General features: G+C 37.0%; 2 protein-coding genes across 3 annotated transcripts in view; both read left to right on the top strand.

Annotated features, from left to right (window-relative positions):
- The window catches only part of LOC145684315 (TAF5-like RNA polymerase II p300/CBP-associated factor-associated factor 65 kDa subunit 5L), a 73,754-nt gene extending 26,681 nt beyond the window's left edge, over window positions 1-47,073 (top strand). Inside the window, exons 4-12 of the mRNA XM_081756501.1 lie at window positions 1-8; window positions 2,284-2,403; window positions 5,563-5,681; window positions 7,618-7,794; window positions 17,172-17,324; window positions 25,062-25,209; window positions 34,800-34,968; window positions 37,281-37,461; window positions 40,142-47,073. The exon at window positions 1-8 is cut by the window's left edge and continues 83 nt beyond it. Of these exons, the coding sequence (XP_081612627.1) occupies window positions 1-8; window positions 2,284-2,403; window positions 5,563-5,681; window positions 7,618-7,794; window positions 17,172-17,324; window positions 25,062-25,209; window positions 34,800-34,968; window positions 37,281-37,461; window positions 40,142-40,253 (1,187 nt within the window). The 3' untranslated portion in view covers window positions 40,254-47,073. The remainder of the gene's footprint in view (window positions 9-2,283; window positions 2,404-5,562; window positions 5,682-7,617; window positions 7,795-17,171; window positions 17,325-25,061; window positions 25,210-34,799; window positions 34,969-37,280; window positions 37,462-40,141) is intronic.
- Window positions 47,074-60,997: 13,924 nt separating this feature from the next.
- Window positions 60,998-140,983, top strand: EloA (transcription elongation factor elongin A). Of its 2 annotated transcripts, XM_081756499.1 has the most exons (8): window positions 60,998-61,149; window positions 68,504-70,417; window positions 80,926-81,125; window positions 85,599-85,693; window positions 91,816-92,015; window positions 101,395-101,544; window positions 133,017-133,170; window positions 138,758-140,983. In XM_081756499.1, the coding sequence occupies exons 1-8, from the start codon at window positions 61,078-61,080 to the stop codon at window positions 138,832-138,834; spliced, it is 2,862 nt and encodes a 953-aa protein (XP_081612625.1). In that variant the 5' UTR covers window positions 60,998-61,077; the 3' UTR covers window positions 138,835-140,983. The 2 variants fall into 2 exon arrangements, with proteins under 2 accessions (XP_081612625.1, XP_081612626.1); XM_081756500.1 differs by lacking the exons at window positions 133,017-133,170; window positions 138,758-140,983 and adding an exon at window positions 116,665-116,942.
- The last annotated feature ends 3,196 nt before the right edge of the window (window positions 140,984-144,179 follow it).

Here is a 144,179-nt window from a genome sequence, read left to right as displayed (position 1 = left end):
TTCTTCAGGTAAGATTTTATTTAAGAAAAAATAATATATTTAAATACTATGTTTAGGGGAAGTTTTTAAATAATAGCATCGCCACTACGTTCCCGTTAAATTCCAATCAATTAATCAGTATTTTTATTAGTTCTTATTAGATAGAATGCATTATTATTATTATTTTGCTAAACAATTATTATATTATCCTCATTTTATTTTAATATTTTTGAAAATAAGAGTTTCTTTTTCAAAGTGTAATCAAAAAATACGGCGAATAATTTTATTAGAAACAAAGAAATAAACTAACATGGAATTTCATTTAATCTCCTTCAAAGTACTATCTTTCGCTAGCAATGCAATTATTCCAACGTTGAATCCATGACTGGAAATATTTCTGGAACTCTTCTATTGGAAGGGCTTGTTCGGTTGTAGCCGTCTCAATGTCAGGAACGGTGTCAAAATGTTTTCCTTTAAGCACGGGTTTAGATTTTGGAGGGAAAGCCAAAAGTTGCATGGTGCTATATCTGGAGAGCACAGTGAATGTGGACAGACAGGAATATTTTTTTCGGCCAAAGGTCGCGGATCAAAAGCAAGGTGTGACACGGCTCCTTTTCGTGGTGAAGAAGAAAGCCATTTACCCATTTAACTGGCGGTTAAAATGCTTTTCACGGACGCATACAAGATGTTTTGTTCATCAGGAAGCTCTCGAATTCCTTATTCGGCTGTTTGAAAAAAAAAATCATGCTCATTTTCAACCGACTCCTTGCCGCTTTTGAATCGCTCACACCATTTGTAAACAGTCTTCAATGCCACAGCTTCATCGCCATACACTGATTTTGACATTTCGTGAGCTTCTTTGGCACTTTTTTGCAGCTTAGAACAAAACTTAATGTTGTCGCGCGAAGACACTCTTAACACGTCCTCACTCTTCTGCCTCTGGAAGCCAACTAACATGTCACAACTCGTTGAAACTCAACACTGACTGTACCAAAAGTTTAGGCTACCGAGCTTACTAGTTGAAATGGATACAACGTCGATAGATGGTATTATGCAACTGCATTCACGGTACTTCTAGATCACACTTTGTACATAGTAATTGAACCAGGAGAACGGTGGTTCAATAGTAGAGCGCTCACTCTTGTTGCTAAGGATCTTTGGTTTGGTTCAAGCTAGAACAGGTGAGTTATTGTTGAACAAGTATGTCTGTTGGTTTTCGCGAGATTCTCCTCTTTTCTGGATGTTAACTTACCTATATGATCTTAATCAGTTTCATTTAAAAACTCTAGACTTGCAGAATAGTTAATTTTAGCTATTTAGGCTCTGAATGGCTTTGAATGTGTGTTACGAGTTATCAGAACTGGCATTTGAAACTATATACTGTTGAATGATGTAGTGATTACTTATTTGTTTTGTGGGTCCACATAGTGTAGTCACTAACACTCTTGTCTTTGGTGCGAGCTATCCAGGGTTCGATTCCTGGTGGGGACACTTGGTCGAGAAAATATGAAAGCTTTTTCATTCCAGCCATCCTGAGTGAGTTTTTTCTCATTCACACCAGGCAAATGCCGGGATGGTACCTAACATACAGGTCCCAGGCTTCTTTCCTTCCCCAATCCTTTCTTCCTTTCCTTGGACGTCATTCCTCATAACTGTCGGGGTAACATGACCATAGATGCCGAAAGCCCATACATCTAATTCCTAATCCTAATCCTAGTGACGGGGTAACATGGCAATAGATAATGAAAGCCCAGACATCTAATTCCTAATCCTAGTGACGGGGTAACATGGCCGTAGATGATGAAATCCCAGACATCTAATTCCTAATCCTAATCCTAGTGACGGGGTGACATGGCCATAGATGCCGAAAGCCCAGGCATCTAATTCCTAATCCTAATCCTAGTGACGGGGTAACATGGCCATAGATGATGAAAGCCCAGACATCTAATTCCTAATCCTAATCCTAGTGACGAAGTAACATGGCCATAGATGATGAAATCCCAGACATCTAATTCCTAATCCTAGTGACGGGGTAATATGACCATAGATGATGGAAGCCCAGACATCTAATTCCTAATCCTAATCCTAGTGACGGGGTAACATGGCCATAGATGATGAAAGCCCAAACATCTAATTCCTAATCCTAATCCTAGTGACGGGGTAACATGACCATAGACAATGAAAGCCCAGACATCTAATTCCTAATCCTAATCCTAGTGACGGGGTAACATGGCCATAGATGCCGAAAGCCCAGAAATCTAATTCCTAATCCTAATCTTAACTAGTTTGTTTCAATGCTTTCAGGTTTTGAGAACGTGGTTTGATATTGAGGAAGAGAGTAATCCTCCAGAAGAAGAGGATGAGGAAGGCGAGGACATCAAGTGCATGGTGAATGGAGTTGTTGAGCATAAGGAAGAATCGAAGGTATGTGTGTTCCTCGTACAGATTCTTCTATGGTGAATTCCTGTCAGTTGCCTGTCTTTTCTCGTAGTGCTTTGTTCTCTCAGTTGCCTTACTCGATCTGACTACTCGTTCTTCCAGTAAAACAAAGTAACATAAGAATAACAACTGAACGCTGTGTGATTTTCAGTGTTTATTGTAAAGTTCTCTTTGTGTAGGGGTGGGTGACTCTTGGTAGAGTAAATTAGTGCGGAATCGTCTCCCACTACCAGTTGTTATTATAAAAAATATTCTATAAACAGTATTTTACAGAAATAATACAATGATGTAACTTCTCTAATACAAGGTACAGAAAGGTGACCCATGAACCAAGTATCCTAGGACAGGATCTCCCCAGCTCCGTCCAAGCTAGTTGGAGAGGCTTAGGAATCCCCAATGCTCCGAAACAAGCAGAGAGGGGTTAAGAGTCACAGAGCTCCGAGCAAGCTAAGCGGGAGGAAGGGAAGCCTCGAGTTCCGAAACACACTAGAGGCTTTGGGTTGAGTATCTCGATTAAAGTGTGACGACTTGGTTTCTCTTTACTGAACGGTTCACGAAACCTATCCATATCCTTGCCATGAATCGCTCCTCCAAAGTGAAGTCACTGATATGTCATTGTTGTCCACCAAGCACAGGAAGGCGAGACAATGAAGTGATCGTGCTTAGACTTTATTTTTCTCCCTCCGCGGGCAGTTACGTGGCAATCAATGGCAATTCAAGTTAGGAGCAATGTTGCCATATCAGTGATCAGGATGGAAGGTTCAAATCTTAAATGTCATAACATTTTATATTGTTACACACATTTAATTCGAGTATAAAGGGACTTTCTGGCCACCTTATAGTAATAATTGTAAGATATAGCTCAAAACTGTTTCTTGATGGTGTTGATTTAGCATCCGAAGAGCAATGTCCATTTCTGATCTTATTACTGGTGATGTAAGTATTGAATGCGCATAGTTTAGAAGTCTATTATTGTAGAACAAAGCTAATTTATTTGTTTTCTTTTTCCTTGTTAATACACTGACGATAGCCTGATCGTGGCTGAATGCAATATTTCCTATTTATTGCATTCAGCGTGTATGTAATTTTTAAATTATAATTTTCAATATTAGCACAACTGTTCTCTAAATACATCTACGGTATTATTAACTATTTTACAGATCAAAATGAAACGGAAATACTATGTAATGATATATCTTTACGCGCGAGGGTCAACCAAAAATTTCACGATATGACACGGTTGTAGATAAACTTTAAACCATTAGCATTCCTCCGTGAGTCTATCAAGCAATTACGTCAATTGTCGCTAGATGGCTAAAATCTATTGACGTTGATGCTAACTCCACATCTTTAGCAGTTTGTGTATGCGTGTTTCTTTTCTCGTTGACAAATGCTGTGTTTATTTCTGCTCATATTCACAATTTATACCGATGTTAGTAGAGACGGGTAATACCAATATCTACTAGTTTGGGCTTATTTTGATTTCTAGAATAATTCTCTCTGATCCGTGGGCGCCATTTTTAGAGTACTCGATATATGCCTATACTTCGATACTCTGAAAACTAGATTCGATACTAATGTCGCTCGTTTTCCATTATTTATACACATGCCGTATTTTGCACCCCCTAGGGATAGTAGAGGCGTCTTGCCTTAATTTGGGCTTCAATGCCATCTGAAGTGTCATCAATAATCTCACCAACCCCGAAACTATGGATTAGACACTTACATGGGTCGTTTATGTTATTTTTACACTTGCCTCCCTTTTCACCTCCCTGCCCCCCTCGAGGAGTTGGTATGTCTAACCTCCCAGCTTTTTTACTTTCTTCAGATTTTAAGCTATATTATACCAAATTTGGTTGAAATGCTTCAGGTATTCCAGAATTGTACTGCAATGCACACATATACATACATACATTTGTGTGTGAATAGATGCCACCCCCGCTAAAATGAAATTTTCTGAAATGCTGAGGATGGGTTCGTTTATTTCTAATGAGGAGTTTATATACCAAGTTTCATCTACAGTTTGAAGAACATTTGAGATACTCAGTTTTTACATAAATAATGACCGACCGCGCTCCCCCTTTAGGATATGTATTTTAATAAATTTAATATCATGTGATCCTTTGAGGGGGCTAAGATTAATGAACATGCTAAGTATCATTTCAGTTAGTTCAGTAGTTATTGTGTAACATAATTTCAAATCTTCAATGAACTTCTAAAATTAAAGATAAAAGAAACAAACAGGCTGAGGTTCCGTAAACTCGCTTTCAATTTTTTAAATTTCACTTCCTTGAAAGTGAGTTTACGGATCCTCAGCCCGTTTGTTTCTTTTATCTTTAATGTTAGAAGTTTTTAAATTATGTTACATTTCCTCTTCTGGAAAAAAGAAAATCAACCAAGTGGTTTTTAAAAGTCATTGGTTATTACTGTGCTCTCTCCATTTTTTTAAATATACATTGAAGATTTGAAATTATGTTACAATTGCATGATGCTAGGAGACAGAAACCCACATTCGCCTGTATATAATAGATTAGGTTTTAAACTTAACAGGTAAAATTTATATATACAAGGTGGGGCAAATAAAAGTGGCTCGGACGAGTGGATACGATTGGACGTGAATATATGTATGGAACCACACCACATGTACGCACATTACCTGTTACAGATCTTAGTGCGGGCTGTGTCAGTGTGAGTTGAGGAATGCACAGGTGAAGATGGTACTCAGTACAGCAGAGGGTGCTCGTTGTGGAAAGTTAGGTGAAAACAAATTCGTGGAAAGAGTGTGGTTAGTTGTTCGCTCATGACTTTCATGGTGTCAAAGTGCCAGCAAAGAATGCAATGCAACGATTAGTCAGAAAATGGCGTCAGACAGGATCTGATTTGAACAAGTCAAAAAAAAAAAAAAATCCGAAACGTGTCCGAACACCTGAAATTGTGGTCAGTTTCATTCATGTGTTCATTCAAGAGATGAATGGTGGCCATTTCCAACATTTGCTATAAGCAGGTTAGGAACTAGTTCCTTTCCTTTGCTGTGTTTCTTTGTACCGTGGAACTCTGTTCTCTGAGCCACTTTTATTTGCCCCACCCTGTATGTATATAGATAGATATTACAACGCATTTTTTATTCTTTTAATTTTTTTATAGGAATCGACTGGCATTGATGAAGAAATAAAGAAGTTGAAAGAAACAATTGAAGCTGTTCGTGATGCACCCCCTGCTCCGTCTCCTCTCCTTTTATACTCAGTAATGAATTCCAATGATAAGTAAGTAAATTTTCTCTGTGTAATGAAGTTTTGTTTGTAAACTTAATTGTGAGATATTGGTATGATATGAAATCGTTGATTTTCTTCGTTCATTGTTAATATAATATACAATTCCACTGTCAAAGATGTTCTGTAATGTATACAGTGAATTGTCATGTGCACAACAAGAGCTATGGTGCAATTCATGTAGTTTGTGTGGTTGAGCACCAACTTTAAGAATGATAGAGTGTATGTTTGTTCAAGCAATGGATTAGGTAGCATAGTGGTTAACGCATCGGCACGGCAAGCTGGGGAGACCCGATTCAGTTATTCTTGTTTTTGTATATAATTCAATTCGCACCTGCAGTTCAATTTGTGTAATTTCCTCAATTTATCATAAATTTAGAGACAATACACGTGCCATTCTATGGTGCTTTTCTCCGTGCGGCAAATTATTTCTAGATATTATTTGTTTATCAGCAATGGCGAGTCTCAGATGACTATTACTATTACTTTAATACTACTGTTACTAATACAAGTTATGATTATTATTATTATTATTCGTTTACCAATTTCAATTTAACTGCCCTTAATATTATCTTTTGCAAACTTCTAGTGTGGTTCCAAGCTTAGTGAAAATCTTATATATATACCGGTGTGTATATATACACAGGATGTTTCAAAAATCCCTTACCACGCTTTTTAAAATCCGTACGGATATATTCATATATTTATATTGAACTTGATGTAGGAAATATACAATAGGGCTAGGGACAAACCTTTTGGATGATGGTTCGCGGTTTCGCCATCTTGAATTTCATTTTTTTATAATTTCAAACGATATATGTGTCATGTGATACGTGATCTTAGGCTAGAATTTGCTCAGGATATCAAATCTGAAATCAGATTTCATGTATCTTTATTTGGTGAGAATTTATGGACAACGACAGTTGATGTTTACCTGTTACACAATCTGCTCCACATGTACTCCGTACTGGGCAACGCGCGTGTGCAGACGTCTCTCCCAGTTGCTGTGAACACGGATCAGGGTAGCTGGAGAAATTTGCTCACAGGCAGTCATGATACGTTGCTCAAGGGGACGAAGATCACGAATTTTCACACCATACACCATAGTTCAAAGGTAGAAGTCCATTGGACTGAGATCTGGTGATAGGGTAGGCTATTCAACAGGCCCACGGCGACTAATCCATGCCCCAGGAAATTGTTCATCCAGGTACTGACACACCCGGATGCCAAAGTTGGGAGGCGCCCTGTCTTGTTAAAAAAAACTGAGAAATGTACCATCTTCCGACAGAAGACCTGACAGTATCTGATCCTGTAACATCTCCAGGTATCGTTCCGCAGTTAGTTTCATGAATGGAAAAAGGAGCACATTGTGTAACAAGTAAATATCAATTGTCGATGTCCATAAAGATAGATAAAATCTGATTTCAGAGTTGACATCCTGGGCAAATTGTAGTTTAAGGTCGTACTATCACATGACCCACGTATCGTTTGAAATTAAAAAAAAAATGAAATTCAAGATGGCAGCCGTCCACGAACAATAATCCGAAAGCTTTGCCCCTAGCCCTATTGTGTATTTTCTACATCAAGTTCAATATAAATACATCCGTACGGATTTTAAAAGGGGTGATAAGGGAATTTTTGAAACACCCTGTATATATATATATATAATATATGGATTGTGTGTGTGTGTATATGCTCCACTATAAGTCTGGAGCATAGTAAGCATTGGTACACATATTACTTGCAGTATGAAAGGGGTACTGTCGTCGTAAGACCCCAAGCACATCTAGGGAGGCGAGGGAGACGTATAAATAATAATAATAATATCAGAAGCATTATTATTATTATTATCTCCTAGCTTTGTGTGTATTTTTCTCTTCAAAAATAGCTGGATTCATGTTCAGATCTCTCTTATTTATCTTTGTTTCAGTATCACATGTGGTATCACAACGCCAGAAATTGATCTTCTTGCGGCAGGATTTGAAACATCAGAAATTCGATTATGGTCATTAACATCGAATAAGTTTATCATTCCTGATAGGAAAGGAGATATTTCGCAGGTGCGGTTGGCCTGTGATACTGAACCTCGTTCAACAGAACAGAGCAAGTAAGTCCTCGTTTGTTGTTAAATAATCATAAATGTTTTTGTTGTAAAGATGTGGTTCTTAAAATTTACCAATGGGAAACACAGTTTCATTAAGATAATATATCCTGCATTTTGTCACTGCAAAGATAATTCTATTTTCGATTATATTTAGTGAGTTCTGTGACTTTTGAGTCTTAACCATTTAGATACAAAATGCTGGTTCATAAGTAAAATCAACGGTAGAGCAGGAAATACAGTAGACTCCCGAGTATCCGGCCTAGTTTCCTTTTATCGTAATTAAATGAGGAAGGCAAGGCATTGCATTGGCAACATTGCCAAGGCATAGAAAGCGGGCGTCTGTTACGATTCTCCTACGTATCGTGTGCAAAATGCAAATTGTGTCAGGAAAAGAGCAGCGTTCTGCTCCTTGTTCATTATTTCCTCAAGTTTTGACTCTTATCTTAGGGCTACCTTTTCATATCTGTGCACTGTAAAATCAGTTTGAGTCAATTTTCGTAAGAATTAGGCCAACGATTTACGTTAATGTTTTGTTTATGTTTCCTGCATTTAAGTTAAGCATTACAGAATTTATGTTAAAATGTGAACAGTTTACATATACTGTACGTATTCTTTAACTTACTTTTTCTCTAATAAATTCTTGAAACGTGCAGTGCAATAGACTGAAATAGTTTGACGTCACATCCTTTTCGTTGCCATGGTGATCGCCATTTTATTTTCTAAACAAGTAGCCTAAATATCTAAAAGGACCTAAATGCAAAGTGAAAACAGTGATGAAATATTTCGGAATTGCAAACATTAGAGTGAATGAAATATTTATGTTTTTTTTTTTTTTTTTTTTTTTAATATTTCTAATCAATGAAACTTCAAAAAAAAAAAAAAAAAACAGATATAGAAAAAGAAAAATATACTAATCTTTGTTCATAATCATATATTAACCTTAAATAATTCTGGAAAATTTTTGATTCATTAATACAAGTATCATAACATTGCATATGTGAACAGGATTAATGTTTAACAGTTGTTTAGAATATAAGCTGAATCATTCATAATTGGATATTTTCTTATTATACTGTTTCTAAATTAAAAAAAAAAAAAAAAAAAAGGTAGGTAATATTAGAAAAGATCTGACCTGTATCCACCGATGGTCCGGATAGGCTTGCTTGTTTTCCCCTTTCTTTTGTAATATTGGAGACATTAATATTGTGGACCTCCATTATCACGAGTGAACATAAGGAAAGTAAATGTTCCAATAGAATTAACATCGTGCTATTTCTTTTAATTGTATATTTTTACAGTTTTCGTTGTGCCGACAGTTTGTCAATCTGCACGTTAGGGTGTTTATATTGTGTATAATTGCTTCTTAAGATGGATTACATGATAATGACGTTTACATTAATTATTTGATTTCTTCCTTATCACTTAAAGATGTGACGCTTTTAGAAATAAGTTCCTTAGATATTACTCTTTCTTTATGAATTTTCTTGATTTTATTCATAATTTCTATATTCTAAATCTGTACCCTTTCTCACCAACTTTATCAGTCGATGGCGATCACCATGGTAACGGAAAGGAAATGACATCACTATTTCAGTTTATAGATAGACATTTATAAACTACCAGCACAGAGTCAAATGAGAAGTGAGAAAATACGTACTGTATTATAACAGTGAGTTTTGGTATAAGAAGTTTGTCTTCTGGTATTGGTGGGGCAAAGAAGTGAGTTCATAGAACTCCGGCCTATTCGGCTTTTTTGTTATCTGGCCTCCTCTTCCGCGACATCAGCCCGGATACTCGTGAGTCGACTGTAAATAAATAAATAATAATAAACACTTAATTTAAAATGATCGCAGAAGAGACCCTAATAGGTGTAAACTCACGAAACTTGAAGCATTTTACGCAAAAGAGATGCAGGTTTCATAATAAGTACGTTTTACGCACATCCGATGACTTAAAAAAGTGTTGGAAGAGGGAAAAGGGAACTTTCGAAAATTAGAAAATTTGAATATCTCTTCCCCTAAGGCCCCATCAAACTTGAGGACGCACACGAAATATACATTGAGATGTTCGCAGTAAGATATAACAGCAGTGCGATCGTAGGATAAACAGCGTATTAAAGAGAGCTCTTACAATAAATGAATAGATGGTACTAGGTATGTGGGCAAGAAATTCAAAATAGTACTGAGTTTTTTTTTAAAATGATTGTAGTTCAGACCCTAATAGGCGTAGACTCACGAAGTTTGATGCATGTTAGGCTGAACAGACAAAAGTTTCTTTGTGAATAAAATGGATGCAGTATTTAGTTTCATGCTGAAAATAAGTTGACATTACTAAGGTTTATATATATATCAGTAGCAATGTCTACCAGTCAGTGTTGGGCAAATTTCAATTGAATTAACAATTAACAATTAATTTGTAAATTTAATTGTTAATTGCAATTAACAATTGAAGTAATTAATTGTTAATTGTTAATTGCAGTTGGCCATTAATAATGGAAAATCAATTGCAATTAATCAATTGATTGAAAGTAATTGCAGTGGAAAGTAATTGCAATTGAATTCTGAAATTCAATTGCAATTGAAATTAATTGGCAATTAATTCAATTGCAATTGATTTCCACAGCAATTACTTTCAATTGATTGATCAATTGCAATTGATTTTCACTGATTAATTTTCAACACTGTAGTTCAGAGAGGGCGTGGGGCAATGAAAACTTTAGCCACGACCAACTGACTCACCACCCATCGCTACCCACAACCCACCCTGACCCACTCTGACCCACCACCCACCATGAACCACTTTCACCCACTGTGACCCACAGACCTACCAAAACCCATTGTCATCAACTCTGACGCATGATTCAAGCCCTCTTCTCTACTGACTAAAGAGTTTAAACTCGTAATAAAACACGCCTATGAAATTATCACTCATCGGAGTTTGAATTTCTACGATACAATCGCTCAAGCATCACTCTATTACAATAAGGGCGGATCTGACCTTTCTAATATAAATAAAATAAAGAGTTTGTTCGTGTCTGTCTGTCTATCTTTGTGCGGCCTGTGAACCAGACGAGTGGACCGAAACTTTTCAAAATTTGGTCATGGGTAGCTTGGTCTAGGCCCCATATCAGGACGAAGAGTTTTTTTTTTTTTTTTTTTTTTTTTATTATTATCAAATTTCGAACTAGAGAGGTCTCAGGGGGACGTTTACCGAGACCGGCCTGGAGACCAGACAAGTTGACCGAGAGCTACCAAATTGTGGTCAAAGATACCTTGATCCAGGTCCCACACCAAGGCGAAGCGTTTTTGACAAAATAAGGGGTCTCAGGGGGGCGTTTACAGGGACATGTAAAAGTAGTAAAAATGACCGATATCAGTGTCGATTTCATAGTTTTCGCGGTCGCTGAGATCAATGGTAAAACTCTGATCGCATTAACTTCCAAATTCACCCTATTCTTCTGCGGGCCGTGGGTTAACGGGAAGGGGGGAGGGGACCGAAACGTAAAAGTAATCCAAAATGATTGATATTAGTGTCAAATCCATAGTTTTCGCGGTTGCTGAGATCAATGGTGACACAACCATTAGCGATGACTTTCAAATTCATCCACCGTTGTATGCGGGCCTTGGGTCACCAGAGGGGGGAGTTTCGAGACATTTAAAAATAATCAAAAACGACCGATATTAATGTCAAATTCATAGTTTTCGGGGTCGCTGAGCTCAATGGTGAATCTCAAGACCGCGTTTACTTTACATTTAGCCCCCATTAGCTAAGGAAGGGGGGTATTATAAAGGGGATCACGAGACATGTAAAAATAATCCACAATGACCGATATTAGTGTCAAATCCGTAGTTTTCGCGGTCGCTGAGATCAATGGTGATACTTTCATTAGCGATGATTGTCAAATTTAGCCACCATTGTTTGCGGGCCAGGAGTCACCGGAAGTGGGGAATTGCGAGACATGTAAAAATAATGGAAAATGACTGATATTAGTGTCAAATCCATAGTTTTCGCTATCGCTGAGATCAATGGTGTTACTTTCATTAGCGATGATTGTCAAATTTAGCCACCATTGTTTGCGGGCCGGGAGTCACTGGGAGTGAGGAATTGCGAGACATGTAAAAATAATGGAAAATGACCGATATTAGTGTCAAATCCATAGTTTTCGCTATCGCTGAGGTGAATGGTGATACTTCCACAGGCGTTCACTTCCAAACACAGCCCGCATCGGCTGCGGGCCAGAGGCGTTTTTTCAAAATTGGAACCAGAGGATCATAGGTTTTTTTTTTTTTTTTTTTTTTTTTTTTTTTTTTTACCGGGATATGTAAACGATAGTAGAAAATGGCATATGTTTTGTCACATTCATAGTTTTCGCGGTATCGGCTGGGGCTTAGAGGAGATCTTTTCACAATTCGAACCAAGGGGGTCTGAGGGGGCGTTCACCGGGATATGTAAAAGTAGTAGAAAATGAACAATATTTGTGTCGAATCCATATTTATCGGGGTTGCTCAGATGTATAGTGACACTCCAGATAGTGTTTACGTTCAAATTCAGCCCCCATCGGCCTTCCCAAAGAAAACACATGTACGTTATTGTATATATATTCACAGAAAATATATCCAATTTTAGAAGTGTTTCTTAGTTGTTCTCCCGCTGTTCAGTTTGTTTACATTGACATTTTATCTGATCATTTTGACACACTTCCGGTGACGCACAAGACATGGAAATAGGGGAACGAAACGACACGCAAAATCACTAGTCGATGCAAAAGGAAGGTCCTCGAAATTCGATAGTGGCGGAGCAATGGGTCATTTTTGTCACACCTTTGAGGCCCATTTTGACCGTCTTCCAGTGACGCACAAAACGTCAAAATAGGCGCACAAAAGGGTACGCGATGTGAAATTAATGACCTCGAAATTCGATAGTGGCGGAACTTTTGGTCATTTTCGTCCCATCTTGGAAGCCCATTTTGACGCACTTCTGATGACGCACTAAACGTGGAAATAGGGAAACGAAACGGCACGAATATTCACTAGTCGATGCGAAAGGAAGGACCACGAAATTCGGTAGTGACGGAGCAATGGGTCATTTTCGTCACACCTTTGAGGCCCATTTTGACCGTCTTCCAGTGACGCACAAAACGTCGAAATAGGCGCACAAAAGGGTACGCGATGTGAAATTTACGACTTCAAAATTCGATAGTGGCGGAACTCTTGGTCATTTTCGTCCCATCTTGGAAGCCCATTTTGACCCACTTCCGGTGACGCACAAAACGTGGAAATAGGGGCACGAAACGGCACGAAAATTCACTAGTCGATACGAAAGGAAGGACCACGAAATTCGTTAGTGGCGGAGCAGTGGGTCATTTTCGTCCCACATTTGAGGCCCATTTTGACCGTCTTCCAGTGACGCGCAAAACGTCGAAATAGATGGACAAAACGGTACGTGATGTGAAATTAACGACCTCGAAATTCGTTAGTGGCGAAACTCTTGGTCATTTTCGTCCCATCTTGGAAGCCCATTTTGACCCACTTCCGGTGACAAACAAAATGAGAAAATACGCGCTCAAAACGGCAAGGTACTGGCACTAAACGATGCGAAAGAAGCGACCTCGAAATTCATTGGTGACGGAACAGTGATTCATTTTCGTCCCATCTTGGGGGCCCATTTTAACCCACTTCCCATGACGGACAAAACGTGGAAGTAGACGCACAAAACGGCACAGCACGATGTGAAGGAAACGACCTCGAATTTCATTGGTGACGAACAGCAATAGCTTGTTCCGCCATATTTGTAGGTCCATTTTGTCCCACTTCCGGTGACGCACAAAATGTGGGAATAGGCGCATAAAGCGACACAAAAGATGCAATAAAGATGCAAAACAAAGTACCTCGAAATTTGTTGGTCGGGGGAACAAGTTAATGACGCCGTGAGCACCAATATAAGTATATACTGTAGTTCTTACCATCAAGGCTGAGAACTGTACAGTCCAATTTTTTAGCCAAAGTAGAAGCTCAACCGGGATAGTGGTGTCAATCGGCTCGGCTCGGTTCAACTGAGCGTACAGCTTGAGCTGGCTTAGTTGGGATGACCCATCGACTGGGCTCAATTGAACCGATGGCTTCAGCCGGCTCGGTAGAGGCGAGTCATCGACTCGGCTCGATTGGAGCCAATGGCTCGAACCAGTTCCGTTGAAACGAGTCCATAGGCTGGGTTCGAGTCAGCTTAACTGAGCCGATGGCTCGAACCGGCTCAGTTGGGGTAAGCAATCAGCTCGGTTTAATTCAGTTCGATAAGTGAATGAGCTGTGAGCGAGCCGCTTGAGTCGTTGACAACCCTAAACCCCGGTCGAGCAGTTTTGAACATGTTTAGCTGGAGTCCTATAACTTTTAACAATTTTTGGCTCGAGCCCGAATACTTGCTCCTCCTAAACTCAAAGCTAGAACCTCGTGACCTCCTTGCCTCCTGAAGATTTCTTAATGACCGAGATCGACAGTCAACTAATTTTTAGTATTCAAATACAAACCGCCTATATTCCATGTTTGTATAGATACACGGTGATATAATAATAATTAGTTATAGTAATAGTAGTAGTATCATTGATAATTATATTGTCTATCTAGGATACTTGAAGAGAGTAGTACTTGGAACTACACAAAGGATTAAGCTCGGATTGGCTCGTTTTGCCTCAACTCGATGGAAACTCGATCCGAATTCGAGTCGAGTTGGGGGAAATTTTTCGAACCGAATTCTCGAGTCGAGCTCAAAGATGTCTGCTTCGAGTCGAGTCGAGTTTTAAAGAAAACTCGCTCGAACTCGCTCGTGCTGATTCCTATTGTATGCATGACGGGCATATAGAATTCTTTCGAGGGAGATAGAACAATAAACATAATATATTTAAAAAATATTTAGTTTCACGGCTTTCTTCCCAGGTTGGCGAAGGGATAGTAGTTATCCAGCATTTCTTATAAGTACCTTATTTGAAATATGTAAAACAGTAAAAAGTGGACAACACAATATACTCACATCTTCTTGTCTTCATTTTTAATTGCTGATTTCAATTGCAATTAACAATTACAATTAACAATTAAAAGTTTCAATTGTCAATTGCAATTAACAATTAAATTTTTCAATTGCGTCCTTTGCGATTGACAATTAACAATTAAAAATTTCAATTGCCTGGTGACCAATTAACAATTAACAATTGACGAAAATTTAATTGCAAATTTTATGATTGAATTCAATTGCAATTGAAATTAATTGTCAATTACAAATTGAAATCAATTGCAATTGAAATCAATTGCAATTAATTTTCAGAGCAATTACTTTCAATTGATTGATCAATTGCAATTGATTTCAATTGATTTTGCCCAACACTGCTACCAGTTCCTCTCTTCACTGAAGTGATGTTTAATATAAGAGGGTATACCATTTTTTAAGAAAGACAGTCAAGTTTGAGATGATTTTTGACGATTAAAAAAAATGCCTGGAACCCTGTAACACGTAAAAGAAAGGTTAAAAAAATACCTGTCATACACGTTTATTTGGACAAAGAGAACAGTCGTAGTATTTTTTTCACTTTTATATAAATTAGTTGTTATAACACATTTGATTAATTGAAATATTTTACAAATCAATATATTTCAAGATTTTTTTTTTAAGAATCATTTCGCTTATTCAGTGCCACGATAATATCTTCTAAGTATTTTTTTAAGCATATCTTCTAACCAAACACGATGGTAAAAGCATGAATGGTTTTGTGTTAGAATTCGTAATTGTAGTGTTTTTTAGAAGCCAACTTCCATCGTGGCAGAGCAAGTATTTTTATGACAGAGTGACAATGGGCAGTGTAGCTCAGCTAACCGCATCTTAGAAGGTAACGGCTTTTTTGATTTTGATTTTGAGTTCAGCATCCCTTTCAACTGCGAGGTTATATGAGGCGTGAACCTACAGCTTAACGTGCGGTCCGAAACTTGTGAGCTTCCTACTTGGAATCGAACCCGGGTCTCCCGGGCCAAAGACACGTACGCTATCCAGATAGCCACGAGAGAGCTCAATTAACAGAGGTGTCTAACGTGTCAACAGCAGTCTACTATCGTGAGAGAGGTAGACCACGATGGTCTGTCGTACTATGTCTATCGCTCACTGTCATTGCTTTATGATCCCTTCTAGCAGATTTCTAAAATGATAAGTAAATTCCCAGTGATTTCTGAAGTGAAAGGTAGTCTTTAAACTTAAATGGGTTGGCCACTCGTAATATGTACATTTACAACATATACACTATGCTACACTAGATGTTCAAGATGATAAGCCTTTTTCATATGAAACTAATTATACTTTTCAATGAAACGGGATCTCTCAATTTTACCAGATACAGGAGTTCTAGAAATTCTGGAAAATAATGTGATAATAATAAATAAAAATAAATAAATAAATAAAAATAAATAAATAAATAATAAATGAAATTACATAACGCACAAAGAGTGAAAATGTGACTGACAGGTCAACGTCATAGGTGCTCAATATATGGACACAGGGATTGTCCAAGCATAGCAGTGGTCTGTGGTACAACCCACGTGGTCCAGGTGGAGAGCACCGACCTCGAGGGTGAGAAGGTGAGTGGCTGTTCTAGGAGACGGACTGGGTGGCGTAGTGGTTAACGCACCCCCACGGTATGCCGGAGGTCCCAAGTTCAAATCTCGGTCCAGTCAGTCACTTTTTCTCTTTTTGTGCGTTATTGAATTCACATCTACAGAGAATCTGGTGTGTTAAAAAAATCGGTTGTTTCCTCTTTCATTAATATCTATATGAAATTACATAGACTTTGTAACTTTTTATATTGAAATAAAGTACCTTAATAAAAGTTCGAAAATGTTTCTTTGCTACTTGCGTACATTCTTTTTCACAGAGAGGACCAACAGAAATCTACACTTAAGGATTAAGGTTAATGGAATTCTTGTAACGAGTTAGACATAGTGTAGTTCTTGGATTGATTTTATAAAGAAAGAAAGAAAACGAAGAACAAAAGAAAGGGTTTGTAAACTTGACTTTGAAGTTGTTGTTATTATTATTATTATTATTATTATTATTATTATTATTATTATTATTATTATTATTATTATTATTATTATTATTATTTTGTTTTATATATTTATTTTTTTAATAACTTTGCCCTAAACACTTTATCATCCTGTTTATTTTAAATGCTTAGACAGCTTGGAGTAAAAAATTTATTTGTTCATAGCATCTTTGGTGTGTTCTTTCTACTTCTTGCGATAATGCCAGTGTTTATAAAATACACTGGTTTCATGCACCAGAAGAATTTAAGTAATTTGTGCACTGCTTATTTATTTACTTATTTGTTGTCTCTTCTAATATTTCAGCTCAACAGATAACATGGTTGCGATGCGTGGTCATAGTGGGCCTATATATTCATTAGGATTCTTTCCTGATACAGGAGTAATGGTTTCGTGTAGCGAAGACACCACTGTGAGAGCTTGGCGACTGGATAGTTTTCAGTGTGTTACTATATACAGGTAAGAGACTTAGTATACAGGGTGGTAGGCAGGGACGTAGTGTCCATTAAGGCTATAAGGCTTAGACTATACATTTATTTATAAATCAGCCTGAAATGTTGCTTTTGGACAGTGATACAATTAATTTTATTAAAATAGATTTATTTTATAATGCGCTGTTTAAGCATCAAGCGAGTTGAAGCGAAGCTTCTGCAAGAACGCATTGAAGGCTATCGGCCGCTAGCCTTCCGCTTTTCTCATGGAATTAGAAGAATGGGCGGTGACAATCACTTTTCCGCCACCCTCAGCAGACGAAAACTATAAGCTATACACAAATCAACACGATGCAACGAAAGTGGACGAATGGTGACGAAAGGCTAGCCTTTCGAATATTTGGGGAAACAAAAGCGACAGGACGCGGTCTTGTAAGAAACTACAGAACAGAGACTATGAAAAATTTAGAATCTCGCATTCAGTAACAAGTTTTAACCCAAAAAAAAGATAAAAATGTTATTATGAATAGTAGCTATTAATATATCAGGGACCTTATTGCGTGCTGGTTTGCGTTATCATAGCGTAAACTTTACATTTTAGTTGGTGATGATTGCCATAGCAGTTATAATTGCTTGTTGTATTTTTTGCGTTGCGTTGCTATCCGTAAGTTTTCGATACTGATCGATACTATACTCAGATGAGGTATAGTTTTTTTTTTTTTTTTTTTTTTTATCATACTTTCAATCTAAAAGTAGCTTTTTCTGTAAAAATCATCAATTAACTGTGAACTGCTGCTCCACCTTTTTCCAGTAGTATGCTGATATGTGTTGTTATGGATGAAGTTGTTAAGTTTGTGTGTATGATTTCGGGAATTTACAATTAATATAGCCATATATCCAGTTTTATTTGTTTCTTTGAAACAGTATATGAAATTCTTATTACTTCATTTGTTACATTCTTTAAATAATTGATTGGAATTTTTAGTAATCTATTGACTGTCTAATAAATTGAAATCATATATGTAAGGAGAGTATGAAGCAGAACCACTCTTATACTATTTCTTGCATTATATGATGAACATATTGCATGAATTAGCATTTTTCTATCAAGCATTACAGCCAGGTCCGTAGTTAGAACATAAGACGTGATCGTTTTAATAAAGGCGGGATCTTTTTGTGTGTGGGGGGGGGGGGGGGGGGGAGAAGCGGTAACTTGAATTCACTTGACACTCATTTATACATACAACAAACAATTGCAAGTTTGAGGGGACTGGACCCCTCCTAGCCACCCTCTAGCTACGAATCTAATTTCAGCCTACCCATTTCTAAACTTCACGCTACGTTACTGGTGGTAGGTAACTCCACCGACAAACTTTGGGAGGTGATTCCTTATATGAAATGAAAGAAAAAAGTTCTTATAAACATAGGTCGAAAAACGTCTCATTTCAGAGTTATGAACCGCCGAAAATTCGAAAAATCATGTTTCGAAACGCCCTGCCTTAGAAACTATAGGACCTATAACAAGCTGTTTAAGGAATTACACAGGAACTAGTATGCGAACTATCTAAATATCCATGTTTTACCTTCCTCCGTTATTGGCGAAACGAACGCGTTATTAGTACTTAACCCATTTGGAGCCAGCGTCCTATTTTTAGGACGCTTGATATTTTATTTTTTATAACAAAGAAGAATAAAGTTTTCGAGTTCTGCTAATTACAGGGAGCAGTTGGAGACCTGTCCTAATTCACTGTAATGTTTTGATACATTTTTTTCTTCCCCTCTGTAAAAGATGGACGCTTAAATTTACCTGTGTGTTGAATTATTGGACGCTTATTTGGGTATGGTTCGGGGAACGTTATTTTTTGTTTTTAATGCAAACAATGCATTTGGCTAATATGTGTCAGGTAGCAATAGTTATGCGGCAATCAGACTGTAGGAAAGTTATTCTAGTTCTGTTATAACTTTTAGTGCTATAGATGTTGACACATTAGTGTCATATAAATAGGACGCAGGTCCAAAGCAATATATTACCAAGTAATAAAAGCGAATATATAGATAGACCAACGCCCTTCCTTTACTTATTTCGCGTTCTTACGCTTATCATTCATTGTTCAACACCTGGAAACATCAATTTTTTGCTTTTCTCAATTGAATGCAATTTATATCTAAGCTTTAGTATAGCTACAGTAGAGAAATAAGCGGCAGAAAAAGAAAATTGCTCTATAATAATGTTCAAATTTGGTGAAAAATGGACGCATCATACACAAAGCTTCCCCAATTTCGTGTACAAACTGACAGAAACTTGAGCGAACTGAAAGAGAAATGTTGTAAACAAATCAGAGATATTCTATTGTATTTTCAACAGACACACAATGCAATACAGCTATAATAAGGGAGACAGTTCTTTATGGTGTGGAGATAAAGAACGATCATCATTTTCTGTTGTGCGGTTATAAAACTTGTTATAAAAATTTGATCTCTGCTATGGAAATGATATGAAGTTGAAAGGTGAGTGCTCGTGACAATATACATAATGATAGAGAAAATTTTTCTTTAGATTCCAGAGTGGTTCTCAATATACCACACATCGTAGATGATCCGAAAAATCTTGTGCTGTATTTTGAGTATTTCTTCGCAAGTAGAGATCTGCTAATTCAACTTCGTGAATTGGGATTCAGAGCAACCGTTACTCTGCAAAGCGTTACTTGTGTGTCTCAGTATCCACTGACTGATTCAAAAGAGTTGAGTAAACATGCACGGAGTTCACATAAATACAGATTCGACTAGTAGGTAAGTTCATATTGCCAAATGGCATGACAATCGGTGTGTTGTAATTGGCACAAATTTTGAAAGCATACATCCTGTTTCGCGAACGAAGAGGTGGAGCCGACTACATCATGAACATATTAGAATTGAGCTTCCTCCGTTATAACAACCAGATGAGAGGTGCCGACCATCTCAATTTGCAACATATTGATATAACAGGCAATGCGTGATATTTACACGAATTATTAACATGAAGATCGTAAACTCGTGATTATGTTTACGAAACCAACTCAGTCCAATATGGATCTTCTGACATTTAGGAGCAACATTTCTGTCAAATTATATCAAACTTGGTGATCACTTATTCAAATGTATTCAATGATGTACGCCTCGCTGGAAGGGGTTACTTCATTATCGAAAAGAAGACGTAAATATGCCATGATAATAAATACACTACAAAACCATTATCATACTTTGAAAATTGTAATGTCACATTATGTTTAAAAGCGTTTCGCGAAATACCACAAAAGTAAAGAAAAATAAACTTGAATCAAAGTCAAACACGTGTAACAAACTAGCACAGGTAGATCGAAATTACAAAATAGCAATTACCTGTGCTTTAAACGTAACTGTTGGATGTTCTTAATACTGGTATTTGTATGTTCTGTTTAGTTGTGTCATATATCGTATTTTGTATAATTTTCGTAAATAAACGTTAATTGAAAATACAAACACACACACTATATATATATATATAGACCGGCCGTGATCACTCAATGCCTTGAGACACTTAGTAGTAAAAATTTGAATTTCTTCACTTAAACAATAGAATGCAATTAGTTAAAAATATGTCCTCTTTGGTATATCAGAAAGGACCAGCGCAGTCACATCTGATGCGCAGGAAAAATCAACATGTTATATTTTCGTGATACTTACGCAATAATAAACTAAATTAACTTCATAAAGTGAAAGAAATCAGAAAAATAATAATTTGGTCCCAAATGGGTTAAAGGAGTATCCCTATACCTCAATTTCGTTTTTACAGTTCGTTTCGGCCGATAACGGAGGATGGTAAAACATGGATATTTAGATAGTTCGCATACTAGTTCCTGTGTAATTCCTTAAACCGCTTGTTATAGGTCCTATAGTTTCTAAGGCAGGGTGTTTCGAAACATGATTTTTCGAATTTTCGGTGGTTCACAACTCTGAAATGAGATGTTTTTCGACTTGTGTTTATAAGAACTTTTTTCTTTAATTTCATATAAGGAATCACCTCCCAAAGTTTGTCGGTGGAGTTACCTACCACCCTGTACATGTGAACTCAATGGTATTTGGTGCAAATAGTATACATGCTTACCAAATAGTAATATTGTTGTTACCTAAAAACTAAGCGTACCTGCTTTAGTACCCGGTACTACTTCTTATCTTTGTGTGTTCATTTTCCTTTATATTTCAACTCCCTCATTGATCTCGGAAGGGAGCATACTATCTGCTAGCTGGAAAACACTAATTTGGCGTCCTGTATTGTTTTCTTCTCCTGTGAAAAAGGAATGGCCCTAAGTATTCCACAACAATACTCTATGCTTGTAACAGTTGAAGGCTGGTATTGGACCAATCCACTATCTAAGAAAAATTGATTTGAGAGGAAGTTCCAGCAGATAATTTTGTTCTTGTTATAACTTGGACATTTCGCATTAAAAGGTCACTCTGAATGATTTTTCGTCACTTGTAATTGGTTGTGTATTTATCTGTTCCATGTACAAATTCTTTCTTGTACTTCCTGGAATTTCTTGTAGGTTGTTCGTTTCCTTCCACAATATCAATTCCACTAATTATTTCACAATTATTCATTGTAAACTTTAAAAAAATGAAAATTTTAATTATTTTTCTTAAAATCTTTATATTTTACACACGTAAATTTCTTACTTGTGTTTTTCCATCTGCTTGTTAAATTGTCCATACCAGTGGTTCTCAACCGATGTGTCACGACAGATTAGTATATCACGCAGTCTCCTGAGATGTGTTGCGAAATTTTTATAACTTAAAAGTCATGAAGAATTTAATAATAATTGAGCTCCTCCGTGGCTAAGCGGTTAGCGTAAGCGCCTTTGGCGTGGGAGACCCGGGTTCGATTCCCCGGCGATAGCTCATGTGCTTCGGATTCCACGTTAATCAGTAGGTCCACGTCTCACATAGCCTCGCTGCTGAACCGGACGTTAAACTTAAAATCAACTCACCTCAATTTAATAATAATTGATCAATACGTCCAGCGGTACAATAATGCTCAGTACTATACAGTCATTATACAAACTAATAGGTTTCACTATTATAATAGATATTATTATTATTATTATTATTATTATTATTATTATTATTATTATTATTTATAATTTATAATTAAAATATCAAGCAAATGTGTCACGATGTACGGGACGTTCACTAAAGTGTGCCGTCACTCAAAAAAGGTTGAGAACCACTGGTCCAGACAACCATAAAAAATTAGGTTTTGTCTACATATACAAATTATGTTGTTTCTTTCCATTGTATAACTTTCGGTCATGTAAAACTGTGTAACAACAAATTGCAACAAACTGTAAAAACTTCCTATTTACGTATGCTGTTCTCTCAAACTGACTTTTTTCTGCAGATGTCAAAATTTTAAATTTAAATCATCACAGGTAGTACTTTTCCACGTTTCTCCTTCGTGGTATATAAATAAAAACGTCCTAGTTTCATTCAGTTCGGTCTCTAGTGGATTGATTTAAATCAACCGTGTGCGTGGGTTTCCTCGGGGTTCTCCCGTTTCCTCCCACTTTCTTCATTCCACCATTTCATTCATTACTCATCATCACCGTCTCCTTTAGTCTCACCGGCATAACCGTGGGACGTAAAACTTAAAGGTTTCATTTAATTTCATGATTTAAATGAGTCTCATTTAAATCACGATTTTAATCAAGATTTAAATCATTTGATTTTTTCAGTAAAAATCGCTGATTTAAATCGAATTCCGAAATAAATAAAGTCAAAATAAGTCAAATCCCGTTTTTGTTCTGTTATTTTGATTATGGAAGATAATAATTATAATACAATGAGACTCAAATGTATGTACAGAACAGTATAAAAACGAGTGTCATGGAGACGATGACAAGGGAAAATCCCGTTTTCTACGAGTGACGGGGTAATCTCACTTTCTTCTCTTCGTAGCTTAAAGTTTTTAAAATCGTTAACTATTTCACTGGGGAAATCAGCATCGACATTTAAGGCGAAAATTCTTGTTTGTTCGCGTCTGTTTGTTTGTTCCCAGATAATAGGGCCGTATCTAGAGAGAGGTCCGATCTCCTCTCCGAAACTTAAAAAAATGTTTAGACTTTATAACTTTAGGCGAAATTTATGTATTTTATATGCATTTCGTGCCACAAACTAGTTCCGATTTTTTAAAAATATGCCCCTGCCAAATATCAGTAACTTTTGTTTAAAAAAAAAGAGTTGATAAATGTTGCTGTACTTTTTTCTTAATGCTTAAGAAACATTGTTTGGGATTAAAATAGGTTAACGATTGGGAATTAATTCAAAATTGAACTCCAAAAATATTTTCACTTAAATGGCATAATTAACATTTAATACTAATTTCTAATCTTTCTTCTTGAGTTCACGGCTTGTATTATAAGAGGAGAAAGGTTTGATTTAAATCAAAAAAATCAATTTAAATTTTAAAAAATCAACAAAAATTATTTTTTTGAAAAAAATCCTGTTTTTTTTTTCCACCCTGGTCACTCGTAAATAGCAGACCAACGCCTTAATCTTTAAAAAAATAAACAGCCGCAACGCTAACTCTAAACTCAACCTATCCTGTAAAAAGAAACACTGTTAATTACCATCTATTCTCATCTGCATTGGATAAGTAGTAAATCCAATAGACTACGCGTCTAAATCTCATTCATCAACCTACAAAGCAATCCGTTTCCAGATTCATAAGAGAGAAGCATCTACATCTTCAACAGCAAATTAGTTTTAAAATAGTTTAAAAATAGCTACTAATGTAGTGTAGTATACATAAATTCACTACACTACATTAAACATTCTTAAAAAAAAAAAAAAAAAAAAAAAAAAAAAAAAAAAGTGGTTAGCGTACGCACCTTTGGGCGTGGAAGACCCGGGTTCGATTCATAGCGGGAGCTCATGGTTCGGATTTCATGTTAGCTGTAGATAGCCTCGTTGCTGAAAGGGACGCTAAACTAAAAATCAATCAATCTCGAATGTTCAATAAAAATCTAAAATCAATCAATCAATCAGCCTTAAATGTTCAATAAAAACCTAAAATCAATCAATCATAAATGTTCAATAAAAACCTAAAATCAATCAATCAATCAGTCTTAAATGTTCAATAAAAACGTAAAATCAATCAATCAGTCGATCTTAAATGTTCAATAAAAACCTAAAATCAATCAATCAATCTTAAATGTTCAATAAAAACCTAAAATCAATCAATCAGTCTTAAATGTTCAATAAAAACTTAGAATCAATCATTCAATCAGTCTTAAATGTTCAATAAACACCTATTAAATTCAAATAAAAAAACATACTTGTGTGTCAAACAATTAATTTCGACCCAAAAAAAATTCCAAATTAGTAAAGTATGTGTTTAGTTATAACACCAAATATTATAGTATTTAAACTATACCATCATCGACGTAACAGTGCCATTAAGGCATGTCGTCATAATTTTCGTTAACCATCCGTCTCCTTTAGCCTACAGGGCAAAAGCGTCGGATGTAGAACTAAGAGATTTCTTTCTCAGTGTCAAAACACTTAACGGCATCAATGCTCGCTTGCTTATGTAAATTATTGATTCTGAGAGATAACATTTGTAAAACGAGTAAGTGATCGTAGTGACGAGTGAGTATATGATCAAATGTATGTAACTTATGTAAAGAGTGGCATAATTGAATAAATTACATTTCTGATTTTACTTTTTTTTCTTTCTTTTTTCTTTCAAAAGGGGACATAACTATCCAGTGTGGTGTTTAGACATAAATACCCTCGGAGTTTATATGGCAACCGGTTCACACGACAGAACGGCAAAACTCTGGAATTTGGAGAGAACTTTCCCACTGAGAGTCTTCGCTGGACACAGTCAAGACGTAGATGTAAGTTCGTTTTTGTTCTTATAATTGTATAAGTAATATTATTGTGACAAACTCTTAGTCAGGTGGTTTAGGATTATGCTTAATATTGATCTCCTTTACGGAGCCGTGATGGTTCAGTAGTAGAGCGTTCACCTTGGTGCGTGGGGTCTTTGGTTCGATACCAGCTCGCGTCAAGTGGACTTGGGTGGATAAACACCGTCTGCGTGGGTTTTCTCGGGGTTCTCCCATTTCTTCCCATTTTCTTCATTCCACCATTTCCTTGATTTATCATCATCGTCTCTTTTAGCCTAGCCGGCATAAACATGGGACGTAAAACTGAAAGATTTCATTTCATATAATCCCCTTCGCAAAAACTTAGAGTTGGTATTGTGTATAACTCTTCGTTTGTATGTTTTTATAGTAGGATCATGCTAATAGACCTTATAAGAGTGTAAAGATTGTAATCTCTATATATGTAAAATGAAACTGACTTTGTGACTGTATACCTCTTGAACCACTCGACCGTTCTCGATCAGATTTTCAACATAGATGAGGTTCAAGCCTGGGATGGTTTTCACCATTTCACTTTGACAGTGCAACTTAGGAGTAGAGGGGATATATATATATATATATACAGAGTGTCTAATATACAATGCAACCCGGAGTTTGGGATAGTAGAACTTTTGGAGTAGCTTGGAAACTATGGAGCAGAAAAAAGAATTTTTCATATCCACCGATAACTAATCGGATGGGGCCTCGGTAAGGGGGAACTAGGGAAATCGTAGTTTTCATGAATTAATACTCTGAATTGGCGACTTTGCTGATGTTTCAGTGCATCAAGAGATGTGTTAAGAGTCTGTCTACATTATGCAACTTCTGAAAAGAACGAAAAAGAAACTTTGAAATTATTATGATAAAACTGTTACTTACATGCACCCAGCAACACTGCTACTACCACGCAATGAGCTATCTGCTCTACAACAGATGCTGGAAGTACCCCCTGTTTTGATTCAAACACAGATTCACACGTTTCACATGTTGGAAGCAACTTTACGAAGAGTAGAAGTGTTAATGTTCTCAATGGTACTGCGAATGTTCGTTTCCAGGTCTTTTATAGTTCGAGCATTGTTCCTGTATACCTCTTGCTTTAAGTAGCCCCATAGAAATGAATAGCAGCGTTGCCGGGTGTATGTAAGTAAAAGTTTTTTCATGATAATTTCAAAGTTTCTTTTTCATTGTTTTCAGGAATTGCATAATGTAGACAGATCCTTAACACACCTTTTGATGCACTGAAACATCAGCAAAAATGCCAATTCAGAGTATTAATTCATGAAAACTATGATTTTCCTAGTTCCCTCTTACAGAGGCCTCATCCGATTAGTTATCGGTGGAAATGAAAAATTCTTTTTTCTGCTCCATAGTTTCTAAGCTACTCCAACTAAACAAACTGAAAATTAATGACAGAACATCCATACGTATAAATTATGAATCAATTTACATGTTTTACAAAAAAAATAGTTACACCTTTGGCTACATATGGCAACACTGTGTGGTTCCTAGTGTACTTCAGTCGTTGCTTTCTAGTTTAAAAATATATGCATGAACAAGGCTTCATTTTGGTATAACCATTATTTGTGTATCGCTTCAGATTCAAAAGTTCTGCTATCCCAAATTCCGGGTTTCATTGTATATTGGACACCCTATATATATATATAATCAAAAATGGCCGATATATTAGTGTCAAATCCGTAGTTTTCGGGTCGCTGAGATGAACAGTGACACTTTCGATGCCGTTTAAATCCAAATTTAGTTCTTTATGTCCAAAATGAACGTATGCTTTGCTGTGAAGAACGGGTAATTGACTAGTGATGTGTAAGATTGTAATATACACCTGTCACTTTACACGATAAGATTTGAACGAAAGCGAATTTTTAAATTCTGTTCCTTGTAATAGACAGCTAGGGCGATTGTCGCGGCCGAGCTCGTTAATGGAGTCAGTCCGGTAACATCTTAATGGGTAACGGTGACTTTAAACGGTAGCTATCCATATCCTATTCATTCATAAATGTACGTTTAGCTTAACGCTAGTAAGCAAACTGCGAAACATTGATGAGTTGTGGGTTGCATAACATCTAGGGGGAATACTTAGATATTCCTAATCTTTATTAAAACTCAAGCCTATTCATTCATAAACGTACGTTTTGTGAGATTGTTTTTTTACTGCCTTTAGCACTGTTTATTTACTTGTTCTCCATAGTTTATCAGGTGAATTTATTTTCAGTAGTTATCTATACTGAAATGATTAAAGAACGTTTTTCTTGTCTACCATTTGGCCTCATTAACAGAGCAGAATTGTTGGATCTGCTAGAAAAACTAGAATTTTGTTACCTCACCCCCGCCCCAGACAAAAAGCCGACGGCTCAAATTAAGGGTACTTTTCAGGATATGCTGAGGACATAAAAGTAAAGAACTCAACAAGAATCCAGCTTGTTCGGATTTTTTTTTCGAGGTTAAAGTCAGTTTTACTGGGCTACTATTCGATTTTTCTTTTCGACCTTATTTGTTAGTTTTCCTTTATAGATAATAGTAATTCATACATCTCATTTAAAGAAGGATTCTGTAATGATGGGTTAATAAGTTTCTCACTCCCTATAGTACGTCGTTGTACTTTCTCACAATTGGTACAATGACAGGTTTGGTCGCTTGAACGAAGAAAATTTAAATCCTCTTCTGTTAAATTTTTGGCACTGAGAGAGGGCTATGATATGTGTTCGAAATGACCACCAGCAGCTTTTATTCAACACACATGGCTGTGAACTGCATATCGAACTACGGCTGTTAGTATATCTGGCGTAGGGCAGCACATGGCTACGATTTTTTCACGTAGCACGTCGATTATTGCTGGTTTTTGTCGATACACATCATTCTTGACGATCTCCCAGAGATGTCAAATCTGGAAGCCGAGGTGGGTAATTAACAGGACCTCTTCAACCGATCCACCGTCCGGGTATAGTTTTATCGAGGTACAATCTAGTATCTTGATGGTAGTGAAGTGGAGCTACATCTTGTTGCATGTACAAAGAGTTAATCATCATGCAGGTTTTGGATGGCAGGCAAAATCTTTGTCTGAAGCATTTCAAGATATACCTCACCAGTTATGGTACTCTCGAGTTAAAAGGGATCAATCATACCACACACTGATAGACCATACTACACACAGGACTCACAGCGAGTCTTTTTTTTTTTAGCTAAAAGTTGCTTTTTTCAAGTTGGTTACTAAAAGTTATTTTTTTCAAATTTGTCATTAGAAGTTACTTGTTTGAGAGATAAAGCGACTTTTTCGTGTGATTTATGTTTTGCATTGGCAGTTTTCTAAGAAAAATATAAAAATAAATTGAAAAAGGCAGGAACTTGTTACTCATTACTCTTCTGAAAGCTTCAGTACTTGCTACCACTTCTGAAAGAGTTTTTATTCTTTCTAAAGCACAGTGGATGGTTGGTAGATGCTTAAGCTCTCAAAGTGGGGTTGAGAACCCTTCTGTGTCTATTCTTTCTTCTATCATAATACTCTTTTAGTTTTCTCTCGTAATAGTTAACTCTCTGCTTAACGTTGTGTGTGTGTGTTTGTGTGGTTCAGCATTTTGGTCTTGTGTTATGCTTCTTGTATGTTCTTCTTACGAGTAGGTAATGAATTTGAATATATCATGGCTTTGAGAACTCTCAATGCTAAATTAAATATAATTTCTGGGATGGAGAAATTCGGAAATAGACCAGAACTGGTTCCACTTACTCAGAAGCTTTTTACATCTGCTAAGTCTTCTTACCGTAACCACAAAGCATACTTAGAAAACCTAAGAAAGGAGAAAGCTTAAAAAGAAGAAGTAAAGAAGAGAAGATGAAACAAAACAACAAACAAAGAGAGAGGTGATGGAGAAATTAACAAAGCAAAAAGGGGCATGATGAGATTTTGGTCACTTTTTGGTCACTTTTTCGTGTGCTTTTGGTCACTTTTCAACTATTTACAGGAGACCAGACTACTATGAGTCCTGCACACAGCAACCCCTATAGATTCACTGCCCTGTCCACATGAGGATTTTCGAGATCCCAGTACTCGCAATTATGGCGGTTCACAGTATCATTTAGTACGAATTGCACCTCGTCAGTCCACAGATACTTCCCTGCAAATTCCGCAGCCTCGCCAAAGATTTGCTGAAACCATTCACAGTACTCCATCCTTTGACCTGTAGCGTCCTCATTCATCGCATGTAACAGTCTTAGAATATACACTTTCCACTTTGCCCTTTTCAAAATGCGTCTTATACTTGACCAGCTCACTTCACTTTCACACGTTCCCTGGTTCACTGATTTTTTTGTAGTAATTGAGTAAAATGTTGCAACACTGCAGTACTGGACGCCGTACTTGTGGCTGTTTATGGTCAGCCGGATCTTTCCTTATTTCACATCTTTAGCTGTTCCTCGGCATCGAATTTATCACGAATGCAGGTAGTTGTTCGACGTATTGGTGACGATGTTCCAAACTCTTTCTGCTAATACCGTTGTGCACTCATGTACAAAATGATTGTCACATATCTATAACTGTCTTCTTGTAAGAATATAATTTGATAATGATTTTGCAAAGTACTTCTAATACTGTTATGTGTATAATCGAGAATTTTATATTTGTGGTAAATTTCATAGCAAAATAATTATAAATACGAAAATTAGAATGAATAAAACAAAATATTGCTAAATGGACAAGAAAGTTGTATTTTCGTTTTATTGTTCTTATTTACTGCTCTTTTGACATAAAATTTTCCACATACATGTCTTTGCCGATTATACACATACTAACATTATAAGAAATATCGGGAGGATTCGTTATCAAATTATATTCCTATAACAACATATTTATAGACATGCGACAATAATTTTGGCCATGAGTGTACCTTGTAAATATTCTCGTGCTCCGGTACCATTTCGGTACATCCTTACGGTCGACAAACGATAAACGAACCTTAGCCATTGTTGCTACTCCACTGTGTTCTGCTGCACTAGCTAATATGACTGTCTCGTTTCAGCATCGACTACCCGCGCGTGCGCTGCATAAATTGCCATCTTTGGTGAGATTTTATTTTTACTTAAGCAATTGATCAATACCCTACGATTTCTTGCCTTGCCGCATGAAGGAAACACTGGTCTGAAAATATTTGTTGATACGAGGAGCACACTTAACGAGCCTAAAATGATGCATCTTTTCACTGAGCAGTGCCAGTAGAGTGATCCGAGCGTATTCTTTACTATATGGGTAATTCCACGAGAATGTACACCAAAAGTGTATTTTCTAAACTTGTTTGTTTCGCTTGTTATTGTCACCCATATCTTCGATTGAGGTCTAAAATTATGAATGCTATATAATTTGCTGCAGTTTGTAAAATGCTGAACTGACAACAGTGCTGATTCAATATGGCCGCTCTGTGTGACAAGCTGAAAGGCATATCCCAGTGACATTTAATTGTCGATCATTCATTTTGTTGGGAAGAGAAGAAAAAGGTGTTTACAATTTTGAGTACAGAATACTGTACTGTGTATCACTGCATACGCGAATGTTGTCTACTTTCAGCTGTCTAAGTGATATTTCATACTAGGAAATTGGTCTTGTGCTGTAGTGTGTCACGAAAAAAAAAAAAAAAAAAACCTGCTGATAGTTAGTTATTGCATGTAACGGATATATATATATATATATATATATATATAACTACATGAACTGGCATAAATTAAAGGAGTACTTGTGGTTGACGTGGAAAGTTGAAATTTGGCATAATTGTAGCTTTCCGGGATTAACTGACAGGAAAATTGCCAAAAGTGAATATTTTTAATTTTTAGGGGGTCTAAAAAGGGGATGAAGAATTTCCCAATGTTATTTAAATGGGCCTTTTTTGGACCTATAATTTCATGTTTTAGGTACTTGGAATTGGAATAAAAACTTGCAATTCGGTATGCTTATACGTTTTCGTTAGCATTATCTAAGTAAATCAGTAAAAATAAAATTTCCAACTTTAGAGTGGTTTTTTAGGGAACTGAAAAATCTTTCCCATGTTATTTATATGGGACACCTTATACAACCCAAAATTATTGGGCACTTCATGTAGGGCTACAATGATTAAATTGGACATGATTGTAGCTTGTCGAGACTAACCCACAGGAAAATTGTCAAAAGTGAATATTTTTAACTTTCAGGGCTCTAAAGGGGAGATGAAAAAATTCTCCATATTGTTTAAATGGTCCTTTTCTTTAATCTATAATCTCATTTTAAGTACTTGGAATTGGAAAACAAACTTGAAATTTGATATGCTTGTATATTTTTGTTAGCGTTACCTAAGTAAATCAGTAAAAATTAAAAATTCCAACTTCAGAGTGGTTTTATGGGGAACTGAAACATCTTTCCCATATTATTTATTTGGTCTAGGAATTAATTCGTGCGGGTGGACAAGAGATGGCGCAACGAACGGAGCGTCCCACAGTTCCGTGTATCCACACATGTGTTGCAAACCCCTGTCATCGCGTATCGTTCGTAGTATAGGGCAGTGGATTAAAGCGTCAACAACACCAGTTTGTAGTTAAGTGAACATGGCGCAATTTGTGCCTGATAAAGTGTTTTTGCGGGGTGTCCTGCTGCATTACTTTAACATGCAGAAAAGTGCGACTGAAAGTCATCGTATTTTGGTGGAAGTGTATGGTGACCATGCTCTAGCTGAGCGAACGTGTCAGAAGTGGTTTGCACGGTTTAGAAGTGGTGATTTCGGCTTGGCAGACCAAGAGCGAGCTGGACAGCCAAAAAAATTTCAAGACGAAGAATTGACAGCATTGCTCGAGCAGGATTCGTGTCAAACGCAGGAACAACTTGCAGCAGCATTAGGCGTTGATCAAACAACAGTCTCCAAACGCTTGAAAGCCATGGGAATGATTCAAAAGATGTCACATTGGGTTCCACATGAATTGAAAGACAGAGACGTTGAAAGACGAAAAACCATTTGCGAATTGCTGCTTCAACGACAGAGCAGAAAGGGATTTCTGCATCGAATTATTACGGGTGATGAGAAGTGGATCCATTACGAGAACCCTAAACGAAAAAAGGCCTGGGTGAAACCAGGTGAACCAGATCCATCACAACCAAAACGAGATATTCACTGTGCAAAGGTTATGCTGTGCATATGGTGGGATATGAAAGGTGTGGTGTACTATGAGCTGCTGCAACCGGGTGAAACTATGAATGGAGAACGTTATCGACGACAATTAATGCGTTTGAAGCAAGCTCTGGCCAGAACACGACCAGAATGGGAGAACAGACATGATAAACTTATTGTTCAACATGATAACGCTCGCCCACATGTCGCAAAACCGGTCAAAACCTATTTAGAAAATGTCGGATGGGAAGTTTTACCCCACCCACCGTATTTACCAGACGTTGCTCTTTCGAACTACTACTTGTTCGATTGCATGAACAATGATTTGATTGGACAGCGGTTTACTTCTTCAGAAGATATCGAAACATGGGTCTCTGACTGGATCGCTTCCAAGGATGAGGACTTCTTTCGCCACGGAATCCGTAGATTGCCTGACAGATGGGCGAAAGTGGTGGCTAGCGATGGACAATATTTTTCTTAAGGTATTTATGTATTTTGTGTTTGTACTACAGCTTCAATGTGTGCGTACCAACTGCACGAGTTAATTCCTAGACCAAATATATGGAACGTCTTCTACACCCCAAAATGTTTAGGCACTTCCGGCAGAATTAGAATGATGAAATTTAGCATGATTGTAGCCTTCTGGGACTAACCGACAGAAAAAAATACCAAAAGTAAATATTTTTAATTTTTAAGGGGTCTAGAGGGGGATGAAGAAATTTCCATGTAAATTAAAAGGCGTTTTCTTGGGATACAAAATCTTATCTTTTAGATAGTTGAAATAGGGGGGAAAAAAAAACTTGAAAATTGGTAGAATTGTGGGTTTAAGAATTGCGAAGCCGTAGGCTAAGCAAAAGCGGGTGTTTGGGGCCAAAGTCCCCAGGTAGCCAAATTCAGGAGATACAGTGGAATATCTTTAATTCGAAGTCCAAGGGGACAAGAAAAAATTCGAATTAACCGAAAACTCTCATTTTAAAGCAAAATCAAGGGAACAAAATAAGCACCTTATCTATAAAGCACCACATTTTCGTAAGGAATTAGAATAGACGCCGCGATTCGACATTGTGCATAATGCACGCCAATAGATCACGAACGAATCTGCTTACCTTTTTGTCACTGTTTTAGTTCAGTTAAAAAGAGTTGCACAAATATCTCGTTCTTGCAAGTCATTTGCTAGTGGAGGACAGGGTTCAAGGTCATTAACATTTCTACAGAAGGGATGGACACTTCCAGGTTATTGAGAAGGTGGAGAGATGAGTACCAACCATCTTCTGCCGGATTCTCTATAACGGGAGGGAGTCCAGCTGAGGTGATATCAACAAAATTTTTCTTTCCCATGGTCGCTTCTGGATAAAATAACAGATAAATAAAAACCAGTTGAAATTACATTGTTCTATTTCCAATTTGTCGAACACTGCAAATTTTTCCACTGTAAATACTTCGAATTATTCAAACAGGAGGTTCAAATGTTCGATTTACGCACGATTTTTTTTACTATTGTTTTTAATACAGTTTTCAAGGGGAATAAGCTTTTGTTCGAATTAAAAAAAGAATCCGCTGTATTACGAGTAAACGCATGAAATTCACTGTTGATGCAAAAGCTGATACATAAGAGATGCGAGATCGTAGGCCGAGCAAACACGGGGGTCTGGGGACGGAGCCCCCAGCTAGCCGAAGACTAGTTTCATTATATATAATAGGATGATATATCGAGTCATCATTGATCAAAAGGTCCTATTACGTACGTAGGGTTAATCTTATAGTTTAAAATAAGGTGGCCCATAGTAATGTATATGAAGTTTGAAAGACTGCGGTAAAGAAACTAGCAATATAACTTGAACATAAACACATTACATCATCTTTCATTACAAGAATTTTAATCTCTGTTCTCTATGGCGTGGTCCACCAATACATCATTCAAGTCGATACATGTTTGGAGACGAAGAGCATCGTTGTCACTAACAGCTTGACAGACCCGTACTGGTATCCTATGGAACTTTTCTGTGATAGTTTCCCGTAGTTCGGCCAAATTGCGTATGTGATGTTGATATACACTTCGTCCTTTAAAATGCTTCATAAGAAAAAAGTCAGGTGGTGTCAAATGGGGAGATCGAGCTAGACGCTCCACAGACCCACGTCGTCCAATTTAACGGTTCGGGAATGTTTCGTTCAGCCCCACCATCCTGTCTGGCATACACTGATAGTTCTAAGTCCAGTTACCGTTATCCCCACTCACAAGCTACACAGTGTTGCCATATCGAAACTTTCGTTGCAGAATTTACAAATATTGCAGTCAGTCAAACATCATATACATAATATAATTATGGGCCACCCTGTATTTCAAAACTGTAGAACAAATACTTTATAGTCGTTGGTAATTCGAAAAAAAATATATATATTAATTATTTTTTTTCTTTCTTTCTTCAGTGTGTAAAATTTCATCCAAATAGTATGTATCTGGCAACTGGTTCTGTAGACAAGACTGTTCGGTTATGGTCCGTTTCTGATGGCAAGTTGGTTCGAGTTTTAACAAGCTCTCGTGGTGGCGTTTATAGCTTGGCCTTCAGTCCTGATGGGAAATATATAGCATCAGCAGGTAAGAAAAATAATAATTCAAAGCTTAAAGGATGTTATTTTGGGTAATTCGAAGATTAAAGTAGATCTTTTTAATATTTGTTTTAAATATATTCATTATCTTAATACGTTTATTAATAACACAAATACATGGAGATGCGAAACTCTGTTTGTATAAGTTTGCCAACAGAACACTAAGAGAATCAACATAAAATCTTGTGAACTCAATTCGAATTTAAACCTGAGTGAAACTTACATCCAGATCGTATTGAGTACGAAAAGAATACTCAAATTGATTTGAATACCACATGGAAGCGCAGTGAAAATATATTAATAGCAAATTTTAGGTGTCAATCAAATCGAACCGTAACATTACCATTACCTATATACATCTGATCGTGACAAGCCACATAACGGAACACCACGGCAGAGGGATACAGGTAATACAATCCTGCATAATATGAAATAAACATTTTTTTAAGTGTAAATAGGGTTCCCCGTTGTCCCGGTTTGGGCATGATTAACCAGCAGGGTGTCTATCGGTCATGAAAGTCACGAAATTTAGCTTTTGGCTCACGATTTTTTTGTAACTGTACAAATGTAACTACAGATTGGAAAGTTTTATTCTATAAAACGTCAAAATTCACCACCAAAAAAGTCTATGGTCGGCTTTAGCCTCTACCAAATCGCAAGCAAAGTACATTTCTATCGCATGGATGAAAATTTGACCCAAATTCACTCTTGAAAATGTTAGGAAATTTTATGACTTGGTAAAGAAAAGATCACGAAAAATTCACGAAATTTCATTTTAGAATTTTAGTAGACACCCTGACCAGGAGTTTTACGTCTTGCTCCGGAGGATTTTTTTTTTTTAAACAAACCTGTCCGGCAACAGGATTGTTCCTCGATTCTTAAGTCAGCCCCAAATAAATGAATATGCACAGGTCTGTCGTCAAACATTTGTCTAGGAATGGGTATCCATAGTTGGGAATCGTAAGTGTAAAGAGCTAGGTTGCGATTATAAGTCCAGTTTGGTTTTCACGAAATTGTTATACACTAAAAATGTTATATTATATTCGGATCAATACAGTATGTAATTTGCTGAAATGCCCGATTGAAAAGAAAAAAAAATGCTTAGAAAACACTTTGATGCATGTTTTTACTGAAATTCTAGACTGCTTTCTCCAAAGTCGCTCCTAAATGAATATGCCAAGAACCAAGAAAACATAATTAATTCAGATGATGAATTAATTTGTTTGATATGACGCAAGCAGTAGAAGGAAACCGGATGCAGAAACCACTAATATACTCGATACCTGTTTCTCAGAATTACAGTTCAACAATGTTATAAGGTTCAAGTATCAAGTCTAAATTTTATGATTCATGTGATTTTTGTTGTTGTAAGTTTTACAAAGACCTTATAACTAAGAGCCTACTTTTACAATTTTAGCAATGAAATCGGCAATTCAGTCAAAATTTGTTCCTAGATTATCTTAATTAAGGGATATTCGACAATTGTTTTCCAGTAATAACCTAAGGAAATTTTTGTTTAAGATCCAATACTGGAACACCCATACAGCACAACTGTGTGTATGCATTAGGGATGGCCGGAACCAGTTTTCGGTTCTGAACGGATCCGGTTCCGGAACCGGGTTTTCGGATCCAGGTCTGGAACCGGTTCTGAAAACCGGATCTCCAAGAACCGGTTCCTCGCGGAACCGGAACTTTGTGGCCATCCCTACGCTACACCCGAGCTGCTAGCAGGCTGTGAACAGTGTGCTAGATGAAATGGTGGAAGCGACAGGCAGGCGCCCAGGCGGCGGCCGCTTGTCTCATTTGGCTAAAGAAACTAGATAACTGGCAAACTCATTTGGCTAAACACACACTGATGGCCCCATTTTTTTTCTGGGGGGGGGCACAAGCTGGTCTGGGATGGGAGGGGCACAAGCTGGTCTGGGATGGGAGGGCACAAGCGCGTTATCCTCTTAGCAGTGTTTTGAAGGTGAACTTTGTGCCTCCTTTACGGGTCTTTGGGGCCTTTTGCATCCAGGTCTGGAACCGGATTTTCGGATCCAGGTCTGGAACCGGATTTTCGGATCCAGGTCTGGAACCGGTTCCTAAGATCCGGTTCTCGAACCGGGTTTTCGGATCCAGGTCTGGAACTGGTTCCTAAGATCCAGTTCCTCGCGGAACCAGAACTATGTGGCCCTCCCTAGTATGTATGTTTCGTGTTCGGAAGTTTTACTATATTAGTACCGATAGTGCATGACTGCCATTATAACAATCCATACGGCTTAAATGTATAAAATGTTATATTTGTTATTTCTTTTCCAGGAGACGACAAGCGTGTAAGAGTATGGGATTTGGCAGCTAGTAGCTTGTTACATGAGCTACGAGGTCATTCGGATACTGTTGTAGGATTAGCGTGGAGCCCTGATGGCGAAGTGCTTGCTTCCTGTAGCCTTGACAGCACAGTCAGATTATGGGAAATGAAGAAAGGGCTAAGCATAACGAAGTAAGCTTTTAATAATTATAAATTATGTAACTCAGAAAACGTGTTAATTGTATTCTCACTAGAGTCATTGAAATTGTATATTTTCTGTATCAAGAAACATTAAACTGCTTCAGTAGTGTTCTGTAGGGACATCAAAGTGTTGTATTTTCGTAGAGAATATTAGGTAGAGCTATTAACTAAGTACGGGGACACCGTATTTTAGTGGTTAGAGCGTTAAACTCATGTCTGCGTGGTCCCGGGTTCGATTGCCGGCCGGGGGCGCGGTGGCTCAGTGGTAGAGCGTTCACCTCCGGTGCTTGGGGTTCGATCCCAGCTCGCGCCGTGTGGACTTTGTGGTGGACAAACATCGTACTCGTGGATTTTCTCGGTGTTCTCCCGTTTCCTCCCACTTTCTTCATTCCACCATTTCATTCATTTCTCATCATCACCGTCTCCTTTAGCCTAACCGGCATAACCGTGGGTCGTGAAACTTAAAGATTTCATTTCATTTTATTTTCAAATTTTAAAACTGAGTCATTACCATCACACATTACAATTATTTCGAATTCGAGCTTCCTCGTTGCTAAGTGATTAGTGCGCGCACCTGTGGCATGGGAGACCCATTCGATTCCCGGCTGGAGCTCATGTTGTTCGGACTTCACGTTAAGTTGTAGGACCACGTCTCATGTAGCCTCACTGCTGAAAGGGACGCTAAATTCAAAACCACAATTATTCGGAATTCATTTCGGCACAGATATTCATTTAGCCGTCGCCACTTGTTTAGTGGCTGGCACGCGCGTCTTTGTTGCACGGGGTTCCAGATTCGATTCCACCATTGAGGCATTGATTCGAGAGCATTCAAATTTGAATGCATTACAGTGGTTCGGATTCCACCTTAAGCTCTAAGTCTATGCCTCATATATCCTCGGTGCTGAAAGGAACGATAACAGTTATTATCCTGGAAGATAAAGTGTCCACTGCGTTTTTGTTATAAAGATATTGGAAAAATGACAACTGGTTACTGACAGTGTCCAGATAAACGTACTGATTTAAGTTCATGATCACCTGTGTGAACGGGCCTAAGTCATAGTACGAAAAGCACCCTCACACTACGAGGGCTGCTGGAAAAGTTTCTTCGAAGTACTACTTACAGTGGCGCTACTGTTCTCATGTTATAAAATTGGGAAGAATAGACCTTTCTATATGTACATTCTGTCCAAAAAAGTACCGGGAATTGGTCAATAAAAAATTTATTCTATTGCCTTCAAAGTAGGCCCTTTCCGAAATAATATTTATGCCAACGAATAATCCAATCATCAAAATATGTTTGAAAAGCATTTTCCGGAATCGACTTCAGTACTCGCCGCGAATTCTCTTTCATGTCTTTTATCGACTAAAAACGGGTGTCTCGAAGTGGTAATTTGAGTTTTGGGATAAAGAAAAGAAAAAGTCGGCCGAAGCCAGATCAGCGGAATACGGTGGTTGTTCCAGAAGATTTGTTGAGTTTTTGGCCGGAAATTCGTTTACAATGATAGCCTTGTGAGATGGTGCGTTATCGTGGTGCAAAATCTATGAGTTTTCTTTCCACAAAGCTGGTTGTTTTGAACGAATGTTTGCTCTCAAACTCCGCATAACGCTTAGATAATATTCTTTATTTATTGTCCCACCTTGTGGCAAGAATTCCGAGTGTCAAAAAAAAAAAAAAAAAAAAAAGCTGTGAAAATCACCTTCACTTTTGATCGACTTCGACATGCTTTTTTCGGTTTCGGCTCAGTTGGAAGGCGCCATTCCGAAGCTTGTTGACTGGTTTGCATGTGAAACTCGTACACCCATGTCTCATTACCAGTTACAATGCGTTTTATGAATGTGAGGTAGGAATTGACTCGTTCTAGTATGTCGTCAGCAACCCTTACGCAATCGAGTTTTTGCAGAAAATTCAGATCTTTCGGTACTAGTTCATGCCCAAACAATCGTTTAAAATGGTACGAATTGATTCATGGAACACACAAGTTTCAAAGTTTCAACGGTTGTCTCTCTCAGACTTAAACGACGATTTTCAAACACCATTTCCTTTACTTTAGCGATGTTAAGTTCAGTTGAAGACTTTGATGATCGACCAGAGAGAGAGGCAAGTCTTCTACCACCTCTCGACCGCTTTTGAATGCACTGTAACACTCATACGCACGTGTTTTTGATAAAGTCGATTCACCGTAAGATTTGTGTAACATTTTCAGCGCTTCGGCACACGTAATTCCATTTGCAATGAAAATATCAGACAGATTCTTTGATAGGTAGTTTTATCCATTGTAAAAATCGCCATGAACTGACAAATCGAGCACTGTAAACAAACTAACTGACAGATGGCGCTGAAACTCCGTGTGAGCATAGAGGGCAGTTGTGTTGACGTAGTGACAAGAATAATTTCGACGCTCCCTTTCAATGGACTTTGTAAATGTACAATTCTTGGTACTTTCTTGATAAAATATAAATTATCTTCTATTGTTTCAGAGATTGATTGTAACGGAGTTTCCCATAATTTGGAAGTCGGTCATAGTTTTACAGTGTGCAATGAAATTTACTTGTTACGGTATAGTAAGTTCTAGTATTTATTATTAGTTTTTCTATTTTATTTTTTTTTTAAATTTTTTGTATAGAGAAATGTGAATGTAGTTGATAATGCAATGTTAATTTCTATTTGCAGAAACGAGAACCAATCTCCGCAGCTTCTTTCTGTGTATACAACGGGATGCTCAAGCATATTGAGTGTCAAATACTCTCCACATAACACATTGGCATGTGTAGGAGCGACGTGACGTATTTGATTTATAATACCTGTAAACATTTGCTTAAATGGAAGTCGGAAGCGTTATAAGTTTCCAGTTTGTTTCCATAATTTATGTTATTTATGTTGGTAGAGTTTTCCAGATACAAGTTGGGACAAATCCTTCATATATTAAACTCGTGACTTGGTTTTTAATTCATAATTTATATGAAGTAGTACGTACTATAGTTTCGTTGGATTGTAGGAGGGCTAAAATATTATTTTTACTGATTTCCTCATGGTTATTCCATTGGATTGTCGGGAAAAGTCATGACGTATTTTTTTTTTCTATTTTTCAAAAGTCTTCTGTTTATACAAACACCAAAAATCAATCAATAATATATTTCCTGTTTTGTTCGATAATCTTTCGCCATCTTTCAGTGACCTTCATAATCTATGGTTCATACGTGGGTGGATGGCACTCCTGTGCAAATGGAAGAATGCAATGAAGTGATCATAGTTTAATGTCGATTTCTATCACGAGGCTTTATCTGTTTCGTGAAGAAGTTAGGCCCAGATCACTACTCAGATGTTTTATCCTCACTGAACGATGACACACGGTCTAGTCGCTTGAGTACGAAGAGGCACTGTATTTGGTCACTTGGTTTCGCCAGTTATTATGTGTAGAAGCATTGTGTATTCGTGTATAGTTTGTCTTGGTATACACCGTATGTCAAGTGTTCACCCTGGAGATAGCATGATGCTTTTAGTACTGAAGCGTAACCATGACAAGACAAAAGTTTTACATTAATTTATTCAGAAAAATCCATTAATCACTGTGGATGCACTGTGCATTACACGAACTTCGCTACTGTTATGGTACACAATTATTACTATAGTTGGAACCTTTCGGAGCCTATTTCTTTTCTATCTTATAATAATAATAATTGTAATAGCAACATTTCCTCTCTAATAATAATAATATTTTGTTTTTAATAAAAGTAAGTAGTTAAAAAAAGATATTGGTAATTCCTTAGTCAGATCAAATAAGAACAGTAATAAATTCGTCCGAATTCTTTCTTGAATTTAGTAACAATGGCATCCACAATAATGAATGATATGGAAGAGATCATTTCACGTTTTCAGTTTGTTCGTTAACTTGAGAAAGCCCAGGGGGTGCCTCAGAGGCACCCTGGTCCACTTTTAGTGCAATTATTCTTAATAGATTTTCCGTCGCGTGTCTTCCGCTCTAGAATTCTATCGCTTTGGAATATGCCCCCTGATTGAGTTGTTCATACGTTTTCTTATTTTACTTCACAGAAAATAGGGTTATTTTTTTATATTGACGTAAAGGCTCAAGGAGTGCCTCGGAGGCACCCTGGTCAATTTTTAATGCCATTATTCTTAATAGATATTTCGTCCCGTGTCCTGCGCTCTAGAATTTCTATCTCTTTGAAACACACCCTCTGATTGCGTTTCCTAAGCATTTTTTTTACTTTACCTCAGAAAAAATAACGTTATTTTTTTATACTAACGTAAAGAAACAAAGGGTGCCTCTGAGGCTCGTATTGAAGTATGTACTTTTCTAATTATTTGATACTGTTCAGTTTTTATTACCATTGACAAATGATTTCATAGCAAAATAGTGACTAGCCTTTCCTGTTAATGATGGAAAATATAAATGGTCGCGGTGGGCTTAGGTAGCTTGTATATGCAGCAGGGAGCCTCAGAGGCACCCCCTGGGCCATTTAAGGGTAAGATTAGCGTAGGGTTTCTCGGGTTAATTTCCTTCTCCGTAATTACTAATTCTTTACTTATCCTTTTCTCTATATATAGGGTGTTTCAAAACAACACCGACAACGTTTGGAAGGTGATTGCTGACACGAAGATAAGACAAAAAAGTATGGAGCAACCTGGGTGCACAAATGCTTCCTTTCGGAGTTATAGGCTGCCGAAAACATGAAAAAAAAAAAAAAATGAACTTTAAAGGTCCAAAGCTCCAAAACTATGCGAACTACCGTAGTCGGGGTCAAGACTTCACTTAGGAACTAGTATGTGCGCTATCCAAAAATAGATGTTTCAGAATCCTAAGATACTCACTCAACAATTTTTTATAGAGTACTAAGTACTCACCAACTATTTTTATAAAAAATTTTGCGCAAGTACCGCAGTATTCAGAAATTTGGATATTTGGATAGGGTAAATACCGCAGATAAGAAAATGTGTGTATTCATCTCAGCAAAATGCAAAATAAACTTTTTCTGTTTTGACGTGTCCGTTCTCAGCAATTGATAAAGAGATCAAAAGATCAAAAATGTCAATAAAGGTCAAAGGTCACGTAGTTAAAATTTCGTGTTTAATGTATTAGCAAGTATGAAACTCTGATGTTGGAAATAAGATTTGAGCTGCCATGGAACACATGCAGAAAAGTCCTTCCAACGCGTGCACATGATCATAATGAAAAGGTCAATATTGCCATATAGTGAAGAAGCCTAATTTTGTAATTGAGGTACTGCAGGGAATGGTAGGTATCTGTTTCTTTGATGTTTAAAACAATGAAGAAACATGGCATGAGTTCCACCTTTTGTTAATTACTTATCCTTGCAAAAATGCATTCGAAATGTCTTTTTCTTATTGAAACATATTAATAGCTATTTAATACACAGACATATTTGAAATATTGTTTTACTTGCTCAACAAACACTGACGTTCTTGCAGACTGTAAATCTTTTTAATAGATTGCAATTTATTTCACGTGACCTCTGTAATGTGCTAAACATAAGTTCACTCTGAACAAGGGTCATTGTGAAGATTTTTTCAAGAGTGTCCGGAGTTATCTGTTCAACGGCACGCTGTATCGATTGTCAAAGTTCTTCAAGTGTTGCTGAAGGAGTTTTATAAACTTCTTGCTTAAGAAAGACCAACAGAAAGAAGTCACATGGGGTTAGATCAGGACTTCTAGCTCGCCACTCAACATCAGAACCCATACTTATTAAACGGTTTCCAAACCTTTCTCTTAAAATTTGTAATGTCGCCCTAGTACGATGTGCTGGAGCACCATCTTGTTCAAACCACATATCATTGTGTGGATCAAGATTTAAACGGTCAAGTTCAGGGAAAAAAAATTCTCGCAACATATTTTGATATGTAAATTGATTAACGTTTCCTTCGAAGAAGAACAGCCCTATTAACACCAGTTGCTGTTAGTCCCATAATACCCCTTTCATCTGCACAGCGTTCAATTCTTTCCGCCGGTGGACTGGGCCCCCAGAACCGTGCATGTGACGAAGACACCGTTCCATTTAAAGAAAACTTAGCTTCATCTGACATTTTAATCTGAAATAAAAACATGGGATTTTCATTTAATTTGTCTATCAACCAGTTACAAAATAAAATGCTGGCTTGCCAGTCATCATCATGTAATTTATGTACAATCTTCATCCTGTGTGCCTTAACTTCGAGCAGACGCAATATCCTACTCAGCGAACTTCTTTTAACGTTAAGTGCAACACTCCGGCGACGGATTGATTTTCTCGGTAAACTAAGCACAGAACGAACCACTTTGCGTATAGTGTCCTCGGAAGAGTTCCTTACAGGCGGTCCTGCCTTTCGTTGTCTCTCAGAAAGATGTTCCTTCCTAAAACAGTTATTTTGAAACTGCTTGTAAAGACGAAGAATTTGGCTATTGCTTACTTTCACAACCCACTGTGAAAGCGTCTTCCTCTGCGTTTTTGTAACCAACTTCCTACTAAGAACGTAACACTCAAGCAAATCGGCACGTTGTTCCTTTGTTAAAGTATCCATTGTGACTTACACAATTACACACGCACACTTCCAAAAACGTAGCCCTATGGGTATATTTAAAATAAGAAATACAACAGTTTTTATTTTGTTACACAATACAAGACACACAAGATTCACTAATTCATTTAATATTAAGCTCAACTCCATACTCTACTGCCACACTGTCTCTGTCCAACTAGATTATCATTCGAGTAACACCAAACCACACTTGTGAACGAAACAGACTGATTACTTGACGTGAGCCCAAAACATAAACAGACCGCGTTTATGCTTCAGTCACGGAAGGGTATAAATAAACGGTAAGAGTGCGTCCCTTCTTATATGAGAAAGCAATTTATTTCCAGTGGAGTTGCTCTTATTTTCTTCTCAATTTCCTGGGTAAGCATCAAGTCAATATTAAGGCTGCCATATTTATTTTTCGTGAGAATACGGGACATCTTTGTTCTCCCTCCAAACTCCTCAATACAATGCATTGTTTGGAAACAGTTTATTTTCAATGCATTATCCTATTTGATATGGATACATAGAAATAACGAACAATCTTGTAGTACAGTCTGTACTTAGGATTTTTTAAAATTTTATTTTGAGAACTCTTGAGTGATATGCATTTACATGTGATATTTTCATTGGAATATGTTAGCCAAATAATATGTTTTTTATAATCTAGGAAACGAAAGAAAATCGTGCACCTCTATGTCCTGCAAACAATAATGACTTCCTAAAATTACGTATTCTTGTTATTTAAAAAGAATAGGTTTTCCGAGAGCCGAGAAAACTGAGCCAAGAGTTTACTTTCAAACATTTTAAGAATTCAGTTTAAAATTTCGCATAGTTTCATACCATCAATATACGAAAAAACGAACCCTTCGTGATCTTTGACCCCTTACGACTATCCAGAGTTTCATTTTTGTTTGAAACGAAACCTTCAATAATTATTTAACGCATGTTTTCAGTGGCATCTGTGGTTGGATTAATGTTGTACTATAAGATGTTGAAAGTAGAGCGATTCCCACCCCATTTTCCTAATAAAATATTCCTAGTTTTAAAGGGGCCGCGGTGGCTCAGTGGTAGAGCGTTCACCTCTGGTGCTTGGGGTCCTGGGTTCGATCCCAGCCCCTGCCAAGTGAGCTTTGTGGTGGACAAACACCGTGTGCGTGGGTTTTCTCGGGGTCCTCCCGTTTCCTCCCACTTTTCTTCATTCAACCATTTCATTCATTATTCATCATCACCGTCTCCTTTAGTCTAACCGGCATAATCGTGGGACGTAAAACTCAAAGATTTCATTTCATTTCATTTTTCCTAGTTTTAAATATCATACCAACTAAATTAGTTTTCAAACATTGTCGTCTCATGCTTGCCAATGTACAAACTATGAACTTCATATTTCGGGACCTTTGATCTTTAATGACATTGTTGACCTTTTCTTATGCATGTATTCTATGGCTACCTTTCTGCATGTATTCTATGGCAGGTCAAATCATTTTTCAAACGTCGCAATTTCATACTAGCTAGCACATCAACTATGATGTTTTAACTGCGTGATCTTTGAACTTTTATGACATTATTGACCTTTTTCGTATGGACATACACACTAACCGGAAGGATCTTTCTGCATATTTTCTATGGCAGCTCAAATCCTTATTTCCAACATCACGGTTTCATACTTGCTAATACATCAAACACGAAATTTTAACTGTGTGACCTTTGACCTTGAATGACATTTTTGTCCTTTTTCCTGTGCCCATACACATCCATTGGAAGGACCTTTCTGCATGTGCTCTATGGCAGCTCAAATAATTTTTTAAACGTCGCAGTTCCATACTTTCTAACACATCAAACATAATATTTTAACTATGTGACCTTTGACCTTTTATGACATTGTTGACCTTTTTCCTATGCCCATTGTGTAGGACATGGAGTAAACTGCCCTAAACATTAAAATGTGTAAGGTGGAGGGAAAGATTATGGTAATTTTAATAATTAAAGTTAGTTAATATGCAATAATCTAAATAAATTTGGAAATGTCGGTAGAGCATAAATAAATTATTATTTAATTAAAGCAAAATGAGAACATTTAAATTTTGAATGTAGGATACTCTGAATTTACGAGTGATAAATCTCATCATTCTAAACAAAATGAAGTGCTATTCCCAGGGCGTTTCCTTGGTTTTAACTTCATGAAGCAAATACCAATAATGTCACATATAACTATCATACACTGACAGACAGAAGCTATAATTCGCTGATTATCTGCTCCTCTGGCGATAAGCTATAATTCGCTGATTATCTGCTCCTCTGGCGATGCTGTAAAGAAAAGAACATAGAACAGATAATCCAACACATACCTGTGATGTCTCCCAAGGTGAAGGTAGAAGAGAATTTCCATACGTTTTCAGATGACAAACTTTTAATTTAAAAAAAAAAAAAAAAATCACAATCACCAATGAACACTGAATGAGTTGATAATACGTATTCGAGTAGTATTGATTAGATTGGTTATAATTATCAGTTTGTGCACACGCGTTATTGTTCCTTGAAATTCGGCGCTGGTCCCGTTCTTCCGTTTACGGGACGTCTTGTAACTCCTTCACCGCTGGTATCGCCTCTTCCGTTCCGGCAATACTTGCTGGAGCTCTTCTTATGTCCATGTGGATGATCCCAAAACACCTTAGTATGTCATCCCTACTATGTACAAGTCCTTCTCGTAGAGAATGACTAGGTGTACTTCGAGAAATTTGAATCGTGTCTCGATTTCACTGTATTTACAACTAACTGAACGATGTATTAAGTATTTCAGTCGCACCGTTTGTAGATCATGTCTACCCACGATCTGATTAGATTTTAGCATAAAATTAACTTCATGCACACAAATCTAACACTGTTTATATACATACAAGATGACACGACGCATTATTTACAACGGAAGTCTTTCACGTAGCACAGTTCTGAAAGCTTAGGTCAATATGATGGACCTTCACTAGCTTCAAGGAAGTATGTTGATATATATAATTTGTATAAAACTATATAGCCAGTTTCGACATTTTCAACTATCAGTTGAAACAAATAAATATTTAAAAAAAAAAAAAAAAAAAACACTCGAGTAACTATTACGAGTTCAAAACACAGTTCGAAACACACTCGAGTAACTATTACGAGTACAATTCAAAACAAGTTCATCTCCAAACCGGAGAATTACTTTTACTCTATATTGTGATATGCTATCTACTCTCTTGTAAAGAGAGTCAACTTTCACGAACTGAACTCTAAACGAAATTTCATCCGCACGATCAACGAACTAACACCAACTAACCCCCTTCCGCCCTTTTCGTATATATAAAAACTATCCATTTCTTTATTTCCCTGAGACTCGCTTCTAAGCACACTTCTTTCTTATGAAGGGGATAGTGCGGAAGGGTGGAAGCATCTTGGTGCCATCAAGTCTAGTGACTACACCTTGTCCTATTCTTTTGCTAATAAATAATTTACTTTTGATTAATGTTCTGTTTTAACATTGTAACCTAATATGGTAAACTTGTACCCACAAACTGATGTCTATCATACTGAGTATCCTTACTTCGATCTATGTTAAATTTTAGTTTGAACATCCTTACTATTTACAGATATACCTTCTAGCAGACATGTTTACAGGGCGCATAGTGGTCTGAGAGTCACTGACCTCTGGTGGCGGAACATCCAAACCACTCTCAAAACACTACTCAGCCTGTGTCCGTGCTAGTTGTGAAATTTTTACAAATAACAACACAAATAATTAGATTTAGAACTGATACCACTTAAAATACGTCTTCCTTATTGATTTGAAGCATATATATGTGATTGTCATTGCATGTCATATCAATATTTATACACAAACACTCTTTTCCTGTTATCTACTGCTTGAGAGGAATCACCTGGCTGCTGCTGTTACATACCATGTTCCTCCCTTCACAACATCACGTGAGGATACAAATAAAACCAAAATAAGCTTTGTATTTATGTTTTGTAAATAAACTGAGACACGGAAAAGCAAGGCTAAGGAATACTAGAATATTCTACTCATTCAAGAATGCATAATAACTTAAGAAGAAGATGACTGTTTTCTTTAGTTTATTTACAAGGGGTGAAGGTCGGTGGAGGGAATGTCCTTAGCTCCAGCATTTTGACCAAACGAGGAAGTTGAATGAAAAATTATAGGCTCGTTTTTACTTGAGATGTCTTGGACGCGCTCTCAGGAGATATCATTAAATCTGGCCAGAAACTTTGTGGTTCACAGCTATTGTTACTGATATTTTTGCACGGGGGTATGAAAAATTATATTGCTTTTACCACAAAGAAACTCTAGTCTGGGTGTCGTCAGTACAGACTCAGATGACGTTGTCAACTTGAAAATGTATTCTTATTTTCATTTTCTTCGTTGTTTCTCAAGAAGAATCAAGAAAAAGCTTCCCTTTTTCACCAGATACTAATGTCTTTCGGGTGGCAATACTGCTGCACATACATCTGCGCTCACTCGACTTGAGTGTAGTTTTTTTTTTATATATATATATATATATATAGCTGGATTCTGCTTCTTCTGTGCTGTAGATATTTCCTCTGTATTTCATTATTTTGATGCAAGAATATTATTGAATACAAACAAACAATATATTCACATACCTAATTACAATACTACATAATTTTGAACAGTCATCTCCTTATGTTAATAAAAAAATAGGATATAAATTGATAAATAAATCGAAAAATTTAATATACCACTAATCCCTTGATATGCAAAACATATAATATGATATACTAATTTAAATATTGATATGTAAATAACGTAGCTATGCGTGCCTTACACACCATACACACCAATTAAAAGGACCTTTATGCATGTGTTCTATGGTAGCTCAAATCATTTTTCAAACGTCGCAGTTTCATACTTGCTAACACATCAAACATGACATTTTAACTGCGTGACCTTTGACCTCTGATGACATTGCTGACCTCTTTGAGTTTCTAAAACGGATCTTAGGTAGATCCTTTATGCATATGCCTTTTAACATTATCTTCAACTGAATTAATCGTGTACAATAAGCTGTTGAAAAGGGAGCTTTCTCCGCAAAGGTCACAGATAACCTGGTAGAGGTCACGGGGTCACGATTGCGCAAATTTCTCGTTATCATATGGTTTCGGATCAGACTTTGTGTCGATATACCAATATTTGCTAGCTGAGATGGATATCCTCAAGAATGGCACATGAGACTACTATTTAACATTGAAATCCCATAAGGAAAAACTCGCATTTTGACCTTTGACCCTGTAACTCCACAGAATATAATACCCGTGATCTCGTTTTGCTATCAGACAAATCTTCTGACCTTCCTCTAAATTGCCTGCAAATTTCACAGTTCTAGCTTTTACGAGTGCTGAGTACTATGAAATTAAAGTTTACACGTGAATTATGGGACAGTATATATATATAAAGAAATCTCATCATCAAGTTCCAAGATATTCCCTATATTGAGAAAAAATGGATTTAGTTGTGTATCATAATGTAGGCTATTAATGATGCCTACATTTTTGGGATACGCGAAGAGTATGTGATGTCATTAAATTCCATTGCGTGTGTGCAGTATCAAGTTAATGGTCCATTGCATATTGAATACTCATATTTTGAAGGATTTGTATGTTTGTGCCAGGAAAAAAAAAAAAAAAAAGATAGTTGGAAAACTGTTTGCGTATGATATTGTAAAAGTTTATCCAATCTGTAATAGTGTATTGTGTATAAATGTAAAAAATTGTATTTCATTTTATTAATAAAAAATAAAATAAAATAACTTCTTAAGTTTTACATATATTTCCTATAGTATTTGTAGTGCTGTGTTGAAAAAATCTTGAGGCGAATATTTGGACCTGAGAGGGACGCCTATGGAAAATGACGGAAACTTGATAACAAAGAACTGCATGATTCATACCGCTTACCTAACATCTTTGGGTCATTAAGTCTAAGAGGATCAGGTAGACAGGCCATGTAGCCAGAATAGAAGAAAGTAAGAACGATTTCAAGATTTTAATTCAATGCAAAAACGACCATTGGGAAGTCCTAGGGCAGATGGGAGGACAGTATTAAGATGGATTTAGCAGAAAAAGGAATACGAAGTAGCAACAGTCCAGTTGACAAAAGACAGAAATCAGTGGAGTGGTTTTATGAATGCGGCTGGCATTGAACCTTCCAGTTCCATAGGCCATAGAATTAGTTAATGCTGTGTGATAATGTTTTCGTCTTGTATACAGAGGTCCAGTCTACAGAAACAGTTTCGAAATACACTTACGTCAGGAAATCCTATGACTCCACCAACGATAATGCTTTGTTTGGTGGCCGTGTATTCTAGCTGTCGCTCACCGTTGAAGGAGGCTCTCACGCACTGTAAAATGTTCAGTCGTAACCATTCCCCTTCACAGTCTTTCCATATGTCTTCAATCTCATGTGCAGAGTTTTCGCTGTGCCAAGGCCTGTTTGAGGAGACCGAAGTCTCCATCGGTGAGGCATTTGAAATATTCACTGGAATGTGAATGGAGGGATACTTCACTGAAACTGGAAATGGTTGGAATCATGTTTCAGTATTGATCCTTACAGGACAAAACTGTAAGTGGCAGGCAGAAATAGTTTCTGATGTCAATTCAGCATTCAATTCCGTAGATTTATCACTTTACTGAAACCGGTAGTGGTTGAAATTTTCAGTTACGTCCGATTTGCTTATTGATTCCTAATTAACTCACTCACTCTATGACCTATGGAACCCTAAAGTTCAATGCCGCGTTCATAAAAGCTCTCCATGACTTCTATCTTTAGCCAACTGGACCCAGTTTCTACTTTGTATTCCTATTTCTGCGAAATACATCTTAATATTGTCCTCCCATCTGCGCTTAGGTCTTCCTAATGGTCATTTTTCTATTGTATTTCCTGTTACAGCTTTGAAAGCATTCCTCCTTTCTTCCATCCTGGTTATATGACCTGTCCACCTGACCCTCGTAGATTTGATGACTCAAACAATGTTTAGTAAAAGGTATAAGTTATGAAGTTTTAACAATTCACCATTCCTCTTTGGTCCGAATATTCGTCTCAGAATCTTATTCGCAAATACTTTCAGTCTACGTTCTTCCCTCAGAGTAAGCGACCATGTTCCACAACCATACAGGACAACAGACATGATTATCGTTTTATATAATTTAAGCTTCAAATTTCTCGACAGAATTAGCGACGACAAAAGATTTTGAACTGAATAATAACACGAATTGATTCGTATTAGGCAAAAATGGTCCGAGACAGCAACAAATAGCTTTCACATATAGATTCAACGTCCAGTGAGTTTTTGCTTTATGCCCTTATAGAACACCAAGATTGTGAAGGACAGGAGCGACTATAGACTGAAATAATGTGATGTCACATTCTTCTCGTTGCCATGGTGATCGCCATTTTATGTTCTGAACAAGTAGCTTAAATATCTAAATGCAAAGCGAAAACAGTGATGAAATATTTCGGAATTGCAAACATTAGAGTGAATGAAATATTTATGGTTATTTTTAAATATTTCTAATCAATGAAACTAACTAACTAAAAAAAAAAAAAAAAAAAAAAAAAAAAAAAGTAGAAAAAGGAAAAGAGATAACAAATGTACTTATCTTGTTCATAATCAGATATTAACCTTGTGAGGGTGTCGCAGCAATGTTCTGGAAGCATATTTGAATTAAATTTATTCCGCCTTATGCAGAGTCGTTTTGACGTATGACTAGCGTCATACTAAAGACCTGACTACTGCAGGAAACATATGTTAGTCGAACTCTTTAGTGTGATACTAATCACTCGTCAGAACGACTCTGCGTAAGGCCCACTGTGTTCAAAGAACACATTGAAGGACGATCGGCAATGCGAAATATACTTCACAATGAATTCAAGATGAATTGATTTCAGTTTGTGAAAAGGAATTTTAAAATGTTTTAGTTAAGGAAGCAAATAAAGAAAATCATTCTGAGTAATTGCTGATGAAAGTGTGGACATTTCTGGGGTAGAGCAGTTGTCAGTAGAAATTAGATATTTAGACTCAACTCTAAATCAACCCAAAATAGAAGAATTCATTGGTTTTGTGGCTCTGCAGGAACATAATGCAAAGGCAATTGTAACTGAAGTTTTATCCTTTTTGTCAAAATGTGACTTGATATGTCGAAATTATGTGGACAGGGTTATGACGGATGCGCCACAATGGTAGGAGCGGATGGTGGTGTGAACAGAATAATACAAAAACAATATCCTAAGACATTATTTCTTCACTGTGCTAGCCATAAATTAAATTTGGTTATTAATGACACTAATGAAGTTAAACACCTTCGAAATTCAGTTGCAAATATGCAACATTTAATCAATTTTTTTTTTCGTGAAAGGTCTGTCAGAAAAAACCTTGTTCCTAATGTGCCTCTCTTGTGAAACATGGTGATCTACAAAAGGATCAGAATATTTTTGGAAATATCTCACAAATAGTGAATTGCCTAAAACAGCTGTCTCCTGGTGGAAACAGAAGCACGCAACAAAGTACTCATTACGTACTTACCAGGGTTGGCAAAAACCATGGTTTTTATTAAAAAAAAAACAAAAAAACCGTTTTTTTTGGTTTAAACCAGGTTTATTTGGTTTAAATAATTTGCTCTATATATTCATATCATATATGGACAGAAATAAGTTTGTTTCGCCTTGATGTTATTATGCAACAGCCGGGCTATGCTGGAAGGGGTCACATAAGCTTAAAGCGGAATAAAATCTGCTTTTAGAGTTACATCCGAGAGAAATGGTCCTCCATTTGAACTCGGAACCAGGACTAATTGGTCACAAATGCGGTATGTCTGCCGACTCACTCACGAAGGAATCCTGATAAAAAAATACGTTGTACTGATCTTTACATGCTTCTTAATATAACTGTCAGAAGTCATTTCAGAAGGACAAAAAGATAAGCAGTTACACGAGTGAAACAATTATACAGAATTACATATGGACAATTTCAAAGTATTACGGAGTACAGAAGAACTAATTTAGTTCAAGTTAGTTAACAACGACTTTTATTGGTCCAAATTAGAGAAATACAACGACTTAATTTGCATATCAGTAAGAAAAGTGAATAAAGATACGAATTATTTGAGTCCACTTTGGCTCAGACTCATTTATACATAAAATAGATACCAAAGATACTTCTCATTTCACTAAATGCCTCTCGTGGGCTCTGTATGACCCCCGTCCCACACACACACAAAAAGTACGGCATTTCGATGTATTTTATTAATAGTAAACATTGAAACAAAACAATGTTTAGAATTTTTCTTTGCAATTACATAACAATAATAACAACTAAAAAAAATCACAAAACAAACATTTATAAACTTATACAAAAAAAAAAGTTGCTTTTGTAGCATAATCTTTTTGAGTAATGAATGGGGAATTTAGGTCTGAATATAAAACGAATAATATACGGGAGTAAAACGTGATAACCCACAAATGTGTGTTCATCAAGATTTTACGAATAGTTACATTTTTACGAACATTTTTCGTTTTTTGGTTTAAACCAGTTGTTTTTTTTGAAAAAACCAGCTGGTTTAAACCAGCCAACCCTGGTACTTACATTCTTCAGCGTCATCTGGTACATTTATAATATCAATGCACATCATGTCAAAATACAGTGCTGTTTTAGAGCCAACTGCAAATGCTCTACAGCGAGAGGCAATAGATCTTTTCAAGGTACAAGAAAACATTGAAGTTATTTTGGACATGTTTGAAAATCATCGCTGAAATGTCACCAACTTTCACATCTGGTACATGGGGTCCTCGGTTCGATCACAGCTCGCGCCAAGTGAACTTTGTTTTGGATAAACACCGTGTGCGTGGGTTCTATCGGGATTCTCCCGTTTTCTCCCACTTTCTTCATTCCACTATGTCATTCATTACTCATCATCACCGTCTCCTTTAGCCTAACCGTGGGACGTAAAATTTAAGATTTAATTTCATTTGCTTTCACCAACTATACACAGCTACCGAAGCCTTGGCTGTCGCTGTTGGGAGTGTAACAGAAATACATCTTTCGCTTCCAACGACTACTTGCACAGTAGAACGTTCATTTAGTGTTTTAATGAAAGTAAAAACTTGGTTACGCTCAAGAATGGAGGAGGAAAGACTCAGTGGACTGTGTATATTGTGTCCACCGAAAACATGTGCTTGTAAACAAGAATGTGTTCATAGTACAAGAAATTACAAGATTCTCTGAGGAGGGTCCTCGTCGACTAGAATTTCTGTTCAACGAACACCAGTGAATGAAATGTAGGTTAAGTAGGTTATTTGTGTTGTGTCCTTTTCCTATCAAATCTATCCTAATATCTAATCTGTTAATTTTTTTATATATGTTTACTATGTGCAGGGTGGATTGATTTAAATCACTTGATTTTTTAAATAAAAATCGCTGATTTAAATCAAATTCCGAAATAAAATAATTTAAAGTGAAAATAAGTAAAAATCCCGTTTCTGTTGTATTATTTCGGTTATGGAAGTTGATAATTATAATACAATGAGACTCAAATGTACAGTATGTACAGCATAGTATGAAAACGTGTCATGCACAGGATGATTAGAGGAAATCCCGTTTTGAACGGGCAACGGAGCAATACTGCTTTCTTTCCTTCGTAACAATGGGTTTGGGTTTTTAAATCGTTAACTATTCCAACGGGGAAATCACCATCGACATTTGAGACGAAAATTCTTTGGCGTGCGCGTCTGCTTGTTTGCTCCCAGATAATAGGGCGTATATAGAGGGGTCCTATCCCCTCTCCGATTTTTTTTTTTTAAAGATTTATAATTTTAGGTGAAATTTATGTATTTCGTACCTCAAGCTAGTTCCATTTTTTTAAAAAAATATGCCCCTACCAAATATCAGTAACTTTTTATGAAAAAAAGTGACATTTTCATAAATGTTGCTATACTTTTTCCTTAATGCTTAACCTTTTAAATTATATTACCAATTTTTATCCTATTAAAAATCGAATCTTCATTATTCGATTAAAAAAGTACCAATGAACCTTTTTACTTCGTTTTTTTTTTTTTCAAGACTGAAGGCACTGTAGTATATGTTACATATGCTTTCATGCCTTTCTGCGTCGAGACATAGTGTGTGATGACATCATAAATTTAAAAAGATATTTTTTTATGCCTATTATTATTATTTTTCGGCAGGCTTACATTTTGCATTCAAAAGACTGAAATTTTGCACACTTGTTCAGTGCACCCCTTAGTATTTTTCAGATGTTTTCAGATCTCTGCGTGAAAACAGGGAGGTCCAGAGGGAAAATGTAAATAATAATAATAATAATAATAAATAAAATAATAAAAGCTTTTTCCGCGATTCAGATGGAGACATATGAACGGTACCGTTTGAAACGCTGTTCTATTCTGAAGAGAATGACGTACAAACAATGATCCTAGGATAAATAGGGATGTTTCAGGAAACTGTTGCCTGAGATCCTGTTTTATAAGGGAATCTGGGGATTTGGGAGATATTTTTCGCGGGCTTACATTTGCACCTAGAAAATTGAAATTTTGCACATTTATTCAATGCACCCGTTAGTATTTTTCAGTGTTTCAGATTTCTACCTTAAAACAGGGGGTTGGTCCAGAGGGGTAAAAAGTAAAAAAGGATATTTTTTTAACAGAAAATCTCTTTTTTCTTGATTTTTCCGCCTCAGATACACCATGGAGACATTTGAATGATACGATTGAAAATCATCTTTATTCTGAAGAGAATAATATACAAATCACGATCCTAGGATAAATAGAGATGTCGGAGAAAATTTCTATATTACATGCGTGTTATCTGGAACATTGTGGGGATGTTCCTAGCTCATTGTTAAATATTTTTCCCGCCCTTACTATTCAAGATAGCTTGAAATTTTATACACACATTTAGTACACCCCTTAGTATTTCCCAGTTCATTTTGAGATATGTGCGTTAACACAAGGGACTCCAGAGGGGATCAAAATTTAAAAAAAAAAAGTCAGAAAAAAACACTCTCTCAAAATTCCCCGCTTCAGGGGCATGATAGGGAAATCTGAATGTTACCGTTTCAAAAGCTGTTCTATTCTGAAGAGAATTAGGTATGAACCATGATCCTAGGATAAATAGGGATGATGATGTAGCTGCTTGACTGAAAGTCTATAATTTTCCTTTTAAAAAAGCCATAATTTAAAAGGGTTAAGAAACAATGATTGGGATTAACAGAGGTTAACAATTGGGGATTAATTCAAAATTCAATCCTAATACTTTCACTTAAATGGCATAATTAGCATTTAATACTAATTCCTAATGCTTTTTCTTCAGTTCGCGACTTGGAATTTACGAGGAGAAAGATTTGATTTAAATTTTAAAAAAATCGATTTAAATAAAAAAAATCAACAAAAATGATTTTTTTTTAAATCATGATTTTTTTCCACCCTGCTATGTAGTTAATGAAGATATAATATGTGCTAAAATAATTGATCAGTTCGACATGAAGGATTACGTACATACGTCTTTTAATGTGATTGTGTGAAAGTGGGATATATATGTGTGAGAGTGGGTGTGACAAGACAGAGTATTGCTTCCTCGTCCAGAGTAAAAGGACCAAAATAAGGAAACTTGGAAACGAAGAAGATCCGTTTCTATTATACTGTGCAATGATGTAGCGATTCCGACTCAACGAGATTCACAAACAATGAATCGTAAAGACTTTTGTATTGAATGTCGCTGTCTGGTGTGAATGCGGCTTATTTCTGTTGAAAATATTGGAAAATCAGAACGTGTGTGATCTTGTAAACAGAGACAATGCCCAGTGGTTTATAAACAGCATTATAGAGTTACTGTTTATTTGATCATGATAGGATGAATTGGAATAGTGTTTCACTTGAGACGAGAAATTGCTGTTTCTTGTCTCAGTTTGTCCTAAATCAGTCTCGTCTCTAGTGTTTCACAAAGACGAGACAAGAATCGTATTAAAACCAAAAACGAGATGGTTTTAGTTAGTGCTTAAAGTGAGTCGGTATGAGCCGGTTATGCATCCGAAAGTTAGAAAATAGGCCGGTATGGCATACCGGTAAAAATAACATTTAAATTGTAATCTGCGTGTAGAAAAATGTACCCTGTACAGACACATGTTTAATCCTGAGCCGTATGTTGTCTTGGTTACGAAAAGAAAGGCGCAGTGCAGACTACAGAACTGTCAACTAACATCTTCTAAGATGTTAACAACGAGAAAAGAAGGAATATGGACCTTATAAGAAACTGTGGCAGATACTGTGACTTAAGGTTCAGAAGCTAGATTGGTAAAAATAGTTTAATATTCTAATCGTGTTTTAAAGTAGGCCTATGTACAATGTGTTTTGTATATTTTTAGAGGTCCACACTTATGTAGAAAGTGTAAGCATTTTACACTTTGAGCTGACAAAAAATTCGTTTTTCATATCGTAAACCGGCTGCACAAAACATTTTTCTGTTCACTGGATTTGTATTATTATTTATCGACTACTGTGATGATTAGCATAATTTAGTTTTCATATTATTGAACAATAAAGTACACAATACAATAAAGTACAACGGAAAACAATATTCATTGATTTATGAATATTTATTTCTATTAGTCTGATGATAGTGGGAAGCACATATTAGTCCTCACTCACTCACTCTCTGTCTCTCTTTCTATAGATTTTTCAATTCGAAAATGATGCAAAAATGTTAGGAGTATAGATGCTGTTTAGGGTTCTGTCAAAAACTCGACTCCTCTCGAAACCCGACTCAAATTCGAGTCGAACCAAATGTAATTTTCTCGAGTAGAGTTCCGAGCCGAGTCACTGCTTTTGAGGTCAAGTTTCGAGTCGAGTTGAGTTTGATATATAGCTCGCTCCTTCAGCTCGTTTTAACTTGTTTTGAAATCATAGCCTGATTAAACTAGAAAGCGACAGCCATGAGAAATGTAAGCAGTAATGGAATACTTTTAGTGTTGCTCACGACAGGGGACACTGCTCACATCTTGTCTCGTCTCGATAATTAGACGACAATAGCTTTTTATAATGGGACAGTCTAAAATGTTGTGAGCATCAATATAAGTATATACTGTAGTTCTTACCATCAAAGCTGAGACCTGCACGGTCGAATTTTGAGCCCAAGCAGAAGCTCAACCGGATAGTGATGTCAACCGTCTCGGTTTGATTCAACTGAGCGAACGGCTCAAGCCAGCTCGGTTTGGATGAGCCATCGGCTCGGCTCAATTGATCAGATGGCTTGAGCAGGCTCGGTTGGGATGCACCATTGACTCGGCTCAATTGAGCAGATGGCTTGAACCGGCTTGGTTGAAATGAGCCACCAACTAGCTTCGACTCGGCTCGAGCCGGCTCAGTTGAAACAAGTCAATCGACTTGATTTGACACGGCTTAACTGACCCGATAGTGCGAGTCGGCTCGATTGGTATGAACCATCAGCTCGGCTGGGTTCTGCTGAGGTGGGCCATGGGCTCGAGCCGGCTTGGTCGGAAAAAGCCGCCGGCTCTATTGGGTGAGTTGTTGGATCAGCTCACTTCTCAGTTCGGCTCGATACTGAATGAGCTGTGAGCCGAACTGTTATGACAACCCTAAACCCGGGCCGAGCAGTTTTGAACATATTTGGCCTGCGCCCTATATGATTTCAGGCTCGAGCTCGAATACTTGCTCCTCCGGAACTCAAATTCAGAAACTCGTGAATGATATCCTTGCATCCGAGACTTTAGGACTACCGATGTCGGCAGCCAACTCGTTTTTAGTATTCAGACACAAACCATCTATCTTTCATGTTTATACACGGTGTTGTACTACTACTACTACTACTACTACTACTACTACTACTACTACTACTACTACTACTAGTACTAGTACTAGTACTACTACTAGACCTACTACTACTACTACTACTACTAATAATAATAATAATAATAATAACAATAAAAATAATTGTAGAGTAGTAAATTGTATCATTGATGATAGAATAATTATATTGCTTATGTACGATACTTGAAGAGAGTACTTAAAACTACACACAGGATTTGGGTAATTTGGCTCGACTCGACTCAAAACTCGAATCGAATTGGAAGAAATATTTCGAGCCGAGTTCAAAGATGTCTGTTTCGAGTCGAGTCGAGTTTCGAAGAAAACTTGCTCGAACTCGCTCGTGCCTACCCCTAATTACTGCTCTAAGTGGTCATATTTGTTCTATACCGTCACCTCACCTGATATCACTTTAAGCACTGGTTTTAGTACGACGCCAGTAAATAGAAAGAAGCTATACGATGTTATTAACATGCTGCTAAAGAAACATTTTGAAGAAGACTGGCGAAATGACAACGACTTATCCTTTTATGAAAAGGCGCTTCGGGAACCAACAAGGGAAGAAAATGATAACTATTGTACTGAAGGCTTGGAAGATGAAGACATTTTCTGAAAGAGACTTTTCATTTTTTTCTAATAACTTTTTTAAAGGATTATTTTTTGTTTTCGTAATCTACGAGTATAACTAAGTATTAAACGTTCTTTATATCCTGGAGTACTTTGTTTTCTTATTTTACATGCAAAACTATCATGGCATTGCAAAACATGATGTAAATAGCAAAAAAAAAAAAAAAAAAAAAAAAAAAAGATTTGGGATCAAAAGATGTTAAACACAACAAAAGTTTATTTATTTCTGGAAAACTACACAAATTTGATAAAAAATTATAGCAGTACTTAATACAGATATATGAAATCTACCACTAAACAAAAAATTGTTAAACAATTCTGAAACATAAGGACGTCAGGCATTTTTTTTTTGTTTCCTGAAAAAATACAAAAATGGACTTAGCAGATTTTGCTTCTATATCCCTGAATTATAACTGCATAGTGTTGACAATTACAAACTAAAATACAAATTTTGCATTGTGTTGACTCAACTGTTAGCTAATGAGGCCCCTGTACCTGCAGTTTAAAATTGAATCGGAACCACTATAGTAAAGCTCTCTCCCCAGGAATCGAATCTGGAATCCTGTGCACCAAAGGCCCACGCGACAACCAGTAACGCAGCAGGGAGGTTTAGGATACATGGCTAAAGCATGTTAAGCAAAGGGGAAACATTAGGGACCTTATGCAGAGACATTTTGACATGTGACTATTAACATACTAAAGAGATCGACTAACATATGTTTCCTGTGGTAGTCAGACTTTTAGTATGATGCTAATCATACGTCAAAACGACTCTGAATAAGGCCCTAGATTTTTAAAAATAACCTTCAAGGATTGTGCTAGGGGACACGGTGGCTCAGTGGTAGAGCGCTTACCTCTGGTCAGTGGGCTCCTGTTTTCGATCCTCGGCCAAGTAAGTTTGCAGTGAACAACATGGTGTTCGTGGGTTTTCCGGGGATGGTCCTGTTCCTTACATTTTCTCATTCCATCACTTATTACATTATTTACTTGCATTAACCATTCTCTTTCTCAGGGCATTATCGTCGGACGCTAAGCTGAAATATTTAATTTCATTTTCATTTAAAACGTAATGAAAACTCTGAAACTAGGGAAGACTGGATTGGTTTTGAAATAACTATTGCTATTACTATTTTCGTTGCATTCTTTTTTTTTTCAGTTTTATAAATTATTGAAATATTTTTCAACCAAGTACATGTATAGTTTCATACTGGGATTGTTGGTATATTATTTACTTTACTTACATTTCATCCATCCAATCATATTAACATTTCGTTATACAAGGACCTAAGATGGAAATGCTAATGTTTATGTAAGTTTATGAATGTTTATCTTCTGGATAAATAACTCCGGTTGTGACGTTATTTAGAGACTATTTTATTACGTATTTTAGTTATTAGTATACTTTAATTATGACAAATAATATAGGAAAAGCTGCCAGTTTTATAAATTTAGATATAATTATCTTTAAAAGTTTGATCTGATAATATACGCTAGTTGCTAAAGTTTACCTTAGTTGATAGGACTTATTTTGACTAGGGAACAGCTGGCAAATATGTCGACTGTGACCGAGGCAATAAGACACTACCAGAGAAATATTGAAAGAAGTGCAAATGATGAGAAAAGGGTAGGATTGAATGTAGTTTTTGTGAAAACACAAAATGTATTTATAAATAGATGTTCAGTATTCGTGGCATGTGGTGTTAGTGAAGAAATTAAATGGAACAGCTTCTTGCGTGATGTCGATTTTGCTTGTTTCAAATATGCTGTAGATTAGAACGAGTGTTTCAATCCTTTTTTATTTCTTCAATTGAATGTATAAGCGAACTCGAGCAAATGAAAACATGTTAGTAGTGGAAGTTATTATGAGTAATTAACATTTAATGTCTAAACATAAGTAGGAATAAAATCTAAATCTTGTCCAGAAAAAAACAATTTATGAAATTCGTTGCAAAGTTGTGATAAGGATTTCAAGTTTTCCTGCAATTGGAAACTTAAATACTGAAATTCATGAATAAAATATAAGCTTATGTGTTGCAGTTTCAGGAATTCCATTTTGATATTTGACTTTATTTAATTATTCAAGTTGTTACGTAATACTAGTAACATTAAATGAACTGTAGATGCAAGATCTAATATCACAAGAGATTCAGTTTACGTACCAGCAGTAGCCATCAATTATCCATTTTGTATTAATGCGTACCCAATGTTTTCAAACCTATGCCAAACCGGGTGGTTTTCGCTATGAGCTTAACTCTGACAGAAAATAGCCCTAAATTAGGAACATAATGGATCAGGGCTGGAAATGTCTGGGTGCATTTTACAATGTGCGCTCCAGTTAGTATTATGCAGATACGAGAAATTACTCTCATTAATTTTAACAAAATTGATCCAAATTCCCCTAACCTTAAGCTACCCCGATCCTACTATACTATACTCTTTTAAAAGGCTCCTACTCATTGATACCCAACGTCTGTTTATAGCAATATGTTTGAATGAGTGAGACTGCTGCTCGTGCATATTGAGAATCTTGGTGCCACCTGATAATAGTTTAAAATCACGTTCGTGTGTCAAAATAATTTGCAAATGCAATGCTTTATTGTGCCTATTCAGTGCGCACACGTTTATAATATGGATACAAATATGAATTTAAATTGAAATGCATTAAAACGATTTTCTCAGTTTAGCTTTCATTTATAATACATATGCTTGCACGAAGTTCCTTTCGTATGCTACTGCAGTGTGTGGAAGCCGGAGTAAGTTGAGACAAGAGAGTAGCATTAAGGAAGAGGAAGGCGTAGGGGTGTGCACTGTTTGCAATCACTGTATAGGTAAAAATGCTAAGGTTCCGTAGATGGCGACAAAAAGGAAAGGCTCAAGTTTAAAGGTGCCCCTTCAGTTTCAAAGCTACAAGAAAAGCAGTTAAATCATTACAAATTGTTAGGTTAGGTTACCCGGAAAGACTTTAGTTATGCTAGAACAGTGACTGGAAGCAGTTGTCATAGAAGCTTCAATTGTCACTTAAATTCAGTAATTCGTTGTTCTCAGAAATTTAATAGATTCTCTTCATTATCCTTATGCAATTCTGTGAAACCCAATGCGGAAATATCACATTCAACGCACCGATTCGCCATCCTATACGAGTCCTGAGTCATGAAAATGTTCCGCGTCTTGCAAATGATACTCACTTCTACATATCTTTTCACGTATTAAACAACTTTATTGCCAAACTTACACACCTAAATATCACGTAAGAACTCGAAACCATCATTTCTTATCTCATTTCTCCAGAAAAATTTCCTAATTTTTATAAAACACTGAGGGGCATCTCTAAGTTAAACCCGAAGTTCTTTTCAGGTGCGGGCAGTGTGGAAGCCGGAGTAAGTGGAGGCAGGAGAGTAGCATTAGGAAAGAAGATGGCGTAGGGGTGGGCACTATTTACAGCCACTGTATAAGTGAAAAGGCTAAGGTTTCACAGATGGTAGAAAAACGAAAGCTAGAATATTCACTGATTTAGATGTCATTTATGTTAGTATAGCTTACCGAGAAATCCTCTTACTTCGACTTTGTTTCCGTACTTTGAAATTATTCTTCAATAATCGGTATTTTTGTTTCGTTTCATTTTCATTAAATACGCATGCCGACATATTTGTTACTGGGCAAAAATGATACCTTTGAACTGTTACCTATTCCTATCTCCCTACTCTTCAAAAATAATGTGTCGATTAATTTTAAATGCATTCCGGTAATCCTGCAGATAATCGTCATCAATAATATTCTATAACTTAAGGGCCGCCAACTGTTGAAAGCTATTAATTACGAAACTCAGTTACAAACGGAAATCGTAACTACATGGGACATTAATGAGGAGGGCAAGGTAGGCAGTTGTCGCACGTGAATTTCAGAAATAAACATTTTTAATCGATTGTATACCAATAAAACGTGAAAAGGGTTCATTTGGACAGACGGTTCTACCAAATACAAAATTTATAGGTAAAATACGATGTGTATCATTTTTCGTGAAGGAATGAAAGTGCGAATGTCATTAATTCTGTCAGTGCACAGCATATTAATATAAATTTTGATTGATGGTGAAAGTATTGGTATGTGTAAGTGTGCTCTTCCACTATCCTTGTTTATGCTTTTGCCCTCCGTCGCTGACTCTTCTATTTCCTACGGACGCACCTCCTCGCTACCGTTCTGGCCCCCCTGCTGTGCTCTTGCGCGGATGCGGTTAGATACCATTCGTGCTATTTAGTGGCTACCTAGCACAAGTTGGTTCATGTTTTATGCACTGTAGTTTTTATGCCATACGTTCGCAATTTATTTATACTGAGCCCTCCTGAAGTCAATCTGCAGGTAGTAATGGAGTTCCTCATTTAGTGCATGCTGTGCTCAAAGAAATACAAAGCTCTAATCTAACGTGAAAATGTAAGAAATGTGTCAACATTTGGAAGAACCGTTTGCTCGAATAATGCCCATGAAAGTTTGTCGGATAAGAAATTTTTTGCATTTCTTGAAGTATAGGCTTAAAATAATCTTCCAAAGTCTCACTTCTGCGATGATCTTCGATGAGGAAACATTTCCCATTTTCTGTCTTAATTCTTCCGAAAACTCCATAGTCTTCTCGCCATAATCCCATGTGATGTTTTCTCAGGAAGATCTTATTCCATCAATTTCGGCAGTAACTACATCAACTGCTTCATTTCAGATTATGGTGCCGGGGAGTAAGATTTTCCATTGAAAAGTATTTCAAGTTTTTTTTTTTTTAGTATACAATAGAATTTGTTTTTTTTCTCAAATTCTGGGGGAAGTACTCTCCCTGAATACCCTCCTCAAATGATGCCACTGAACGGGATGCCACTCACAGCTACTTTTTTTTCGTTGGTATTGAATTGACAGAGCATCACGCTTTTGCCTCGTTCCACATCGTTAGTATTCCGCTGAAGCGTCTGTTGTGCTCCTTCTACCTGGGTTGGCAAACACTTCTGAAGATAAGTTATGAGGTGGCAACATTGTAATATGATTGTCCCTTTCGATAGAAGCCCTCCACTTGTACCTAGTGGCACAATGTGTATGATTAACCTTTCTCTTCGTGATTTCAGTAGTCTCGTGACGTAGTTTTTCTTCTCAATACAATTGTGGTGGACAAACACCGTTTGCGTGGGTTTCCTCGGTGTTATCTCGTTTCCTCCCACTTTTTTCATTCCACCATTTCATTCCTTCATTCTCATCATCATCGTCTCCTTTAGCCTAGCAGGTATAACCGTGGGAAATAAAACTAAAATATTTCATTTCCTTCTCAACACAAATTTTCATGTTATTTTGAATTGTCAGTTCGTTTCTAATTTTGATCCCAGTATAGTAGGTTGAAGCAATAATTGACGACTCTCAAATTACAGTTTTTAATTAACGATGCTTATCGGCAGGATTTGCATTATTTCTGTACCTTTATTTCTCTTAATATTCTGTGTTTATTTAAATATCTGTCTGTACTCTGATTGTGCTGAAAATATTCTAAAGTTGGAGGTTGAAGTCTTGAATAGAACATTTTAACTTGTTTACCAACGATTTCGCAAGCTCATATGTTGCGCAGTAACAGCACTATTTTACATTTCACTAATAATACGCCAGAAGTGGAGAGTTCGGAGCTCCCAGTTATGACACCACAAGCCTCACATAACCGATACTAACTTGCGTTACGTTAGCAAAGCTCTACATTCTCTTAATTTGGGCGTGTATCCTCTCAGTAACATTAATTAGTTTATCTTAAACCCACTTCCTGCCCTAGTTCACTTTAGAATACGTAAGTTAGGCCTTTGTTAAATATATTTTATATTTGCTTTTCTTAAGTGTAGCTGTTGTATGCCTAGCGTCGGTAAATGTTACTTACGTTAGTTTCGTTAGGTTTTAATAGAAAATAATATCTACATATTTTTGCGTTTCTGGTATCTTCATTTAGAAGCGCAGTCGTCTTGGAGTAGTGACTCTGCCTTGACTGGATAGGTAGGAAAGCATCGGCTTCTAAATAAAAATACCAAAATACGCAAAGCTACGTATATTTCATTTACTTTTTCCTGTATACAATTCTGTATGATGTATTAAAAATATATTAAAAAAGGATGGCATTTAGCCCCCAAATGCCCCCAAATCCCCCAAATCCATCGACGGTTCCGGAGCCAGTACTATGATTCGTAGTGAGCCGTTGTAAACGACCTCGTTTATGAGTATACCCACCGTCGCTGACGCGTCTGCTTCCTACGGACGCACCCCCGAGGGATGTAATTACTATCAAGTGATTTGGGGGAGAAGCTAAATAATACCCCAAAAATATTTTTTAAAACTTAAAAGAATGAAAACTTAATTAATAGATCTAGCCCAGATTCACACCATACATCACACCGAGACATCCCGTAGCCGTCCAAGGAATGTGAGATACTAAATATCGGGATGTCCATGGAACGACCCCTTTTTATCAGGGTAAGCCCAGTGAACATTCTATGGAAACGCAGATTCCGCTTATGTCCCTGAAAAAGGACTTCATGATGGGGATCGCGGTTTCTCAGTGGTAGAGCGTTCACTTCTCGTCTGTATGAGGTCCCTGGTTCGATCCCAGCTCGCGCCACGTGAACTTTGTGGTGGAAAAACACCGTGTGCATCGGTTTCCTCGTGGTTCTCCCGTTCCCTCCCACTTTCTTCATTCTACCATTTCATTCATTTCTCATCATCACCGTCTCCTTTAGCCTAGCCAGCATAATCATGGGACGTAAAACTCGAGGATTTCATTTTTTCATTTCAAGGACCTCATGATGAACTCTGTGGGACTTTTGTAGCCTCTTTTCGGTATAATCCCAGTACGACTTAAGTAAATGCAAATATTGTCCCGTGATAAGCACATCCCATTCGAATCCAGTGGAGATTCTATTGAAAATTGCGTTACCCTTAATGATCCTAAACTGAGCTTGAAACTTAGTTTCGTGAGAGAGGGTGAAGACGGAAATCGGCCTCGGATTCGTGTCTCCGAAGCGAACAATTGATATTCAGGTCCGGGGATGTGTTTGGCAAGGGAAGGTGTTCAACTTCATAGCCATGTTTTTCAAATCAGGTCGAAACAGCTTCAGTTCCGTAAATTGGCGCCTTGCCATTCTGGAATGTTTCGTTATTGCTCACAATCATCATCATCTGGACCATAGGATGCACGTAGTCCTCTAAAATGGCGAAATAATCAAGGGCGTGGAGTAACTCGTAAGCGTCAGTACAAGATCCACTGAAAGCCAGAACATTCCGGCCCCCAGCATCACAGAACCGCCACCATATTTCACGGTTGGGCAAATACACTTTGGCTGTTACACTTCTTTGAGCATCCGCCACGTATAAACACGGCCCGTTATTTGAAATATGGTGAACCATAGCACATCGGATTATATCACACATTTCCAGTCGTCACGGGTTCATGATGTACAGGGTTCAAAAAGCGCGCCGGTTTAGTTTCATCAAATTATGAACTTCGTATTTTTTCACAACACTAACAAAATTCATTAACATGTTCATCACACATTCCGATTTCAGGTATGGTAAATGATATGGGGCATATGATCTCCTCTACCGCGCTGGCATACAATAATTCTGTTCGTGAAATTCACGTTGACCGCAGTGTTTTGCACAGAATGACCACTACGACGAGCCCAGGACTTTTAGTGTTTACTGTTGAACCCGTTTCAATGAACTTTTTCATAAGTTTGCGAACTGTTCATTCATTCGGTGCCTCATTTCGTCCTAGAACCGCGCGAAGTCAATCCTGACAGTTGTTTCATAACTTTCTCCGTTCTGACAAAAAGTTTTCACAATTAGTACACGTTGCGCTATAGTAAACTGCTCCATGACTAGACACAGACTGAAGAAATGCGAGAAATTCGGCCTAAGGCGACACTCGGAATGTTTGTGGGTAGTGCAATAGTACAAAATAATGTCGGCAACCGAGAAACAAAAATTTGCCAGACGATCCGAAACCGGCGCGCTTTTTGAATAACCCTATATGCTCGTGACTCCATGGCTTCGTGCTAAAGCGTTATGGTCCCTTAACAGCGGTTTCGTCTGTGCATCCTACCTTGTATGGCGACAATATCATGTAACTCGCGGCGGATCGTGATTATCGACACAGGCTATGGAAGGTCCTCCTTGTGTTCCTCCATCACCTGCACTGCAGTCTCACAGTGGTTTTGAGTGGCAATCTGCTGTAATGCTCGGCGGTACCTGAACACCGTTTCTCTTTGCCGATGTGGTTTTGCCGTGAGTTTTGTAGGCTGTCATCATCTTGGACACTATTACTCGTGGCACATCCAACACACTAAACCGTTTTTACTGTTAGAGTGATCCTAATATGAACAAAATGTAGTTGTATCCCTCCGCCATTCCTTGAATGTCTACTAGTCTAGAAAACCTCGGAAAGCCAGGAATTTTATAATTTCTAGAAAAGTCACAAAATTTTCTATATATTTTGGAAGTTTTTGTAAAGTTAGGTTTATTTAACTATTTGAACATATTTTCAGTACAATGTTTGGAAAACAACTTTTCGGTACAGCGGAAGTCTTCATACAATGAAGAAGTACTTCTGAAAGAAGTTGGCAACCCTTCCGTCTGGAGCTCGTTGTTTCTGATTACCATGTTAAAAAATGATCATATTCTGGGGTATAGGCTGGTGTAATTAGTGCTCCAAATGAGAACCCCTAATAAAGTCCTAAACAATACTTGATCATATTGTAGCGATGAGTGAGTGCGGAACTTTTTAGACAAATAGAAAGCTAAATTAAACTATTAACATCTCATTATTGTACAATTTTTCTTAGTAGAGCCTAGTTGTGTAACCAACTGTTACGCATACATAATCGTTTTTGTATAGTTAAGTGTAATTTATAAGTTGGTTTTATCTATAAAGCTAAAGCGTATATGATTATTTACTTTTCGTATTTTTTTATTTTCAGCTATTGCATTGCATTGGAAAGCTATTCCGCTTGCCGGTGACTGTTCAACACTTGCAGGAGACCGGCGTGGGACGGACTGTGAATGCGTTGCGAAAGCACGATGGAAGCGTTGGCGAGGCTGCAAAGTCGTTGGTCAACAAATGGAAGGAGATGGTTGCAGCGGAGGAGACGAGCGAGGAGGAGAATGCGTCGGGAAATGAATCAGAAGCTGCTGATCCCGAAGAGCCTGGGCTACAAGTAGACGAAGAGGCAGAGAGAGACGTCACCGCGAACGGAGTTGAAGAGGATGCTGAACCAGAGGAAGAGGATGAAGACGGTGACGAGCCAGAAGAAGAAGAACATCACAGCCCAAGTCGTTACAAAGAAGTTAATAAAAGTTCTCGCAATCATACGGAACACAGGAAGAAACACCGTGATAGTGACTCGGAAGTGGATCGTAAGAAGAATTCCTATCAACACTCGTCAGATAGCAAAAAGAAAAGTAGGGATGATGATTCAGATGTTGATAGACGAAGAAATTCTGCTGTGAAAAACAACCAGAGTCGGCAGAAAAGCAAATCCTCACGGAGAAGTTCCTCTTCCTCGTCATCTGAAGAGAGAAGTCGTTCGAGGAAGACGGAGAAAAAGGAAAAGCGTCGTCGTGACAGTGATGATGATGATGAAGAAGAAAGTGACGACAATGAAGATAATGAGGAAGCTGATTCTAGAAGTGAAGATTCTGAGGATGAGGTGTACGAAAACGGTGTTGACAGTGCGAAAGACCGACACAAATCGAAGAAAGACCATCGTCATAGAAGACGGAATAGTTCAAGTGAGGAAAGTGCTGGCAGTGGTGAAAGTGACGAAGAAAATGACGATGATGAGGAACAGGAGGAAAAGTCAAGTAAAAGTTCGGAAGAAAGTACAGATGAGTCAGAATCCGATGAGAGCGACGCTGAAGTTCGTCGTAAGAAACATAAAAGTAGTCACAAGAACGAAAGGGACAGGAAGTACGAGGGTCGTTCGAAATCTTCAGACAAAACCAAACATAAGAGCAGCAGTAGCAGTAGTAGTAACAAACATAAAAAGACAATTAATGATAAGCATAAAGAGAAGGAAAAACATAAACACGATTCGGCCAATCATAAAAGTAAGCATAACTCAGAAAACTCTCACAGAAAACACGAGAAACATAAAAGTAGTAATTCTAGTAGTAGCAGCAGTAGTCGAGATAAGGACAAGTCTAAACATGCCAGTAGTAGTAGTAGTAGTAAGAGCGGAGGTGAAGTGTCAAAATCATCACACATCAAAGACGACAAGAAACACAAAAATAAAAGCTCAGAAAAGGACCGCAAAGAACATTCGAGTAAAAAATCTGACAAACACAGTAGAAGTCCTTCAAAAACCGAAGCAAAAGAAAAGGAACATAAAAAAGTGGATGAATACAAGAAGAAAGAGAAACATTCTGAAAAGTCTGGCAAGCACAGTGATTCAAGGACTAAATCTAGTGAATCAAAATCCCACAAACATTCAAAAGATAAAGAGAAACATAGTTCAGACAAGTCCAAGACTGATAAACATAGTAGTTCGGAAAGTGTGAGTGTAAATGCGGCTAAAAGTAGTGGTAGTAGTAATAGTGGGAAGAGTGCGAGTGTGAAAAAAACGCATGGTGTGGAAGATGGTGTTAAATCGAAGAAGAAAAAGGAGTCCAAAAAGGAGGTGCAGCCGGTTTCTGATAATGAAGATGGCATTGATTGTACTTCCGGTGCAAGTTTTGCGGCCGCTTTAGGAATGGTGGACCCCATTATGCCAAAAGTTGCGAAGAAAAGACCAGTAGCCAGTCCATCAACAGCGCACTCCGAGCCCAAGAAAAGTAAAAAAGATTCGGCGCCATTAATATCGTCGTCTGACTTTGCCACCAAGACTCCTTCGTTGGTAAGTATTTATATCTAGTGATATATCTTTGGGATTTTTTGAAGCACTATAAAATGTATTTTTTATTAGACTAATTACTTGAGCACCTAAATTACTTAGATACGTAACAACATGATATGTAAGGTGATTTCTATAGGGAAAACTAAATATCCAAATCCCTACATAAGAGTTTAGAAGTCTTTCTGTATTATAATCGCACAAATCAAACTTCTTCTAGCAGATAAAATTTTTAGATAACATAATGGAAGGTATTTTGAAGCATTAAAATCATGTCTAGTTCTTTACCTGGTGGCATGGTTCCCGATATAGAGGCTACATTACCTCTTTGTACTACTATACGTACTCTTCGAGTTAAGATGTTTGTTCTAGCATCACCAGATAAATGCGTGATGCATTTATCTATTTCCTTTATAATATTGAGGCCTTCTTTGCCCCACGATCCATTGGATTCAATTTCAGTGGGTACAAATTGGTACTTCTCCGTTAGGTTACTGTATTTTCTTCCTTTTTGTGTTTCTTTGCGACTGGTACATTGCCTGCTTATAGTGAGGAGAAAGGAAGGTTGGAAGGGGAGAAAATATCTGTGCGCGTAAAATCCCAAATTAATGATTTGCCCCTTTTCCAAGGTATTAAGGTCATTACATCAATTTGGCTCCCGTATTGCCGATATACCTGCTGAAATAAGTGCTCGTATTATGTCATTGACACTTGAGTGTCTGGGATATCTATCTGTAATTTTTATGCAAGAGTCCATGCAATCCTTTTGAGATTGAATTTTTCAGCATAGAAAGGCAGTTTTTTTTTATGTGGGGGGGGGGGTCTGTTTAAGAATTATTTATTCAACTATTAACTTTGCTGTACTGTAAAAGCTTCTACAGTTAAGAAAGTAAATGTCTTTGGAGTATAGACTACTTGTGAGTTCTAGGTTTGATTCATGGTTAACCATCTTCATTAGCTTTCAAAGTAGCGTTGCTTTTGTTTACCTGCAGTTATACGACTCAACATTGATTATAATGTTTGGTTGCTTAACCACCTTGACTAAAAGTTATTCATTGCTCATTTGGGTTACCTGAATTCGAACCGAAAGAAATATTATCTTCAACTAAGAAATGAACATAAAAGCTATATAGCAAGTCCGTTGTTTTGGTATAAAAAGTACACTTTCATACGTTCTCAGTTCGAGAGGAAAAATCATATATTCTGTGTGATGGAAGAACCTGATATGATTTCTATTTATATATTTAAAAAGAATGTAATGAAGTGCTGCTTTGCTAATTCAAGTTTTTTTTTTTTCGTGCATCATTTTTTTTCTTCTACGAGGTGCACTCCAAAAATACGTATCGTTTTTCCGTAACTCAAAAAGGTTTCAGTTTTCCAGTTATCAGTCAGCGTTCAACACATGGGGTATGTTTTAGATACTGGAAATAACTACCATGGACACTTCCGAACTGAAAACTTCTTTCCACAATGAACCCTTCAGTTTCCAAACATATAGTGGTCACTGGAGAATAGATCTTGAGAGCAGAATGGTTGAGGGATCATTCGATGCTCTTTGTGAAAAGCCTTTTCATCCGGCGGACCATTTTCTCTTCATCCAGCCGTAAAGAGTCCTAACGTGAAGCGACCTAGACAATTTCAAGTGATCTGTCAGAATTCTTTCCACGATGCACTGAGAAAGTCCTGTAATGTTACAAACACCCTCAACCATTAGCCTTCTGTTCTCCATCACCAGAGTCCCTGCAGGAGCAATGTTTTTCGTGGTGATTACACAAATTGGGCCTCCAGATCCTGACAGATCTTCAGTTCAACCCCTCTCCTCCATGTAAATTCACGGACCCACTTCTGCATAGTGTCCCTACAAACATAAAAAAAAAAGTGAATATATTAAAAACAGACATAGAAGCTTGAAACTTTCAATACTTAAGCTTTAAAGTTAATTCAGGTGTAATTATATTAATCTATCCTTATTAGCTTCTGAACTATAATAGAACGACACGTACTTTTGGCGTGAATTTGTTAGAAATCGAAGTTTCGAGATTAGCATAGACATAACTTTTTCCTCTCCAGATTTTAGTATTTCGAGTCGGTGGCCCTCTTTGCGTGGTTTCTCCATCAGGACGGCGGTTTTACCATGTTTTTGGAATTTTGTAAAAAATCTGCTACAAAGAATACAATTATAAAATCTTTTATTTCTGAGCATATACACTTAGGACTAGTGAATACACAAATCTCAAATCATTGGTTCATTTCTATATATTTTTATTTATTTGTTATAAATGAGTCTTTTTGCAATTATAAAAAAAAGTCCGACGAACAATACAATTGAATACTGAGGTACATATTATAACTTTTACAGGCAGTTACATCATTGATAATGAAATACAAGAACATTACAGTGATTGGATATCATGAAATTGCAAAATATTAGTTTGCACTAAGAATTTAATGCGAGGCTGATTTGTACTACAAATCAATCAAATCGATACAACCAAGATACAGAAGTTATGTATGTTGATGAGGTCGAAGCTCTGTATACCTTATTGTATGTTGTTAAGGTCCATTCTGTATATAAAATTACAATGTTTTCCTTATAACAAACAAGTAATTCGCTTTGCACTAAAATATTACATTCATTGCATTTACAAATACAAGAGTAATTATTTATTTGGAATATACTTATTTTTGTTCTATTAGTAATCAATCAAAACCGATACAACCTATATAAATCTGGAGGTTGAAAATATTTCATGTACAAGGCATTTATTTTCAAAGTTTTAGTAATTAGCCTTGCACTTCATTGCTACACGCATTACATGCACAAAATTGGCTGCTTATAAACAGATGTCATTTTACTTTTCATATCTGGTTCTCTGATGGTATATGTTGAAACAATCTGGCATACATAGAGCTACACAACATTGAGCCCACTCCCAGCTTGTGTCTTTTCGTACCCTTTTACCTGTGGACACTTTACCTTTATCTGCACAGACTTTACATTCGCGGTAAATATATTTCTTTGACTTTTCAGGATCAATTCGTTTTAAAAAGTGCCTTCTAGATAATCTACTTACAGATATCGATGAGTTTACGCTTGTCTGTGGAGATTCGCCACCTTTTTCAGCCAACTGCATACACAAATTTTGCATGAAATTGATAAAACTGACATTTTCCTTGACACACTAGTATCTTTATACAAGATATAGCTATTTACTATAGCTACTATGAAAATATGGAAAAATATTTTTTCCACCATTTGCACTGCTTTGTGCTGAAAGCATAGTAAGCATTCAATTGATCACCTTTATCTACTCAACTTTGTTTCTGTTGTAGTCTAAAATTAGATCTGGCTTTACCTTATCTACAGACCCTCTCTTACTCTTTACCTGCACTGAAGTGGAAGTAGATTTATGTAAAGTGGAGAGTGCAAAAACGTCTCTTGCATCCTTCCATTTCAGAGCAAGTAAAGGACCTTTTCGAGCACATACATATTCCACTTTTCCCAATTGTTTGTCAATTACACTTTTAGGTAAACCCTTTCTATTCTTCATAACGGTTCTTACAACAAGCGTTTTATGTTCCCATAGTTTGAGAAAGACAGAAACACTAGTATACAATCGATCCATGTACAACACATTTACAGCTGTTTCGGTTGAAGCTCAATTGACAAATTCGCGCGGAAACAGTCTCTCAAGGTCAACGACCTTCCCTCGTTCTGGATTGGTCGCACTGTCATCTCGATTTTTTTTTTTTTTTTTTTTTTTTTTTTTTTTTTTTACAAGTACTAGAGGCATCACAAAGTATAACTGAGAAGTCGAAACCCAGCTACGGACATGCGTTTGCCATTGAAAGTAATGAAACCTTAGGCCCGCTGAGTAGGTGGGCTCTGTCCACTGGAGAAAGGAAAAAAAAAAAGACCACCTACGTGGCGGGCTCCGTCTCGAATGTGTTAAATGGGATAAAAAATAAACTGGAAAGCTTTTGTACTTACCTTGGTTTTTGTGACTCCTGTTACGGATTTGTTCACAAAATTATTAAATGTCGAATTTTTATTGACTGCTGTTAATATTGTCAAGACAGGTAAGAAAAAAGGTTTTAATGCGGATGGAAATTACTTACATGGGTAATAACTAAAACAATAAGATATGTACACTTGTAAACACTATAACTGTTTAAGGCTTCAAAGTACAGTATATAATTCTTAAATCCTTGTTTTTTTCTGTGGTAGGTAACGGCGATAAAGGATATTAATTTAAACATATGGTAAGAACTGACTCATTTTAATCTAATTTTTGATGAGATAAGTAGAACACTTATCTCGTTGATTGCGTTAATAAGAGTTGTTCTGTACAGTTTAAATCATATATTCCGTTTAAAAGTTAAAATTTTCATTTCGTATAATACGTACTCATATGTAATAAGAAATAAAGTCACTTACCTGGAATATTCTTGTTATTTATATATACAGTAGTCCCGAAAACTCGGCCTAATATAGACCGAAGGGTGGCTGAGTTTGTGAAAATGCCGGATTATCAGGAATTTGGTTAAAAAAAAAAAAAAGTATGAGTGTTTCCTCAGAAAATACAGTACTGTACTTGTATGTACTGGTTGTTTGAGAATACAATAGAGAATAAACTGCACAAATACCTTTAAACAACTAAAAGTACGTACTTTATGAAGGCATAGAGCCTTTACTGGACATGAAAATGAAAATTTATGAGTACACACTATACAGTAATTTACCTGATAAGATAGGCCTCAGAAAAATACTGTATGAACGTATAAACGGGTGTGTGCCCGGAGTATTTCCGCTCTGCCAGGGTGTGCCCGAGTTATCAGGATTGCTGGAGTGCCGACTATTTTATTAGGACATTAATTTTGACACCTTTAAAAAAAAAAAAAAAAAAACCTACTACTTCGTCCTAGTTACGTCTCTAGAAGTCGATTTGTCGTAGTTAGGTCTCCTAGAAGTCGAAGATTTAGTTGGCCAGGTACACTCACGTCCAAAATGATTGTCGCATATCTATAACTATCTTGTAAGAATATAATTTGATAGTGATTGTGCAGAGTACTTTTAATACTGATACTATGTGTATAATCGGGAAATGTAGATTTGTGGTAAATTTTATAGGAAAAGAATTATAAATACGAAATTTAGAATGAGTAAAATAAAATGTTGCTAAATAGACAAGAAAATTTTATTTTCGTTGTATTGTTCTTATTTGCTGTTCTTTTGACATGAAATTTGCCACATACATGACTTTGCTGATTATATACATACTAACATTATAAGAAATACCGGGTGAATTCCGTATCAAATTATATTCCTAGAGCAGCATATTTATAGACATGCGACAGTAATTTTGGACATGAGTGTACATTTCAGTTTTTGAATTTTGCGACATATTGAATTGGAACACTTCCGTAAAGCACTGCCAAATATCCAAGCACTACACTATCATTGGATTAAACATTTAGTTTCTTCCAAGCATACCATTAACAATGTTCAACTATGCATCCGCCACTTGTCAGCTAGATAACATACGAATAAAACGTGATATTACGGATGTCAGAGCTGAAGATTTGCGCCCAGGATTTTGTGAAACTTATACGTGGTACAGCATAAGATGTGGGATTTGACCTGGGTTGCATTTGAATGAAACTGAACACTTACAAAATGAAACAGATTGTAATGTTTGAAAGAGTAGAAATTGGTAAGAAGGGAAATAGCTGTTAGGATAAGATAATCTACTCGTACTTACTCTCAGGTTTCGGTGTTCTTTTCCTCTTGGTTCCATTGGTGGATCGACACCTGTCCATTCGTAGTCTCCTTGATCTCTCCGTTCAGGTTGATGATGAAGCGGATGGAAGTTAAAGTCCAGCGCGATTCAATCAGAGAAGCCAGTATATCTGCAGTGATTAACTTCAGGTTAAAATTACTTTATGACAGGACATTGTTATTAACATCTTAATAACGCGTAATGCTCTGAAAGCTAGAGCAAGGAATAACTTCTAGAAACTCAAAATCGTAGTTCGCGCTGTTACATGTTGCTTGACTCGAAGTCAAACTTCGACTACCTCTCCCAAAACTCTTCCAATGATTTTTGCTTAACGTCCCTTCCGGGTTATTTCCTGGTTCTTCGAAAGTTTCTTCCGTGACGTTGAAAAGTGCAGACTACATAGATTAACCTCCTAGATAAGAAGGTGATAGGAATGCGGACAAGGAAACAATCTTTTATCGTATTGAGCAAGAAATTATATATGTAAGAATAGACGACCTTGTTTGTAAAGCTAATAAACAGAAAAAAAGAAAAGAACTGAAATGCGATTTCAACATTAACCAAACCATTATGCTTTTCATTGAGTAGAATTTAAAATAAAATATCCCAATGTTTGAAATGAAGTAACTCATAATGTATACAAATACATAACAATTTCTTATATCTTCACACAACTGCTACAGAATCACTTCACTAATTGAAAGATCAACTTTTAAATCTTATTTCATTAGAACGAGAGCGCTGGAGCTTAATCTTGATCAGGATTCATTGGGTAGAAGGTGGAATTACACTTTAAGGTTTCTAACTTTATTAAAAATTACTAATCATCAGTTTGTTTCGTGAACTCAAATAGATTTCTCAATGATACGTAACTCGAAAATCGTAGTCGCAAAAATTTTCATACTCTTAGAAAGTGTACTGATATAGTGTTGGGCAACTCTTGAGTCAATATCGTGGGGAATTTTAAATACACTGCAAGAAAATATCTTTTTATTTTATTTAGAGAAATTGATCAGTTTATGTGCTTGTGTTTAATCCAGTGATGGAGTAGTGCTTGGGTATTTTTTTATTGCTTTAAGAGTGTGTCAATTCAACATGAAAAAAAAAAATCAGAAATTGGAATGTAAGTGAACAATTTGATCTTCGACTTCTAGGGAACGTTGCTATGTAAAAGATACCAGTTTTTTTCTTCTTTTAAGAATTGAAATTAATCACCCAATAACTAATTGTGTTACAATGATTTTGGAACAGATTCCTCACATCAAAGCGGGGGGGGGGGGGGGGAGTGCATATGGACCTGTGCTCAGAAATGGATATTTTCGGAATTATATTGTGTCGAAAACGTGAAACAAGTGAACTTTAAAAGTTCATAGCTCCACTATTATGGGACCTATCGTAGCCGGGTCAAGTATTACTGAGGAACTGATATGTCAACTATACAAATATCCATGTTTAAGAAAGCTCCAGTACTTGCACACCAATTTTTAGAGAGGTAGGTGGAGAATCATCAAGTACTCCCAAACAGCCTCTCTAAAACTGATAGTGCACGTACCAGATGTTCTGAAAGATACCGATACCAGATTTCGATAGTTCATATACTAGTTCCTCAGTAATGTCGTGACCGATTACGATCCGTCCTTTAGTAGTGAAACTATGAACCTTTAAAGTTCATTTTTTTCACGAAACTATGCACTTCCGACCACGGGTCCAATAAACTTTATATATATATATTATTTTGATGTGAGAAATCAATTCCTAAAATATTATAACAATTTTTTGTATCACCCTGTATAAGTAACAAGAATACACTAGATACATGACTCTATTCCTTTATTATATACACATTCTGTAGCCTTGTTCGCAAGGTTAAGTTACTTCCATGGAAATTATTAACGAATTAGTAAAATCACGTTCTGTAGCATGTTTATATTTTGTTTAATCGTCAGTCATTTCGATGTGGTACTGACATTTTTTTTTCCAGACGTGATCTTGAATTACTTGTTCTTACATTTTTTATCTATCTTATGTCTTTGTCTTCCGACTGGAATACTATTTCGTGACACTGCACAAGTATAAACAGTCTTCAAACACTGACAGGAGAGAGGTTAAGCAGCTGCCACCACTGCAAACCGATGACGACCAGGCGAGGCCAAGGACCAAGTTGCATGCTTAAAAATAACACAAAGACCCACTAACCAAACTTGCCCACCAAACTACAGACAATTAACAAATTAGATTAATTCACACTCAGCTTTTAAGTTAGATTAAATACAGACAGTAAAATAATAATTTTACATGGGTTTTTCCCACCCCTTCTTAGTGTGGTTTACCATGTAAATAACTTGAGCATGTGCATGACCGATAAAGGGGGTTTCCTGGACTCCATGTGTTTCCCAGGTTTTTCCTCCTCCTACCCAAGCCAATGGTGAGGTGAAAAATCTTCACGCGCTTTCCTATCTTCTATTTTACTCTTCTTTCTTTCTCTAATACACACTGCCCGGTAAATGTCTCAGGATAAAAACCGCGGCGCGACACCACAGACGACATGCTGCTTTAGATCTCTAACTGCATGTAGGAGGTGCACGTAGATATAGGTTGGTGCATCACTCAAGGGGGCGAGCTTTCTTGCTAAGGGGCCCTCTTTATCTCTAATTTATTTCCGTATTTCCAGCGTAGTAGACTAAGGACAGTTTGAATTAATATTGAAACACTAATGCGTACAGTATAAAGAACTACATTATTAAATATCACATCACTATTTTACAATGTTGCCAATGTTATTTGTGCAGTTCTTAGAAAAGTTGTCGAGTTAGTTTCCAGTACGAAAAAAAATCATAAAATTTATTTGTATTTATTCAGTGTTGCTGAGCTTAATAATATAATTCTATTTCTTATTAAGTGAGCTCTGGTCAAGATTAAGTTCCGGTTCTTTAGTCCTAGTAAAGAAAGATTCGCAAGGGTGCCTTTCAATTTGCGGAGAAGTCCTATGGAGCGAGTGAACCTTTTTAACCATGTGCTTTGATTAGATAAAATGTTTAAAAACTTGATACTTCAAGGTTATAACCCTTAGCGTCTCTTAAATATTGTTTAATCCTATCACCTACACACCTTCATTCCAGTGTGGGTTTGGCGACATTGACCGTTACAGACTTAAATTCCTGAAAAAAATTGGATTGTTCACATAATGATGTTTGTATCCTAAAAGTGGCCCCGCGTAGCGTAGTCGCTAGCGCTCTCGTCTTTGGTGCGAGCGGTCTCAGGTTCTATTCCCGATGGGGGGCAGTCAGTCGAAAAAGTGTAAAAGCTTTTTCAGACCAGGCACTCTGAATTAGCATTTCCTCATTCACACCAGATAAATGCCGGGATGGTACCTAACATACTGGTTCCGGGCCACTTCTTTCCTTCTCTTTCCTCGGATAATGTGATCACCAAGGGATGTCATCCCTCGTACGTGGCAGGCTAACATGGCCATAGCATTGGCATAACATCTATAAGATTGCTCTCTGATTTCATTGAAAATTTGAGCGCTACTTAGAAACCATATTTATTTGCAAATTTCTGATGTCTATAAGAAAGTTTAGACCATAATGGTATGAAGATTCATTTTTCAGAACGTATTTTCTTAGTATCTGCACTCTTATTTGTAAATTTTTAATACTTGAAATTTCCGTTTATCCAACGTTATGTTAGAATAACCATTTAGAAATACTAATTTGTAAATTTGTAGTTGTTGTTTTTAGTTTATCCGTCACGATGTACGGAGAATAAATTAACGTCAGAACAAAATTTATTCCTACTAGTGAAAACTAAATACAAAGATTTTGTAGCTTCGTTGTACATAAATCTCTATATAGGGTATAACAAAAAGGTACATCAAAATTTCAGAGGTAGATTCCTTATAGGTAGACAAGTAAAAAAAAAAAAAAATCATATAACTGTATGTCGGGAAATGCGTCGTTACAGACACCATTGAGCCGCATGACGGTGTGAAGTAGTCACATTCTGGACGCCCCTCAATGTGACTCAATTTAAAATAGCTCAGCCCCTAATTAACCTAGGAAGATAATTTTGGTATCAATGTATTCCTGAAGGATGAACTATGTGTAAACCACATGCAGATTTGGGGTATATGTCGTCGAGTGAGCCTGTATCCATACCTGCTGCGAGTACGCTTTTGCCGGTGATATCTCCAGCAGTGTGCTGTTAATCTCATTTTCCCATCCGCAATAGTTTCAGAGGAGGCTCAACTCTCACGAGAAGGCGTCTTCAATTACCATAATACACATGTTTGAGTGGATGATAATCCTCATGCGATCAGTCGTAGGAGACATCAACAACAATTTGCGCTCAGTATGTGGTGCGGTATTGTCGGTGACACTTCACTAAGTCCACTCCTGGAGAGGCTGACGGGAAATACCTATCGAGACTTCCTGGAAACCCACATTCCGGATGCATTGGATAACTTGCCCTTGGCTCTGCGTCCACCCGTGAAAATACATATCAGTGTAAAGCTACATCCTGGAAAATTTTCACCGGATAAAAATACAGGCATCATAAAGTCAGTTTTATTTATTTATTTATTTATTAAGTCAGCAACAACAACTTTTATTGACCGTTGATTCCGGTTACAAATTGGAAATATGATTTTGTTAATATTTGACATTTTAAATTTAACTCTTGTTCATTTAAGGGATTTATGTGTTGCTAATTTGTAATGTTACGTTTTTACAGCCTCAAAATCCACTGCACCCATCCGCCAAGACAAAGCTTGAGCCATTGGATTTCAGTTTTACTGCTACGTTACCCGAAATCACTCCAAACTACAAACCTTTAGCTCACTACATTCCTCCGGACTCACCGCCCGCCAGAAAGAAGAAAATGCTAACAGAAGAAGAAGCTTTAAGTCAAGTGATGTCCACAAAAAATCAAAGGTAACACCAAGCAATTTTTTTTAAATATTATTAGCTTTAGAAACTAGAACACTAAAAATAATGTAAACTTACGGGGACTGTAGGATGCGTATTTAGTACTTACAGGAGGAAGGAATTATTTCTTCCTGAAAACTTATGTCAAAACAACCTCTTTCAGGACATCTCTGTCCCGTATTACTTGAAAAATTAATGTGCATTACTTTAGAACAATTAATCTTTTCTACACGTACAACTAAAAACATAAAGCACACAATATATATAACCTCCAAACATACAGAAATAAGATTGTACCATAAATCCCTTTTTAGATATACTGTATCACAAACTTATATACAAGGTAACCAAAAAAGTTCTTGCCGTATTTGACGTCTCATTAATTATGCGCTCACAGAGACGAAATGATATAACGCACGTGTCTGTCAAGCGATCAGGAGTTAGTGTGAGCATCGACCTTCAGTAATACAGGCATGTTGCGCACATATAGGAGTCATAACTCGTCCAGTATCGAAAAGAAATGGAGGTATCGAAGCAGCTTTTTCGCATATGTTTGTTGTATGGCTTTAGTGTGCGTGTCAGCTACCGCATTAAGTCGCCGCATATGCCAGGTGGCGTGAACGAACGCTCCGCCAAGCATTGATTCCTGAAATTCCGTTCCGGAGATTAAAGCTTTTTTGATAAAACTCGCAGTGGACGATCATATGTGTTGGATGACAAGGTCCAAAAGCATCCATGGAGAAGGATAATGGGTTTTACGTGTGAAAAACTTGCAGAAAAGTTTCATATTTCCGCTGAAACAATCAGACTGCACCTGCGTGGAATAGGGAAGGCATACAAATTAAGCAGGGTATCCCCGCATCGTCGGTAGCCAACAAGAAACAACGAATGACAGCCAGTTTGTCCTTGGTTACTCGGCGCCAGAACATGTCATCTTTGACCGCTTGCTTACTGGTGACAAAAGTGGGTCCTCTGTGACACTCCCAAGCATACCAGATAGTGGTTGTCGCCACGTGACCCTAATCATCACACCTCAAGACCACCTCTACATCCACGAAAGGTTATGCTCTCCGTATGGTGCAATTATAGGCAAGTGATGCACTTGGAACTCGTTGCAACTGGTTAGACCTCCACTCTTAGCAGTTCCAAAGGATGCACCGTACATTGCGACAGAAGGAGCTGGCATTGGTGAATTGCAAGGGTATGCTATTCCTGCATGACAATGCCAAGCCACATGTGGCAAAGAGGGCACGGGAGGCCCTTCAGCAACTCGGCTGGGAAACTGCCATGCACCATATTCACCCGATCTTGCGCCAACAGATTACCACCTTTTTCATTCCCTCGACAACCACCTCCGTGGGAGATACTTCGCAAGTGAGGGAGATCTGCGGAACACACTCACGGACTTTTTTTTTTTTTTTTGCATAAACGACCGCCGAGTTTTTTCCTCAAGTTATTGGCAACTGCAGGAACGTGGGCAACAGATGTTGGGTGCTAATGGAGATTACTTTGAAAGCTAAAGGTACGTACCATCCACTGTATTGTTCTTTGTTTATCACTGCTCTAGGACGGCAAGAATGTTTTTGTTATCTTGTACTTAACACTCGACTATTTCTTCCTTCCTTCAAAATAGTATATGCATACTTGTATCAGTTCTGCTCTACTCGATAGAAAACCATAGCAAGGGAAAAGTTCAGTCTGCAAATTCTAAATACATTGATTAACTATATAGAAATTGCATCGCATGGAAAGTCGTTATACTGCATTAAGGTTTCACATGTTGTTAAAACAGGGGAAAACTTTCTTTACAGATAAATTGGTGATTTTGCCTTGAAGTTAGTCCAAAATTCCATCCACATATAAATGCATTTTCCTTCCAAACAGTGGCGTCAATCATTGAAAACATATGTTCCGTTCCACGCATTTATTATAATTTAGAATAACGTTTCCTGCATGACGTGGAGTCATTATTGCCGTCGACAAGCAAAGGCGTTAGTCTTAATACTCCAGGTATTTTTTAAAGTTTTTCACGTATGTTGATGTATTCACAAGTAAAAAAGTGATTTTGGATGATGGTGCAACTGAAATCGACATCTGCATAAATCACTTCGTCAATCGTTAGTACTGTAAGCCGTTTTTGAATTTTCCTATATACTTCAAATTTTTTTCACAAATTAAGTTCGTGATCGTGGAATAACATCGAGCGAGAATCGTTTCCTTTCAAAACTGTTATGTCCTGTCAACGAAGGAATTCATCGTTATTGGTGAAGCACTTCACCACGTGTGTGTATTTCAAGCTAGTCACAATTTAATATCAAAGAAAATAAAATGCTCTTTTACATAAATGAAGATATTTTTCCATTTAATGTGGATCAGTTCATCTCCACAATTTACATGACACTAATTATACAGAATGTTGCAAATCAGATCAGTTTTCTTGTGCTTCAGGTCGTCCAGGTCTATCGGTTTCTGTGGACTCACCTATCTTGTCGTGCCCCTACAGGCAATAGTCTCAGTACCTTGGGGGCAAGGTGTGGCTTTACTGTGGTCAGTGCACTTCTTTCCGGATCAAGAAGCTGTTGAACTTCAAGGTAAAACTATGAGAGGCACAATCTTGCTGAAAATGGACCTCATTAATAATTCGTAGCCTTAGAAGTTTCGTGAGAGGAAATGTCTGCAGCTTATCCAGGTAGGTGGCACCACTCACGGTGTCTTCTATGAAGAAGAGTGAACCAGTGAAGTAGTCCATTGAGACGGTGCACTACACATTGACTCTGGGATTATCTAGCTCACGGGTCTCGAACTCGTCTCGTGGATCCATTAACTTTTCCAGGCACATGAAACGTGATCTGACCAGAGATAACAGCGAGAAGCATAATTTCATTATTGCTGTTTAATGTGGTAAACGCTAATTTACAAAATTCCTTGCTGTTGTTGCATTTATCTTCTATCAGGGCTTGGTGTTTGTTTACTTACGTGCCACTTCAGTTCTAGAAACCGTTGATTAGGTTATTCAATTGGCTCCTCCACGCTCCCTTGCAGTGCATTCAGTACCTCATCACTTGTTCTGGGTCTCTCCACTACGTTACATAGTACTTGGATACTTCATTCAATTTCCGTTACCTTGAAAACTTATACCATCCCTTTATGAAAATGAAATCTTTAGTTTTACGTCCCACGATTATGCCGGTTAGGCTAAAGGAGGCGGTGATAATGAAAAATGAATGAAATGGTGGAATGAAGAAAGTGAGAGGAAACGGGAGAACCCCGAGAAAACCCACGCACACGGTGTTTGTCCACCACAAAGTCCATACGACGCGAGCTGGGATCGAACCAGAGACCCCAAGCAAAGGAGGTGAACGCTCTACCACCGAGCCACCGCGCCCTCCTTTATGTTATATACATAGATAGATAGATAGATAGATAGATAAATCCCTGGATGCTTATTCTTTTTATCTGATTTCCGTTGGAACCTTCTCCCACACCAAAACACAAGATTTTAAATCGACAAGCCATAACATAAACTACTGCACCTTCTTAATCGACGCCATCTTGGAATCACCTTATATACACATCTAATCCTCCTATACTCACAATATAAAAACATCAAGATTTTAAAGTTACCACGTTGTAACAAAATTTACCTTGTCGAAAAGTACCTGTCACTTTGAAAGGTACAGGGCTTTAGATTCCTGCAAGGCTTTTAAGACACTTATAAACAAAGTAAGGAGGAGGAAAATCTTAATGCAAATGGATCCATTAGAGCTTCATTCGGGAGCTACGACTGAAATTTTGTATTTCCAGAATTTTCAGAAGATATCTGAAACTATTGTATCAGTGTAAATTCAACGTCAGAATTACTCACTGGACTCACTTGTACAGAAATTATAACAGTAGATTTTGTGGGGGATTGCATAATCCGTTTTTTTTCTTTTCTTTCCCGTTTTTTAAAAATGGGTTTTCCTATTTTCTAGCATTGAAGTAACTTATTATCTGGAACTACTTTCTGTTCCGTTGGATTCTATGATTACGATGCTCTTTTGCGGTTGAATCAACATTATGCAATAGCTTTAGAGATAGGACTAAAAATACGGAGAAAAGCAGGTGATGACCTTAAATGAAGTCTCGGATATTATTTAGTTTCTCCCCCAATCACTTGACAGTGACTCTGGCTCATTTGGTACTGATTACGGTTCGTTATTTGCAACTGTGATGAGTGTAATTAAAGTGTAGACGTTAGGTATCCACTAAAAAGCACAAATAATATCTAACCGAGGCATGAGCGCAGCAGGGGCCTGGAGCAATAGCGAGGGATGTGTCCGTACGGAGCAGGCTTGTCAGCGACGGTGGGCATATGTAAATACGTCTTTACAATGGCTCACTATTAGTACCGGCTCCGGAGCCGTCGATGGATTTGGGTGAGATACTAATTTTGCAAAGTCAGAGAATAAAAGTTCTGTCTGTAATTCTTTTTTACAGGACCAAAGTATTTTCTGGAGTCAAAAGCTGTGGCGAAAGATTTGTTCCTACCTTGTATGATCTTTGCATCAGAATTCTTCAGGAGAATATTGACGGTAAGTTTTACTGCCAATGTGTATTATACAGTGTGAATAAAATGTTCCTCTACTTCGATCTTACTATAATATTATGATCTTACTATAATGGTTTTTCTTTAATAAATAAGAAGTAAGTTCCGTTGTACATTGTGAAGCTAGGATATTCTTCCAAATTATAATAATAATCTAATCGTAAGTGATAGATATTATCAGTTAAGGTTTCAATAGCAGATATGGGAGGAAATGGAACGTACTCTTGGGACGCTGAATCTTTCTTTCGATATATATATATATATATATATATATATATATATATATATATATATATATATATATATATACGGGGTGATTCAGGAGGATTCGGTAATTTGTAAGGTGATTCTGCTTGTGAAAAAAACAAAAAAGTCCTATGAACATGTGTTCGATTTTCAATCATTACGGAACTGGAGCGGGTTGAAGATGACACACATCCATGAATGATAATGAAGACAAACGTGAATATTACTTACTGAAATGCTATGTAGGCGCTGTGGTGGATGACTGATCCACTCTACAAGGGGTGTGAAGGTTCTCAACTGATGGCAGCACTGTGACGTCGCACCGTAAATAACAACTGCAAGCGTACCCAGTGTGCAATCGTGGGATGGATCAGTGACCAGTCATGAGGCAGTATGCGTGTTGTGTTTGAGTGTTGTTTAATTGAGCAAGTTCATTGTGTCCATGAATATTAACATGTCGCATACGTTCACCCATGCAGAATACGCAGATCCATTAATTGGCCTGCCAGGTCACCCGACCTAACCCTATTAAACTTCTGTTTATGGGGTTGGTTGAAGGGGTGTGTGTACTTTACAAAGGCAGATACACGTGAAGAACTTGTTGCCCGGACCACCAACGCTGTTGCCCGCATTAAAACCCGCCGAGATATGTTCGATGTGCATCACAACACACCTTCCAATGTATTGACAAGTGCATTGAGATGGATGGGGGACTTTTTGAACACCTCTTGTAGGATGGATCACTCATCTGTCCACCACAGCGCCTACACAACATTTCTGTAAGTAATATTCATTCTTCTTTTCATAATCATTCATGGATGTGTGTAGTGATCGAAAATCGGACCACATGTTCATAGGATTTTTCGGTTTATTTTCACATGTAGAATCACCTCACAAATTAGGTTGTTTTACAATTACAAACAAACGGTGGCAGACTACAGAAGGTGACTGCACCTCCAGGAAGAAACGAAGTGAATTCGGAGAACTACGAAGAAAGCCGACTACCCCTCCATGGGTCCTCCCTCCAAGAAGATGGCTATAAAAGGAGACGAAAATGAAATGAAATTTGTCAGTTTTACGTCCCATGCTTATGCCTGCTAGGCTAAAGGAGACTGTGATGATGAGGAATTAATGAAATGAAGAATGTGGGAGGAAACGGGAGAACCCCGAGGAAACCCACGCACGCGGTATTTGTCCACCACAAAGTTCACTTGACAGGAGCTGAAATCGAACCCGGGACCATACGCACCAGAGGTGAACGCTCTACCACTGAGTCACCACGGCCCTGTATAAAAGATGATGATAGAACCAAGAAGTGATCAGTGCCAATGCTGATCACTCACCTACCGAGACCTTCTCTTCCATGGGCTACGAAGATTTCCTTTAATACCTAATCCTGGGGCTGCTATGAGCTACGGAGTATAATCGATCCCGTCTGAGGCCATTGTGGGCTAAGACAAATATCCTTTATTCCCAAGGCCACATCGTATGCTGAGGAACTTTGAACTTATTCTATACTGGAAACATTTAAAAACTTACAAGAACTTGGTATTTTTTATATAAGACATTCTTTTTATAATTAAAAAAGGCGAAGGGTTAAAATTCCTTATACATTATTGTGACTCTACCTAGGGTTTCATTGAACTTTGTTTCATAATTTTAGGAGGGGGTTCCTTATATGAAATGGAAGAAAGAAATTCTAATATACACGGCTCTGAAAATGCCTCCTTTCGGAGTTATAAACCCTCCCAAAATACGAAACATGATGATTCAAAACGCCCTGTCTTGAAAGTTGTTGGATCTCTCGCAAGCGGTTCAAGAATCACCTAGGAAGTAGTATGCGTTCTATTTAAATATTCATGTTCCACAATCCCTCGGTACCGACGCGACGTAACGAATTGTGTATATAAAGAAGTTGGGCTACGGAGATACAGTTTTTAAGTATCAATTGAACACACGTTACAAGAGTTCTAGAGGATTGTGAAACATTAATATCTAGATAGAGCACATACTAGTTGCTGTGTGTTTCCGTCAACCGCTTGTAAAATGTCCAGTAATTTTCAAGCAGAGCGTTAAAAAAAAATAAATAAATAAATAAAAAACATGTTGTTTCGCATTTTCATCAGTTTAGGAAGGAGGTGTTTTGCGATCCACGTGTATTAGTACGTTTTTTCTTTCATTTGGTGTAAGGAAATACCTCTCAAATTTATGAGATGGAGTTCTTAAAACATACTTCTATACCGGCTGATTATAAATTGTGGTAAGTCAGACGTTTATGTTAAGATTGAAAAATACGAACAGAGAGGGAATTTAAATAATAAAACCCGGCACATTTAAATGTTGAACAAAGTCAATGGGGTGTATGAGCTTGTTTTGAGTCACACAATTTCTTAAGACACATCTCTTTCTGATGATTGATTTTTGACCTTATTTGGATTTGATCACCGCCATGGCTGAAAATCCGTTTTCACGGAGATACGAAGTTGCAAAAGGAAGGAGCACTCGAAAAGCCTTCTTACTTAATTCCGGATACTCATTCTTTACTGAGCTCCAAAATTCAGGGAACGATGCAGAGAGAAACTTGGTCTTCAGTGTGCTGTCTGAAGAGAGATCAATAAGCTGTTCCTTTTCTCGGGTGGTAAAATTCGGTGAATTCTCTGCGTTGAATGGATTCACGATGGAAAATACTTCTCGAATTGGATATAAAGTTGTGTTAAGTGTTCCTTAACCCTTTGGGGATCCTATGGTACAATTTGTACCATATGCACTTTTCATGGTACATTGCGTTATTTCTCTTCTATTTGAGCTTTTTCGTCCGGGTTTTTTTTGTTTTCCAAGTCCAGAGTCCTTGTAGAAGACATTACGTATGGTTTCAGACCGTCCTGCGTCCAGACATAGGAGGTGATGACGTCATAAGTCAAAAATTTATTTTCTCATTTTCTAAGCCTATGTTCAATATTTTTTGGCGGGCTTATTTTTCTACGTAAAAGATTGAAATTTTGCACAAACATTTAGTCCACCGAGTAGTATTTACCAGATTTTTTGTTCCGATGTCAGTGCCAAAACAGGGGGGGAACCAGAGGGGAAAAGGGGTAAAAATAGGAATTTTTTTACCCCCAAAATCCCGTTTCTCGTCATTTTCCCGCCTCACATACAAGATAGGACCACGTGAGTCATACCGTCTGAAAGGCCGTTCTATTCTGAAGAGAATGACGGTCGAATTATTATTCTAGGGTAATTAGGGACGTCTCAGGGATTTTTTGAAAAATTTACTTCTATATAGGGAAATATGGGGCATTGTCGGTATATATATTTTTTGGCGGGCTTATTTTTGAACGTAGAAGATTGAAATTTTGCACAAACATTCAGTCCACCGAGTACTATTTACCAGATTTTTTGTTCCGATGTCAGTGCTAAAACAGGGGGGGAACCAGAGGGGCAAAGGGGTAAAAATAGGGATTTTTTACCCCAAAAATCCCGTTTTTCGTCATTTTCCCGCCAAAAAAACATGATAGGACCACGTGAGTCATACCGTCTGAAAGGCCGTTCCATTCTGAAGAGAACGACGGTCGAATTATTATTCTAGGGTTATTAGGGCCGTCTCAGTGAATTTTTATCCAAATATACTTCTGTATAGGGTAAAAGTGGGGCAAAGTAGGGAAATTTTCTCTGGCAGGCCTATTTTTTCACGTAGAAGATTGAAATTTTGCACAAACATTCAGTCCACCGAGTAGTATTTACCAGAAGTTTTTTTCCGATTTCTGCGTAAAAACAGGGGGGTCCAGAGGGGCAAAAGTTGAAAAAAGGGAAATTTTGCCCCCCAAAATCCCTTTTTTCAGGAATTTCCCGCCTTAGATACATGATGGAGACATATGAATGGTACCGCCTGAAAGACAGTTCTATTCTGAAGAGAATGATTGGCGGATTATAGTCCTAGGGTAATTAGGGATGTCTCAGGATTTTTTTTCCCTGAGATCATAGTGTTTTATGGTACTTTGGGGCGCTGTGGGAATTTTTGATAAAAATTCTCCCGCCCTTACTATTCAAGATAGAAACTTGAAATTTGGCCCACACATTCAGTATACTAAGTACTATTTCTCAGATTTTTTTTTAGATGGCTACGATCACACAGGGGGGGTCCAGGGGGAGCCAAAGTTCGAGAAAAAAAATTTTTCCCTCCGAAATTTTTCACTTTGACATTTTTTTCCCGCTTCTGGTATATGGTATGAGCACGCATGTGCTATCATTTGAAAGCCAGGTCTATTCTGAAGAGAATGAGGTATGAACCATGATCCTAGGATAAATAGTGACGATACAGTAGCTGCTTGACTGAAAGTCTAAAAAATAGCCCAAAAAGCCAGGATCCCCAAAGGGTTAAACACTGATTTGATTTCTTCATTTAACTTGTTTCCGGCTTCTAATAACTCGCTTGGTGTAGGAAAGCAGTCACTAATGTTCCCGTCCTCAGTGCTCTTCCAAAGCAGCAACTTCCTTTTGAAGCCTGATACCTTGCCTGAGAACTGCAAAATGTGTGTGTGTATCATTCCTTTGTAAAGTGAGCTCCTTCGTGGCTAAGCTGTAAGCGTACGCGCCTTTGGCATTGAAGACCCGGGATCAATTCCCGGCGGGAGCTCATGTGGTTAGGATTCCACGTTAATCAATAGGTCCCGTCTCAATGTAGCCTCGCAGCTGAAACGGACGTTAAACTCAAAATCAACTCAACTTCTTTGTAAAGACACATTCAAAACATTTAGTTTCTCAAAAATATCACAAAGGTATGCCAGCTTCTGAAGAAAGGCAGAATCGATGAAATTTTCAGCACTGGAATGATTTTCGTCTACAAGATACGAGTACAGTTTTTGTTTTATTTCAAAAACACCGAACATTACATTGCCGCGGGACAACCAACGCGAGTTGCAATAATACAGGAGAGAAGTATTTTCAGCTCCCTATCAGCACACACACATTTTCTTTTTAAAATTAAATTTGGCTTTTTGGAGCTACTTTTGACGTAGTTCTCAACTTCTGTTACTAATGACAATATGTCGTTTAAGTCACTGATGAGATTCTTGGAACAAGGGATTTCTTGTGTATAGTGCAGTGAGTCCATAGTGCATTAGGGACTTTCTTACGTATGAGAGCTTGTAATTCTTGATAACGTTCTGACGTGGAGCGAGCACCATCTCTGCATATTCCCATACATTTTCTCCACTATGTATCACTGAAGAAGAACGGTGCAGACTTAAGTATGCGTGTTGCATTATAAACATGCTCCTTTGTAGAATCTATTTTTAAAAAAGTCCTCGTGCCTCCCCTGATAACCTTCGGCATCTCCCCAGAGAAGGCGCGCCGCACAGTTTAAAAACCCCTGATTTAAGGGTATATGATTACCAAATTTCTCTCAATATAAATCGGTTTTTGGTAAACAACTCCTAGTGAAACTATTTTACTTTGAGGTTGTTTTTTTTTTTATTATTATTATTATTATTATTATTATTATTATTATTATTATTATTATTATTATTATTATTATTATTATTATTATTATTTCCTTTTCAGGATCAGCTTGTACTCCCTGTATTTGGTTCACTGAAACTACCTTATACTTAGGTCGTAGACATAATTTTGATTTTTGTTGTAGCGTAAAAAATATAGCAAATTTATTTTGTCTACTTATATCGCATAGAATGTAATAATGTAAAACTGACTGAGTACTCATATTCTTTTTTTTTTTTTTCTTAATTTTGTTTTTCAGTTGTAAAGTGAGCATTTTGAATATGTTTAATTCTATAATAATCATAAATTTTGTATTTTTTTTTTTTTTTTAATATGATCGCTTTAAATGATTCTACTTTATTTTAGCTCTTGAATATACGGGAGGAGTTCCTTACGATTTATTGAAGCCAGTTCTTGAGCGGGCGACGCCTGAACAGCTATTCAACTTGGAAGACTTTAATCCTTACTTGATAGGAGAAACAGATGAGCTGTGGAAGTTCCATTGCACTAAGGAATTTCGCAATAAGGAAAGAGAGGAACTAGAGACATGGCGAGAGATGTATATGGTAAGCAGATAGTATGAGAAGAATTATAGTTTTTAACTACTAGGATCAATTTTTTATATTCGCCTGTATGCTTCTTGAAGACAGATACAGTGCATAAACTTCTGGGCTTTTGAAACATCTAAGGGATCCCAAACATAATATTCACCATACAGAGTTTTGCACGACTGTCAGTCGCTAATGAAAAGAAGTGTATTTGAAGCTCTTTACACGAATTAAAAAAATTTAAAAATAAAAATTAAAGTTATATATATATATTTGGTCTAGGAATTAATTCGTGCGGTTGGTACGCACACATTGAAGCTGTAGTACAAACACAAAATACATAAATACCTGAAGAAAAATATTGTCCATCGCTAGCCACCACTTTCGCCAATCTGTCAGGCAATGTACGGATTCCGTGGCGAAAGAAGTCCTCATCCTTGGAAGCGATCCAGTCAGAGACCCATGTTTCGATATCTTCTGAAGAAGTAAACCGCTGTCCAATCAAATCGTTGTTCATGCAATCGAACAAGTAGTAGTCCGAAGGAGCAACGTCTGGTGAATACGGCGGGTGGGGTAAAACTTCCCATCCGACATTTTCTAAATAAGTTTTGACCGGTTTTGCGACATGTGGGCGAGCGTTATCATGTTGAACAATAAGTTTAGCATGTCTGTTCTCCCATTCTGGTCGTGTTCTGGCCAGAGCTTGCTTCAAACGCATTAATTGTCGTCGATAACGTTCTCCATTCATAGTTTCACCCGGTTGCAGCAGCTCATAGTACACCACACCTTTCATATCCCACCATATGCACAGCATAACCTTTGCACAGTGAATATCTCGTTTTGGTTGTGATGGACCTGGTTCACCTGGTTTCACCCAGGCCTTTTTTCGTTTAGGGTTCTCGTAATGGATCCACTTCTCATCACCCGTAATAATTCGATGCAGAAACCCCTTTCTGCTCTGTCGTTGAAGCAGCAATTCGCAAATGGTTTTTCGTCTTTCAACGTCTCTGTCTTTCAATTCATGTGGAACCCAATGTGACATGTTTTGAATCATTCCCATGGCTTTCAAGCGTTTGGAGACTGTTGTTTGATCAACGCCTAATGCTGCTGCAAGTTGTTCCTGCGTTTGATACGAATCCTGCTCGAGCAATGCTGTCAATTCTTCGTCTTGAAATTTTTTTGGCTGTCCAGCTCGCTCTTGGTCTGCCAAGCCGAAATCACCACTTCTAAACCGTGCAAACCACTTCTGACACGTTCGCTCAGCTAGAGCATGGTCACCATACACTTCCACCAAAATACGATGACTTTCAGTCGCACTTTTCTGCATGTTAAAGTAATGCAGCAGGACACCCCGCAAAAACACTTTATCAGGCACAAATTGCGCCATGTTCACTTAACTACAAACTGGTGTTGTTGACGCTTTAATCCACTGCCCTATACTACGAACGATACGCGATGACAGGGGTTTGCAACACATGTGTGGATACACGGAACTGTGGGACGCTCCGTTCGTTGCGCCATCTCTTGTCCACCCGCACGAATTAATTCCTAGACCAAATATATATCAGTTTCTACCTAAATATCCACAAATATACAATGACATAAACATCAAATTAAAGGAAATTTTATGTAGAATCCAAATCTACTCACAGAACTTACGTATCTTTACAACAGTTGATGATATTCAACAAAATGTGTGGGGAAAAAAACAAATCCGTCATGCTAAATGTTCATGTAATGGATGACTCGATGTTGCTTTCAGTGAGGTTCGCGCTCAATAAAATCCACGTTCCACCCTGCAGTATGGTTTGTGCTTCCTTACTTGTTGTATAGGTGCCCTGGGTTAAGTAATTGTGTTGTTCTAGTAGTGTTACTTTTATTGACAAATTTGAAAGTGATAGTTTTATCCATAAATGTTGATTTACCGTTTATAAATTATTAATATCGGACATCGACATGGGTAAAACGTGTGACATTACACCACAGAAAGCCACTAGAATTAAAACATTAAATGAGCGTGGCAAAACTAATGCTAAAATAGCCCGGATTATGCAACTCCATAAAAGTACAGTGGGTAGGCAGATGGCCAAGATTCGGAAGGCAAGGTGTGTAAAAAAGTGGAAGAATTGGCAAATGTGGTCGAGAAATGAAATCCTCGCCTAGACAGAACAGGCACTACGACGGTTGTGTCATGCAGACAGGTTTGAGTCATCAGCAAATTTTGCTAGAAGTTGGATTGAAACATCTAGTGTCACCGTTTGTCCCCGAACAGTGAGAACAGGTTAAAGTCAATGGGTTTGCGTTTACATAGAGCTGTCAGGAACCCATATCTTACACAACGTAAAAGGCGCGTAGAGTGGGCCAAAACTCACAAGGATTGGACAAGTGACCAATGGCGCAAAGTTCTGTTTACTGATGAGGGAAAATAGCCATTTATGGCAATAATTCACGCGCTAGAGTTTATCGCATGACTGGTAAAGCACTTAATTCTTCGTGTACTGTAAAAACTTCCAGGCACTCTACCAGTGTAATAATTTGGGGATGTTCTTTTAATGGAATTGTTAAAATTCACATTTGTGATGGTATTGTTAATGCACAAACTTAAAAACATATTCTTGAAATGACATTGATACCTGCGAGTAGAGGTGGTTCCTTTATTTTTCAAGACGGCTCTGCCCCTTGTCATCGTGCCAGAGTTAAAAGACTATATGCTGTCCTTACGTCATGTTACCTAACTTCCTTCTGGTAATTCGACCGACATAAATCCATAGAAAATTTATGGAGTGTTTTGAAGGATAAGGTTCGTGCAAGACATTCTACAACCAAAGCTGAGTTAATTCAAGCAATAAACGACGTCTGGCAACACTGTATTTCAATAGAGACACTACACAACTTAGTAAACTCCATGCTACAACGATGCAAAGACGATATTACTAAGCGTGGACATCCAATTAAGTATTAGCTTGAGCCAAAATCAATTGGGTATGCTTCACTTAACTTCACCTTACTTTCACTTCACTTAGCAATTGACGTCATATTTTGTTGAATATCATCAATTGTTGTAGAGATACGTAACTTCTGTGAGTATATTTGGATTCTATATAAAATTTACTTTAATTTGACGTATATACTATTGTATGTCTGCATATTTATGCAGAAACTCTTTTAAAATCCTTACAAATGCGTAAAATTCCAGAGTTGCTATTAATTTTTCTATTACTATATAATATATATATATATATTAAACGTGGGTCGTTCAATACATAAGTTTCCCTAAGCTGTAAAATATTTCTTTTTTCAAGTTCTCGCCTCTCCACATAATCCTCATTGAGATTCAGGTATATGGCTCACTGAGGCCAATTTGTCCAAATTCTTTGCACTAAATCACAGCTCTGGCTATTTAGCATTCTCCGTACCTTTCGCTTCATTTCTTCATCTGTTTCAAAACGTTCACCTGGCAATGCAGACTTTAATATCGGAAAAAGATGGAAATAACTGGGAGCTGAATTGAGGCTATATGGAGAGTGGAGCAGACGTTCCCAACCTAAATCTTCAATTTTGTGTCTTGTTTTCGTGCTGAGTTGAGGTGGGCGTTATCGTCAAGTTCTTCTCATAAGACACCAGATCACTTATGTCGAATTGCGTTTCCCTGAAGAACAGTTCAGGTTCGACATAAGCGACATGATCTTCTGTCACCTGGTGATGAAGAAGTGAAGAGGAATGTAAGGAAAGTACTAGTCAATTGGTGAAGAAAAAGTGAAGCGGAATGTAGGGAAAGTGCTAGTCAATTGGTGATATAGAAGTAAAGCGGAATGTAAGAAAAGTGCTAGTCAATTGGTGATGAAGAAGTGAAGAGGAATATAAGGAAAGTGCTAGTCAATTGGTGATGAAGAATTGAAGCGGAATGTAAGAAAAGTGCTAGTCAATTGGTGAAGAAGAATTGAAGCGGAATGTAAGGAAAGTGCTAGTCAATTGGTGAAGAAGAATTGAAACGGAATGTAAGGAAAGTGCTAGTCAATTGGTGATGAAGAAGTGAAGCGGAATGTAAGGAAAGTGCTAGTGAGTTGGTGATGAAGAAGTGAAGCGTAATGTAAGAAAAGTGTTAGTCAATTTGTGATGAAGAAGTGAAGCGGAATGTAAGAAAAGTGCTAGTCAATTGGTGATGAAGAAGCGAAGCGGAATGTAAGGAAAGTGCTAGTCAATTGGTGATGAAGTGAAGCGGAATGTAAGGAGGGTGCTACATAGCCAGAGCCCTAATTATTTTTCAAAGGGTTTGGACAAATTGATGAAACGTTGAGACAAATGCCTGAATCTCAATGGGAATTATATGTTCAGGTGAAGAATTCACATACACGTCTATGTATAGTTTACAAATGTATCTTAAAAAATATTTTCTTTATAGCTTAGGGAAACTTAATATATTGAACGACCCACGTATATATATAAAAACACAAAATAAGGGAACTTAGGCAGTTCACGTTATGATCACTAATTACACCAGAGTTTCCCAACCTTTTTCAACTTGCGGCACACTACGGGTGTAACTTGGATTCTCGCGGCACACTTATAGATATTATTATTTGTAAATATAAGATACCGTGGTATTTTTTCTGTGATTATTGATCTCCTTCTCACAGAGAAGAAAGGTCGATCACTGTTTTTTTCCTGTGGTAAATCACTATGCTTATTTTTCCTTCTAATTTAAAAACAGAAAACAATTGCAACGAAATATTGGACTCAGGTTTTTAAAATTACGCTTTCTTTTTCGAAAACTGTATCCAACCTTTTACTAAGAAGGACGATCACTAAATAACGAACGAACAAACAAATCTCTTTTACTTTTAAAACACAAATATAGGTAATTTGTCGAAAGGATTGAATGATATTTTAAATTTTCAAATTACGAAATAGTCTGCAACAATAAAGAAGCAATAATGGTTATAACAATAACAAATACTTTTTTCAACACTAGAAATGTACAGAAAAGTACATGAAACTTAAAATTGCAGATTCATAGTAGAGGTTCATAGTAATGTGCAATACACATTTTTCCCTGCGTTTTGGAATTTGATTGCTATAGAATTAATCATTTTGTTTCGATTTCCTCGCGGCACACCGGTTGGGAAACGCTGAATTACACTGATAAAAAATGCTGTTAAAATATATATCATATTTGGTATAAACTTAAATATATAGATTTTATTACAACAACAATAAATGCCCTCTCCACTGTTGTTGTGGTTAGCGCATGCGTCTTTCATGAACAGGATACCGGGTTCGATTCCCGGTAGAAGAGCCTTGAAAAATTTGAACGCAGTACGGTGATAGGAAGCACGATGGTCAATGCTAGAGCGCTTACCTCTGGTGCTGGGGTCCCTGGTTCGATCCCGGTACTACTTAAATAGATTACGTTACGTTTCCGTAAAGATACTATTTCAAATTAGACTTCTGAAAATAAATATCCTATGATGAACACCTTTTACAAGTTGTGAATGGCTTCCATATTAATCATCGTTACCATTCAGAGAATAACACTATCTATAAACGCTACTCATTTAATCAGTACTCTCTTAATACAATTCCTAGCATCAACTTACGACTGGCATTCTAATGTTCTTTTAGATACTTTAGATATACAATTCTTCCACAAAAAGCATTCAACTTGCTATCATCTTATATCACAACTTCTTAACCATTAAACAACAAACCTTCTTTATTTAAAATCAATAATTATTCATTTGTCTTTTTTTAAAAAAAAAAAATTCAGTGGCACTCTAAACAAGGTCTTTCTTGCCATTGTACATTTTCGACCCACTTATTGTTTATTTCTTTCTCCTACAGATCCCTGGCCAAGTAAGTTTGTGGTGGACAACACCGTGTCTGTGGGTTTTCTCGGGGTACTCTCACTTTCTCATTCCACCAATTCATCCATTATCATTCACTTGCTTCACTCATCGTCTCCCTTAGCCTAACGGGCATATTCGTGGAACGTTAAACTGAAAGATTTCATTTCATTTTATTTTGCATTACGGTGGCTCTGATTTTCCCCTTCGGAACCCCCGCTTGACCTAGTGGCTAGCACGCTTGCCTTTGGTGTGAGTGGTCCTGCGTTCAATTCCCGGTGGGGGTACTGTTGAACAAAAAAAAAAGTGGTTCGGATTCCACTATAATCAGTAGGTCCACGTCTCCCTTAGCCGCCCAGGCATAATCGTGGGACTTTAACCTCAAACAGATCAAACCAAACCTGATTCCACCTTAAACTGTAGGTGTTTCTGGTTCTAATTCAACGTCTCATCTAGCTTCTTTACTAAAAGGGACGCTAAACACCAATGCAATGAACCAGCCAACAACAAAAAATATTTTACTCATGACAGACAAAAATAACCAAAAATGAAATTGTTTCCAAATACGAATTGACAACCATAATTTACTAAGAAATATACACAAAAGTAAAATGACGAATTGAAAACTAATTGGGTGACTTCATTTATATATATATAAAAACGTTTTAGGTTATATAATAGCCCTGAGTTCGTTATCCTCCGTGGCTAAGCGGTTAGCGTACGCGCCTTTGGCGTGGGAGACCCGGGTTCGATTCCCGGCGGAAGCTCATGTTGTTCGAATTCCACGTTAACCAGTAGGTCCACGTCTCATATAGCCTCGCTGCTGAACGGGACGTTAAACCCAAACTCAACTCAGCTCAACTCAACTGAGTTCGTTGTATTATAAAAATACTCCAAAAATAATTCATATAGCCCTACCAACTGTTCAGATGATAACACAAGAAACCGAATTTATTTGAACTACTGTATTTTTCGTGGATTGTCTGAATTTAACTTATTATTTTTATAATTAATTTTCTTTATAAACGAACTTACTTATATTCGCTATGGCTTCCTCTCATACTATATATAGAGCTATCCAGAAAGAACAAATTTCAACATGTTTTACCATTTAAAAAAAAGGAAATTACATCATACGATAGAGGCCATAGATAATGATATCATAAGATACAGACCATTATCCTTAATAGCATATACATATTTCCGTAAGTTATTGTTACAGTATATATGAAAGGCCAATGAACAGCGATACTAAAACTGTTTTTCATCAAAAGAGTTTGTAAAATATAGATGTGTGTAAAGTATAAAAAGCGGTGAGTTGTTGAGGTACACCTAAAGAAGAAAGATGTTTAAATGCAAGTAAGTTATTACTATTGAAAATCTTTCAGCAAAATTTATGGACTTAGTTATATTAAGTTATCTTCCAAGTTACAATACGTTTTCCACATCTTCTAGGAAACCCCAATAATAAATAAAATATGGAAGGAATAGGAACACGTATTTAAAAAAATAATACTACCAGAAGAAGGTAAACCGAGTATATTTTTAAAAAAAATATCACAAATGATTATACACTTTATCTGTCTTCAAGGAACAGAGAGACGTGTGAGAAATTTATATAAGGCTCCTTACATTCTTTAACTGACTACGGGGTCGCGGTGGCTCAGTGGTAGAGCGTTCACCTCCGGTGCTTGGGGTCCCTGGTTCGATCCCAGCTCGCGCCGTGTGGACTTTGTGGTGGACAAACACCGTGCTCGTGGGTTTTCTCGGAGTTCTTCCGTTTCCTCCCACTTTCTTCATTCCACCATTTCACTCATCTCATCTCATCATCATCAGAGTCTCCTTTAGCCTAACAGGCATAAACGTGGGACGTAAAACTTAAATATTTCATTTGTTCTTTAACTGACTATTCTATGATGAACTTAAAAAATTCATAATTAACATCATGCTTATTAGCGTAATGTTAGTATGTATTCCACTACTCGAGTAAAGGAAAATCCAGTTCCTTCGCTTGTCCAGCTTTGTAGTTAATGAAACAGCAAAAGTAATATAAGGGTCTTCGAAGTAGTTAGTCTTGTGGGGTGTGTGTCAGTGTAAGTGTCTCAGTATCTATTATTTTACAGAGCAAAATTGTGAGAGGCTAAACTGAAGATAATATCAAGAGCAAGAACTCCCTCGTGCCTATATATTTAGCGTGGATATGTCTGAATGAATAAAGTTCCATGTACGGTACTAAGTGTCAATGTGGTATGAATAATACAAGGTTTGACTGTAAAGTTTCAGGACTGTAACCGTTAATAACAGAAAACAATTAGTATGTGAGATTAGCCCTAGGAATGCCAAGCAAGTATATGCTACGTCTGGTATCAAGGGGTGAGGGGAGTCAAAATTTGCCCGCACTTTTTTCAAGTGTTTGTTACACTATATCACACTCACTCACTCTATGGCCTATGGAATCTGAGGGTTTAATGCCGCCCTATATCTATTGAAATTAGATTGAAAATTTTAAGCTAATCTAATAACATAAACTTTTAAAGTAGTTCTACTTTACTTTTATCGTAAATGGTTACATATATGACGTTGTTTGCATTATTAAAGCAGGGTCATTTTTCTGTTGCGATCTGAACGTTGGTTTTGTCTTGGCGATGTATGTATTTACGTCCACTTTTAGAATAAAATTTTTGGACTAAAAAGAAATTTCGGGAAACTAACAATGTAAAAATCTGAAACAGTTAGGAAACAGTGTATCTTGCAGAAAAATTGAAAGTTTGAATGTGCAGACAAAACTGATTCTCCATTTCACTTTTATGGTTAATGCTATGATATTCTTTTGCATGCCATATGAAGATTTAGTAAAGAAAGCATCTGTACCATTCTAAACATCAGTCATCGTATACACCCTAGTTCCTATTATCTTAAATTCTTATATTGTATAAAAAAAAAAAAAAAAAATCGTCCCGTGTGACATAGTCGCTAATGTTCTCGCCTTTCATATCAGGAGTCCCGGATTTGTTTCCCGATGGTGACACTCGGTCGAAAAAGTATAACAGCTTTTTTAAGCCAGCCGTTTTGAGTGAGGCTTTTCCTGGGTTTCTCTCATTCACACCAGGCAAATGCCGGTATGGTATCTAATATAATAGCCCCAGGCCGCTTCCTTCCTTCCCTTTCATCGGATAATGTGCTTGCCGAGGGACGTCGTCTCTCATGTACGTGACAGGCTAAATGGCCTTAATCTAATTCCTAATCAGCCCCGAAATCTAATTCCTAATCATAATTGACTGGAAATAACATATAATACAATGCACCAACGAGTCTTTAGTTTGTGATAATTAAATCTTGTAATAGCTGATAGCTTAGCTATGGGAAGAAATTTGTATTTACAAGGTTCCGCGTTCAATATACTTCTTTTCCCCTGGCGATTGAATTGAGACAAGACATGCTAGTCATTCGGCTGCTTCCAAAGAATTCGTATGTTCATGTGTAAATGTAATCATGTATATAAAGAAAATTTAGTGTTCATTTTATCTTCAAAATTGTATTAATTTCCTTTTCAGCGCTGTTTAGAGGAGAGAGAAGCAAAGTTGAAGGCTTTAACGGAGAATATTAGTCAGAAGTCTCGTATACAGGCACTTCCTGTAAGACAAACAAAGCTTGCCTATGTGGATACTGTAGCAAAGCCTCCGCGCAACGTTGCAAGGCAGCAGGTAAGCATTAAATTTATCAAAAAAATATATGATGCATGTATTACAAATACTATCACAGTTAGTTCAATCTTTTGTGACTGTTACGTTCGTAATTTAGTTAGTTTACAGTGAACAGAAAGTATCAAAGGATGAATGTGTGTTCGTACTTCAAAAGTGGTGGTTAAATGGTCTGTCGTGATTATCAAGATATGATTGAGTTATTTGTGCAGCTTTGTTTTATCTTTTCTTTCTTTCTTTTCTTTTTCTTTCTTTTTTTTTTTAACATTGTACTTCCATCTCGACAAGCAATCCATAAATTAAGTGTCTGACGTACTAAAAATAATACAAAATTTATCATTTTTCTTTTGCTTGTTTTTCATAAGTGAAAGAAGATAATGAAAGGCAACTTACCACAATCATAGATAATGGATTCAAATATAATCAGTAGGTCCACGTCTCCTTTAGCCTAGCAAGCATAACCGTGTGACCAATCAAACCAAACCACAATCATAAATAGTGTTATTATACAACAGAAAATATGAATCTGAAGAGTTTTCACTGTTGTTGTCCATAGAAATTACAGTACTATCGGAATAACAGTTGCTCCAAAATCTAATGTAAGACAGCGACTAGAGGAACGAACTCAACTTCATTTGGTTACGTATCATGTTGTCTTGTGAATCCTGTGAACTGCTTTTTAAATAATAGTTGTATTTAGTTTGTAATAAACAAAATAGTTTTAACATACAGTTATTAAAATTAAATAATAATATTTAAAAAGTAGTTCACAGGATACAAAAACAACATATGTAATCAAATGCAGTTGAGTTTCTTCCTCTAGTCGCTGCCTTAACTTAGATTTTGGGGAAAAGGTTATTCTGGCAACACTGTAATTTATATGGATGACTACACTGAAAATTCTTCAGGTTTATATTTTTTGTTGTAGGATAACGTTATCGATGATTGTAGTAAGTTGCATTTCATTATCTCCTTTTTACTTATGAAAAGCAAGCAAAAGAAAAATGGTAAATTTTGTATTATTTTTAGTACGTCAGCCTCTTAAATTAAAGATTTGAATAGTTTAGTCTGTAGCAGACCATTTCAGACCAAGTAGGCCTAAATGTGTACTACAGTAGAAAATCTTATGACTATGATGCAATACTTTGTGCAGTCTTGGACTAAATCAACTTAGAAAGCATCCAGTGAATATGGTATTTCAAGAACAAGCCTCAAATGATGTTGTAATCATTATGGTACTACCTCGATAAATAATTAATTTCAAATTCAGCTTACTTATTTAATATGGTCCACCCATTTTCTTTTTGGAAAATACCTGCAGCACGATCACACTAACAAATAATGGTCGAATTGTTGTTGCAAAGTGTTAGAAGGTAAGAAAAGATAACGACTCAAGTCTTCTGTCTCATTCCGTTGCTTACTGGTTAACTATCGTTAGTAAAGGTATATTGAATATTTTTAAATACACAACTGGGCCGCCTTCAATGTTCCACTACTTAGACGGGTGATGTATCGTGAGTATGTTTCGAGTTTTTCTTGGTTCTTATCTGCTGAAGGGCATCTTAATGTCTGTGAAAGGCATAGAATAATAAAAATAATAAAAATACATAGAGTTTTGTAGGTATTTAGACTGTTGGTGTAACATTTAAATCATTGTTTCTAGCTGTATTGATGTAAAATTCCGTTCGTTTCTTTTTGTTAAGAAATACTAGCTGAACGCCCATTCTCAGCACGTGAAAAATAAGTTTATGGAAATTATTTGAAACGTGTGTATAAACTTCTTCCTTCACCTTAGGATATGTATTTCAATCGAAAAAGAATGGTGAAAAATCAGCTCACTTAAATGTTCAAAATTTATTTCAAGTGGTGCAGCTCTTATTCTTTCCAAAATGTTTAACCCATGACATGCATATTGTAAAATTCTCCCTGTGAATGGATTAGTAGAGTAAAATTATGGATTCGGAATCTTTTCCCACTATCGGTTTATTATAAAATTCCCTATAAATAGTATTCTACAAGAATAGTACAATAATGCAACTTCTCTAAATATAAGGCATAAAAGGGTGATCCCAAGGCTCGAGTAGCCAGGGGCAGGATCTCCACAGCAAGCTAGATGGAGTGGATTAAGAATCCCCAATGCTCCGAAGCAATCAGAGAGGGGATTCGAAAAGCGACAGAACTGCAAAGCAAATTAAGTGACTGAGGTTAGGAATCCCGACAGAGTTCCGAAGCATTCTAACCAGGAGGAAAAGAAAAGCCTAGAGTTCCGAAGCAAACTAGAGGCTTTGGGTTGGGTGTCTCCAAGAGCTCCGAAGCAAGCTAAAGGAGGGATTGACCAGTCGAGACTGATAGCTGTCCATGGAATCCTTTCATTTATATAGGTACTGCAGGTGAGGCGGTGATCCCAAGGCATAAAAGGGTGATCCCAAGGCTCGAGTAGCCATGGGCAGGATCTCCACAGAGTTCCGCAGCAAGATAAGTTGAGTGGATTTTAGGAATCCCCAATGCTCCGAAGCAAGCAGAGAGGGGATTTGAAAAGCGACAGAACTCCAAAGTAAATTAAGTGACTGAGGTTAGGAATCCCGACAGAGTTCCGAAGCATTCTAACCAGGAGGAAAGGAAAAGCCTAGAGTTGCGAAGCAAACTAGAGGCTTTGGGTTGGGTGTCTCCTAGAGCTCCGTTGCAAGCTAAAGGAGGGATTGACCACTCGAGACTGGTAGCTGTCCATGGAATCCTTTCATTTATATAGGTACTGCAGGTGAGGCGGTGATCCCAAGGCATAAAAGGGTGATCCCAAGGGTCGAGTAGCCATGGGCAGGATCTCCACAGAAAGCTAAGTGAAGTGGATTAAGAATCCCCAATGCTCCGAAGCAATCAGAGAGGGGATTTGAAAAGCGACAGAACTGCAAAGCAAATTAAGTGACTGAGGTTAGGAATCCCGACAGAGTTCCGAAGCATTCTAACCAGGAGGAAAAGAAAAGCCTAGAGTTCCGAAGCAAACTAGAGGCTTTGGGTTGGGTGTCTCCAAGAGCTCCGAAGCAAGCTAAAGGAGGGATTGACCAGTCGAGACTGATAGCTGTCCATGGAATCCTTTCATTTATATAGGTACTGCAGGTGAGGCGGTGATCCCAAGGCATAAAAGGGTGATCCCAAGGCTCGAGTAGCCATGGGCAGGATCTCCACAGAGTTCCGCAGCAAGATAAGTTGAGTGGATTTTAGGAATCCCCAATGCTCCGAAGCAATCAGAGAGGGGATTTGAAAAGCGACAGAACTCCAAAGTAAATTAAGTGACTGAGGTTAGGAATCCCGACAGAGTTCCGAAGCATTCTAACCAGGAGGAAAGGAAAAGCCTAGAGTTCCGAAGCAAACTAGAAGCTTTGGGTTTGGTGTCTCTTAGAGCTCCGAAGCAAGCTAAAGGAGGGATTGACCACTCGAGACTGGTAGCTGTCCATGGAATCCTCTTGGTTATATAGACGCTGCTGTTCCCTCGTCGTCATGTAACAGGTGATGTCGCTGTTGTCTCCGTCGTGTGCAATCGTAGTACTCCGTAACTCCTTTGTACGTAGTTGTTATTTATAAATAGGGGCACGTGTACAATGTTTGTAAACACAAGCACGTGGTACATTACAATATGAATCAAGTATGTAAGTGTGAAATTGCATGAGTGGTACCGTTGCTCCTTTCCAGTTTCGTTTCCTCTGATTGCTGTCACTTTGTTTGTCTTGTCGAACTTCTTCCGTGTGATACCTTCTTCCTGTGCTATTCTAAGTCTGTTGTTGGACATATTCCTTCTTATGCAGAGTCGTTTTGACGTATGATTAGCGTCATACTAAAGGACTGACTACTGCAGGAAATATATGTTACTCGAACTCAGTATAGCACCAGTCGCGCGTAAGAACGATTCTGCAGAAGGCTCAGTATATATCTGGTTTTCCGAATTAAGTTTGTTCGTTTTCTCGGTGACATTGTGTAGTTTGTTGAATTTCTACGTTAGAAACAATGGAATATATTTTTTGACGTGCAACAATGAAAAACTGATGACATTTAAATGTAATAACTACTGAATCCACAATTGCAGTTTTTTTTTTTTTTTTTTTTCAAAAATTTTATAGTCCTGCTACCCTACTTACTGTACGCTTTTAATCAAAATGACTTAACAAAAATCCAGTTCTAGATAGATATTATGTTTAAAAATTAATATCAGCCGATTCACCGTTCGCCTGTGATGTAATCACAAACAAGAGTATATTATCAGTATAGATAATAGATATGTAAAATTGTTGTAGATGTTCTCAAAAAAATTGCGAAGCTGGCATTGCAGACCCTAAGCCATGGGAGCCAATTAAAGAATATAAAAAGAAATCGTATTATACAACTTCTAAGATACACACTTCATACAGATGTTTTAGAGAAAGCTTTTAAGAGGTACCCCGCTGTATTGGTGTAATGAGGCAACTGGTGATATGAACCACATCATTTTTAAATGTAATTTAATTGCGAAGTTAAGAAAATTTGTTAACTATGCTACATAATATCCAAGAACAGGGTGTTTATTTAATAGAAAAAATATTAACACTAAACAATGAAGAATTAAATAAATTTTTAATTATATATTTATATTACAATAATGAATTTTACGAGGAGGAAAAAGGGAACAAAAAAATCTCTTTTTATATATAAATGAAAGTGACTATGTTTGTGAACTCTTGAACCACCCGACCGATCTCGATCAAATTTTCAACATAGATGAGGTTCAAGCCTAGGATGGTTTTTATCATTTCACTTTGACGGTGCAATTTAGGAGTAGAGGGAAGATATATATAAATGATCAAATATGACCGATATATTAGTGTCAAATCCGTAGTTTTCGGGGTCGCTGAGATGAACAATGACACTTCCGATGCCGTTTAAATCCAAATTCAGCCCTTTATGTCCAAAATGAAACATATTCTCACCATGCGAAGAATGGGTATTCTGCTAGTATAACATAAATATAAAATACAATACAATACGAAAGTCCACGGTGAAAGTAAAGGAAATATAAATAAGATAAAAGTGCAATAGCTTACCGGAGGAAGGAAGAGAAAAAAACGGAATATAAGGATAATCTCAAAAGTAAAGTCTCCAAAGCGCTGGAGACGCAGGGAAACTGTTCTTGCGGCTGTTGGCAACAATTTTAATTTGTTGTTTCGCCTACTCCTAAATAAGCCTGCTGGAACTCGTAGTCTTAGTGTGGTAACCATTTGAAGGGTAAAAAACAAGGAATGTTCATGTATGTGCTTTATCGGGTGCTTTGTCCTATCTGTTGGTGACTATTTTACTGTATATGCCATGCATGCGTAAATGCAGAAATCACCATGTAAAAAGAGTAAAAGATTTGACTAACCCTATTCTTTTTACGCGCTTTTCAATATTAAAAAGCCGTTTTCTCGAAAATGCAGTTTTGTGACATTCCTTGTTCCCCCCTTACCCTTCATTTGTAATAGAGCTCCCGTTTGGCGCTACCGCCAAGTGTAAAGTTCGCACATTTATTCGGTTTTTGAACGCAAAAGACGTTAAACCGATTGGAATCTACCTCCAATTGACGGAAGTGTATGGCGAGCCGTGAATGTATATCAAAAACGTCTGCTAGCGGTGTCAGGAGTTTGCAGCTGGTCGTATTGAAGAAAAGAAAGGAAGACCGTCGATTACTAATGAGACAGTCGCGAAGGTTGAGCAAACTAGTGATTAGCACCTGTTTCGTAAGTTGAAAGAATATTTGTCCCGAATGTGCTTCAGCAACAACGACAAGGCGTGAGATGACGTTCAACACTTCCTTAAACACGTGGTGGTGACCTGGCATGACATGGGCATACAAAAACCACTACAGCGCCTACAAAAATACATCGACCGAAATGGCGATTATGTATTAAAAAAAAAAAAAAAAAAAAAAGTAATGAGATTGACCGCCGCCCGGTGCTCCAATCACCAGTAGCGCGCTCCGCGGCAGATGTATTTGTGGTGGGGGTCTAAGGTACGCAACGTGCCCAAGCGGCTCTTTGCTTTTACCTGGGCACAATCGCTTCCAGGACACTTGCCGTGGTCAAGGAGGCTTACAAAGACCACACCCTGTCAAGGGCCTAGGTTTTCCGGTGGTTCAGTGAGTTCAAGAACGGACAGGAGACCGTTGAAAACATGGAGCGAACAACGGTTGGAATCCAGATTTTTCACTTTGGCCACATTTTTGTCCAAACCACTCATTGAAGGGCGTCCAGATCGCTCCTGTAATCACGTAGTGTTGCTTCAACGAACGCTCTATTTCTCACGTTCTCTGCCGTCACAAGAACTCAAAACAGCTTTTGCGCCACGCGTGATCCTTATTGCATCAGAGCTCGGTTGCGACTGTCGCCCGGTGCGTTGCGTAGCTTAGACCTCTCTTCGCAAACGCCCTGCCGGGCAGCGCGCTGCTGGCGACTGGAGCGCCGCGCAGCGGCCAATCTAATAACTTTACGGACAAACCTCGTAGATAAATGTACAAGCTTTAAAATGAAGTAAACAGTGAGACCTTACGTTTGGAATTACCGTTGTAAATATAGAAAGAAAGAACAAATTTAGTGGAAATGGTGACACAGACTGAAATCTGCATCAGAATAGAAGTATTCCTCTTTCATGAAAAGACTGGAGGATTCACCTTATCAACAAACCATCCTTTCGGGATTTTTCCTAAAGTAGTAGATTATGACATAAATTTAATTATCGAATATGAGCTAAATCACGAACTGTTCGAATAAAACTCTCAACCGCAATAAACTACCCTTTGTAGAAGTTTAAAAGAATAGTGAATTATACCATAGTGTAGACTTACTAATGAAATATTAGCTAATAAATACTGTAGGATACATCTTATAAATAAACAGTAACCTACCTGGGGGATTTCTGTATGCACTGGTGAATTTCCTTTCTTTAAGTTTTGTCCACGCTGGGCGTTTTTCAATATTAACACCGATTGTAACACTTGAATTTCGTATACAATCATGGTTGGAACTAGTTGCTCTGGAAAATTATATGGAACACAGGATCATCTGAAAGACAGTTACTGGTGTGATTACTATTACACCACTTGACTTTGAGAAAGTCTCTTTATACTTGAACGTGTCATTTGAAGAAGGGAAACATTTCGTATATATGATTTTCCGAAAACTTCTATTGGCCATAATATTCTGTTTCTTTAAATTTATGTTGTTATGCCATCGAATACTTGGCAAAACCATATGTCTTGTAAAGTGTATTTCCCAATGGATGCAATGAATGCGTCGTTTTAATGTGTACATATTGGCCATAAAACCTCATTTTGGCAAAGTTGGAATTTTCCCTCCAAATGACACGTTTAATTTTCCAGGGCAACTACTCTCAACAATGATTATATAAGAAATTCAAATGTTACAAACGGTATTGTTTGTTTGTTACTGAAATATTTATTTATGAATTATGAACAAAATCACCAAAGCAATTTTTATAGAGGGGGCAGTTACCCCTACTTTTTTCGAAGTGACCCCTTAATGTATATAGTTTCACTTGGAAATGTAAAGTTTTTGTGTGTATTACTGGTTCATAGAAAAAATGGTGCCATATAATATTTGCCGTTGCGTAAGTACGTATTGGTTATTTGTCTTCCCGAGGAGTTAAGAAAGTTACAGAAATTGCGTTTTAATTGCAAGTCAAAACAATTAATATTGCAGTTGCGTATTTCTTTAAATGTCGTGACATATGCTTGTACTATTTACTGGCTTTCATTTTCTAAGACTAATAACATACATTTTATGGCATGTATGGAATTAAAAATATAAGTTGTTCATTAATCTCCAGTTTCAATATAACTTCTAAAATACAAGCCTCATCATTCATTATTATGATTAATATTATCCTTTCTATTTATTTGTTTTGCAAATTTGTTATTAAATAATCTGATCCCATAATTTTTCAGAGAGAATTCTAAGGAATCAAATCTCTTCTTACACTTTCGTTGTTTAAGAGTACAAAGGGGTAGTACCCACTTGTGTTGCTCTTGTCAGTTTACTTAATAAAATATGAATTACGATATACGGAATTTTAACTGAAAAAAATAGTATCCTATTAGTTATACAACTTTTCATCAAACAGTGTTAGAAACAACTAGGAAAACTAACATTAATATACAAATATTTAGATCATGTCTTGACCCCCCTCCCACTTTTAACGTCCAATCGCCGCCACTGCTCACCAGTAACCTGTTTCTACTTCTTTCTCTCTCTCTCTTTCTCAGAAAAATGATTATACTATCAGATGTTAAGGAGATATATATTTATACAAAAAGAACAAAACTGTTGTAGTTGTTCATTACAAAATTCATAAAATAAGAACCTTCATTAGTAAACCGTTTTCTTTTTTTTCTTTTTTTTTTTCGAGAGAAATACCCTATAATATATTGGTGGGTGTAAGTGGTGGGTGTAGTTGGCAGATGTTGACATTTAAAGTGTGTATCTTGTTATTTTCCACTTGAAAAATAACACTATAAGTTAGTCGTGACCTTAATAATGCACACAGGAAACTCAGAAATTGGACCTTCGGTAGTAAATGCTATCTATGCCAGTTTCCAGGACACCGCCATCAATTTGTATGAAAGGATTACCTAAGTCTAACTTCTATATTAACTCAGAACAATGACATATTACGATTTTCCTTTATGTTTAGCTCTGTTAGAATTACAACAGCTATCATCATATTTCAACGAATATAGCTCCCGTTGCTGTTTCGTAATTAATTCAATATCCATAAATATAGGTCCACAAGGATCACTCAATCTTCGTACATATTTTAAACAAGAACTCTAATATTTTACTCAAATGGTAGGACCACTTCACATCTGTGTGTGTGTTTATGGTTATGTGGTTAACGTACACGCCTTTGGCGCGGGAGATCCGGATTTGATTCCTGGTGGGAACTTATGTAGTTCGGATCCCACATTAAGCGTGGCTTCGACGCTGTAGGGAACGCTAAACTCCAAATCAGCCATCAGCCATCTCTGTATGTGACTCATTCACGTAACGTATATCACCCAGACCGTAATTACTGTTCTCGTATAGCTCTATCGTCAAATTGGGTAGCTGATGAAATTTATGTATATAAAAATGAAAGTCAGCATGCTTGTGACTTAATATCTCTTGAACCACGAGATCAATCCCGATCAAACTTTCAGCATAGATGAGGTTTGAGCCTGGGATGGTTTTTATCATTTCACTTTGACGGTGCAACTTACGGCAGGGGAAGGAGAAAATATTCAATAATGATCGAAAATGACCGATATTATATATAATATCGAATCCATAGTTTTTGGGGTCGCTGAGATGAACAGACACAGTTCCGATCCCGTTTAAATCCAAATTCAGCCCCTCAACTTGGGGGAGGGGGAGATTTAAAAAAATGATCGAAAATGACCAATATTAATGTCTAATCCATGATTTTCGGGGTAGCTGAGACGAACAGTCACACAGGGCCCATAGCGAGTCACTTTTTTTTTAAAACTAAAAGTTACTTTTTTTCAAGTTAGTCACTAAAAGTAACTTTCAGTGATAAATTTGAAAAAAAAAAAAAGTTACTTTTCTGGGAGGTAAAGTGACTTTTTCGTGTGATTTATGTTTTGCATTGGCAGTTTTCTAAGAAAAATATTATAAAAATAAATGGAAAAAGGCAGAAACTTGTTTGTTACTCATTACTCTTCTGAAAGCTTCAGTACTTGCTGCCACGTGTGAACTAGTCAGCTTTATTCTCACTTCAGCTTTTATTCTTTCTAAAGCACAGTGGATGGTTGGTGGATGCTTAAGCTCTCAAGGTGGGATTGAGAACCCTTCTGTGTTTATTTTTTCTTCTATCATAATAGTCTTTTAGTTTTCTCTCGTAATAGTTAACACTCCGCTCAACGTTGTGTGTGTGTGTTTGTGTGGTTCATCATGCTCGTCTTGTGTTATGCTTCTTGTATGTTGTTCTTACGAGTAGGTAATGAATTTGAATATATCATAACTTTGAGAACTCTCAATGCTAAGTTAAATATAATGTCTGGGATGAAGAAATTCGGAAATAGGCCAGAACTGGTTCCAGTTACTCAGAAACTTCTTACATCTGCTAAGTCTGCTTACCGTAACTACAAAGCATATTTAAAATAAACCTAAGAAAGGAGGAAGCTCAAAAAGAAGAAGTAAACAAGAAAAGATGAAACAGAACAAGGAAGAGAAAGGTAATGGAGAAATTGACAAAGGAAAAAGGGGCATGATGAGATTTTGGTCACTTTTGCGTGTGCTTTTGGTCACTTTTTCATGTGCTTTTGATCACTTTTCAACTATTTACAAGAGACCAGACCACTATGAGCCCTGGTCACACTTCCGGTGCCGTTTAAATCCAAATTCATCCCTTTATGTCCAAAATAAATGAATCGCTTTCTGACAAAAAGTTCGAGCAAAACTTAATTTCACCAGTCAATTACCCTTCCAGAATTTTAAGAGAAAAATTACATATTGGCATGTTAGAATGAAATAAAGAACGACATCTTTATTGTAGTCGTTTTCTAGAAAATCGGCCGAACAAAATTCATTTCTATTAGTAAATTGCATTTACCAAATTTTGAGAATGGCTTGCGGCACATTGCGGGGTTGTTAAAATATTTATTAGAGTACGAACAAAATTGTGTTGGCCATTGTGCAGAAATTCTTCGAAAAACAACTCTTCCCACCAGTAAATTGTATCTTCTAGATTTTTCTTAGAGAAATAGTTTAAGGTGTTTTGAAGGATTAAGTTATCAATGGAATATTAAAAAGAATAATAAGCATTACATTCAAGTGGATGATATTCTGCAAAACCCGAGCAAAACTGTCATGTAAGCAGTCACGACATTGTCAAGATTCATCAACAAATGTTAAACTATTTGGAGAGAACTGGCTACAAAAGGAAGCTCGACGTTTGGGTGTCACATAATTGTAGTTAAAAAAACTCATTCGAATGTCTGCGAAATTCTACTGAATGTATCGAATGTACCCATTTCTGAAGTGGCTGATCACGGATTGTAAAAAGTGGATAACACGACAAGAATGTACGGAAAAGATAATGGTCGAAACAAGGGGGAGCTCCAGAATGTGTAGCAAAGTTCACATTGACGCCTAGAAAGGTTATGCTGTGCATTTTGGTGGGATTAATAAGGTATCGTTCCTCATGAGCTGTTGTCGCTGGGCGAGAACAATAGATTCGGACCTGTACATAGTTAACGCGAGTGCAACTAGCAATTTAAAAGAAACAGCCGGAACTGGTCAAAAGCAAGGATGTTGTATATTGCGCTGACGACGCTAAACTGTATACATCTTTGAAGACCCGTCAGAAATTGTAAGCACTTGAGTGGGAGGCTTAATTCATCCATCGTATAGCTCAGACTTGACACCGTCAGCCTATATATATATATATATATATATATATATATATTACCTTTGCAGAACTCCCTGAATAGTTTAAGTTAATTTAAAATTGTCAAAACAACGTGTCACAATTTTTTGACCAGAGTCCACAGACGTCCTGTACCAACGAGTTAATGTTGTTGCCGGAAAAATGGCAAAAGGTCATGGAGTACAATTGAGTGCCTGAGAGTGAGAAGGGGCTATGCCACACAACCTGAAATTTTGATGTAGATACAGTTCCTGTTGTTGCTGCTAACAATTTTTCCAATTACCCTGTTGATATTTGAAGGCAAATAAGCCATTGCCCAATAACAATAACCATACGTTATGCATGTTGTACTTAGTCTAATAAAACTTCAGTTTTCTCAAAAATATCTGTTTGTGGCATAGCCTCTTCTCACTCTCAAGCACTCAGTTTTGTATTTGTGGTTTCATAACATTATTTTCGAATAACAGTAACTGTCTTCTCAATTTTGTTCTGCAAATGCCCAATACCATTTTTTTTAAGACAACCTGATACATTGTACAGTAAACCCCCGATTATTCGCAAAATTGGGTGGCGCAGCAACTGCGGATAATAGAACTCAGCGCATAATCCGCAAATGGTGGGAAAAGGATGCGAAACAATACGAAAATGCACTTCAACAATTTTTATTTACAGTAGAATGGCTACAGATATAATTGCAGCTCTAATAAATAGTAGTTTTCTGTACATAGAAGTTTGTCCATATTTCTGACTCATACAGCAGGACTCATAGCGAGTCACTTTTTAACTAAAAGTTACTTTTTTTTCAAGTTGGTCACTAAAAGTTACTTTTTTTTTTTACAAATTTGTCACTAAAAGTTTTTTTTTTGGGGGGGGGGGAGGTAAAGTGACTTTTTCGTGTGATTTATGTTTTGCATTGGCAGTTTTCTAAGAAAAATATAAAAATAAATGGAAAAGGGCAGGAAGATGTTACTCATTACACTTTTGAAAGCTTCAGTACTTGCTGCCACATGTGAAACAGTCAGCTTTATTCTCACTTCAGCTTTTATTCTTTCTAAAGCACAGTAGATAGTTGGTGGATACTTAAGCTCTCAAGGTGGGATTGAGAACCCTTCTGTGTCTATTCTTTGTTCTATCATAATAGTCTTTTAGTTTTCTCTCGTAATAGTTGACGCTCCGCTCAACGTTGTATGTGTTTGTGTGGTTCATTATGTTCGTCTTGTGTTATGCATCTTGTATGTTCTTCTGAAGAGTAGGTGATAAATTTGAATATTTCATGGCTTAGAGAACTCTTAATGCTAAGTTAAATATAATGTCTGGGATGAAGAAATTCGGAAATAGGCCAGAACTGGTTCTATTTACTCAGAAGCTTCTTACAACTGCTAAGTGTGCTTACCGTAACTACAAAGCATACTTAGAAAACATAAGAAAGGAGGAAGCTCAAAAAGAAAAGATGAAACAAAACAACGAAGAAAGAGAGAGGTGATGGAGAAATTGACAAAGGAAAAAAGGGGCATGATGAGATTTTGGTCACTTTTTCGTGTACTTTGGTCACTTTTCAGCTATTTACAAGAGACCACTATGAGCCCTGATACAGTACAATAATACTACACACGAAGCATTTTGAGTATTTCTCTCAACTCTTTATTCAAGATCCCACAAAATAGTCTTTTCTTCCTCCTAAAAAGAGCTGTCACAATTCCTATCCTTGCCAAGCGCCGCGGTGGCTCAGTGGTACAGCGTTCACCTATGGTGCATGGAGTCCTTGGTTCAATCCCAGCTCGCGCTTTGTGGTGGACAAACACCGTGTTCGTGTTTTTTCTCGGGGTTCTCCCGTTTCATCCCACTTTAATCATTCCACCATTTCATTCATTTCTCATAATCACCGTCCCCTTTAGCCTAGCTGGCATAATCATGGGACGTAAAACTTAAAAATATTTAATTTCATTTCATTTCCTATCCTTGCTTTTATTTCACGTTCGCACTTCATATTATCACTAATAATACTACCTAGATATCGAAAACTAGTCACCTGTTCTATTTTCTTCCCTCCTACTTCTGTATTTGACACCAACTGTTTCGTTCCAATCACAGCAGGAAGAAGTATTCTGTAAGATGAATGAATTCTTGAAAATAGAAAATATTTTAAATCTTTACTTTGGTCAGTTTTGTTTTTTTGATACGTGTTGAATATTTCCCAAGAAATACGGAACGTTATATAGGAAACTGTATAGTGAACAGTATAGAAGGCATCGATTTCTGATTGGGGGCGCGGTGGCTCAGTGGTAGAGCGTTCACCTCTGGTGCTTGGAGTCCCGGGTTCGATCCCAGCCCCCGCCAAGTGAACTTTGTGGTGGACAAACACCGTGTGCGTGGGTTTTCTCGAGGTTCTCCCGTTTCCTCCCACTTTCTTCATTCCACCATTTCACTCATCTCTCATCATCATCGTCTCCTTTAGCCTAACCGGCATAACCGTGGGACGTAAAACTCAAAGATTTCATTTTCGATTTCTGATTGTCCATGTCTTAGAATCACCTGAATGGCTGACATTTATCAACGAACCCTATCCTAAATTTTGACACTCTACGTCCTGGCAGGGCCGGCCCTAGGCAATTTCTCGCCTCCCTCTTTCTCCAGGAAGAACAACCCTTTCAATCCATGATTTTAAGTATGCTATCCTTTCATGAACAACGAAGGGAAGGAAAAGCACACTCGCACCCAGAAAGTCTTAAACACTACAAATACAATCTCGTTGTGTCTGTTTTTTTTTTCTTTAAATAATAATCTATTATGTCTGTGAAAAAATGAAACAAACATACCTGCAGATCAAAGAAGGTAATCCTTGCTATAGAATTCAATATGGAGCTTCAATCTCACTATATCAGTTTGCAATTTCAATGTAGCTAGCCGTTTTATCTTTATTTCTTGATTTTCCTTCTATGTCTGTTAAAATATATGTATATATATATATATATATATATATATATATATATATATATATATATAAAACTAGTTTCCACCTTCAATGATAAGGAACTTGTTTGTGACAAAGACAGGACTAGTTTTCATATCAAAACTATGATAACTATCTAAATAGAACAGGTGTTCGCTACTGTTCGAGAATTGAGTTCTTGTATTTGATAACAATCAAGCAGTTCATACTAGGATTTGTTTGACCATTTGCTTTAGCACTGTGGATGTGACCTTAAACTAATGCGACCTAAACATGATTTATGAATGTAGTATTCAAATAGAAGGGCAGCTTAGTAAATTTAACCACCATCATAATGAAGTCTTGATTCCAGCAAGAAATATTTATTTTGAATAATATAGTTATGACAAATTTTGCTGCCCCCCCTAAACTTGCTGTCCCGTGAAAAGGCACGTTTTTCACATATGGTAGAGCCGTGTATCCGTGCCAAAATTGATGGTGATCCATTCAGTAGCTTTCGAGATATTCTCTCTGAGAAACGGACATACGGACGGACAGAGTAAATATCTAAAGGAGATTTTGATAAAACAAACTCCTTAATAAAAGCAAAATTAAGAAGGACCGAACATAATGTTGCTTACATAAGTACAGAAGATGAAGTTTATATAGTTTTAATTGACAGTGAAAAACTGCTTTTAAGAACTTAACAAAAACAAGAATTGCTTTTTAACAAATGTTTAATTTTTCAACAGCGCAGAAGAAAGAGAAGAAAGAAACGAAGGAAGATAGGAACTCGTATGTGGTTTGAACACCTGAAACCTGACAAGCGAAAATTTTGAATGAATTTTTTATGACCTTATGGGAACCTAGTCCTTTAGCCTGCAGGCCATAAGTCTGAACATGGAACTTAATCTACCTTTTTTTTGTACACAAATAGCAACAATATGTTACGTGGGATAGTGAAAGAAACACAATTTTATTGGAAATTTTATTATAATTGGAATAAAAGAATATTTTTTTTATTACTTTACTTTTTAGTTTTATACTGTCTTCTGACTGAATGAAACTATATTATAGTTTAAAATTCCATTACATCTAATCCTGTAGAATAAATATATAATTACTATCGGTAGCAATAATAAAATTGAGCGTGATACGGAAGGAAGGTGAATAATAAGGGAAAAGGACGACACCATAAAATATTAAATAAACTTTGCTGAAAGGCAGTCAAGTGTTTCATGCGGAACATACATTTATGAATGGAATATCTGTGCTGGAACAAGCATAGATGAACTTTCTGGAGAAGCTTTCAGTACTCACGTACATTTCTTTCTGTCGGATATGGAGGTGAGGGAGTACGATTTATTTTAAGAGAACTTTTCGGGATGGCTATTCGAACTCCATTCTGAAAATTCCTCTGAAAAGAAAACCTACTCTCTTATTTTCCATATCTGGCTGAAGAAAATATTTGTGTGGGTTGAAAGCTTTGGCGAATTAAAGGAAAGTGCAAATGCATAAAAAAGAGTTAAAAAAAATACTCGTAGGCTCGAAGACAGAACCCAGTACATGGTGTATAATGTATTTTCTTACTTTTTTTTTAAATGTAAATCACTAGTTTTCTTTCATTTGCTTCTGTTTGTTTGTACCCACTGACTCAAGGGTACAGGGATGCTTCCAAAGTTGTGGGAATTCTTATTTAAATTTTGAACGTATCCAAGAGAGCGACTACCTAAACACTTAACAGTTACTTTTTGGAGAGGTTATTTTACCAAAACTTCTTTATATACAGGATGGGCACAAAGTTGCTTTCACAAACATATGAAGAAATACTTGTTATGAGGAAAGCGATTTGGTACCAATCTGTATATTTACCCTATCCGTCTGTCCGTCTGGGAGACAAAAATCCTCAAGAACTACTGGATGAATCACCACCAACTTTGGTCAAGATGTATGGGGTCAGAAGTTAAAGATCAGATTCGTTCATGGATATGATATTTAAATCGGAAGTGGTAGAAATCAACCATTTCCGGTTTTTACGTTGATTATTGTAGAGCAAAGACAGTAATAGACAGCGAGAAACTCTTTCGTACAATCAATTCAGCATACCAATAATACACCCCACTTCCGCCCCCCCTTAACTCTCTATTAAAACCGGAAGTGATAGAAACCCACCACAACTTTGATCTACACAGAACCAAAACAACAAGAAATAGCGAGAAGCAGTTTTTTTTTTTTTTTTTTTTTTTTTTAAATCGATTTAGCGTTTAGCATAAGGTAGCATCTTATATCTTAATCCCCTATTCAAACTGAAAGTGGCAGATACCAATCCTTTTCCGGTTTTAACATTAATAACTATAGGTTAAAGAACGATAATAGATAGCGAGAAGCAGTTTTCTGTAATCAAATAAGTGTCTCAAGAATATATTCCATGTCCACTCTGATTTCTCTTCTAAAACCTGAAGTGGAAGTAATCAACCATTTCCGGTTTTAACGCTAAATGTTATAGAGTGAAAACGGTAACAGATAGAGAAATTCGGGTTTCTGCAATCAATTAAGCGTCTCTAGAATATATTCGATCTCGAATATGTCTGCCAAAACCGGAAGTGGTTGAAATCTTCTAACATATTTCAATATTAATTGCGTTAATAGTACGCCATATAAGCCAAACCCCTTCACATGGTGTACACGAAACTTCTACTTGTCTGGTTTTTAATTTTCTTATTTCCAGTTTCTTCCTTGTGGCCCCGCGCAACACCGTAGTCGCTAACGCTCTCATCTTTGATACGAGCAGTCCCGTCTTCAATTCCCGGTGGGGATACTCGGTCGAAAAAGTGTAAAAGGTTTTTCAGGTGAGCCATCCGGAGTGAAGTTTTCTTCATTCATGCAAGGCAAATGCCGGGATGATATCTAACATATAGGTCTCAGGCCGTTTTCTTTCTTTCTTCCTTCCCTTACCTCGAATAGTTTAATCGCCGAGGGACATCATCTCCTCGTACTTAACGGTAGGGTGACCAGATTCTGGCAAGCGAAAAGTAGGACATAAATAGTATACGGTAGTTTACTGCGTGGGGAATACGCATGTCCTTATTTCATTTAAAGTTAACCTTAATTTAATCATTCGTTTTTGTTCAAAAGAAAAACACTGAACAAAAATATTGAAGGGATTCAACACAACTCCAAATGCTTTGATGAATGACAAAGTGGTTTATTTTTATGAACGTACAATGAAACTTCGTATAGGGCTTTAAAAAAAAAAAAAAAAAAAAAAAGCAATGAGGGAAAATTTCGACCTTCACGAGGTAACTTCTAATAACTTGTTAGCGTCACTGTCGTAACTTAAAGTAGAAATCTTTCCTATGTTATGAATGTCTCAACAAACCCTCCCTAGTCAAAACAATGTATTGCATAACAATGGTTTGTTTATTGTTTTCTTTCCTAATCTCTTGAGGACTGTTATAAAACACAACGGTTCATCACTCAGGAAAAGAGTACATGCGATTCAAAAATTTTGTGAATAAAGAATGAAACATTAAAATAAATTGCAAACTCAGGACATTTTAAAAAAGAAGGACATTTCACAAGTTTCTAGGCGTCTTCGCAACACACAGGACAGCTCTTTAAAAAACAATATTGTACTGCGAAAATCAGTACATCTGGTCACCGTATTAACGGGCTAACATGGCCATAGATGCCGAAAGCCCAGAAATCTAATTCCTGATTTCGACTTCTTTCTTTCCCTTTATAATGAGCGAAAGTGCTTATAGTGTACTTTTTGGTACTACGTGGTAATGCTTTAGTGTTCTATGGTGCCAAAACAGTGTATAACCACTGTATAATATGTTATTTTTCGAAATTGGAAATGAAATGAATGAAATGAAATTTTGAGTTTTACGTCCCACGGTTATGCCGGTTAGGCTAAAGGAGACGGTGATGATGAGAGATGAATGAAATGGTGGAATGAAGAAAGTGGGAGGAAACGGGAGAACCCCGAGAAAACCCACGCACACGGTGTTTGTCCACCACAAAGTTCACTTGGCGGGAGCAGGGTTTGAACCCGGGACCCCAAGCACCAGAGGTGAACGCTCTACCACTGAGCCACCGCGGCCCCACTTTTTGAAATTGGAGTAAGTGGAGGTAGCAACATGTAGTAGCATGATCATTCGACAGATATCGATAATGAAAAAGATGCAGTGGTACTGGACAAGCGAATTCTCTGTGCGATTCCCATATCAATATAGAAAGTGAAAGAATGGTTCAGATACGATTGTCGTTCGAGCAGCAGAAAAGCATCCTTATTATATGTTCCGTCTTAATTCTATACTGCTATAAAGAAATCCATATGTAACAAAACCTGCTGATTGGTTGCTAAGTTGCTGACGCACACACACACTTATGCAAAACAGTTCATTACTAGAAATAAAATTTTACTCTGAAACAGCATTTTGTAAAACTGAGATGCTGTAATGACATTAATGAGAGACGAAAATACTGTAGAAATCATGTAATAGTACTGCGATCAAGAATACTTAATGAAATAAAAGAAATATTCACTACGTGTTCACTACATAACTCAGACTCGTGGAGAAGCACGTGTATAGTTTGCTCCTACTATTGTAAGTGGGGACGGAAGTATCACTTGCCAGTCAGCTTTCTGAATACCGGAATGATATAAATAATTTTGTTTATTCCCATTTGGAAGTAAGAGGAATCAGAGAGTAGGTATTATTGGAAATCTAAAAAATATTGTTGAATTCAGGTGAAACCAGCCCCCTTGAGCAGCTGGATTTTTGTAATTGCAGATACGAAGTTGAAACTGAAGATTTCTGAATGCAATTACTACTGTTACTTCAAACACTTATAACCACTATTACTAACTATTAACGTAACACTTACTATTAAGTAAACCTACATTACACCAACAAAATGAACATAATAAAATGTGATTATTGACGCATATCTTATTTTTAGTTTTTTGGGAGCTCCTTGCTGAAGAAGAGTCCTATTTTCCAGAACCTTTTGTGAAAATTATGACATGTTATTTTCAGGCTTATTTGAACACACATTTCGGGTACCACAAGTTATGTTAATATTCTGTTGTTATCATGACCATCAAGATTCCATTACACTGAATATTCATTCCACACATGTGCATCTAAATGGTACAAGAACAATGCCGCATTTTTTAAAAGGTTTGGTTCTGCTTTATCGAAGAGCACACACCATAATTTATTTTATCTTTCCTACCAAATGTTGATATTAGCAGGTGGCTCAGTGGTAGAGCGCTTACCTCTGCTGCGTCGGGTCCCTGGTTCGATCTCCGGCCAAGTGAGTTTCTGGTGGACAACATCGTGTTCGTGAGTTTCCTCGGGGTATTCCCGTTCCTTCTCATATTCTCATTTCGCCGATTATTCCATCATGCACTTGCGTAATCATCGTCTCCTTTAGCCTAAAGGGCATAATCGTGGGACGGTAAACCAAAATACGTCATTGTTTATATATGATATTTTCACTCGCCTATCTAAGACTTCTGCACACTCAGCTGTCTATCTCTTACGGGCCTCATTAGCAATACCTAGACTGTTATATTTCCTTTGTAGTTCTCCATCCTGGCACGAGACAGATCTTCTGAATCAATACGATAATTCCATCCAACTTGGCCTAGAATCTCTTCTCAACTGCTCTCTTACGGATAGCTCATGGCTACAGGCATCTCTCCCAGTGGATCACAGAGGTCTAGGTATTCGTCGAGCCCTTGATTTGGCCACTCCATCTTTCCTTTCCTCCATTCATAGCTCTATGCCATTGATCACTTCTCTTCTTCCCCAGGATATTCATCAAGATTCTGAAGCTGAGATTAATGATTGTATCTCCCAGTGGACATCGTGCGGCGAACTTGCTCTTCCTGCTCTTGATAAGAGAAGTTTACAATCTTCATGGGACGCTTCTTTTATAAACTCCAGATTTTCTTCTCTTCTTCAGTCCTCCACCAATCCTGAGGATAAGGCACGTCTTCTAGCTACTTCATTCCCTGAAGCAGGTGCCTGGGTACAGGCTATTCCATCTCCATCCCTAGGGCTGCATCTTCCCGACGAAAGTTTTCGAATCGCTTGTGCGTTACGTTTGGGAGCAGATGTCTGGAACAACACCGGTGCCTTGCTTGCGGAAGTTTAGTGGATAAGAAAGTTATACATGGCCTATCATGTCTTCACAGTGCTGGCAGATACTCTCGCGACACCGATGTTAGTGACCTCATCATGAGAGCCCCATCTCTTCTGGAACGCCTTCCGTGAGAGAGCCAATGGGGGTGTAATCGTTCTGACGGCAAGAGACCTGACGGAATGTCTTTGGTGCCATGGAAACGAGGGAAGGCTTTAATATGGGATTTCACTTGTGCCGATACTCTAGCCTCCTCTAATCTTTCTACTTCTTCCACAAAAGCTGGGATGGTCGCAACTCGTAGAGAATCTGAAAAGAGACGAAAATATAACAACCTCTTGGACAAATACCACTTCGTCACCATCGCCATCGAAACTTGTGGCTCCTGGGATCATGAAGGACTAAACTTTATTAAAGAAGTTGGACGCCGAATAACTCTCAACACAGGCGACACTCGAGTTTCAGCCCTTCTTATACAAAGATTAAGTATGGCTGTGCAAAGAGGAAACGTAGCAGCGATGCTAGGAACGCTTCCACCGGGAAAGACACTGGAAGAAATCTTCCTTCTGTAACCACCACCCTCTCACCCAACTCACGCAATTTCTGCTAATTAATAATATATAAAATGTATTTTTGTAACCTATGTTGCATTTTTTATAATAATGAAGTAATTTTCATTTTCGATGAAATGTGATTCAAAATTCTGCCATTGAATCCTCACGCAGTGTTATCAGGCAGTTTTAGGACAGAGATCGCCTTAGCAAATCAGATATTCTCAGAGCATGATTTTAAACAGAATACTCCCAAGCATATGTGTATCCAATTGTTCTTTCAGTATTTTTGCGTTTATTTTTAACAATACGTATATTTGTTGTAAATATCATTACATTCTACATTTTAAATTTATATTATGTAACAATACTCTCCATATTGTGTCAAAACAGGCAATATATATATACTATAGATTTCAAAACAAAAAAGTCATTATACAATTTATTTTCATCGAAACTAAATTTAAGTGATTAATTTTGCAGTAGTCATCATTAAATGAAAAGAGTATTAGTGACGAGAGATAATACATGTGCAACAATGGAAAGAATTTAAACCTAACCTTTTGTTAGAATAAAAGTATAAATGACTGTCAAGAACTAACTGCAGCATATATTACCTTGCAAGTCGTAAATATAATTAATTATAGGTAACTTAACAGTTAAGCCCGTAGATTCGTACAATGTGTTTCCACCAGGGCACTTGATCCTAATTACAACGATAAAGGGATGTGAGGCCACCAACTCATGAAACAATTGCTCGTATTGGCGATTAGTGGAAAGCTGATCGTACAGTGTATGTTGTGCAGAAGTCTTGCTTCCTTGGCTATAGCATTGAAGCATTTCACACGCTTGATACAAAAATCAACGAAACAGTGTGCATATTAATACAGGAGTAAGCAAAACAAGATACAACACATTCCTAAAAGAGCAAAATGGAAAATTTTTGTTTGGTACCTATTGAATAAAAATGACCTTGATAGAATAAGATAGTATTGCGAATGTTTCTTAAACATAGTACAGGAGGATTAGAATTTTCATGATTAAAAGGATGTGGTGAAATAAGGCAAAATTAAGGTAAATGGAACAGTGAACCGACTTACATCATACATTTTTTAGACTCGACATAATCTTCATGTTCACTTGTATTAAGCGGTCAATTTACTCTGGCTCGATGTCTAGTGTGGATCAAGAGGGCTGATTGGGCCTTCCTTTCTCTATATTACCGTTACTACCCAGGTGTACTATTTGACCTTCCTTGCGTACACTGTTCAGGAATGATCAATTTTACATAAAGGATTGTTCAAAAAGCGTGCCGGTTTTGGATCGTCTGGCAAATATTTGTTTCTCGGTTGCAGACATTGTTTTGCATTGTTGCTCTACCCACAAACATTCCGATTGTCGCCTTAGTCTCAATTTCTCGCAAGTTATGCAGCAACTGTCAGACAACTTCGCGCGGTTCTAGGACGAAATGAGGCACCGAATGAATCAACAGTTCGCAGACTTATGAAAAAGTTAATTGAAACGGGTTCAACAGTGAACATTAAAAGTCCTGGGCGTCGTCGTAGTGGTCGTTCTGAGCAAAACATTGCGGTAATAGCGAATTTCACAAACAGAGTTATTGCATGCCAGCGTCGTAGAGGAGGTCATATGCCCGACGTCATTCACCATATCTGAAATCGGAATGTGTGATGAACATGTTTATGAATTTTGTTAGTGTGTTTTGAAAAAATCAATTTCATAATTTGATGTAACAAAACCGGCGCATTTTTTGAATAACCCTATACAAGATGTGCCTCATTACACTACCCCAAGACTGTGTTCTTACCTCACAATGCAATAATGCCAGTCGATAAATAAGAGAAGTGGGATTGAGTTCGCTCAAGTTGTTCTGATTTAATATATTTTACCTGTGGAGAAATGTCAAGTATGCCGTAGAAAGTTAGCTACACTAATAGCAAACCAAATAATACCAAACATTTGTTTGTTTGGTATTTCCACCAAGCTTGTGGTACAAAAACACGTAGTTCCTTTGTTAATTTGCAATTCATCTCAATAGCTTATTACTTGGCACAACTTCACTCAATAAATATTTCCTAAACAAAACAGGTACGAAAACATGGTTACCAGTTCCAGCTACACTGAGAGACACAGTAGTACCAGTTCTAGTACCCCCTTCCCCCCCAAAAAAATCGCTGATAAGTCGCTTAATTCTTGTCTTTCGTTACTTGTTTTGGGGAAAGCGACTTTGTGTCTACCCTGTATATCTTCTATATATTTCGGATAACTGCTTAGTTACTCTTCATTAATAGGACAAAGCTTTTCTTTAACCCTCTCACTACCAACGGGGGGAGAGGTGCTTTGTGCCCACCAGTGTTTTTTTTTTTTTTTTTTTTTGTAATTATTCTTCTATTTTTTTTTTTTTAATTGTAAAACAATACGTTATTGCTCAACATATTGAACTAAAACGTATACCTTACGGTGGTGCAAATAGAACGTTAATGTGTTTCATAACTTTGCTTTTTCAAGTTGGTGGACACAACGTACCTCACCCGCACCCCCGTTTGTAGGAGATGCGACTGACATTTAGAAGTGTCACTCCTAGGTGGCAGTATAATATAGCTGTTAGTCGTATCCCGTGCACTGTTCACTTCAGTCACTGTGGATTTTTGTGAGGGTTTCTAATTTGTTTCTTTTGCGAGATACATCTAATCTTAACAGATGGGTATAAAATGACCCCCCCCCCCCTGGTAGTCCGCGTTACAAAGATACCTAGATAGTGCGAGGGTTCATCATTTCACGGAAATTACATTTTTCTTTTTTCAACTTCTTATCGAACTACATAACCAAGTAAATATTAAATAATGTAAGATTCTGAAACGTATGATACTTCAGTGTCGTGAATAAAATGAAGAATATGGTAACTTAATACATAGAATTTAAGAGGTTTGGTCACGTAGAAAAGAATTTAAAGTAAGAAAAATATGACTTATCTCCTTGATACGATTGAATTAAAGCCTCGTCCTACTGATGAAGGATAACGGAGTAATTATCCGAAATATATAGAAGACTAGCTAAAATTCCTGTTCTTCGCACGAGGAGAATAGTTTTATGGAAAGTATTTGACCTTCCTTCCCCACTATGATACGCATATCAATGAAAGTATAACAATAAAACCTCCCATAACGTATTCTATTTTTAGCATAAATTTTGAACTCCCTTTGTTTGTGCCTCATCGACTTGCAAAAAACTTTCGACCATGTCAATTGGATGAAACTTCTGAATATTCTTAAAGAAATCGGAATCAACTAGAGAGACCGACGACACAATCGAAGCCTGTACATAGGACAGCGAGTGAAGTTGCGCTTGAATCAAGGAGAAACCAAAAGTGTGGAGATTGGAAGAGGAGTCAGACAAGGATGTAGTATGTCACCACAATTATTCAATATTTACAGTGAATGTTTAATGAAGGAAGCATTAATGGGAATTGGAGTTCAGATTATTAACAAGATTAGGTATGCAGATGATGTGGTTATTATAGCTAAAACCGAAGGATTACTGCAGGATTGACAAAATAGTTGACACTGAGAAACTACATGGAATGGAAATCAACATTGAAAAGTAAAAGTCATGAGAATATGCCGTGGAAACGCGACCTTATGGGTCAAAGTAGAACAAAGAGAACTTGAAGAGGTCAATTATTTCAAGTATCTGGGAAGTATTTTTAACAAGAGACGCTTACTGCACCAAAGAGATCAGGTCAAGAATTGGCATAGCAAAGGAAGCATTCTAGAAGAAAAGATCATTCGTAACAGCAGGCTCAATATTTGACTTCGGAAGAAGTTGGTCAAGTGCTATATATGGAGTATTGCACTGTATGGTTCAGAGACCTTGACATTACGGAAGTTAGAGAAGTATTTAGAAAGCTTCGAAAGAGGAAGGTGGAGATGATTAAATGAACGGAAAAGTAACAAACGATGTTTTAAAACGGATAGGAGAGAAGAGAACGATTCTAGCTTCCACCCGTGGCCCCGCATAGCGTAGTCGTTAACGCTCTCGCCTTTTTTCAGGCCAGCCACCCTGAGTGAGGTTTTCCTGGCTGGGTTTTCCTTATTCACACCAGGCAAATGCCGGAGTGGTACCTAACATAGGTCCCAGGCCGCTTCCTTCCTTCCCCTATCCTTTCTTCCTTCCCTTTCTCTGGATAGTGTGCTCGCCGAGGGACGTCATCCCTCAAAACGTGACAGGCTAAATAGCCATAGATGCCGAAAGCCCAAAAATCTAAATCCTAAATCCTAATCTAGCCACCACTCTTCGTAGAAAGGCGAATTGGATTGAACACATCTTGCACAGAAATTGTCTTCTTCATACCGCCAGAGAAGAAGAAGAAGAATACAAGTGATTGATGATTTGGGAATTAAAAGAGGAAGCTGCAAATTGAGAAACATGGAAGAAATATTTCCAGGTCAAAACTGAAAATTAAGGGAAAAAAAAAAAAATAACCTCATTAGGCCGAGGACGTGCGAAAAGGCAGACTACTTAATAATCATTTATAAGAGCGAAAGTGAATTTGTGTGTACCTCATCACATAATAACTTCCGAACAAATAAATGGTATGAGACATGATTACCAGGGCTTCCAAGGATCTCATTATATTGCATTTATAATTTTCGACAGGATGGTGAAAGGTGAGGGTAGAAAGGTTCTGACGTAAAAATAATCGGAAAGGACAGATATTAGTGTCGAATCCATAGTTTTTTGGGTCACTGAGGTGAATAGTGACACTGCCGATGCCTTTTAAATTCATGACCCATCGGCATGGAGGTGAGGGAGTCAATATTAATGTCCAGTCCATAGTTTTCGTGGTTGCTGAGATGAATAGCGGCATTCCTGATGCTATTTAAGATTATATTTATCTCGATCGGCATGGGTGGGGATGGGAAGGGGTGACATGTAAAAGTAATCGAAAACGAGCGCTGAGATGAGTAGGGTACACCAGATGCTGTTTAATGCAAGATATCCCCTAACGGCAGGGGAATGGGAAGGGATGTCATTACGAATTTTTGTCGTTACTGTTTTCGTACATGTCTTCATAAAAAAAATGGCTTTCCACGATTCTTCATAAGAATTACATGACTACATGAAACTCTTGTGAAGGCGGAGGCCTCCTCCCCTACAGCCGATCCTTCCTCACAAATTTGACAATATCTCGAGCATTTTTTATTGTACTCACTTTGCTTTTATTTTCAGATATATATATATTATCTTTTTAGTTTTTGAAGATATCACAATTACCTACAAACAAGATTATATACATCTACATAAAATATGTGCAGATGGGATCAAAACTTTCAAATAGAGAACGAAAACATGAGTGTGGTTGAATTAAAATTATTAAACTATAATTAAAAACAAGATTAACGCAAAATCGAGACCAAACACTGACTTCGCGCCAGGGAATTATTGAAATTTACGTCAAGAAACTCTTTTTCTCTTTATCCCGTTCAGTTTGATAGCAACGGCTAGCGTCTTTTCATCACTTTCCCGTTTCAGACGTATTCTCTGTTGGTCCAAGTCTCTCAGTTGTGCATCCTATATTCTCTTCTCAGTTTTCTTTTTGTTGTGCTCACTAATCTCTTTCTTCAGCGTACTCATTCGTAACGTCTATGGAGCGTTTTACGTAAAGTAGCATCCTCTGGTGATTTCGACGTGTTCAATACCTACCTCTCTACCTTTCTACTTTCTTTTTATATCTAATGTGAGTATATATGCTTTTAGTTTAGATACCTTTCTAGTATTTATCCATTTTTTATTCCATATATATACAAGGTGGTATGGAAGTGGGCGTACCCCCTCCTTTAGTTTTAACAGTGTAGTGTTAGTTATGGTAGAATGTCTGTGCTCAGTTACCTTGAAGTCTTAAGAGTCATAAACATCGGTATGATGACCATCCATGACGTAACACAGCTGAATTCTGCACCAAGTTCTCGCAGATGTTTTGCGGAGATACTCCGGAGTCACGAGGGTGAAGGCGTGTTCCACAGCCGCTCGTAGTTCATGCGTTGTGTGATATCAAGTGTTTCTTACCTCAGAAAGCATTGTCTGGTGTCCTCAGATCGGTACTTCTTGGAGGCTAAGCAAAGGGAGCTAGTGAAGATGCACAACCTCTTCAAATCCAGCGACCAGGAAACGTCTGATTCACGTAATTGCGCACGTGAATCGCAAAGTGCGCTGGTGCTCCGTCCTGAAAATGGATACCAATGTTACCAGATAATGCCAAGCAATGTTACCAAACAAATGTGGGTAAAAACCTAAAACCGTCAGAAAACACCATTTAGGGGTACGCCCACTTCCGGACCACCCTGTATATATCTTCTATCGATAGATTCTCCATTTGTGGATTTTCCCCTTGATTTCTAGATTTTTTTTAGGTTTCCTTAACTTTTATCCATGATCTTATTGAGTTTTTGAAAACTAATACAAAATATTTAAACTTTCTATTATTGCGTTTTGTTTTCAGGAAGATTATTGGTCTTCATTTTTTGTGTGTGTATCTGTGTTGCTAGTGTAGTTATCGCAACAGCCGAATACAAAGGTTTTTACGTCGATATTTCCTTTTCTTATTTGTCGTTTTACTACTTGTGCCTTGATTTCTTTAATTTCCTCTTTTAACTGTTTGTTCCCTAGCCGTAAATGTTAAAATATTTCCTCCATGGTAGCTTGTTTAACCAACCATTGAGCTAGATGTGTCCTGATGCTCTTTGAGATGTTGCTAGCTTTACTCCTTTTTACTTCTATGTCTACGAATACTGACGATTTTTCAAGTTCTTCTAATTCAAGTTCTAGTTGTTTTTTTTCTTTCTTTCTTTTATTTCCTTCGTCTGCTCTTTTACTTCCCTCTAGTAATATTGTTTCATGTTTCTTTTCTTTTTTTTTTGTTTTTCCTGTTCTCAAGTGATTCTCCTTTTCTTTTCTTGTTGTCTCCACTTCTTTGTATTCCTATTTCTCTTCCTTCCATTTTGTAATATCTGCTGTAGATATTTGTGGATTTCTACGTTTTCTTTCCATTTCTTGTATGATTTCTAAATAGGATCCACCTGAGAATTTTGTTGCCCTGTCCATCTTGCTTTATTGTGAATCTCAGTTTGTAAGTGGGTGTACGCTCCTCCTCCCCAGAGGCTGTTAATTTAGATTATTTTCTTGCGTTTCCCTGTGCTGTTTCTATTATGCGCTATTTCCACGTATGGTACGCAACCGATTTGTCTTTAGCGTCAACGTGGTTAAAAACGTTCAGTCACTTACTGATTTCTAAGTTGGTTATTCCCCTTTAGATGTTCAGCAAATATGTATTCACAATTCCTTTTGTGCTCCCATGCTTTAAAAAAATAAAAACGCTTATACTGTAGCTCACGAATTTTCGCATTTATTCCATTTTCCTTACATTTCTGGATAGAATTCTGTTATTAGTAAGTGGAAATAATAGAAAGCAATCTATCTAAGGAGATATTTTCAAATAATATAATAATAAAAATATAAGCAAAAAACAAAATTATGCTCGGTTTTGCATATACTGGCAATTATGCTTTCAAGGAATTTTTGCAGTATCACAGCATGATTGCGCAGGGAATTTCAAATTGGCAGTCGCGGAGTTGAATGAAGGAACTGGAAAGTAGAGTAAAATATTGCATTTATTGGTTTAAATCTAGTGTCCAGATTGTCTGCGAAATATAAATTAGCTTCTGTAACCAAGATGTCGTAGAAACAAACAGGAAAACTTGTCTTAAGGTTGGAAGTGATACGCACTATGGCTATGAGCATTTATTTGTTAAGAAAAAGAAAGCAAAGGAAACGTAGTCTCCGCGGTTAGGTGGGTAGCGTGGCGGACTGGTAGTTCTTATACTGTTTTGACACCAGATCGAATCCCATCACATGCCATCTTTTTATTATTATTATTATTTATATTATTATTATTATTATTATTATTAGAATTAGAATTACGTGCTTACGAGGATTCGTATTGAGACCCCTCCGAGCAGAAAACCTGGGTACGTGTCTTCACTGAAGGATAGACATACAAGCCATGGGGTAGACGGGCGCGCTGGACGATAGATTCCAGAGCATAAAAAATATATTAAGACCACAACTTGCTGTTCTAACCAATTTGATGCTATTTTTTTTTATCTGCAATGATATGTCAGATAATACGGTATGTGGAATAAACGAAGGTCGGATAAGCGACACCATGGTGTGTTGGTGTTTCACGCATCTAAACCTGTAAAATATTTGTATAAAAAAATTATCTTTCACTCCCCAGCTAAATTGATGGGTATGGTCGCTCACCTTGCCTTATAAAGTATAGTCTTATAATGAAAATATATATTTTAGCTGAAAGCTAAAGAGAAATCAACTTCAATAATTTCCTTTTTTTTTTCTTTTTTAATAATAATGACAAACTTGTCATTTCATCACGATGAATCACGTTTGATAGTAAGATGTCTGTTTCTGTCTGCATATTTCCTTCACACTTTGTTGGAGACAAAATTGTTCTTTTTCCAACAAAAGAGGATGAAAGAAGAAGCTATACAACAGCATAAACTGAAAACAACAGCTATTAACAATAGTACTCTAATCCTGGATAAATACGTCATTAAAGGAAAATATCAATAAGTTATTTCCTTATTATATTGCTTCGGTTCTTATTAACATGAAAATTATACACTTTCTATTATGTTTTGAAGAAAAAAAAAGATGAAATGGAATTCGATCTGGTGTCAAAATAGTGTAAGAACTACTAATCCACCACGCTATCCACCTATCCACGGGAACTGCTTTCTGCTTGTTCCCTTTTTCTTAACAAATAAATGCCAATAGCCATGACGCATGTCACTTCCAACCTCAAGACAAGAGATTACCTGTTTGTTTCTATATTTCCGTATGACATCTTGGTTACAGAAGCTAATTTATATTTGGCAGACAATCTAGACACTAGGTTTAACCAATAAATGCAATATTTTACTCCACTTCCCAGTTCATTCATTCAACTCCGCGACTGCCAATTTGAAATTCCAGCGCAATCGTGCTGTGCTACTGCAAAAATCCCTCGAAAGCATGATTACCAGTATACGCAAAACCGAGCATAATTTTGTTTTTTGCTTTTTTAAAAAAAATTTTATTATATTATTTGGAAATATCTCCTTAGATGGATTGCTTTCTATTATCTCAACTTACTAATAACAGAATTTTATCCAGAAATATAAGGAAAATGGAATAAATGCGAAAATTCGTGCGTTACAGTATACACGCATTTTTTTTTTTTTTTTTTTTTTTTTGAGCATGGGGGTACCTTCTGTGACACTTATGTAGTTGTGTTAATATACTAATTAGGAAAGAAATTCATACTTACCAATTGAAATGAAAAAGCACCCATCTCCACTCAAATTGGTCTATTTCCTTGTTTATTTCTGCTTAGTACACACCACTACAAAGTTTACTATGTGCTGCAAACACGCACGTACTCATTCATATACACTGCTATGTTATCTACGAAGATTTGTACCACATACACACACGTTTTGCTATGTTCACTGCAGTTTCGTAGTACACTGTAGTACGTTCATACATGTATTGCACATTCGCTGAAATATTTCAATGCTACTTCAGGTCACTTAAACTTTGTTCACTCGCTCTCTTGTGAAATTTATCATTTAGTTCATTATCATCCAAAAGTGCAATCTTGCCTTTTTTAAATTTTAGGAATTCTTTCCACGTATTGTATCTCCTTATAAAATTACCTTGTAATCCCTTATAAGGTCATAATTTCCGTTAATAACTAATGTGTCCTGTGAGAGTTTTGAATTCCATTTTCGTCCTCTTTTTCATTTAATATTCACGCGTCTGCAGACACGCATACGATTATACGATTGCCTGCGCCTCCTGCAAACTACTGTTCCCGGTCGTTGGTTGCGGAGCGACGTATCGCACGTTTTCCGCACGTCAGTATATACGCACTAGTGAATTCTAAATGATACTTTCTGTGGCTGTGACCATGCATGTCAGAATTGCATCAGAATATACAACTGTTTCTAGCATCAGCGGCCAGACGTAGGATCCTTCTTTCAAGGGAGCAGTATGATCTCAAAGAATGTTTTCGTCGTAAAAGCGTAGAGGTTTGAGAACCTTCAGTAAAAGGTTTTTACCACAGGTCAGAAAATCCTAGTTTCATTGTGAGGTGAGGTTGTAAGTATGGGGTAAACAATATATATTTTCTGTAGGGGGTGGAGGCTGGAATGGTATTGGGTAAGAAAGTATCGAGTACAAAATTTTACAGTATTTTTTGGTATTTTTGTTAGACATACCTTAAAAATTGTGTCTTATTGTTTTGTTTACATGCTTTCTTACAGGCTAAGTATGGAACTTCTCAGCCCAGCAAAGTTCCTAAGAAATTGGATGCTATTGCAAAGAACGTTGCTGGAGGTAGTTCAGGAAGTGTCGGCAACAGTGCAGCTCCTGCAAGTTCCTCATCGTCTTCATCGGCAGGAAGACCCAGCTCTTCAAGTGAGTACTTGTAATAGATGATAGAGATAGATATAGATATGAAAAACCAAATGGGTGAAAATCAGAACGGGATAAATAATTAGTAAAAATTGGGATGGGAGTTTGAGAAATGCTTCAAAATATGCCGAAAGTCAGTTTATATATATACTGAAGAATCAAGATATCCTTTTGAAGTTTCTGTTTGCCATAATCAGTCTTTTCAATGAAAATTGAATATGCAACGGTAAGTTGATTTTTAATGGAACTCATTCCTCAGTAGAATTGATCGTCGAAACATGTTTAAAAATTCAGTGTCCATCTTCCAAGATTACGGTTTTTATTCTTCTGTGGAAGATTATTACATTTAAAGGGTGGAGAGTTTTTTTTTTGTTTTGTTTTTTAAATATTTTTTTTTTTTTTTAAATAAGAATATACTTGTAGAAAATTTACAATTGCATTGTGTATGTACTTGAGAAAACAGTGGAAGATGCAATCAGATTTCACGAAGTTATTCAGAAAATCCCTATTATTCAATTTGTGTTAACAGGGGGCATGGTAGCTCAATGGTAAAGTGCTTTACCTCTGGTGCGTGGGGTCCCTGGTTCGATAACCGTGTAAGTAGGTTTGTGGTGGATAACATTGTGTCCGTGGGTTTTCTAGGGATACTCCTGTTTCCTCTCACTTTCTCATCCCGCAAACTCTTACGTCATCATTTACTTGCTTTAATCATCGTCTTCCTTAGCCTACCAGTATAAACGTGGAACGTTAACTCCTGTTTATTCTATTGAAAGGAAAATTTTCATTCCTTTGTAAGTTCAGTTGGTATCATTGCCTGCAACCACTGATCTTCGACATAGTTCGTCGTGCTTTCACAGGATGAAGAGTTTCTGTTTTTCAGCTCCTGTTTGTAATACCCCAGAGTTGGCATTTATCAAGTGTCTCCCCTAAGGATTGAACTGAAAGATTTCATTTCATTTTCAATCTGTGTTAACAAACATTAGGGCCGCCCACAGAAGATACGAAGAACTTAAAGAACCTAAGCAGAAGAAAAAGGTTCAAAAAAAATCTTTAGAAATAAAGGAGCTTTAAGATTGCCGGAAGGTATTTTAAAAAACTTAAGTTTTGAAAGAAGAAGAGATTCAATCTAGGTTGGTTGGTTGTAAATAATCAAAGAGATAGGATTAAATGTATGATATATGTTTACTTGTTTATGTTTATGAGTGACTTTAGAATCCTGAGATATTAAAAGTGTCGTTAGTGTATAATTATTATTTGGTACTAGTGTTTTACTTTCGGAAACTTCATAACAAGGAACTACATAATTTATACGGTTTACTCAACATTGTTAGGGTCGTCAAGTCTAGGAGGCTTAGGTGGGCAGGTCATGTAGCTAGAATGGAAGAAAGTAGAAACGCTTTCAAAGTCTTGACTGGAAGATCAATCGGAAAATGATCATTGGGAAGACCTAGGCGCAGATGGGAGGACAATATTAAGATGGATCTCGCAGAGATTGGAATACAAAGTAGAAACTTGATGCAGTTAGCTAAGGATAGAAGTCAGTGGAGAGCTTTTGTGAACGCGGCATTGAACCTCCGGGTTTCATAGGCCATAGAGTTAGTTAGTTAGTGTTTTACTGTATCAAAATCTAGGAAGTTTGACCCATAATAAATATTTGCAAGAGAAAGTACGTTTATACTGTATTTAAGAAATAAAACGGAGAATGTTGGGCAGCTATGGAAATAGTATAGGATGAATGTCAAGATTTTTTTATTCTAACCTGTTCATAGTTAATGTTCACGGTATCGGGGAGAGAGAATATTTACTTTCACAGTCACGGAAATTCAGAAGAGTCAGAGAAATCAATAAAATTTCAGTGTGAACCACGTTTTCATAAATGACAACTACATACAAGAAAATTCGTGTGGCGAGGAGATTTAAGCACAACAATTATTTGCTACAGATGTGCTCGTTTACATTCGCACTTTTCTTACGAAAGTACTTGAAAACAAGATCTTGATACGAACAGTCGGGGCAGGAGCTCATGTGATTTGGATTCCACATTAATCAGTAGGTCCCGTCTCATATAATCTCGCTGCTGAAAGGGACATTAAACTCAAAATCAACTCAACGAATATTCGGACCCAAGAGGAACAGGAACAGGATGGCTGAAACTTTATAACAAGGAACTGCATAATTTATACCGTTTACGAAACATTGTTATGGTCTTGAAGTCTAGGAGCTCAGTGGGGCAGGTTATGTAGCCAGAATGAAAGGAAGTAGGAATGCTTTTAAATTCTTCGGAGGAATGCTTCTTTTAAATGCTCTTAAATTCTACTAGAAATCCAATCGAAAAACGACCATTAGGAAGATCTAGGCGCAGATGGGAGGGCAATATTAAGATGGATTTCACAAAAATAGTAATACAAAGTAGAAACTGGATCTAGTTGGCTAACGACAGAAGCCAATGAAGAGCTTTTGTAAACGCGGCATTGAACCTCCGTGTTCCGTAGGCCATAGAGTGAATTAGTTAATATACTCACTCAGCAATAGTGAAACGGTGCAGAGGAGACGGTTTAATCGTTAACGAAGCTAGTGTGTCTCATCACCTGGCTATATTTCAGTAGTCCGTTGTCGGCCAGAAATTGTGAGAACACGGCTCCAGTCCACTCGAACCATCAAATACAGTGCATTAGGAAAGCACCGATGTAGAAAAATCTCCCATCGCAGAGTTTTGGCCATATCAGACAGTTTCCAACATCATCCGAAAGATTCCTACATTGGAGACACGTCACAAAGCGTGCGGACACTACCTCACAAAGCACCATATTCATGAGAGGTTCATAAACCTGAGAAAAGATATCTCGCAAGGGCAAGTGGAAATGGATGTGTATCCTGAATGATGGATGGCTCTTCGTAGATGAGACCAACAGAGTTCGAAACAGACCACAAGAAGCGTTCTGATTTTCTGCTGCAATGCAAGGAAAAGTTTTTAAAGGGATTTCTGGTGGTAGCAGGATATTGAATGCTGCCACTACCTTCCAACACAAAATCAATGTAGCTGACTTTCATGAGAACGTAATGGACACACTATATGGCACATAAATCCTCCACCTGTACGATGGCGAAACCACAAATGTATGGATCCACATGAACAAGGCCTCTAGCAATACCACTCGATCCCACGCGTTCTAGGCAAGAAAAACCAGAAGAGACAGGAATTCGAGTGATCCCATTTTTGTCCATTCTGTGAAATCCCTGAACGCCTCACCAATGGAGTACAGTAGGCTTGAACTCCCATCAAATAGGCACTTGTTCGACGTCTCCGTTTCTTGCACTGTCTTCGGAAAATTGCCAAAGCGGTATGGTGAGACATTACCCTTCTCATTCTGGGCGAAAGTATGCTACAGTGGAAATTATACTGAAGAGCGATCATTCGGGTCCGCGATCGTCACATCAATCACAATTAGTGGTAGAGAAAGGAAATTTATCATCCAGACAAGTGGTTCAAAGTTGATTATTTTTATCGTGGGCGACGTTCTGTAACTGAAAGTTTCGTTTTGGATCAAAAGATCCAGTATATTTCAGTCAAAATATTTTTTTGCAGGCCTTATATCTGGACAACTATATATAGTGTAGTCAAACCCAAACTATCACTTAACTCAGTATGATGTCCTTATTCCGTAGAAAATACGGAAACTCGATTTAGGGACCGTTCAAAAATTTTGTGGCCCCTGATCGAAAAAGATCCAATATATATCAATCAAAAATTTTCTTGTACGCCTTATATCTGGAGAATTACATATGAGGTGTTCAGAAGCCAAACCGATTAACTCCACTTTTTTGTTGTTTTATAGTTCTACGTATTTGACATGGAAAGGATATATTCTTTTCAGAGGTAAAGTCGATTAACTCCTTAGTTTAACAATTTGCCACTAGAATTCGTAAACGTTCTGATCACTCTTATTTAAATACATTTTATCTAAGTTACTAAAATGCTCACTACTGAAAAATCTCTTTTGATGGAGTTAATCGGTTTGGCATCTGAACGGCTCATATAGTGTAGTCAAACCCAAACTATCACTGACCGTAGTATGATGTCGTTATTCCGTATATATATATATATATATATATATATATATATATATATATATATATATTAAAATGCTACAATAGCAATTAAAAGCGCCTGAGCTCCAACCTATAACTTTAGCTTTCAAATCTTTCATTTACGGTTATGTGTGATTTCACGTTTAACAGAGACAAATATTTTAAGTATTTGTACTTTAAATAGTCTAAATTAGTTAACTATATCTTTTTCATAAAGTTTATGATATAAAGTTATTGTTCAAAGCCTTTGTATTTTAATAAGCCATCTCTAAAATCAATGCATGTGAATTGTGCTTCCGTCTTTCGAGTTCTTTTAAATTATATGTTGAGGACATTTATATGTTTGTGGCCAATCCTTTCGACAATCAGATCTCGGAAACTACAGGCTCTAGAAAGATGACGTTTTCACTGATCGATTGCAAATTTTGCGTAGATTGTCCAGTTGTAATTGAATATTTAAAAAGCATGGTCATTATTTCTTTATTACATTTTTAAGGGTACACTGGAAGCGTTGAAATAATAATAATAATAATAAAAAAACAAAAACTAAAGCATCATATCCTATGCGTTATACATTTCAACACCACATTGTTGTATATTGGGGTTATATATGTCTCAGGTGTTTGTTTCATAGTCAAATAATTATGAAAAAGGAAGGATAACCATTTCTCGAGTCTAAGATAAATCTTTATTTTTTGAGTGTTTTGCCCAACGAACACCATATAGAACTGACATAATTAATTGTATATGTAATGTATTTGCTTATTACATACTGCATGCAAGAAGAAAGAAAACACTGGTTATACATGAATTAGAAACTCCAACCGGAAGTAGGCTCAAATCTTGCAAACGGTGCGAGATATTGAGACAAAATAATCGAAAAAAATCTCCCCTTTATGATACCACTTGCCGATTTTTTTTTTTTTTTTAATCAAGACGTCTTTCACTTGTGTCTGTAAAGGAACATGTACATATGTTGTGAGGAATGAGAAGGAAATTTATGGTCATATGCGAATGATGCGCTGTGTAGAGAGTGCAGGTTCAGCTAGTATATATATATATATAAAATTACGAAAACTCAATTTAGGGGTCGTTTAAAAATTTCGTGGTCCCTTATCCAAGATCCAATATGTTTCAATCAACAAAAATTTTCTTGTACGCCTTATATATGGAGAACTGCTTATAGTGTAGCCAAACTCTATCAGCTAACTCAGTATGATATGCTTCTCCTGTAGAAAATACGAAAACAGGATTTTGGGGCCGTTCAAAAATGTTGTGGCCCCTGATCAAAAAACTAATTACTGGCCAAGATCTCAATCTTTTGATGCTTTTTTTTTTTTTAAAATCATTCCTAAAGTCCTTGTTCCATTCATTCATGTAATGTAGATCCTAGTTAAGCTGCGTGTTTACACGTTATGACCATGGATTGAAAACCTAATCACAACAAACCTGATTGATTGGTTAATTTGATTTATGACTATTTTTTTTTTAATCTTTGCAGGCGCGAAGCAAAAGCCACGGGTAGCTCCTTTAATGCAGAAGACGTTGAAACTAATTAAGAGCCGCTACAGAAGATGAAGGGATTGGTCATTGGTCCATCTTCATCATTACTGTGATCATAACGAAGACACGGTACTTCAAGAAAGAAGGTGGTGGGAAAGAATAAGTGAATTCGAGACATTGCACATGCAGTGTGTTTTTTTCTGTGATCTTGTAGGTTTGAGGGGCAGAAACAATGTCTTTCCTACAGAGATAACAGTTAATGAGGATAAGTACAAAAAAATATTGTTGGAAATTGACTTAATGAAAAGTGAACAGTAATGCATTACAGATGCACCAGGATTGAATTTAAACATAAATATTCTTTTTTAAACTTTACCACATTAAAGATGACATTCTAATAAGAATGCTTTAAAGAAGCAAAATCCATTTTGTGCCGCTGATTCTTTTATTATTTAAATGAATTACGTTAACTATGCATATCTAATTGAAAATAAACAGTCACTTTAAATAAACAACACATACACGAAATAAATAGAAATTGCTAGACTTAAAATGAAATATATATATATATATATATATCTCAAGTATTACACTGTAGGAATCATCACTTTTCCATTCATAGGGAAACTTGTAAAGTGCCTGAATTAAATTCAGACAGTGGCAGCGTGACAAATTTAATACATGCATATTTACTAGTTAAGAACCTGCCTTACTAAAAGAAATACAAAATTTACCGTTTTTCTTTTGCTTGTTTATTCATAAGTGAAAGAAGATAATGAAATGCAACTTACCACATTCATAGATAATGTTATTGTACAACAGAAAATATGAACCTGAACAATTTTCAGTGTTGCCAGAATAACAATTCCCCCAAAATCTAAGTTAAGATTGCGACTAGTAGAGCAAACTCAACTGCATTTGACTACTTATCATGTTGTCTTGGAATCCTGTGAACTACTTTTTAAATAGTAGTTATATTTAGTTTGTAATAAACAAATTAGTTTTAACATATAGTTATTAAAATTAAATAATAATGTTATTTAATAAGTAGTTCACAGGATACCAAAACAATTCGTAATCAAATGTAGTTGAGTTCGTTCCTCTAGTCGCTGCCTTAACTTAAATTTTGGGGGAAATGTTATTCTGGCAACACTGTATTTTCTATGAATGGCTACACTGAAAATTCTGTAGGTTCATAGTTTCTGTTGTAGAATAACATTATCTATGATTGTGGTAAGTCGCATTTCATTATATCCTTTCACTTATAAATAAGCAAACAAAAGAAAAATGGTAAATTTTGCATTATTTTTAGTAAGGCATGCTCTTAATATGTTGTTCTTACGAGTATGAACTTAGATGACAACTAAAACTACATGTTACAGATAATTATTTACCTCCACTTTGTTTAAAATTACCTAATATATATATATCTATATATTTTGAGACCAGAATTTTAGAATGACAATGTCTTCCTGTTACAGTTATTATTATTATTATGATTATTATTAAAAGAAACACACACACAATGTACTGTAGAAACAGGTTGTAATGTAATTTATTTATTTATGCTTTTAACAGCCTTATTGTTGTTGTTTTTTTTTTCTTGTGGTAAAAAAAAGAAAGGAAGAAAAAAAAAACTATTTTTCTGTAGTTCAGTAGTTACCTTTATTATTTTTTTTCTTGTGCTGCTTAATTCCGGTGTGAAACGTAAAAAAAAAAATACATGTATATAAATATATTTAGCGCCCATTTGACGTGAGATTGAATGTGTGACACTTATTCTTGTGTGGGAGTTCTCATAAGATTTATCCCCCCCCCTCTCCTTTGGACGTATTTTGGACAGTTGTTATATCATTGTTATTATCAGAACGAAATATGGTGAATATATATACATAGTCCAGATCTTCATTTTGTTGTTTGGTTGTTGTTGTGTTTTTATTTTAGAGTAGAGAAGAAAAAAATAGCAAAAAAACACATCAGCGTAAAAACAATATTTTTTAAATAATTTTATTCAGTGTACTGATTTTTATCATCTCTTAAGATTGATTAGTACTAAATTCGTAAAAAAATTATAGAAATAAGATTGGTTAGTTGTGTACTTTCTGTCACAAATTAATTTCAATATATATAGTTATTGTTTTCTTGAAAGCTACCTTAATATATATCTATCTATCTATACTTTTTGTATTAATTTCATTGAAAACAATAAATCAGCTGATTTCGACATTTTAATTTCTCTTTCAAAATAATTAATGCATTGAATTATGTTTGAGTGCTTAGTAGGTCTACAAGGAGTATCATAAAGTTTTAATTATCATAGTGAAAAAAAAATCAGGAAACAAGGATTGTTGTGATTTATAGTTGTTAACCCCTCTGTGTGTAGTCATCAACCAGATTTACACATTTTCCCCAGCGTTCCTTCACTTTAAGAATACAGTCATTGTAGAGATCTCCACATTGTGTTCTAAACTACTCTTCCACCTCATGAATGACATCATCTGTGTTGTCCAAATGACGACCACGCAACAGATTCTTCATTTGGGGAAAAAAGAAAAAGTGACTGGATGCGAGGTCGGGAGAATAAGGCAGATTCTGCAATACCTGAAAGCCACACGCCCTTGCTTTGTAGACAACAACTTGAGATAAATGAGCTGGTGCTTCTGAAAAGGTGTCAGCAAACGAGGAACCCAGTGCGTAGATACCTTGACATGTGCAGTTCGTCATGGATAATTTTCCACATACTACCATAACTGACAAGGAGACTTATGGAAGTGTCATTCACCGATTTGAATGAAACTTTGCACACTTGTAGAACATCAAAAAATAATCGACACTTTTTTTTCTTTTTTTTTCGGCAATGGTGAAGATTTAAGGGTAGAAACCACCCTTTGAACGTTAGTGGTGTTTTCTAAGCATAGACCGAAAACAATCATTTAATTTAGAAGAAAACATACTGCCAGGAGGGTTTTAGGTCAGCTGATTCAGAATCTGACGTCAAAATTAGAAAAATCAAAATGGCGTATCCAATATAGTGATTACAATTACAAAATGTCTTCTGGTTTGAAATTCTCTGCAGTTAGCCAAGAACAATTATAGTTGGCAGAGATTACCGCAAGGAGGTAGCAGACCAATTTGAAACCCCTTTCTGTACTTCTTTTAATGGGATGCTTGATTAAAGTGAGTCTCTGCACTTCTCACTACAACGTTTACAGGGACACAAACAGTAGAAAGTGTGGCACAATCAATTAATCTATGACCTCATAGCTACACCATACAGCCTTTAATTTCTAAAAATGGTGTTATCACCGTTGTTAATTATTTTGCAGGAAAAGAATGGAATATTTGACCCTATAGTCCCAAACAACCTCTTTTAATCTGAAAATGTCCTTGTGAATGCATCATATTCGAGAAAATTAACATCAGCTCTTCTGAGATCATGGTGTCAAGAGGTTTTTCTCTCAATGTCTAATGTAAAGTCAATTTTGTTATTAGATTCGTGGAGTGGTCACAATTCATCAACTTTCCAACCTATTTTACGAACAAGAGAGTACCTCAAAATAGAAACCATTCTGCACTAACAACTGGTAGGATTCAGGCTCTTGATGTCTTCGTCTTTAGGCCGTGGAAAACCTTCTTGATACATTTTGCTGATATTGTTCTCTACAACTATGACATAAATTTACATCTTCGAAATAATATAATTTAGATCCAAATCACTGACTCATAATCAGTTTTCTTCTTCTAGATTTGCAAAGCTTATTAGATATGCGTGATGCAAAAACAGTTATTTGGAAGATGATTGTGGTTCATTTTACGAGTTGTCACAGTTATTGCTGTAATAAGGTGAACTTGGTGTAAACAGTGTTTATACATCACACACTTTTTTTCTTTTCTTTTTTTTTTAACGAAATATCATTACTGTGAAGCGTTTTCTCAATAAATTTATAGTTATAATAATTGAGGATATGTGAAGTTCTGACATAGTGAGAGGCGGGGGACTCACTATACATAAACTCCCGGAATAGGGAGAGGTGCAGATACTCACTTTAATCAAGCATCCCATTAAAAGAAGTACAGAAAGGGGTTTCAAATTGGTCTGCAACCTCCTTGCGGTAATCTCTGCCAACTATAATTGTTCTTGGCTAACTGCAGAGAATTTCAAACCAGAAGACATTTTGTAATTGTAATCACTATATTGGATACGCCATTTTGAATTTTCTAATTTTGAAGTCAGATTCTGAATCAGCTGTCCTAAAACCCCCTTGGCAGTATGTTTTCTTCTAAATTAAATGATTGTTTTCGGTCTATGCTTAGAGACCACCTCTAACGTTCAAAGGGTGGTTTCTACCCTCAAATCTTCACCATTGCCCAAACAAAAGAATACGCGTCTATTATTTTTCGATGTTCTACAAGTGTGCAAAGTTTCATTCAGATCGGTGAGTGACACTTCCGTAAGTCTCCTTGTGAGATCAGTCTCATTCATAATCGTTTGGATGGTTATACTGTCTTCGAGACTTAAACACCAAGTGGCTGCATCGACCGTCAAAGATGGTGTTCCTGGTTTTGGGTCGTCTGTGAGGGACATATGACTAGTTTGGAATTTCCTTTTCCACTTTATAATGGTGTCATAAGATGGACAATCATCGCTATGCACAGCCTTCATCTAGTCATGAATTTGTCTGGCATTATTATCCTTCAAATGGGAGAACTTCATCACCTTTGGAACTTCTGGAAAATTTTCCGATTCATAAAAACATACTCCACTTATTTCTACATCGTTGTTTAGCGGTAAAATTTATTTGTAATAAATAATGTCTGAAAAAAGTTTCATGAAGTGAAAATTAACGATTCTTCATTTCTGCAAAAATGTTTCAAAAATTTCAGTGAATTCTTTCCTCAAAATTTACCTTTGATCTCACATAATCATATTTCGTTTAACTTAATACGCGTAAGACTATGTTTTCTCATAGCTTTAAACACAATAACATCAAAGCATTTCTTCTTACTTCTGTTACAAAAATAATCTTTATAAGAAACAAACTTTTATGTAGTTATTTCATTACATAAGCAGGCGTATATGTGAAGAAATAGTGAAATTTTCTGTTTTTGAAATAACTGATAAATTCACAAAGGTTTCTTTTCGCTTTCTTGTTACATTTTAAACAATGGGATGGAATATCTGTACTGTACCAACTCGATTTATGTTTCTGTGGTGGATAAACACCGTGTGCGTGGGTTTTTTCGGGGTTCTTCCGTTTCCTCCCACTTTCTTCATTCCACCATTTCACTTATCTCTCATCATCACCGTCTCCTTTAGCCTAATCGGCATAACCGTGGGACGTAAAACTCAAAGATTTCATTTCATTTCGATTTATGTTTCCTGCACTTTACACATACACACACGCATACTTACACACACA

Source organism: Thermobia domestica, chromosome 4, assembly GCF_964235325.1.
Source record: "Thermobia domestica chromosome 4, izTheDome1.hap1.1, whole genome shotgun sequence".
Taxonomy (NCBI): Eukaryota; Metazoa; Arthropoda; class Insecta; order Zygentoma; family Lepismatidae; genus Thermobia; species Thermobia domestica.
The sequence above is the reverse complement of the archived record's forward strand: the minus strand, read 5'-3'. Positions and strand labels throughout refer to the sequence as shown.

What these genes read in the sequence shown, in the direction of transcription:
- EloA (XM_081756499.1), top strand. Translation starts at nt 61,078, where the DNA reads ATGTCGACTGTGACCGAGGCAATAAGACACTACCAGAGAAATATTGAA. An exon ending in CCACCAAGACTCCTTCGTTG is followed by an intron (nt 70,418 to 80,925) that starts GTAAGTATTTAT and finishes ACGTTTTTACAG; the next exon opens with CCTCAAAATCCACTGCACCC. An exon ending in CATGGCGAGAGATGTATATG is followed by an intron (nt 92,016 to 101,394) that starts GTAAGCAGATAG and finishes TTTCCTTTTCAG; the next exon opens with CGCTGTTTAGAGGAGAGAGA.